The following is a 144,179-nucleotide window of genomic DNA, read 5'->3' on the forward strand; positions in this document are numbered from 1 at the left end:
AACTCCAGACTGTCCAGAACTCAGCTGCCAGGCTTTTAACCAGAACAAAGAAATATGGCCACATTACTCCTATTTTAGCTTCATTACACTGGCTCCCAGTATGTTTTAGAATTGACTTTAAAATTCTATTGATCACTTTTTAAGCTCTTCATGGCCTCTCGCCTTGTTATATTTCTGACCTTTTAGTCCCATATACACCAGCACGTACCTTGAGATCCTCGGGCAGAGGTCTGTTGTCTGTTCCAGTCTCGACTAAAAACTAAAGGGGACAGAGCGTTTGCTGTCAGGGCCCCGAGGCTCTGGAACAACCTGCCCGAGGAAATCAGGTCGGCTGAGTCAGTGAACTCTTTTAAGTCCCTTCTTAAAACATACTTTTATTAGAGAGCCTTTCCCAATCTTATTTGACTTTATTTTATCCCTTTTATTTTATTGTATTTTACTAATTTTATATTTATCTGTATTTTAGTCTTTTCAATGTTTTCATGCTTTTATCTTGTATTGGTTTTTTTGTTTTTTGTTTTTTTTGTATTATTGTCTCTTGGGTATTATTGTCTTTACACTTGTTAAAGCACTTAAGGATTATTATTATTATTATTATTTCCCCGCCAGTCAGGGAGTCCGGGTTCTACAGCCGGTACTTCATAGTTCCCAAGAAGGATGGAGGACTGCGTCTGGTTTTTAGATCTGCGGTCCCTGAACCAATCTCTGAGGAGATTCAGGTTCAGGATGCTCACCATCCCCGCCATCACGATAGATCTAGGAGACGCATATTTCCACATCTCCATCCGTCCCTCTCACAGGAAGTTCCTGAGGTTCGCCTTCGGGGGCGTGGCGTACCAGTATCGGGTTCTTCCATTCGGCCTAGCACTCTCTCCTCGCACGTTCACCAAATGCATGGATGCAGCTCTGGCCCCGCTGAGGCTCCAGGGCATCCGCATATTAAACTACATTGACGACTGGCTCATCTTGGCTCAGTCTCGGGAGTTAGCGGTTCGGCATCGAGATGTAGTCCTCCACCTTCAGCGTTTGGGGCTGCGGCTCAACGCGAAGAAGACGGACGGTGGACGGACGGTGGTCCCACACCACCCAACGGACTACGTTCCTAGGGGTGGTGTGGGACTCGACGACGATGTGGGCCTACCTGTCGCCTGCACGCGTCGGTTCCATTTTGTCCTCGGTGACCAGAGTGAAGCTAGGCCGCACCATCACTGTGAAACACTTTCAGAGGGTGTTGGGTCTCATGGCGGCAGCGTCCAGCGTAATCCTGTCTGGCCTGCTGTACATGAGAGCCCTGCAGTGGTGGCAAAAATCCAAGGGATTCTCCACGAGGGGAAATTCGTTCCGTCTGATACGGGTTACGAGCAGGTGCCTTCATTCCCTGTCAGTATGGAGGAAGCCTTGGTTCTTGTCCCAGGGTCCCGTGTTGGGAGCGTCATGTCACCGGACAATTATTTCGACAGACGCCTCACTCGCGGGGTGGGGCGCAGTCATGGACGGCCGCTTTGCGAGAGGCTCCTGGCAGGAGCATCATTTCTCTTGGCACATAAATTGCCTGGAAATGTTGGCGGTTTTCAGAGCTCTGAGGAGTTTTCTGCTCGCTCTCCGCGGTCGCCACGTCCTTATCAGGACCGACAACACGGCGGTCCCTCAGAGCGACATACGTCCCTGGGACCCAGAATCAGGGAGCAGACCTGTGGTCGAGACAGGGGCTGAGGCCCGGGGCATGGAGACTCCACCCCCAGGTGGTGGAGTAATTATGCGAAAGGTTCGGCCCCATAGGCGTGGACTTGTTTGCGTCTCGAGAGACTACACACTGTCCCCTGTGGTTCTCCCTCTCGCCCCCAGCCCCGCTAGGGCTGGTTGCCATGGTGCAGACGTGGCCGAGGCTGCGCCTGTATGCTTTTCCCCCTGTCGCTCTGCTCCCAGGGGTTCTGGAGCGGGTCCTGTTCGGATGGTGTCAGTCTACTGCTGGTAGCCCCGTTTTGGCTGGCCCGAGTGTGGTTCTCAGACATAATATCGCTCCTCGAGGGCCCGTGGCGGCATTCCACACCCCTCTGAGGGATGGGCCTCTGGGGAGGCTTCCACTGGTCGTGCGCTTCCTCTGTGGAGCCCGGAGGATGAGACCCGTGACTCGTTCCAGGGTTCCCACTTGGAACCTGGCGGTGGTTCTCGAAGCGCTGACTGAGGTCCCCTTCGAACCCCTGGAGTCGGCTGAGGCCCTGAGCACCTGACCCTTAAGATGGCCTTTTTCCTCGCTATCACCTCTCTGAGGAGGGTGGGGGATCTCCAGGCAGTTTCGGTTTCTCCTCAATGCCTGGAGTTCGGCGTGGAATAGTGGGTATTCTCGTTCCCATAGTGTCGTCACTGACGCAGTTCGAGTTCCCTCGAAGGGGAACGTCTCGGGTACGAGATACTGCGTCGGTCGGCCACACCTCGCCCCGCCTAGAGTGCCTTGCTTCATAGCAAAGAGCTAATATGTCCGGTGTGCCGGCGTGCTTATATATGCCTCCAGTTACGCCGTCACACGATACCGTTCTAGCAACGCCAATAGGATTGCATCACAGAGTACGGTCTAGACCTGCTCTTTTATGAAAAGCGCTGTGAGATAACTGTTGTTGTGATTTGGCGCTATATAAATAAAATTGAATTGAATTGAATTGAATTGCAGTAGTTTCATTCATGATTTAAGCCCTGCCACGCCCAGAGGCGTTCCCATAGTGTCCTCACCGACGCAGTGTCTCGTTCCCCTTCTCGGGGAACAAGGGTTACATACGTAACCCGAGACGTTAGCTCCAGTTAGCTTACTACCGATTTTCACTGTCCTCTCACGGGTCACATTTCTCCCAAATTAGTGAAAAAGTGTTCACAACTTTCTGTTCTTCTCATTATGGTTTCTCGCGCTGTACAAAGTAACTGCCCCACAACTCATTACGTTACACTCCCTCTCTCTCTTTCTTGCTGTACTGTGTCCGCTCGGACAAATAGCATGCACATAACGTCTCAGGTTACGTATGTAACCCTTGTTCCCCGAGAAGGGGAAAGAGACACTGCGTTGGTGAAGACACTATGGGAACGCCCCTGGGTGTGGCAGGGCTGAACTATGAATGAAACTACTCCAATCCTATTGGTGTTACTAGAACGGTAGTGTGTGACGGCGTAACCAGAGGGGGTATATAAGCACGCCGGCACATAGGACACATTAGCCCTTTCTATGAAGCAAGGCAATCCAGGCAGGGTGAGGTGTGGTGGACCGACGCAGTGTCTCGTTCCCCTTCTCAGGGAACAAGAGTTACATACGTAACCCGAGACGTTCCCCTTCGAGGGAACTCGAACTGCGTCGGTGACGACACTATGGGAACGAGATACCCACTTAGGCCGCACCGAAACCCCACCTGTCCCCAGCGTGCAGAACCTGACGGCACGACTAGGAGGAGAGCGCACGGGTGCTGGGTGCAGAAGGCAGGTCCAGACTGTAAAACTGGATAAAAGTGTGAGGGGTGGCCCAGCCAGCTGCATCACACAAATCCTGGAGTGACACCCCTGCGAGGTGGGCCCTAGAAGCCGCCATGCCTCGAGTAGAGTGCGCCCTTACGGCCATAGGTGAAGGCAAACTGCGCACCTGATAGGCCAGGGAAATAGTCTGAACGACCCAGTTGCTGATGGTGTGTTTAGAAGCGGGGAGCCCAGCCTTGGGGGACCACAGGAGGATCCGATGTGCCAGTTTGCATAATGGGCGCGAGTGCAGACCCCCCTGGTGATTCAAATAGGCCACCACCGCCGTATTGTCGGTCCTGACAAGGACGTGGCGACCGCGGAGAGCGGGCAGAAAACTCCTCAGAGCCCTGAAAACCGCCAACATTTCCAGGTAATTTATGTGCCAAGAGAAATGATGCTCCTCCCAGGAGCCTCTCGCGAAGCAGTCGTCCATGACCGCGCCCCATCCCATGAGTGAGGCATCTGTTGAAATAATTGTTCGGCGACAGATTGCTTCCAACACAGGACCTTGGGACAGAAAACAAGGCTTCCTCCATACAGACAGGGAACGAAGGCATCCGCTCGTAACCCGTATCAGACGGAGCGGATTTCCCCTCAGGGAGAATCCCTTGGATTTTAGCCACCACTGCAGGGCTCTCATGTGCAGTAGTCTGGAAGGTATTATACTGATGGCGCTCCGTAAATGTAAATGTAAATGCTCTGTACTTGTATAGCGCCTTTCTAGTCTTTTCGACCACTCAAAGTGCTTTTACACTACATCTGCATTCACCAGTCACACACATTCATACACTGAGCCTAAGTGCTCAAACGGAAACTAACATTCACACTCATTCATACACTGGCGGAACAGCCGCCAGGGGCAATTCGGGGTTCAGTATCTTGCCCAAGGACACTTCGACACGCAACCAGGGGGAGCCAGGGATTGAACCGCCGACCTTCCGATTAACAGCCAACCCGCTCTACCACCTGAGCCACAGCCGCCCCCCCGTAGCCACCAAAGCTGCCATGGATAGGCCGATGGAACAGGCCGTTTCCTTGGTTACACGGAGAGCCAAGTCCGTCGCTCTACGGAGCTCCGTCAGGTTCTCCTCAGAAGGACCTCCTCCTACGTCACAGTCCCGAAGGAGATCGGCCTGGTATGCCTGCAAGACAGCCATCGTATGTAGGCTGGCACCAGCTCGACCCGCTGCCATGTAGGCCTTGCCCACCAAATCGGACGTCATCCGACACGGCTTGATGGGGAGTGCTGGCGTCCGGAGGGATGAGGCGAGGTTGGGAGAGAGGTAGCTAGCCAGTGCCTCCTCCACTCGTGGCATCGCTCCGTAGCCGTTCTGTCTGATTCCCGTCACGTTGCCGTAGTCCAGCCGGGGGGACGTAGACAGCCGCGCAGAGAAGGGTTTATTCCATGATCTACACAACTCGTTGTGCAGATCTGGAAAAAACCGCGGGGCCAGTGCCACGAGGGGAGCGCATCCGACCATCCTGTAGGAAGAGAGCCGCTCGAGACCTCAGCACCCTCAGGGGCAGGGCCTCGCAATGGTCGCAGGCAGCCCCCTCGAGAGCCGCCTGAGCATGCGACATCCCCAGGCATGAGATGCACATCCCATGGGTATCACCTTCTGTGATGAAACGCTCACAAGGGAAGACACTCTGTCGGAATCGCTTTGACATGATCTGCTGCTGTGTCTCGATGTCAGGTAGGAAAATGGAGCTTCCAAACATAGCCAGAGTGCCTGCTGAATAGAAAGAAGCTAATGTGTCCTATGTGCCGGCGTGCTTATATACCCCCTCCGGTTACGCCGTCACACACTACCATTCTAGTAACACCAATAGGATTGGAGTAGTTTCATTCATAGTTCAGCCCTGCCACGCCCAGGGGCGTTCCCATAGTGTCGTCCCTCGAAGGGGAACTCAGAACAGAGCTCGCGGTCCAGTGGACTTCAGGTGTAAGAAAGGGAATTTGAGAGCAGATGATAACAAGGTAACGTTAGAGGAGGAAGAGAGCCACATGTTTAAAAATGGCTTTTGTAAAGCTTTTTTTGTAAAGTGACCTCAAAGTCCGACCTGAGTCTGGACACTTAGGTCGGAATTGACTTTGAGGCATTTAAAAGGATCCGATCTGTATCGGATTTGGACCAAGTAGTGTAACTAATTACTTTTCTAAAACGGTAATATTATTACTAGTTACTAAGGCAAGTAACGCTGCGTCACTCGTTACTGAACGCACCATGCTTGACGTGAATCCACGACTGTGCGACAGCTCAGCGGCACCAGACTTTGTTGTTGATGTCCGCTGATAGCCAAACACTAAAGGAAGAATGGAGAATGAGGGAGAGAGAGGCGTTCTTTCCACAGCTGAAAGTAGTTACTGCCATCATTGTTTACGCACAGAAAGAAACTCCAGCAGCTACGGTCACTGATGCTTGGACTTGTCGGGAGAGAGTGGCGTTAACGTTACGTTTTGTACCTATTGAATACTGCTCTCATGCTACATGTGCAGTAAAACCGCTGTTTAAAAGTAAGGATTTACTTGCTTTATTTTTTTATTTCAGCCGGTGGTGTTAGGAAACGTTAGGCCTAGGCTATATGCTTTGTAAAAACCATACTCCTTGCTGCTGTTATGGATATGATGTTAGTTAAATAGTCAAAGAGACTGCTTTGTTTGGGGGTGAAGGGGGGTGGTAGTGAAAGCAGTGTTTCCCATAATCAGCCTGTAATTTGGATAATTATCAACACGGACCGCCATATTGATTTTCCACATTTTCACTAGGCCTATTTAAAATCATTTTTGATTGAGGAGCTGTACTGAGGAGCATATTCGTGCACCTCCTGGCTCGATCTCTTTCTCACTCTCTCTCTCAAGGCACAAACCTGTCCGACGTTAGAATCCCCCGTCATACACACTCCGTACTTTAACAAACTCCTCCTAGAGAATTAGTCCGACTGACTTCAGACTTTCGTTGTCTGGTCCAAATCTGATTATTAAAAGTTGTACAAACAGTGCGTTTTCGTGGAACAGCGTGCCTTTGGCGTGGCATCCAAAATCGATGATTCGCCATGAAAGTGGAAGTTGTTGTAACTTCTGTCTGCACGCTCACATCTGTACCAAACTTTACATGCTTGATAACAGTCACGCACTGAACACATCTACTATATTCAGTTATATTCATAGCACCAAATGCTGTCTAGCACCACAAAGGGGACACAGGAAGTAGTGATTAATACCTTTGTGCAGCGTCCGAAGCTCGTGCCAAATTCACGCCCGCACCGGCAGAGCTCCAGAATCTGCGACGCGGCCGCCTCACACCTCGACGCACTACACGTGCGAGGGCTCGCTCAGTATTTCTTGTCTGCTTGCTGGAATTCAGAAGAGGAGGTTTTAGTTGAGAAATGGACTTTTGTGGAGATTTGAGATAATGACTTATTTATTGGTGGTTGAACTGTGGGTTTTGTACTGAGCCCTGACTGTGCAATACACTGTGATGATTTATTACTTGACTCTTAAATTAACTTTCACAGAAATTATGTGATACTTTTCCACTACTCACCCTTTCTAATCAGCGTCCTTCATGGCTGACAAATACAGTAATACTAATATATTTATCGTGCCTCTTTAATTGAAATACATGGTTGTTAAGTAAGGTGGCGTGACTGTCATGTACTGAAAGATATTTTTACATGCAAACACGCATGTACTTAATCATTGAATAACTATTATTTACATTAAATGATGCCTAAATGATCTTAATGTTATTCCTGCATTTAAGGCATACACAAGTGGCTGATAAAAAGTAAATTTTTAAACCCTGGTAGTGACTGTCATTAATTGTCTTTCTATGAGGATCAGTTCCTTATGGACTGACAAAAGTGTGGTGACATTTGGAAAGATTGTTCAGTTTAGTATATATTGTAATTCTAGTAGGCATGACCTATTTTTATGTGAATTATTTTGGGCACTGAAAAAAAAAATTATTGTCAGATTTTGTGTTTCTTTAACTGTTCTCAGTAACTACCCTAGCATTACATGGTGGTAGGCCTCAGATGGCTCAGCTCCCCTACATCACTGAAGTCTTTTATAGATACAAGTTCTTTTGTTTAAAAAAGGGAGTTTTAAAACTGAAACGATCTCCGTCCATACCAGTGTCAAAATTAATTTCTCTCTATATTAAAACGGCTGAAAACGCACTTAAAGTGACCTTTGACGTAAACAGGTGCAAACTGGACAGGTTTTCTGAATGGGTCTTACATATTATTCTACTGACTGTGTATTTGTGTATTTGCAACGCCTCTTGGTCTGTCGCCAAGGTCTGTTGTCACAGTCTCTTTGTACTCCCGTGTTACTTTCAGTAAAAGTTCCACCTCGTTGTCTGTCCGTGCAAAAACAATCTCTGGTGTGGTTCTTCGTCTGTAGTAGTACTTTCTTCTATCGCCAAATCTTACGCCGAAGGAGACAATAGTCTTCCTGTTTACACCGGCACGTGCATGCCGAGTGTATGTGAATGGCCAACACGTGTGCATTTTCAGAGATCAATTCTCATAAGCAGCTAAAATGCTGGTGTGGATGGTGATCATTTTAAAACTCCCTTATTAAAGGAAAACGTAGTAGTGTAGATGTAGCCTCATAAAAGATTCACACGCAGAATTAGACTGTGTTCGTTTCCGCAAATAAATTGGCAACTAATACACACACAGAGGGATAACTGTGAGTAACTCACAACATGTTGCTCGACTTTCTCAAAGCTGTGACCACATCTGCAGGGTCATATGTAGCATCCAGCTTTCCCCCTCCTCCACTTCCAGGTCCAGACAAGGTCTCTTTATTGGTGTGGATGTTAGGAAGGCCTGAGGTGCTACAAAAGGAACAGTGGATGTGCCAACACAAAAGTCTTTTCAGGACAGCAATTTTACATAAGCATGAGACAGTGTATTGTTGGACATCTGAATACAGTTTAGTGTGGCTTTGAAAATCTTCACTGTGGGATGCAACCTACACAAGCAGATTGGTACATTATTGTCAGCACAAGGTTTGTTCAGACTCATGTTACAGCAATGCACTGTTGTGACTCCTAACAGTACTCACTAAACAGTTTATTAATAAGGAAATACATGTGACAATCTGCAGATTGGTATTGTGGCTCCTACAGCTGCTTGTACATTGCAGACACCATTTCTTACATGTATCTCTACCATAGACCTTTTCCAGCTGATAAATAGTAATTGTGAGCAGGATATTGTCCTTTCGCAGACCCAAAATAGATGCTGCAAAGTAATATCGCGTCACCCCATTGATTCCATACCTGCTATTAGCTCTTACTAGTACTTATTGCTGCCCTTACTAGGTATTGTCAGTTGTAGATGTCTTGCTGTATTTGATGCTCTGTTGATGCTTGTATGTTGTTCCTCAAATGTAAGTCGCTTTGGATAAAAGCATCTGCCAAATGTAAATGTAACTATTGTTTGGTTTTCCCTAGATGGAACTACCGAAGATGAGGATGCACTTTTTGTCCCAGAAGTGATGCAATGGTTGACTGGACAGTCACACAGGCACATACTTCTTTCAGAGAGAGAAACTTTTGAGATCACTGTCCGCTTTGACCACACGTGTTTGGAACGGATGCCAAACCACACCATTTGTTCTCCACACACACCATCACATTTCCCACTGCACATGTTGTCAATAACTGTGAATTCAAGGAAAGTTTGGCAACAGTCAAATTGCAGGCTTGGTTAAATGGCAGCTAGCAGTGAAATACACAATAAATAGAAAGGTACTTTGTAACCCTTACTCAAGTGCATTTTAAATGAACTGCTGAATATTTTACTTTTAGCTTTGTAGACTGTACTTTTTTCCACCACAGCATTTTATGACAATTGGCATCATAAGCCCTGGATATACTTGCTTTTAATTACGCATTCACGTGCGCAAGATGGCTGCCACACCTATCCTGCGTTCCTTTGGAGCGTAGGTTGTGCACGGCTCCAGAAATTAACTCCATGAGATGCAATTCAGCAGATGAACGTGGGGGCAGTATGTCGATCTGGTGGCGGTATGCAGTTGGTTTGCCAACCGCCATTAAACGCAAAAGAAGAAGGTCAGCAGCAGACTTTAAAAAAGGAGATTTATGGCGGGATGTTTACAGTAAAACTCCTAGAGCTAGTCCTCAATTATAGAGATCGTTATGATGTCTCATTAACCCTTAAGCAGCCAACGTGCACCAGGAGATACACACTGTTTAACACACATAACACACACACATACATTACATACATATTTATTTTCAATATTGTATCGTGACAAAAGTATTGTGATAATATCGTATAGTGGTGCCTCTGGTGATTCCCACCCCTATTAAACAGATATTATCATGCGCAGGTATGAAGATTATGACAGTATGACTATATTTTTTTCTGCAGGGCATCCCAGTTAGCTCATTTTATGGCAGCAGAAAGGTGATTACCTTTAGAGAGAGAGAGAGGATGACACTGATAGAGCAGTGGTTCTACTTTTTCACATAAGGGACCCCTAAACTAACACAAATTAGACCACGGACCCCCATTTGATAAGATTTAGTCCCAGGGTCCCCCATCTGATAGGATTTTTGCTTTTAGATGTTTTATTACAGAAAGTGTATGAAACGCATAACCAAAACAGTCAGACATTCTGTCACTGTGTTACTTATGGATAGAATTATAACGAAAATAAAGGGTTCCCCTTTTTGCTGGGGACCCCCTGGAATCCCCTCAAGGACCCCTGGGGGTCCCCAGACCTCACTTTGAGAACCACTGTGATAGAGGACATCCCATCAAGCTCCGTAGACTCAGACTCCAGTGATGAAGATGAGGAAATCATGGAGATAGAGTCAGCTAGTGATGGTAGCTCTTCTGAGAAGGAGGAAGAGGATGACATGGATCAAAAGTTCAAAAAAGCCAAGGGATTTAGGTGACAGTGCCTTTATTGAGGGCCATTGATATGTGCGATCTTGAAGAAAGTGCAATCCATAATAATTATAGGGATATTTACTAAAGGTTGCACACTAAACAGCTAACTTTAGTCTGGACCTTCCTGCAATGCCACTTTGTACCTCAAGAGTCACTACGGTGTTCTGTAACTGTATGAGCAATCCACAGTACCTAAAACTGTCGATTTTTCATTTTAAGATCTATATACACACAGGATAGCATAGTTATGGTACAGGTGTTTTGCAAGGTCTATTCTTTGATTGAAATAATGAAATCATTTTAAAAACTAGTTTGTGTGATGTAAGTGGTTCTGACAAACAAGAATGTATCACTTCTTTTCATGAAACGAAACATTAAAATGTCCTGGGAGATACAACTCATAAATTCTGAAATAAATAAAACATTAAAAATACTTGGTTGCAAATAACATAAGTTATAACATTATATTTTTTACAACTCATTTTTCACTTCTGCCTGCTTAAGGGTTAAAATCACAACCTGCTCAAGGAAGATAATCCAGTGTTGGCGAGGGACGATGCATTCCTGGTCTGACCCCTATTCAGGTTTAATCCTCCAGGTTGCAGGCAACAATGCCATTTGTGTTGCCGATACCTGTCTACGCCTACACATTGTTAAAAAGCAAGTATATCCAGGGCTATACTCACAATATAGACAAATATATACAATGAATGTGGCCTGTACAAATTTAACTGTGGAACAGGGTTTCTGCAGGTTTCTACTGAGATTTAAGACTTTATAAGACCATTATGAGTGAAACTTAAGACCTGTATCACGACAAAAAAAAGAAACATACAAAGGAAATGCAGTCACAAAATTACTTGCAGAGTAAATAAATGTATTCAAATTAGGGCTGGGTGATGTCTACAAAATTGGCATCGGACTATGTCTACAATGAAACACCGGGATAGATGACATTACAGTTTTTCTCGATTGTTTACACACATTTTCTGAAAGAATGCCTCATATTCTCAGAACTCTACACAAAAATCAAAAAACACACAATGGGCAAAACCCATCATATGAATAGACATTCATAGAACCAGTTGAACACTGATGTGCTCAATGTAAAACACTATGATGAATGGAAAACACTTCTTCTCCATTCATCATGACGACTTAGGCCTTTTTTTTTGTTCAGTGTTACACTTACTACAGACAGTACATACATAAGTGTGTTGTAAAATATTTGAGAATATTGTTTTTATACTCAGAACACACAAATACACGGTAACAAATATATTTTATTTGTCCCACAAAAACAATGTACACAGTGTACATCCCATTCCCAACCAACACAAAGTTGCACATACACTACATACAAAACAGAAGAATTTACTGTACACAGTTACAGTAAAAAAAAAAAACAACCTAAAAACAAACTATGCTGCATCCTCTCTTCTGTTGCGGTCTGGCCACAGCACCTCATCCACATCACAAGCAATGTTTTCCCTGGCCAAGCAGCGGGGGAAATATCGTCTAGCATGGCGATTCCAGCCATGAAAAACATCAGCTGCTCTATCTCCGCATGCATCCTCCATAGCTTGGAGAAGAGGTATACGCGTTTGTGGATTTCGGTCATACACTTTCCATCTCCAGGCAGAAAAAAATTCCTCAGTAGGATTGAGGAATGGAGAATATGGAGGGAGATAAACAACTAAAAAGCGTGGGTGGGCAGTGAACCAGTTACGAACCAGAGCAGCCCTGTGGAAACTTACGTTGTCCCAAATGACAAAGTACCTGAGCTGCTCTGGGCCATCTACCTGATCTGGTGGAATGAGTGTGTTGTGTAGGGTGTCCAGGAATGTGATCAGATGGGCGGTGTTGTAGGGGCCAAGGGCAGCATGGTGATGGATGACGTCATGGTGGGTAATCGCTGCACACATTGTGATGTTCCCTCCGCGCTGGCCAGGGACTTCAACAATGGCACGCTGGCCAATGACATTCCTTCCCCTCTTTCGTCTTTTTGTGAGGTTGAACCCAACGTCATCAATGAAGATGAACTGGTGCTCCACTGCAGCCACCTCTAGCTCAAGGACTCTCTGAAACACACATAACAATATCAGAAATAGACATGGAGTGGTCACTATTGTGAAGCACAATCATTATGATTACAATATTGAAATATGTATGATTTACTGTATACAGTGTTGAGTGTATGCATCAATTGTGGGACTCACTTGCACATAGTTATATCTCAATTCTTTGACTCTTTCTGAATTGCATTCAAATGGCACCCTGTAGACCTGCTTCATCCTGAGATGATTTCTGCACAAGACACGGTCCAGTGTTGATAAGCTTACCCTATCAATATTTTGAAATATGTCATTGTTTTCTATTATTTTTCTTTGTATTTGCTGTAATGTTATGGCGTTGTTTTCTAGGACCATGTTTATGATTTCAGTTTCCTGTTCAGGAGACAGACGACGTTCCCGACCACCTTGTGTTGGTAATCTTTCAGTTCTGCCAAACAAATAGTAAAATACTGTAAATACAAAGTAGGTATACATTTCCTAAATACTTGAAACATACTTTACAGTATTTTTACAGTCCTACAGAATAGTCCACAGGCAATACTGTACTACTGTACTCATTGAGTACTGTATTGATATGCAGTACTGCAATTTGCTAGTGAGAGTAGATTTCTTACCTATTCTCATTTCAGAAAGTCCGGATGATGGATGCTACACTGCTCAGATTTGGTTGTACTATTTGCCCAGCCTCCCTCATTGTTAGACCATGGTTGACCACATGATCAACCAAAGTGGCTTGGATCTCATCAGAGATTACGGTCCTTGGCCTTCCTCGTCCTCTCCCTCTCACTCTGTTTCCAATGTTGGCATCCATTGCTCCATTGAAGAGCTCACCTGTTGCCCTTTTATGCTTTTTGAAAAATGGAGTTATGGTTTTGAAATTTTTGTTCAAAAGCCTGCTAATAGTGTTTAACCAATGGAGAAAAATTGTAACATGATTCATGGCTGGTTAAGGCTATAAATAAAATAAAGGAAGTGTCTCTCTTAAGATCCTAGAACACAGCCACAGTTACTCACACAATCACTTCCTCTTAAGTGATTGTCCCTCCAAAATGAGTGTGAGAAAATCTTTTGCAGCAATGCTTTATGTCAAGTTTATTGAGAGCTTTTACTTTGAAGAATTCTGAAGGACATTCAAAAGAGACTCTGGTGTGCTTGACACACCTCTGAAAAAGCTGTCAGTAAACATGCGATTGGATTCCCCTGAATTTCCTCAGGGAAATGAAAATGAGCATCCGTAGTTTTATGAATGCAGATCAAACGCTAGAACGCACACACACACTGCAGCACATGCTTTATTGTGAGCATGTGCAAAAGTGTCCTTATAATCAATCTGTTTAACAAGGGAGAAATAAAATATCCACAGTTAGTTGGAATCAATTGAACAACCTTCAGAACAGGAGTCCTGCACAGTATTGACTGAGCTAAACATGCACAAGTGTACAAGGATTTTAAATAATTTGACTTTGTTCTGGCCCGCTATGTAACAGCTTGAAAAAAATTTTTGGCCCAATCCCAGACTTATTTGCCGACCCCTGGCTTACAGTACATGCCTTATATGTGGCCAGAGACAAAAATAGTATATTTCTTGCCACCAAAGGAGGCAACACAATTGACTGCTGTGGATTCCAGCTTCAAGACGAAAGACTTCGCACAAGTGTCTGGATATGGAGCTCCCGGTCACACAAGGTCAATGTAATGGGATTTATTAATCGCCGAAGAACTGCAAGATTTTGGCCTGACAGGGGGCAAGGGATCATGGGACACCACCACTCCATCTTCTGGGTTAGGATCAGTGCAGTGTTCCTGGAAAAGATGATCCATTGGTTGAAAGATATTAAGGTTAAGTTTGACCAGAGGTATTTTACCAATACCAGCAGGCCAGGACCAGCCCTCAGCATGTTTTCTGATACCTTTTTTCCACTAGTATTCCCTGTTAGCCTTAACGTTGGGTTATCACAAGTTGATAATGAGCAGACCTAAATTGGAGCCTGTTTGCTTTGTGGACAGCAGAGAACCCATTAATGAAATAATGTAAATTTAAATATTGAGCTCTATTAGCTATTCCACATAATGTCTGGATGACGGTTAGCTCCATGGTATAATACTGAAACTCGCAAATTAAAGCAAATATCACGGAAACTTGAGAGGAATTGGCGTTCCACCAAAGTGGAAAATTCTCGTTTAATTTGGCAAGATAGTCTTAAAACTTATAGGAAGGCCCTCCGTAATGCCAGAGCAGCGTACTACTCATCATTAATAGAGGAAAATAGGAACAACCCCAGGTTTCTTTTCAGCACTGTAGCCAGGCTGACAGAGAGTCACAGCTCTATTGAGCCAAGCATTCCCATAGCTCTCAGTAGTTACGATTTCATGAGCTTCTTTAATGATAAAATTCTAGCTATTAGAGACAAAATTCACCAAGACCTGCCCTCAACTGGCACCGACTTATCTCTTAACTCAGGAACGTTAGAAACAGCTGTAGAACCAGATACATGTTTAGACTGTTTTGCTTCCCTCAATCTTTACCAACTAACTTCAATAATTTCTTCATCTAAACCATCAACCTGCCTCTTAGACCCCATCCCGACTAGGCTGCTTAAAGATGTTTTACCCTTAGTCAGCACCTCTATACTAGATATGATCAATCTATCTTTATCAACAGGCTATGTACCACAGTACTTTAAAGTAGCTGTAATTAAACCTCTTCTGAAAAAGCCCAAACTTGATCCGGATGTTTTAGCCAATTATAGACCTATATCTAACCTTCCATTTCTCTCTAAGGTTCTGGAGAAAGCAGTTGCTAAACAGCTGTGTGACGTTCTACAGAGCAATAGTTTATTTGAGGATTTTCAGTCAGGATTTAGAGCTCATCATAGCACAGAGACAGCACTGGTGAAAATTACTAATGACCTCCTTATTGCATCAGACAAAGGACTTGTCTCTGTACTGGTTTTATTAGATCTTAGTGCTGCATTTGATACCATTGACCATCAGATCCAGATTGCAGAGACTGGAATATTTCATTGGCATTAAAGGAACCGCTCTAAGCTGGTTTAAGTCCTATTTATCAGATCGATTTCAGTTTGTACATGTTAACGATGAGTCCTCCATGCACGCCAAAGTTACTCATGGAGTTCCTCAAGGATCTGTCCTTGGACCAATCCTCTTCACTTTATATATGCTTCCTTTAGGCAATATTATCAGGAAACATTCCATAAGCTTTCATTGTTATGCAGATGATACTCAGTTATATCTATCGATCAAGCCAGATGAAACTCATCAGTTAGCTAAACTTCAAATGTGCCTTCAGGATGTTAAAACCTGTATGACCTGTAATTTTCTCATGTTAAACTCAGATAAAACTGAAGTTATTGCTCTGGGGCCTAAGCACCTCCGTGACGCATTATCTAAAGATATAGTTTCCCTGGATGGCATCGCCTTGGCCTCCAGCACCACTGTGAGGAATCTTGGAGTTATCTTTGATCAGGACATGTCGTTTAAGTCTCACATTAAGCAAATTTCAAGGACCGCCTTTTTTCACTTACGTAATATTGCGAAAATAAGGAACATCCTGTCTAAAAATGATGCAGAAAAACTAGTCCATGCATTTGTTACTTCTAGGCTGGATTACTGCAATTCCTTATTATCAGGCTGCTCGAAAAAGTCCATTAAGACTCTTCAGCTGATCCAGAATGCTGCAGCACGTGTTCTGACAGGAACCAGGAAAAGAGATCACATTTCTCCTGTCTTAGCTTCTTTGCATTGGCTTCCAGTAAAATCCAGAATAGAATTTAAAATCATTCTTCTTACCTACAAAGCTCTTAATGGTCAGGCACCATCTTATCTTAAAGAGCTCATAGTACCTTACTACCCCACCAGAGCACTGCGCTCCCAGAATGCAGGGTTACTTGTGGTTCCTAGAGTCTCCAAAAGTAGACTAGGAGCCAGAGCGTTCAGCTATCAAGCTCCTCTCCTGTGGAACCAGGTTCCAGTTTGGGTTCAGGAGGCAGACACCATCTCCACATTTAAGAGTAGGCTTAAGACTTTTTACTCTTTGATAAAGCTTATAGTTAGTGCTTGCTCAGGTAGTCCTGAACCATCCCTTAGTTATGCTGCTATAGGCCTAGACTGCCGGGGGATTTCCCATGATGCACTGAGCTCCTCTCTCCCTCTGTATACAACCTTATCCCATTATTGCATGTTACTAACACAACTTCTCCCCTTTCTGGTAGTCTTGTGCTTTCTCGTCCCTCTCCTCTCTCCTCCTATCACTTCCTGCAGGTTTTCTGGCTCTGGATCTGTGGAGTCTGGATCTGTGGCTGCGGGTCACCTTATTATAATCATTAACATTACGATGGTTACTATAAATAAATAAATAAATATCTCTCTCTCTCTCTCTCTCTCTCTCTCTCTCTCTCTCTCTCTCTCTCTCTCTCTCTCTCTCTCTCTCTCTCTCTCTCTCCTCTCTCTCTCTCTCTCTCTCTCTCTCTCTCTCCTCTCTCTCTCTCTCTCTCTCTCTCTCTCTCCTCTCTCTCTCTCTCTCTCTCTCTCCTCTCTCTCTCTCTCTCTCTCTCTCTCTCTCTCTCTCTCTCTCTCTCTCTCTCTCTCTCTCTCTCTCTCTCTCTCTCTCTCTCTCTCTCTCTCTCTCTCTCTCTCTCTCTCTCTCTCTCTCTCTCTCTCTCTCTCTCTCTCGTAGGGCTTCTGTAAATATCATCACAGAGTACGGTCTAGACCTGCTCTTTTATGAAAAGCACTGTGAGATAACTGTTGTTGGGATTTGGCGCTATATAAATAAAATTGAATTGAATGACCTTAGACAATCATCATTTTTAGATGACTTTCACAACTGATGTTGACAACATTTTATAGCTTTAAAAGGGATACTGGAGAAAACTTTTAGTCAAAATTTTCATTTTCATAAGACAGAACTACATACAGTGTTTTATAAATGTATTCAAGTGTACCTCTACATCTGGCTCAGCCACAGGTGTACCACAGCTGATCTGGAGAGAGGTTTTCTTCAGTCCTGATAGGATGCCTATTCCAGCTACCCAGGTCAGACTTCAGCCGTGGAAGAAACACATAATGCACACAAATGTCTGAGAGGTCAATAAGTCGCTCTTTTTCCATTGTATGTACATCATAGTAGTGACAGCTGAGCACACATCACGCCACAGTTTCTCTATCCTAAGAATATATTGAAAAAAATACACCAAAATGAACACACACTGCACAAGCATATGTACAAAGGTTCGAGTTCTCATGTGAGGTTCTGCTCCAACTGATAGTGGTGGCATTTTATTGTGGACACTTTTGTCAGTCAATGAATGTCAATGAAGCTACCACTTCCTGTTCCTCGTACAGAGAACATGCAACGGGCAATGTCCACATTTTCCACCCCCTGGTCATTAAGAATTTAAGCAGTCATCATGCATTGTAAATGTAAATGTTCCGTACTTGTATAGCGCCTTTCTAGTCTTTTCGACCACTCAAAGCGCTTTTACACTACATCTGCATTCACCAGTCACACACATTCATACACTGAGCCTAAGTGCTCAAACGGAAACTAACATTCACACTCATTCGTACACTGGCAGAATAGCCGCCAGGGGCAATTCGGGGTTCAGTATCTTGCCCAAGGACACTTCGACACGCAACCAGGGGGAGCCAGGCATTGAACCGCCGACCTTCCGATTAACGGCCAACCCGCTCTACCTCCTGAGCCACAGCCGCCCCATTGTGCTAAGTTGTGGCCCAGGGGATTAGCCAATTGTAAAACCCACCAGAGGGGGTAGCCCATACCACATAGAACAAAGACTAATGGCCTGTTAGCAGAACTTTCTTGTACTTCCTACCTTGAGGGCCATCCATGTTTGCGGACACCATTCAAGAAGGAGGAGAATTCCAGTGAGGCTTTGTTGTTGGCAGTAGCATCAAGATATAGGATCTATGTAAAAAATAATTGGGAAAACAGAATTCTATATCATTAGGTCGCATCACTGTGACACATTTATTTTTAGTACATACCCTTCTTGAGAAACCATCAATCCCTCCAAATATCACAATATTAAGTCTGAGGCATGGTCTGAGGAGAAGAAAGTACATATAATTTTTTTTTCAGACATACGATTGGGGATTAGAACTAAATTACAAGAAAATGATAATTGTTGTGGTGGCAGCCCGGCTGACGGTGAGTGTCCTTGTTTTTTCTCCATTTTATCAGTTTTCTGTTCTCTGCCTGCCTCCTTGTGTTTTCTCCCCTGTGTGCTCTCTCTCTCCCTCTGCTCCTGAGCCCAGCCAACTACCTGCACCTGCATCCCATCAGCCACCTCGTCAGCCTGCCACACCTGCCAATAATCACCTCATGACTGCCTGTATTTCAACCCCGGTTCTCCATACCATCCTCGCTTGATCGTCGTTGCTCCATACCCGGTGCCACCCCCACGTTCAGGCTTTCATGTTTCTTGTTTTTTTTCACTTACCCTGTGCCTTGTCGCTGTCTTCCCTAACCTTGTCTCTCTGTCTGTTTCCCTCCCAGGTACACTCACCCCCGTCCTCCGTTCGGCTGGGCTCATCCACTGGCCCACTCCTCCTCAGACTTCCCTCACGGCGTCCTCCCGGTTCCCCTGCCTCTCCTCACTTCCTCGGCCCCTGTGTTCCCCAGCTCCCTGGCCCCCTGTCTCCTTGGTTCCCCGTGCCTGTGCTTCCCCGACCGTCCTCCTCTCCCTCCCCTCCAGTCCCTCTCCCTTTTTCCCTGAATAAACCTCCTTCCCTCAGAGTGCTGCATTTGGGTCCTCTCTGTCCACACACCACGCAATCCCATAACAGATAATCATATCCCATTGTCTTGAGGCATCGGATCTCAACCAAGCTGAATACCAATGGGAGATCTTGGACCTCCAGTATCTCACAAGTGAGTACACCCCTCACATCTGTGTAAATATTTGATTGTATCATTTCATGTTTCAACACTGAAGAAATGACTAGTGTTGTAGTCAAGACCACCCAATCCAAGACCGAGACAAGACCAAGACTTTTAGGGGCTGAGACAAAGTCGAGACAGAGTCAAGACCAAGACCAGTTCTGGACCAAGACCAGTTCCCCACATTACATGACACACAATAAAATGTGGAACGAGATCATAGGTGCTTCTCAAACTGATCTGAAAGATCCACATTCCCATTAAAACACCAAGAGCTGAAATCAATGTAAGCACCTTCGTTCAACACTCCTTTTCCATGTTTACCATCGCAATTAGGAGCAACAGTCGTTAACGGTAACACATTTTTAATTAGGGTAACTTGTTGCATTTGAAGCAGTAAGTTTTACATCCAATCATAGTTAGGATGTTAACAAATATACTATCCTTGATATTCCCAAAGTTATGGTCTTGACTGGTCTTGAAATAAAATCCCTCAATGTCCAAGACCGAGTACAAATGTGGTCAAGTCAGACAATCAAAAAGTGGTCTTGATACTGGTCTTAAGACCAAGACTGATCTTGAGGACTACAACACTATAAATGACACTTTGCTACAATGTAAAGTAGTGAGTGTAGAGCTTGTATAACACTGTACATTTGCTGTCCCCTCTGCTTGGGCCCTGATGCGTGGGCCCAATTTGGACATTTTCAGTTAGGGGTGTACTAATTTTGTGTGCCAGCGGTTTAGACATTAATGGCTGTGTGATGTGTTATTTTAAGGGGACAGCAAATTTACACTGTTATACAACACTTATACACTTTTGTGAAAACCTTTTGTAAGACTGGTGTTCATCACTGTAGTAGAGTTCAGACTTGTACAATTTTTGCTAAGGAACATTGAACCTGTTTAACATCTTATTGGTTTATTCTTTACCCCTCTGTATCCATCTTATTTTTTACTTATTTGTTATTCTTCAGGATAAACGGTATTTGTTGCGTGGATATTGTTGTTTGACTTAAATTATTTAGGGAAATAGAACCATTACAATGCTCAAATGCAAATTCTTGATTTAAGCTTCCTATACTTCCACTGAACAAATTAATTCCAGTGAACAAAAAAGTCCACCTTCATGACCACTAGATGGACACTGGCTGCATCAACAACTTCTCTTTAGCAAAAAAACCTTTAGAGTATTTCATGTCAGTGGCATCAATTGGCCATTAAGACAGTGGCTACAGAAACCAGCAAGTACTCACACACCTAATGGTTTCCACCATTCCATTAAAATATCAAGAATGTTATAGGAGCAGACTAATGTTTTACATAACAATGAATTGAGAAGCAGTTCTTCATACAGCAGTTGTATATAGCCTAAGTTAGTTGCCTGGTGCTGCCTAGCTTGTTAAAGGTTAAGTGTGTAAGTTTCAGTGACATCTAGTGGTGAGGGTTGCAAATGAATTGCAAAAAAACTCCTCACTCAATGCTCCCCCCTCCCCTATCCAAGAGTGTAAGATAGCTACAGTAGCCGACACAGGACAAAAGAGAGTAGCCAGTCAAGAAATTAGGTTTCTTGGATAGATATATTAAGAAATTATATTTTACTTAATAATTCAGTAAAACCATACGGTATTGCGAATATTATTGTTAATAATATTATCAATTGGGGCGGCTGTGGTTCAGGAGATAGTGGGTTTGCTGTTAATCGGAAGGTTAGCGGTTCAATCCCCAGCTCCATCAGACTGCATGTCAAAGTGTCCTTGGGCAAAATACTGAACCCCGAATTGCCCCTGGTGGCTGTTCCGCCAGTGTATGAATGTGTGTGACTGGTGAATGCAGATGTAGAGTAAAAGCGCTTTGAGTGGCCGAAAGGACTAGAAAGGCACTATACAAATACGGAGCATTTACATTCAACAATAATTGTTCATCAAACAACAGCAACATCAATAAACGAAGTGCTACATGATGTTGCATACTCCTGTAATACATTATTTTACTGTACAGTAATCATGCATTTTGTTACATCTTGGGAAGGTTTGCTCATCTGGACAAACATACCAAAGCAAAGACCATCTCAAAAACTATTACAAGTATGACCACTGACAGAGAACATGTAAGCGCACTGCTTCTGCACCACAGTACATTAAAAACCACATAATACATGTACATACATACACAAACATACAAGTTTACAAAGGACTTGTCAGATGAGAATCAAGGCTCCTCTCCACATGGTCGTATAATAACGCTGTTAGCAGTAAAGTGTTTTCCACCAGGGCAGTAAAATGTTTAGCTTAGTTGGCTGATCTAAACTTTTATGCTGTACAGTTTTTTTTTTCCAATAATAATCAGATTATCTCACGAACGTAACCCACACATTTCTATCCAGGTAGCAAAACAAAGATACAATCTGTCACTGTGCTGTCACTCAAAAACTCACCAGCCAATGGCAACCCCTAAAAAAGCCTGCCCACACGAGACTTTTGTGTCAAAAATGTCAGGCTAAGGAGGGAGCTGACAGTATGAGTGCAAAACTGACAGGGAGAGCAAAAGTCTGATCAGTGACAAAGCAGCAGAGGGAGATGTATTATCAAAAAAATAAAAGACCACTTGTTTGTTTGCAAGATATGAGTTTTACTTTCTGACTCTTTTTTTTTGCTTGAGTTAGTTTTATTTTTTTGTATTATAAATTACACTGGAAGGCCCAGCGTGGAAAACGGGGATACCTAAAACAAATGTTTAACTTTGACAACAGTTAGGCCATAGTAATACAATAGGCAACACATGATTACTACTGATAGGTCTATATATAGGATCAAATACAATAAGAAAAAAAATCTATCAATGCTGAAATACATAAATATCCCATTAATAAATAAACACAAAAATAAAGAAATTGTAAATAATTGACTGAATGAAGAAGAACTTAAAGTACTGTCTAATGTCAGGTAATGTAATACTATTTTTATGTTTAAAAATGTATAATTAAGTGAATATGCATATTGGTAATTAATAGATAAATGTCAATTTATCTACATGGAGCTCTTTGCAAAGGATCCTCTGGCTAATTTACAGGTTTTAAAAGATAAAGATGAATGTAAATGTTTTTAAATGAGCAGGCATTTCATTAGTGTATTTTATCTGCATGAAGATGTTTTAATGTACTGGTTTTGATAGTGGGCAGTTACTGTTGCATATGTAGAGGTAAAAGGGTAGATGTTTTGATTGTATTGTGTCGTTTTATGTTTGTACTGTCAGACTTGCTGTCCTGCTGCCTTTCTTGGCCAGGGCGCCCTTGACAAAGAGATTTTATCTCAATGGGTCTTTCCCCCTGGTTAAATAAAACCTCTGCAAATGCATATCTATTGATTTCTGTATTTCTACATTTCCTCATCTATTTGGTTCTATATGTTAATAAGGCTGCTACTAACTTTATAGCAGGATTGGATAGCTGGGGAAATCAGTCAGAAGCTCTAGATCTTGCAGCTAGCTGTAGCAGTATTGAGCATTGGTAAGTAGCTTCTAGTCTTTTCCACATTAACCCAAACTTTCAGATCTTTAAAATGGCTCATTACAATTAGGGTGAATTATTATGTTAACTTAGTTTTCTGAAAATGAAGATTTTGTTTACTACACTGAAACAGTTATAATTTCAATGTTAATGTGATATTTCATGTTCCTGTGTTAACCTGACTGAGCTGTTGAGACTGGTGGAAATGACCAAACATCATACTCTTAATAAATAAAACGGATAGTCTTTTACACTGTCACTGATTCTTTCACCCATCCAAGGTACAAACACACACGTACACATTTTTTATTTAATTTATTAAGGTGACAATTTCTATATTACACATGTTTCATGTACACCCAAAATTAAACAGGGAAAAGAAAATATAGTGTTACCATAAACCTCTTATTATTAAAACCTTTCTTTTAAAAAAGAAAATTTGTTATTGACACCATTTACAACTTGTTTTCATATACAGAGTGACAGTGGTTTAGTTGTACATGGAAAAGTCTGGAGAACAAAAAACGCAGTGAATTATATTTACATATTTGCTTAACGATGTCCCTCTGGATTTTAATATATGACCGACCCAGAACAAGATTAAAACAGCACTTTGTATCAGGGATAACAATCAGAGGCAAAAATGTAAATAGGCAACTTTACCAATCAACTTTTCATCATGATACATTCGTTATAATACACTGACTTTGTCTCAGTAGTATTCCAGCTGAAGTCACACTTAGCCACTGAAACAGGCCACGTGTCATCAGCTCATGTTTAGCTTTTCCACACTGGTGCAGGTTATTTAAAATAAATTTATGAAACTCCTGTTGGTCTGGTTATTGTCAAGGAGGACCGACCAAAGCCAGAGTCCAAAGTATTCATTTCACCATTAACAAGGTCGATCATCTCTGCTGGCCTCAAGTTGCTAAAAGGATACCCGATGCCTGAGGGTGGAAATAAGGCTACTTGAAGGCTAGTGACAAACAACCACCTCACCGTGTATGTGGAAACAAAGAGCCTAGAGCAACATCCAAATGTTTAAAAGTGCTGTGCTTTGTCAGACTAACACCTGAATCCTGTGTTCCTCAGTAACCACAAGTATCTTTTCAGTGTGTAACTAACATATTAAGGAATACACTGCAAATACTGAGCAACCACACTACCTGGTGTTTGTATTTCATTTAGGTTAATCATCTTCTTAAACTCTGTTACTGTTGATCAGATGTTGTGTAATGTCAAACCAAACCAAACAAGTGTTTGCAGTTACACTATAAAGTCTGTTTCTTTACACACTCAACGTTGGACTCCACATTGGTAAAGCATTTGGAAGTTTCTTTGTGCACGATCTGTAATTAACTAACAAAATCCAAAATCTGCTGTTCTTCTTCTTTGCATAAAATGGATTATGTGTGTCAGAAATGTATTTGTAATACAGTAATATCAATAGAATGTTTGTCTCTAAATCAACAAATGACATCAGAGGAATTGTAAGTGATTTTTAACTGAATTGTTATTTATTTTTCACATTCATTTTGTGGTTTTGCTGTGGGGCAAGAAAAGACTTAAAGTAAGGTAGTAGCTACAGCACTCATCTTCAAATGCTACATATGTATGAGGAGCAACATGCAGTTTCTTTTGAGTGTTGCAAAGAACGCATTTAAAATGTCATTGCAGATTTTACCTAAACACGGATTTCGTTTGACTTGCATATGGTGTTTTTCCACTTTGAGTCTTTTTACTGAAAGTACTGAATACACAGGTCATCATCTTAAAATACTTACTTCTTCCCCAATGGATTTCTACATTATCTTGTTTTTAAAAATAGTTTTTGGAGCTGATATTAAGATGAATAACTTAAAAGATTCTCTCAGAATACTCTAATAACCCATGACGCCCCATTCTGCATCACAGCATATAAACTCCAGCCCTATAAAACTAGGGTCAGTTTAAGTTCTATTGAAGTCTTCCACATGTCCCACCACTATGAACAATGAAGGTTACAACACTTTCCACAATGATTAAGTGATTCACAGATCAAATATTATAGAAGCAGGAACACTCTTTTGTTACTTATATTAGGCATATTTCACAAATCTCTTTGAAGCACCATTAACTTTGAGCACTCCTTTTTTGATTATATCAAAGCTATCATCTTATATTGGCATGTGTTACTATTCACTTAAAGATGGGGTAAGTGATTATAATCCAAAACATGTTCTTTTGTCAAATTCAGCTAAAATCTTCTCATTATCCACTAGCTGTCCCTAATCAGGTGTTTGTACACAGCTCTGTAAATGGCGAACAAACAAAGTGACCTGGACCAAACACTATTCCAGCCGTTCACGCCATGATTTGTGTGCGACTTGCCTGCGGACTTACTTTCCAGTTTGCCAAGACATGCTGTTGTTGTGATGTTGGCTATAGTAGCAGTAGAGTTTTGAATATCTGGTGTGCTGGCTCTGGGACTGTCTCGTCCTCTCTGCATGTTAGCGTCATAGCAGCAACTGTAACAACAGTATGCTAACCCACAACTTAGCTAACGTTAACTGCATTACTTGCTGTGTTGTTGTTCATTCTATAGCATAGTTTTTGTCATGGTGTTGGATTTCTACAGAATCACTTACTCCTTCTTTAAAAAAAGATCCACTATAGCCAAGAGTAGAGATGCAGGTGAAAGATTTGTGAGAGATCTGAGGATGTGATGAGGAATACCACTATAGGGATGATGCTAAAAGTGGAGGCAACTCATTCTAATGCAACACACAATCTTAGAGCAACAAAGTTTGCTTTTTGGTGAAACTTAACCCTGTTTCAAAAAAAGCACATCCACTCAATCTTGCTCTCAGTCTGATTTTAACAGTAAATCAAAGTTGTCTGCTGCTCACCATTACAATATCCCGTGTGAGGAGGAAAAACTACTGCAGTCCCATTAAAGAAATGGCATAGAGGGTGAGTTTTCAGGATCCCATGCATAATTTGCTGCACATTCTCAGAGACAGGAGCAGCTTCTGTCTTTTGGTTTAAAAGAATAAAACATTTTCACATACCATTCAAGCATTGAGAGGCCTGCTGCGAGCATGGTGTACACAGTAGACACAAATCCCAGCTCCTTTGCAACAACATGCAGGCAACAGTCTCACACATGCACCTTTAGAAGTACCACACAGGTGTGTGTATACATGAGCACAAACATACGAAACACCTGTCTTTTTAAGAGAGGCTCCCTGATTTGAACACTGGTGGTCTTTATTTCTTCAGACTCCTGCGCCAACGGTTTAAACTTCTCCTGGTTTCGTCTCACTCCTGTCCAAAGCCTTCTGTCTCCTCAATGGCAAACATCAGCTTCTCCTTCAGTTGCTCATAGCTCTTGTAGGGTGGCAAGTCCAGTCTGTTGAAACTGGTGAAGATAAAAAAGATACTGTATTTCAGCTTGACATTGGATGTATTCTCCTCTGCTGTTTATTCAAGTTACAACCTCTTTTTGAAACAGCTGAATGAAAGTATTTTTTTAAGCTGGTTGTGATTATGTTCTCACTTATAACAACAAACCAAGCAAACTAAAGCAGAAACCTTACAGCTTCTTGCAACAAACTGCTACAAACAGGGTGTGCATGAACTTACCACGTGTGACTTCTGGGAAGCCAGTTTTCTTTTCCCACCTTCTCAATACAGAACTTCTGGGGACCATTGCTTCCTGTAAAGTAAAGCACAGGTCAGAAGGAGCTAGAATGACCAGGGTTAATTTAACACGCCATCATCAGTATGACAGTTACAAGATACTGGGACAAACATAATCAGACCGCACTGATACCTAGCTAAGAAAGTGCTTTATAAACAATGACAATAGTAAAACAAAGCTTCAAGCTCACCATCTACTACTACTAACCAACATTACTTTTAAAACAAATTAATCATAAGTCATAATTTCCAAGCCAACATGCTTAGGACTTGAAATAGTTAAATCTCAGACATATCTTGTACCTAGGAAGAAATGTGCTACTATAAGTACAAAATAAACAGAAGACATGAATAAAGAGAACATGCAATAAATCAACACAGGACAAAACTCTGTCTACGTTTCAATGGGGCTTTACCCAGACACTGATCTAGATGCATATGCCAGCTGATTTTAAAATGCAATGCCAACTTAAATAAGTTATAATGCTGCAATTATTACCCATAAGGTCGGCAAAGCCTCCTACAGGCAGGCGACAGGTACCGGTGACAAACTGCAGCAACCTCATCCTCTTCTCATTGTCCATCTCCTTTATAAACTGCAGGACAAAGTGACACGCAGTTTAAAAACACTTAATTATCACAAGAAAGTATACATTAAAAAAAACTATGAGCAAGATAAACGGCATCATAAATAATGCACTTCTAGTGGGGAAAGATGTGTTAAGGGTTTTTGTATGTTTGTCTTTTTATATACACCAATAGTGAACAGACATATTTAACTTACCCACAAAAACTGGCAGTTGCTTAAGGAATTTGATACAAAAAGCAAGTAATGTGTGCCCACAAATGCACCAAAATCTACTTTTAGCATGGTGCACAAAATGTTGCAGCGTTTTCTTTCTGACGGTGCTGCATAACACAATTCACACATTTAAACTGACTTGGGCTTGTTAGGTACAGTTCACACATAAATACCTCCACCTACCCATCCACTACATTTTAATTGCAATGATTTCAAAACGTAATACCACTCATACACTAGAATGAAAATGTCAACATATAAAAAGAGAAACCGATAACAATGATAATAAAATGCGATTAACATAAAATATGAAGGCTCATGACACAGTATATTTATTTGGACTTGTTGTTAAGTCATTAAACGTATATTTCTCATGTCCTTAATGTCTCTGTGCATTACAGTGAAAAACTTGAACAGGTAACTCCTACTGGTGCACAGACCTGCCAGAACCAGAGGATCTGTTTGCTGCTTCGTGCATAGTGTCTGTAGATGGTGTTTTTTTGCCAGTCGCCAAGGTCAATCTCCTGCATACCACACAGCATCACCTGTAAGACACAAGTTATTCACTTTAAAATAGTCATTGTATTAATCTTAGCAACAGCGGCTGCCATCGGTGTGTCAGTGTATAAATACAGCCTTTTACCATTTGCAATCCAGATTTAAGCATGTATCATGTTAATCATAGAGTTTCCAGTTTATTTATACCTCAAGCTCTTTAGCATCAAAGTATTGTAGGTACTGCTGAGGGAGGACCTCATTGAAGCCTTCAAAGAAAGCCTGTGTCTGCTCTTCCACTCCTCTGGACAGCCTCCACTCTGCTACCAGCCTGCCGGGGGAGACGGGCAAACGCACACACAGACATTACACTCTACCTCATCAAACTCAAACACACTCAAAATAGAAAAACTGAGGTTCACGATGTGCTTCATTTTCAGAAAAACTACATTCTAGTCTAAGGAATGTGTGGAACCAAGTAAAACCAACCTGACATATAAACTACGGTGTGAATTACGTACTGAATAAAAAAAAAAAATAACAGAAATGACTGAATCATATCTAAACAAACCTACCTGATGTACTCCTCCTTGTTCTCCTCAGTGACTTGGATGTCTCCTCCTCCTGGTTTCAGTTCATGGGTAGAGATTTCCCCCAGAATCTCTTTGTCAACAGAGAAGAACATCTCCAGCCCACACTCCTCGATGTTGTTATCCCTAAAGAGTAGCACGGGCAAATGTTACAACGCTGTACGTCACACATCATCCTTTGTTAAAAAGAAGGGAGTTTTAACAGACATGGCAGACTTACAGACGGTCAATCAAAATTAAACAAGTTGCAAATATTTGCAGCATTGTAACAGAGGGGCAACCAAAAAGGATCTGCTATAGCAGAAATCGGAACTCAGTGCACAAATAGTCTAATAGCATCAACCAGGGGAGGGGGACTTGAGTCACATGACTTGACTAGAGTCAGACTCAAGTCGCAAATTTGAAGACTTGAGACTTGCTTGACTAAAAGACAAAAGACTCAACTTGACTTAGACTTGAGACAGGTGACTTGATTTTTTTGCATTCAGTTCGGTTCCAGTAAAAATATTTCATCAATAAATCCCCAGGGACTGCTGCTGCATCGTTTCATATTTGCTGTTAGACATGGCTAGTTTGTCATTGTAATCGTAATAACTCCGATTTGGATGTAAACAAATGCGATATCTTGTATTCAAATTAGCCGCTGAACTCTGACCTTTCGACCCAATAGGAGCTCACTTTCAGCTAACGAGAGCCCACGCTGTAAGCCCCTATTATTTTGTGGGTAGGCTGAGCCAACAGCAACCAATTGTGCCGATGACATGATCGTGTAGCCAATAAAATTCTGAAAATAACGTCCAGCTTTAAGTAGGAAGCTGATGATCTACCAGCAAAGAAACACATCTGCGTCAAGCTACGGCATGATGCAGCAGCAGCTGCTTGCCACCAAGGGGCAGTTCTGTTTTTGAAAAAAATGCGCTAAAATGTACCCTTAGAAACACCTGTGTATAATGTTCATTTTTCATGGTATTGGTATAAAATTTAAAACTGGACAGTGGGAGGCTTTATGCTGTTGCCCCACAGTGTTTTCTAGCTATAGTTGTCTGCAGGCATTTGTAAGCAAATCTTCAAGGTGAAACGACAAATACTACTTTAAGTGTTCTTGTATTAATAAATTCCAGTAGCACTTACAGTGATTCTGACTTTTGGGTTAGACAGTTCAGAGTGTTATCTTTCAGAGAAGCCCCAAAACCATGCATTTATTCCAAACGGTTCAAGAACTGCATTTAATTAACTTTGGATCTGCCTTGAATAAGCGTTTAAAATGAATTTTACAGGAAAGGGAAGAGCTTACCGTTACTGACACATATTTCTATTACTCTATAATTCTTCAATAATCAGTGAAGGACCGCCTTTTTTCACCTACGTAATATTGCGAAAATCAGGAACATCCTGTCTAAAAATGATGCAGAAAAACTAGTCCATGCATTTGTTACTTCTAGGCTGGATTACTGCAATTCCTTGTTATCAGGCTGCTCGAAAAAGTCAATTAAGACTCTTCAGCTGATCCAGAATGCTGCAGCACGTGTTCTGACAGGAACCAGGAAAAGAGATCACATTTCTCCTGTTTTAGCTTCTTTGCATTGGCTTCCAGTAAAATCCAGAATAGAATTTAAAATCATTCTTCTTACCTACAAAGCTCTTAATGGTCAGGCACCATCTTATCTTAAAGAGCTCATAGTACCTTACTACCCCACCAGAGCACTGCGCTCACAGAATGCAGGGTTACTTGTGGTTCCTAGAGTCTCCAAAAGTAGACTAGGAGCCAGAGCGTTCAGCTATCAAGCTCCTCTCCTGTGGAACCAGGTTCCAGTTTGGGTTCAGGAGGCAGACACCATCTCCACATTTAAGAGTAGGCTTAAGACTTTCCTCTTTGATAAAGCTTATAGTTAGGGCTGGCTCAGGTAGTCCTGAACCATCCCTTAGTTATGCTGCTATAGGCCTAGACTGCCGGGGGATTTCCCATGATGCACTGAGCTCCTCTCTCCTCTACTTTCTCTCCCTCTGTATGCAACCTTATCCCATTATTGCATGTTACTAACACAACTTCTCCCCTTTCTGGTAGTCTTGTGCTTTCTCGTCTCTCTCCTCTCTCCTATCACTTCCTGCAGGTTTTCTGGCTCTGGAGCTGTGGAGTCTGGATCTGTGGTTGCAAGTCACCTGCTGCCCCCGTGTTCCTGCTCGACACCCTCTGCTGCAACGACTATTGTTGCTAGTCTTATTGTTATTATTGTTATTATAATCATTAACATTACGACGGTTACCATTAACACTATTATAAATATCTGTACCATTTTTCATTTAGTCTATAGCAACATTACCTTCACTGTGTGTACCTCTGTGTGTATATTGTGTAGGCTGCCTCCCTCCCCTCTCTCTCTCCTTACATCTCTCTCTCTCTCCTTACATCTCTCTCTCTCTCTCTCTCTCTCTCACCCCAACCGGTCGAGGCAGATGGCCGCCCACCCTGAGCCATGGTTCTGCTCGAGGTTTCTGCCTCTTAAAAGGAAGTTTTTCCTTGCCTCTGTCGCCTAGTGCTGCTCTTGGTGGGAACTGTTGGGCTTCTGTAAATAACATCACAGAGTACGGTCTAGACCTGCTCTTTTATGAAAAGCGCTGTGAGATAACTGTTGTTGTGATTTGGCGCTATATAAATAAAATTGAATTGAATTGAATTGAAGCCAATAGTAGACTAAATAATAGGGACACCTTGGTGTATAGTTCAATATAATTAGAACAGAAACACTCTTTACATCTTCCAAAATGATCATACAGCTGAATTGCAACCTCTCTTAAACTGTTTAAATAAACTGAATTCCAAAGAATTTCATATGACTTGACTTGCTTGACTTTCATCACAGTAACTTGGGACTTGCTTGAGACTTGGACATGAGTGGCATACTCCCACCTCTGGCACCAACTAACATGATGATATCAGATGGGAAGCAAACTGACAGTTGACAGAACTGCAATATAATAGGATCAATACAAAATTTTTTATCTATTTTTCCACCCAGTCCCTGTAATTCTGGACGGGGGATACATAGTGCTTTGGAGGAGCAGAGAGAGGCGGAGCTGTGACACAGTGCTACTCATTACAACAATTGTAAGGTTTTTTTTGTTTGACTTACATCCAGTCCAGCTGATCAATTTTGAATGCATTCAAAAACGACTAAGCATGGCAATGAAGCAGCCTATCAACATGAAATACTTGAGGGGCTCAGGGTTGCGCTGATATGGAGACAGTTATCTTCACCGGTATATAGCGACTTAATGTTAGTAAGTCGTTATAGCGATAGCGACTTACTAACATTAAAATCCAGTACAGCTGATCACTATTTAACTTTAAAATGAGTTCAACTGAACGCTGCCTGTACGCAAACAATTGCTTAATATGTTTGTGTATACTTTCTCTGAGATTTTCCTGAGACTGAGACTCACTCAATGTATGGCCTTTGCTGTTAGGGGTGTGCATCTTCACTGGTCTCACGATTCGATTATCAGGTCAACGATTCGATTCGATTCCTCGATGCATCACCTCAAGGGTGGGAATTTCTAAGCACCTCATTAGGATTAACAAGGCTACGATGTGATTGTAAAAGGATACAGATGTATTTTTATCGCTGTTTGACTATTTGGTACTTTTAAAACAAAGTATTTGTAACACATTGTTAGCTAAATGTGGTCTTCATTTCATGAGCTGAGCTGACCCACGGCTGAAATTCCTTCCTCTTCATCTGCAATTCATAAGCAGTGAAGTTTCTACAAATAGACCTATTGTTTTGAAGTCTGAAACGTTTTGCAGACTTGACTTAACCTGTATTTGCATTTTGTGACTCGCAAACATCTCTGTGCTATAGTGATATCTCAGGAAATTAAGTCATCCGCTAACACTAGTAATACGTTTAAGCAAGATGTTAAAAAATAGTTAGGGGTGTCTAACATGGCATGAGATACACTATATTGCCAAAGGTTTTGGGACGCCTGCCGTTACATGCACATGAAGGTTAATGACATTCCAAGCTTAATCCGTAGGGTTTAATATGGAGTTGGCCCACCCTTTGCAGCTATAACAGCTTCAACTCTTCTGAGAAGGCTGTCCACAAGGTTTAGGAGTGTGTTCATGGGATTTTGACCATTCTTCTTGAAGCGCATTTGTGAGGTCAAGCACAGATGTTGGACGAGAAGGCCTGGCTCGCAGTCTCTGCTCTAATTCATCCCAAAGGTGTTCTATCGGGTTGGGGTCAGGACAGTCAAGTTCTCCACAAAAAACTTGTCTCATCCGTGCACTAGGGGTGGGAATCACCAGAGGCCCCACGATACGATATTATCCCGATATTTATGTTGCGATTCGATTTTATTGCGATTTTAAATATATTGAGATATATTGCAATATATTACCTTTTTCCAACTTCCAATTAGGTCCCTAAAGTCTTTATCTAAAAAGATACATTTCTCTGTTTGGTCCTGTTTTCTAGTTGACTAAAAAAGCAATAGATTTTATTATTCTATCACCAAAAAGTTAAAACTCCCATCTGCAATTTATATAATAAAATATTGATACTTGGCGTTCATGTATCGAAACAGTATTGCCATGGCAAATATCACGATACTATGCTGTATCGATTTTTCCCCCACCCCTATTGTGCACTGGTGCGCATCATGTGGGAACAGGAAGGGGAAATCCCCAAACTGTTTCCACAAAGTTGGAAGAATGAAATTGTCCAAAACGTCTTTGTATGATGAAGCATCAACAGTTCCTTTCACTGAAACTGAGGGGACAAACCCAACCCCTGAAAAACAACCCCACACCATAATCCCCCTACCACCAAACTTTACACTTGCACAATGTACCGTTCTCCTGGCAACCGCCAAACCCAGACTCGTCCATCGGATAGCCAGCCAGAGCGTGATTAGTCACTCCAGAGAACACGTCTCCACTGCTGTAGTGTCCAGTTGTGGCGTACTTTACACCGCTGCGTCCTACACTTTGCATTGCATTTGGTGATGTAAGGCTTGGATGCAGCTGCTTGGCCATGGAAACCCATTCCATAAAGCTCTCTACGCACTGTTCTTGAACTAATCCAAAGGCCACATGATGTTTGGAGGTCTGTAGCTATTGACTCTGCAGAAAATTGGCGACCCGGCTGTGATTTTATATGTACTACCACTTCATGGCTGAGTTTCTGTTGTTGTAAAGTCAAAGATTTGGAGGGGTGTCCTAAAACTTTTGGCAATAGTATATAGAGGAGGTACACAGTACACATAAACAATCTAATTCCATCAATCCCGTTTTAATTATTTCATGATTAACTTAAATAAGAAAGAGATAGTTTGACTTGCTGTAAAAGTAGACTAACACTTCTCTCAAACTGTCATCCACATGGCTCTGTGTACTCACTTGATCCACATGAGGGAGTTGTAGAACTCTGGGTCTATGGACTCCAGATCTTTGAGGGCCAACGGCTTGTTCAGGATGCGCTTGTAAAATGGCAGTGAGAAACCAGTGTCGATGAACTTGCTATGGAAAAGAGCCTGAGGGATAGAAACACACAATGTTTAATTATTGGTTGAATAAATCTTTTCACAATTTGCTGTGTAGGAAATTATTTTCTGTACAGTAAAAAATCCTAAAAATACTCTTACAATGATCTTTCTTGCTGTACTAATTATTATAAACCAATGCATTCGCAAATAACTAACCATGGCAATGAAGCGTCCTATGAACTTGAAATACTTGAGGTGGTCAGGGTTGATATAGGAGGCAGGGTTGATCTGGAGGCAGTAGTTATCTTTACCGGCATATTCAAACAGGCAGTACATGGGGTTTAAAACCTCATGGGACAACAGGAAGAACCACTCCCTGCAAGAGAGGAGAGCACAGAAATGAGAAAAGGACAGTACAATATTGCTAACATCCAACCTGTTGGCTAACATATTAAAAGTAGGGAGCATTCATTTAGTGTAGATTTACACGTTTACATACCCCTCTAGGTCAGCCTCTTGTGAGCCAAGCATAGGAGCAAACTTCAGACTCAAATTACAAAATTTAAAGGGGACCAATTATGCTTTCTCTTATTTTTTATCTATAAAATAATGTTACAATGTCGAATGTTTATATTAAACATGGCCAAAGTTTCAAATAATGTGAGAAAAAAGCTTAGGTTTCAGACTGCTCTAGGTTTAGAATGTTTGTTCCCGAAAGTGCAGATCTGACAGGCTTTTTTGGATGTGAAGGAACGTTAGTTTCTTAATGGAAACATGGCTTCACTTATTGCTAAAGTAACTGCTAACCGTAGCTGCCGTCAGCAGTTAGCTTCCATCTACAAACTCTGCAACAGAGGAACAACCCTCACGGGGACGGGGCTTATAACGGAGTTGTAATGTAGTTTTATGTTGTTCTAAGGAAGCACTGAATATCTAGCAGTATCTCTGCCATTGTTATGTTGTTTCAGTTTTATTAATGATGTAGGTCAGGGGTTTTCATAGTCTGAGTCTAAGGGCCTCCCCTCAGACAAAGATGGGAAATTGACTGATCCACATCCATCAACCTATGGACGCTTATTATCATTTTCCCAGCCTCTCGAGGCAGAGGATATTCTTGCGCTTTTTCTAAAAGGTGTGTTAAGCTAGCCACAGAGTCTATTCAATGTCTTTCAGAAGTAAAAGATCTCAATTCAACTCAGAAGAGAAAATTTAAAGAAGACTTCAGCTATCGAAAGTTAATTCTTTAAGAATTACTGCCAACGAATGTAAAACTCAAAATCACAAGACAGACAGGTTACAAAATCAGTTTCAAAATATCCAATTAATTATTCAGAGTGACTGATGGACCAAAGCAGCTACAAAAAAATTTAAATGAAACACCGTAACACTTTTTATTCACTACGTGTGAGCACACATTTCCAACTGTTTATGTTCAGCCACTTTTTAACTTACCTGGCGACACCTCCATAGTCAAGGCCTTCTTCTCCAGGGAAGATGATCCATAATCTCCTGCGCAGATCTTGAGCGTTGAAGCTCATAATCTAAAATAGAGACAATGTATTGATAGATTGGAGGTGTAATCACTGCACACAATAATAACCCAGTGCACCGGAGATATTACAGTTTTTCTTAATTGATTAAGCACTTTTCCTTTCATGTTGTGGCCATTCTCAAAACATTGACAGTGAGTGATTACACCACAGCATTTTATACTGAGCAGTACAACACTTTAATTGTACTGCAGTCACTCACTCAAAACATTTAACTGAAAGGTAAAAAGCTTCATCAGCAAGTTTATCACGGCCACCAAAATAACATTTTCCTTTATCATTGCTTTAATGGTCATATCTCCCTCTATGATGTATGTCTTTTCCATATCCAGTGACTGTGGTACCTACATCTCAGTTTCAACCCGGTGTGCAAGTCAGTTTGATAAATGAGAATTCTCACATCTATAGTTTACAGGTGCAACAGTGTTTGGAGAATGATGGTGCCAAAGCAACTGAGAAAAGTTGTAAAGTGGTGCATGCAACACGCTTGGTCAATTAAATACTGTCAAATAATTTAATCTTAACACAGACAGTGCAGGAAGTAAAATTAAGAAATGAAGTCCTACTTTTAGTTACTGTCTATAAATAAGAGAAGGACCAGGTCATAGGAGATAACAGATACAGGTTATGTTGGACACCCAACCCTGTGGTAATAAGAATTTACCATTCTAAAGTCTTTATTAACTCTTTAATTACTTTAAGTTGTTTGTTTTCTTTGTTGTTGTTTTTTGCAATGTTAAAGACCAGCAGAGACACCATTATTGATTATATTTAGGAGATACACTGATAAAATTTTATTCTACTAAAAGGTGCAACAACCAAGGCAATATCCTTTTAGCTAGGAGGTAGAGTAGGTGAGGCTACATAAATAGCAGAACAAGGCAATGGTGTGTGTAAAAGCACACCTTCCCAGAGTTCAGTGAGCTTGGTGTGACTGCATAGCTGCGGTAGGTTACTTTACCTGCTGGAAAGAGTCCTCAAACAGGGTTTTTCTGGATACTGTGATCTTGATGTGTTGAGGCATTGACAGTTGCTGAAGAAAAGGGCAAATGTCAGAAACATTTAGCAGTCAAATGTGCTTTCAACTGTCAGATCATGAGTCATTCAAAATTCACTTCAAGGTCACAGTTGATATGCATGTGGAATGCACTCAATCGCACACACACACGCGCACACACACAGTGTGCCTTTTTGTTGTCATTCAATATGTAATACTGTATTTCATACTGGATGGGTATGAAAACAAAAATGTATAATAGTATAACTGTTAACACATGTTGTTTTACAGTACATCTGGTGATAACATATAGTTGTACTTTATAATTATAATACTTTATTTGTTTTATTATTTATTTGTTTTATTGACTTTGTGATATAATGGCCAGTCCCTCAATCATGAAAGAAATATGGAGAATCTTTGGTTGTCAAATGATAACAGCGGTCCTAGATCGTACTCAGAGGTATGTCCACCGACAACCTGCTTTACAGTTACTGCGACCAAAGACGCCATAATTCACTAATCATCAATCACACAACTCACTGACATACTACAAAGTTTATATGTTCAGCCTGACACAGATGGTGATTTTATTTTATTAGACTCATCTACAACAGTACGATTTCAAATTAACTTGCAAATTATCGGAGTGTTTAGTAATACATTAATCCATTTGTATTATGTATACAGTAGGGCCGGGCATGTTAACGTGTTATTAACGCATTAATTAACACCAACAATTATTTTATCGCACATTAACGCAGTTTTTATTTTATTATTAGTTTGAAAGTCTGTTGCTCACTGGCTCTGAATACACATACAGTCAAACCATGGGTCACAGGAGGGGCGGGAAGTTGATCAGCCTGCAAATCACCCACCCAAACAAGCAGTGGAGGGAGGCTTCGGCTGACTACGCTGTCATCTTTTTTCCATATTATTCCACCCGGGATCCGTTATCACGGCAGCAGGGGAGCCGCTTGCTTGTTAATGACGCAGCTTGTCAAACAACTCAAACAGCCAAAACAAACATCTGCACCCTGTGTTCAATGCTGCTTTAACGTTACCTGGTCTGTGCTTGTAAAATATCCACCGTGACTTGTAACGTCATTTCAAGTTTTTAACCGAGTGAAGTCTGTGTGAGTGAACACACGGTCCGCCCCCCTCCCATCATTATTCAATTTTACGCGTAACAATGCGACTAATCGCGATTAAAAATTTTAATCACTGCCCAGCACTAGTATACAGTAATACATAATGCAACTGGATTGGGAAATTGTGTGCCACAATAGCACCAAGACAGATTTTCAGTTCTTGCTTTGTGGTTGAAGGGGTGCTAATCAGTGAAATTACCAGTGGTACATGATAGCTGATTTCTTCCATATAATATCCCAAATCTCAAAATAGTTCCCTTTAAATAAGGTATAAATTGAAGTGGTCCGCTGATGGTTATGGTACTTTTCCTGATTAATTATAGTTGGGAAAGAATCTTGCACTCAAGGAGAATGTTACTTAAGAATAACTAACCAGTAGTCCTGTTGAACTGTATGCTGTTATGACTCTTACCTGGCACCAGAATCTGAAGTACTGTACTTTGGCTTTGAAATCTCGAACGTAGGTGATCTGTGGTCCATTTTCACTGTGAGCAAAAAGAAGCAGATACATACTCTAAATATGTTTTAATATCATAAAGAATATTAAAAAGGTATTATAGTCTATAGACAAGTCTTGCTGGCGTGTAAATATGTTAACGTTATTTGGCCAGTATGTTACTGCTTCTGTCAGTTCAGGCAGTCACATCCTTACCCCGATTCAGTTTTTTTTTCACTCCTGGAACCTCTCAAGACATGTTATGCTTACAAGTTTTTATCATGAATCAACTGAGTTCATTTTAACTCACACTTTAACAATGATTCTATTTCATAAGAGTATAGCAGAAGAACTCTGGAAACACATCCTTTGTTCATTTCTAGGATGCAGAAGAGCTGGAAAGACTAAAGTCAGATTGTTGACAGTGACTCAGGTGACCCACATATCTAAGTTACAATAGTTACAAAGGAGCTATTAGTGTACATGTTTTACAATTTGTTTCTATCAAGCAGCTCACCTAAAGATTAATTCAATCCATGTTCATTTAGTCATCCCAGTTTTTTAGCAATATACTGTTATTTACTTTTTATGTATCGTTTTCCTCTAAACCCACTTCACCTGCATATCCTTTTAATGATTTCAGAATTTCTTCTTAAAATAGGAAACGCTTGCTTATGTCATGATCCAAGCATGGCGTGGTGGTGCAGTGGTTAGCACTGTCGCCTCACAGCAAGAAGGTTGTGGGTTCAAACCCCGGTTTCTAAAATTGTCCGTGAGTGTGAGTGGTTGTTTATATATGTGTGGCCCTGCGATGGACTGGTGACCTGTCCAGGGTGTACCCCGCCTTTCGCACAATGTCAGCTAGGATTGGCTCCAGCCCCCCACGACCCTGTACGGTTGACGATGGATGGATGTTCCAAGCAGGCCTTGTGTTTTTTCTTCCTTTCTGTCTCTCCCCCTCTCCTGTGCTTTGTTCTGAGTTCTCTACAGGTGCTACAAGATGATTGGCTTCCACCTGTGCAGTCTGGCCTTGCAGTTCACAAGTCTGGTGGTGGCCAATCATCGTGCCAAGCACTCAATAATAGCCTACCTGAAGAGTCCACTCTCTTGGACTTTGTTGCTGGAAACGCAATACATACATGCGTCTGTTTAAGCACAAGTTAAAATTTTATAAAGAAAGGACTATGGTATGAGGTTTAGGCCATAAAGCAAGTTTGGCTATTTTCTTCACTCACATAGTTCACTTTGTCTAGAAACACTATGTTTTGGTAGATAATGTAGTGAACAACGGTGTGGATTTGTGCATTTTACATTGAATAAATTTGGAGCTACCCTAAATTCCTTTCTCCTCCCCAGAGAAGATGGGGAGGGGTCAAAGTTGCTTTCTCTAAGTGCTATCCCGACCATAAAACTGGCACCTTTTTGATTCCGAAGCTGATAACGCGGGGCCTGACTGTTAAACTGACAAAGGGACACGAGCCAGCCATTGGCATCTCCCTGAACAGCCTATCAAAACTGGCCCCCCACACACGTTTCCGTGGCAACTGACCTTATTCTTTGTTTTATTACCACATCAAAGGGATACTCCTTGTCTCACCTAAGTGTGACATTGTCCAGGACACTGAACTAACAATGTAAAACGGACTGCAGTCTCCAAAAGACTCAAAGCATTTAATTAAGTTAATTAAATCTTTAGTTGCCTGAATACGTTTGCCTCTATTTGAGTAGTTATGTTAACTGTTGTTGCTATCTGTTGTTGATAAGAAAGAAGTTACTTGTGCAATGTTTTTATTTTCAGCAAGACACTCCTTCATCTAATGTAATCAATGCTTGTTCATAATACTTTCTTACAAAATCCCTTTAGAAATGATGACAAAGAAATGTTTTACTATACTCTTAATCGCCAGCTTGAATTTAAGGATGAATCAACAATATTCCCCGGTTCCTAAGGAGAGACGATCTTTGATTTAATCCAAGCTTTCCTCATGTAACCTGAGCTCCCCCAAGTGGGCGAAATAAGTATTACATGCCCTCGTCGGAAATGCCGTTAAATGTATAAATATCCTGACCAATAATGTGACAATTGTTTCCTGTTACCAAATGCCTAGAACAGTACAACCGTTCAACCATTGAGGTTCGATTGTGGAAAATATTTGATTATAATACGTGCAAATAGATTTCTTTTCTTTAGACATTAAGTTTAGAAAGGCAGTCCCTGGGGAAACCTGAGACGCCTCCTGGGGAACCACGCCCCAGGCAACAAAAGAGCGACACGCGACCTGCTCGCGCTCTCTCTTCTCTTCTCTTCGCTTCGCTGTTGGCTCTGCCACTCTGCTCTGCCCTCTGGATGCTTCGGCAAGCGCAGCGTGCCTCGCCAAGCAACGCCCAGACTCGGCCAGCGAAACAAACAGGCCTTTGTTCGCCTGAAGCTACACACCTGAAGTGCCGCGACATCGATCTGCCTTCAGTTTGTTTTATTTTCTTTATTTCTTTTGTTTGTTAAATTTATGAGTCCGTTAAGTTACACTGGACTAATTCAGGAATGACCAAGTTCCATTTTAAGCCTTTTTCGTCGAAGCCAACTTCACCGAGGTCAGACCAAGCCACGTGGTCTCGCCAGCTACAACGAAGGAAACCTGAAAACAGCCGAATTGCCAGACGGAGGAGGCGTTTTCAATCAGACACGGAGAACCCTGGAGAATCCCTAGCAAAAAGCCAGGATCGGCAGCTAGAGTGGGACCCGTGCAACAGGCCAAAAGCAGGCTGTCGACAAGCAGTAAGACTTAACACACGTCCTGTGATCAGATGTCCATCTTAACTCCTAAATTACAGCATTAATTTACTCTCATTAGTTCTTCTATGCCGTATGAGTCAAATGCTTCCCACAATCGAACCTCCAGGCTCATTGTTCCGCAAATGTTTGTTCCCTGTATCCAACCATCTTTTTATCACCTTAGTTAGAGAATAAATTCACTGTAATATAATCAAGAGCTGTGTGTGTTGCCTATTTATAGTTCCTGCCAAGAGAATTGACCCTTTAGATATGAGACTGACTGACTGATTTAAGATAATTGAGCGATTATTAACTAACTGATCACTAGTAATAATTGTATAATTATTCAAAACTACCTAGAGGTCCGGAGACTCTAGGATTATAACAACTCCGGTGGTGCCCTTAACGAGGAAATTATGAATTTTAATTCATAATTGGGTATCAATTCTCATAAATTTATTAAAATGCATAACTAATAAATTTAGGTCCACTACAATAAGAAGCTTTTTGTTTAGCTTAGTTAGGCCTTGTTTTGTTATTATTTTATTTTATTCATTTTATTTAGCATTACCGTGTCCATTCCTCACACATTTTGAAAACCTTTGTATGTTCAATTGTCACTAAAACATTGACTCGATTTCAATTGACAGTATTACAATTCCAGTATTTGATATGGTAATACACTGCCTCTTCATTAGAAGTTGAGTATCTGTTCTAGTAAGCTAGCTTGCTTGCGTCTGATAATTCCAAGAGCAGTAGTTTGAAGCTGGGCTAGAAAGTTGTTGATTTTCTATCTGCCCTTTATGGACCACAAATTAATTGATACTTATATAAGTCACAAAGTGATACTGTTATGTGAGTCTAAAGATTTTGAGGAAGTAAAAAAAAAAACACAATGGTGGAGGACATACAGTGAAGATTTTCCAGTGCGAGGGTCAATGTAGGTGGTCGTTCTCCTGTTGTGGTCTACAAAGTAGGGAATACCATCTACAGTGAACCTCATCTCCCAACCCTCTGGAAGTGGCTTATCATTCATCAACCTAAAAAGAGACAAGATCAAAATTTAATCATAGATTCTTTCATGAGAACCGAAAGACACAGCATTTACATTTTCATCTGGCATGCAGTTTATGTGATGACGGCAGTGGCTATTTGGGATGCACACACACAAACTAACCCCTGTGTTCGTGGGTCTTCCCACTGTGTTGCCCGCGTTGGGTGATGTACAAAATAAACTCTCCCATTCGTGTCTGTTCTCTTCTCTGAAAAGAAACAATAACAGTTGATTATTCAACTTGCAGAAGTGGCAATTAAGGGATCCCACATCAAATTTAAAAGTCCTTTTAACCTGATTAGAAGTCTTGTACATGACATGACACCTTCATTTAAATGTGTGGGGATGGGTGGAATCCCTGTAGAGAAATGGCTAAGTGTCTAAAAGGAATTCAGTTGTGTAACTCTTGAGTTGAGGTGTTGAAAGTTACTTATCCTAAACAACAAATTTCTTGATTAAGTTCTTAAGGAAGTTATGTAAAGTACGTTTAACACACACTAGTACACTGAAAATAAAATTCTCATCTATAAATGAATAATTACTGTCACAGGTTGACACAGGCGTCTCAAAAGACTGTATTTAAATTGAAAAGCCTTAAAGATCTTACCCCATCCATGTGGCAGAGGCCCAAGAGGATCAAATTCCTTATTCTGAGTGGCTGAAACCTGATCTTGTAGCTACACAACAGACAATCAGAATAATTTATATGATTCAAAAAGCACCTAAAGGACAATGTACGTCAGTGTCTGCATTTGTGCTTTGAAGCACCAACAAATGGAGTCAGATAAAGACAAATATCAGCTTCAACCGAAGTTATATATTTTAGCCAGCTGGTTTTATGAAAAGCAATGTCACAAACATGAACATGTTATTGCATACTATGTAATTATTTTAACTGAACTATAACTTTCCCATCAACATCGCTTTTACAGTGTGTATTGATACCTGTAATGTATGAAAGTATCAGCATTAGGCAAAGATTTCTAGCTTGCATAACTTACTTTTCACAACAATTGTTTTCAAATACTCAATCTCTTAAAGTCATGGAGGTGACACATTTCTCTTTCATCAAACACAGGACAACCAGAAGGCAGGTACATGAAATAAGAGTGACCCTACAGTATTCCAGTTTATTAACGCCCAAATCACCACACAGTATCACATTATAAATAGGAAGTCTCACCCCGAAAATAAACCTCTGATTGAACTGCTGCATGGCGCCCTGTAGCTGGCTGCGTTGGTGCTGCCACTGCTCATAGTTACGCACTGTCTCCACTGTGGGGCGCTGCCATGTGGTGGTTCGAGTGATGTGATCAACAAAGTAGACCCGCCCCATCTGGTCGACACGACGCTCCCAGCTACAGACAAATGAGATGTGGGAAGACAATGGGAGGAAGAAATTGAGGGATTACAGGTAGAGTGTCAAAAAATGTATCAAGCATCACAAAGTTATTATTAGGCAATACTTAATACAATCCATCCATCACAATGATTTTAACTACAGATTGTTACTGCATTTAGTATACAAGTTGGTAAAACTATGTTTGAAAACCAGCCATGTCAATAACTACTTAGAAAGTGGAAGGAAAAAGAGCAAGCATGTTAGAGAAGCGTGGGTAAATAAATGCATCACAGCTCAAGAATAGAGTTAATTATCAATGTGGTAGGTGAACAGGGCACAGTGTCTAGCTGCATGCTGCGCTTAACAAATTACATATGAGATAGTCCAAAGTTCAGAAAGAAAAATACAGAGGCCTTGGTGATGTGACTATTAATGTTAACAAAGTCTGTAGGGTTTACACCGCACTACTACGTAGACTTTGAAGACTCTGCCTTACAGGATAAACAGCACTAAGGAACACTGACGAACTGCCTGTGAAAATAGTTAAGGTCCATCTTCATATTGAAGCACAATCTACACTAAGGCCACGGTTACACCAAGATTTTTCACATTGGGAAAACGATAATGTTGTAATGTTGGCAATACAGAAGCCTGCCATCAAAGACAAACTAAATCCACCAATCATGTTAAGGTATTTAAAGGTTCTGTGTAGTTTTCTAGTATATAAACCATTACATTCGCATTCAACGTTATTCACCAAAAGCTTTGTGGGTATCCTTGAGGCTTGACAAAAGTGTAAAACGCTTGAATATTTTTTTTACATTGTTCACCACCATGTTTACTAGCTAGCAGTCTTCTTCCCAGCCTTACACTGGCACATTGCCAGATTTCTTAGCATGTTACTGACACCAAATGTAGCATGAAACAATCACCCTCATACACATGCATTCTTATACTCATGCATAGAGCACTAAATACAAACGGGAACCTACTTATGGTCAAAGCTGCATAGTTAGTTACTAGCAGAGCCCTTTAGAGAGAGAGTCACATCATCTCTGTTCACGCCAATGGACCATTTTTTCACAGCAATGGCGGATCAAGGAGCGTCTCAATAGTTACCGGAAGTTAGCAGCAAATGCTATTTGGGATGCACATTTAAAAATGTAAGACGTGTAACGAATGAGATTATATATTACTGGCACAACTGATTCAAACATGTGCATTAAAGCATATTAGTGGATTCCCCCACTAAATTAGAAGATTTAATGACATTAACGGTTAACAAATTAACGTACAAATTATGATAATTATGATTTTAGTTAATTGTATTAGTGGAGCTTGTATGAATATCCATTTTGGAATACAAGGGACAGAAGAGAGATTGAAACCGGCAAGGTTAAAAGGAAAGGTTAAACAGGTTTCAATTTTGAGAAATAAATAGAAATTTACCCCTAACACTAAAAGGAGTACACTAACATATTATAAAAGCAATCTTCATACTAAACATGTATTGTATCAGAGCAGTTTGTGGTGAAGGTCAGGAGTGCTGAGTGGATGATGGCAAGATAGAAAACAACACATGACTGTAAATGCTATGTAAATATTATAATATGCCATTTATAAAAGGAATCATACTTAAAGGTCCAGTGTGTAATATTTCTGAGGATCTATTGACAGAAATGCAATACAAGATCCATAACTATGTTTTCAGTGGTGTATAAAGACCACTTGAGCCATTTATATCAACATAACTGCAGGTCCCCCCCTTACATGACGTCGCCATGTTGCTCCGTCATGTTTCTACAGTAGCTGAAAACAGACAAAAAGCAATACAGAGCGCATTTCGTCACTACGTTCTTCTTGTCCTACTTCTGGTAGAATTCAGGCAATGCAGACAATAATTACTGTGTTGAATACGTACGTTTGAAGAAGTAATAATATACAGCAGGAGTCTGCAAATACGTTTTGCAACCATTAGATTGTGAGTGAGAAAATAAGACGTAATATTAGATCTAATTCCCATGTTGTTGGGTTAGCTCCGTCGGTAAAGCGCAGGAATCTGAAGGTTGCATGTTCGATCCCACCTAGGGACATTTTTTCTCTCTCTTCAACAAATTAATTATGCTGCATTTCTCATGTTCACATTACGGGATGTGCTGCAGTGTGTGTGTTTCGCTGTTTAAGCATCAACCTACTTCCACTTTTTCATTTCCCCAGTATCTCCAGGCAGAGGACATTTAGGGGAATCACGTTTTCTGATGGCTCTCCCAGAGGTGTGTCAAGCAGGCAACAGACTCTTTTAATGTCGTTCAGAACTTTTTAAAGTAAAAGCTCACTTCAACTCCAACTACTGCATTACAGTACACAAGCTTCTTGCGCTTTTATTTTGTAGGCAAAACTACTTATCTGTCAGTGGCCAAGTCACAATAACATATGATTTTACAATATAATTAAGTAAATATTATTGCTTAAAATATCTACCTAAAGAAACCTCATTTCATGACTGGCTACTCTCTGATGTTTGAGAAGATGATACCTTTTGTGCTGTGTCAGCCACCATAGCTGTACTACGCTCTTTGAAAGGGTAACACTAGATGCCACTAAATCTTACACACTTAACCTTTAAAATGTTATATTATTTTCTCTCTCTTCTCTCAGTGTCTGCATCCCTTCTTTCTTTACTCTCACTTCTCTTAGTCTCTACATCCCTTCTTTCTTTACTCTCACTTTCACTTCTTAGTCTCTACATCCCTTCTTTCTTTACTCTCACTTTCACTTCTTAGTCTCTACATCCCTTCTTTCTTTACTCTCACTTCTCTTAGTCTCTACATCCCTTCCTTCTTTACTCTCACTTCTCTTAGTCTCTACATCCCTTCTTTCTTTACTCTCACTTCTTAGTCTCTACATCCCTTCTTTCTTTACTCTCACTTTTGTTAAGAATATTTCTTAGGTGTCTTAATTGATGTAACGGGGAAATGACGTTATAGTTTTAGGTATTTCTCACATGTACTTGTCCTTGTCAGGGAGACAACAATAGACTGATTAGTTAGAGACAGCAGCTCAGGCGTCAGGCTAGCAGATATCAGTGTTCTCTGTGAATCTTACAAGGTTAAGTCCTACAAGAATGTTTACAAGAACTCACTGGCTCCACAGATTAGAGTACAACTCATGGATAGTGAGAGATTCCAATATGACGAAGCATTGGAGTCTAAACATCAGATAGATTAGTTGTTCTAGGAGAAAGGTGACCTAATGCTGAAACCTACAGGCACAAGGGGGAAGACAGAAACATAAAAGGGACCAAATGATGTTCTCCTTCAGATTTGGTGTTGGCATTTGACGTGTTCACATGTTGTATGCTGGCACTGTATCTCCTCGGCCGGGCACAATAAACCATGCTATGTTAAGTCTTCATCTGTCTCTGAAACTTCTTCATACCTGAACCTGGCTCACAATATTTCTCAACAACTTTCACTTCTCTTAATATCTACATTCCTTCTTTCTTCAATCTTTGAAACTGATGTAAGAAGAAGACATGGCACTGGCAATGTTATATCTATTCAAAATAATACTGTTTAAGAGTTAATACAGTATTTCACAATTGCTAAAACACTAAAACCCATTCTCTGAACCCAATGCTCAGTGGCCTAAACCCATTTGTTGAATCAACAACAAAGATTTGGTAATAATCACTTAGTTAGCCTAGCTGTGAGAATAAATAAACTGAGCTACAACACAGTTGTCGTCGTTTACACACAACAACTCAAAATTGTTCATACTTGTTTCTAATGATGTGATCAAATCAGTTGTCTAGAATATAAGCCAGTTCAGAGTACACAGGGTGGCCCAGTTACATTGAATGTTGATACCAACAATAGATGGAAACAATGTGAGAGGCAGAGGAGGAAGAGATCGTGTAAGAGGTGGTGGACGAGGAGGAAGAGTACGATTTTTTTATTTATGTAATGGGAACTTTAAATTATATTAAAACCTTGAGCATTAAAAACTTTATTTCCTGCATTCTGAGGAATTTTTCTGCACAAGTTTATGGTGATATATATAACACAAAATTCAGGTGGCAGGTGACAATTCTTTAAATATTATATTGTATAAAAATATACATTAAAGATTTCCCAAAAATTGTGTTAAAATCTCATCTTATCTCGATCTCGTAAACCCAATATCGAATCTTGTCTCGTGGGTTAAGTGTCTCACCCCTAGTAGTTACGGATGAAATGCAATGCTGTCGCTCTGCCAGCATCTTGACTAATTAATTCTGAATTCTGATGACAATTCTGTACATGTGTGACTAACAAAACTGCTAGTTAGATGATTTGTATGAGAAGGTTTAAGTTGGTGGACATAGCATAGGACACTGAGCCAGTATCTGGCAACCATATTGTTTAAGAGACTTATTTGATCTAAAAATAGATTAGAATACTATAACCTATCAAGGAAAACACAATCTGTATCCAAGAAGAAAATATATAAAAAGTAAAGGACTTTTTACCCAGGGGGCAGGGGTTCAGGGCGTTCCCACGTTGTTCTCTTTTCCACGTGATCGACAAAATACAACCTGCCATTCTGATCCACTCTCTGCTCCCACCTAGATAAAATAACAAATACATTTGAGGACATTAGGTATGGATGCACAGCTCAAGCAATTTAGATTATGTATGGTTTTTAAACTGCTATAGCTACAAAATCAACAATTAACCCGTGACAGTCACAATGTTATCAATCACAATGATAACATTAAAAACAGCTCAAAAGGGGTATTTAAGATATTAAAGTCTAAATTAAATCAAAGAGACAGACAACAAGAAATAGACTGCAATGATAACGTAGTGTTAGTCATGACCACGGTTAAAATGTAAAATGCCGTAGGGACAAACACAGATGTAATCAATGTTCAGACCTGTGTTGTTTTCTAAATACAAAATGGTAACATCGCATCCTTCTCTATTAATAATGATATGCTATAATTCTGAAACCATTTCTCTATCTCACATTTGTAACTTGTGCCTGTACACAAGCTTTCATTTCAGTGAAGGTTTGATGCAAAATCTAAACCAGACTAACCAGTAATCCCACTTCCACCTTTTGTCCTCAGACTCGCATCCTTGTGCAAACACTTCCATTTATCCATATGTGGCTTCAGAAATGAATAAATGCTCACTAAACTTTGCTGTATTTCTTTTGGGCAAAAGTATATGTTATCACGGAACTTTTTGCTCAAAGGTGACCCAATATCTAATCGTCATCTGAGTGATAAATCAATTTTCTTCTTGAATTTTCTGTTGCTGACATTTGTGGTTTTGTAGCTTGTATCCTGTATGATGACTTGAGACAAAGAAACAGAACAAAGACAAATCAGTAAACATAAATTCATGTTTGGCTTGGGCATAATACTATAACTGCTCAGCATGACTTTGAGGGATCAAATAGTACTTGTCACACTTTAAACTTGCAAAAATACTGTTTTGATTATTCTATAACCAAAACCTCGCTCAGCGCTTCTGCAACGATTACAAAATGAGAGCTAACCCTGGGGGCAACGGTCCAGCGTTGACAGTGGGGACCCTGGGAGGGAGAGATGGGGTGATGCTGCTGGTTGGCTGTCTGGTTGCTGCAGCACCAGAGCTGGAGGCCGATGCGGAGTTCCTGTCTGAGCCTGTCGAAGGACTTGAGTCTGGGGCTGATGAAGGCCCTGAGGCCGGTGTTCGCACTGGTGTATCAGAACCTGACTGACTGTTACTGCCATCAGCTGGTGCAGAGCTGTTGCTGGAAGATGCTGAGGAAACAACCAGACATGAGTTAAATCATAGATCCTCAGACCAGGACAGCAATCCTGGAGTTTATCAATGCGGGCTGGCTTTGCAGCTTGAGTTGGAAAAACCAATTCTTCTCTTCACAGATGTAACTCTGACACATTTCTATTATCTGTGTGTTGCCTTGTATAAATACGGCTCATTTTAAAGTAAACTGGTAGTACAAAAATGTGTGTATGAGTCAAGTGTTGGCCCAACACCTAATTTAGCCTTAGGGTAAATGTTTTACATTGCTTGGATTGTGACAGAGTACACATTCAGTGTAGGAAGAAAAGCCCCTCCTGTTCTTGGGAGTTGAAAAGTGTCTAGAGCAGATTAGAAGAGGACCATCCTTCAGTCTGACCTGGTGAAGAGGTGGGTCTGCGGGGGGTTGGAGGAGGAGGTCTTGAGGGCCTGGGTGGTCGGACAGGCCTTGAACCCCCTGACACTGAGGGAGACCCTGTGCTGTTCGCTGACCTCTGAACACTGGGAGAAGACCTGTGCTCTACACCGTCCACCGCTGGAGAGCTGTCTCGACTCCGGCTGTGAGGAGGGAGGTTCAACGGAGATAAATAGAGCAGAAACTAGAACTGTGACAGGAGTTAAACTTAACTGAGAATGGGAATAGATATTGTACCTTATGGCATGATCCCCATTTGGTTGTGAATCCCCATTTGATGTAACTGAGGAAAAAACACAACATAAACTAAGCATATAACCTGTTCACACAACAAAACCAGTCAACCAAACAAAAAGTCTATCTAATGTTACTATACTTAACCCTTTTGATGTAAATACAAAGGTTTTTCTTTACTGTCCCACATCCTTCAACTACAAGCAACTAAGACATGATACTGACAGGATGAACTAACTAACTACATAAGTGCAGTCAAATAACTGTATCCAGTGTATTTTTTACAGTTGAAATGAAAAACTCACTGTGATGGTCAGCCTCGGCTGCGGCAAACATTTCGGGCTCGACAGTCATGCCGTCTAGGCAGACCGACAGGTCTCCCACCACATCTGACTGGTCTCTGTCTGTACACAGCTGTAGGGTCTGCACCACCTCAGAGACTACAATGAGACAACAAAAACACAAGATGGTAACAGTCAGAGTAATTCAATGACAACTGAAATATTTAGTCTGCTATTATTGATGCAGGCATACCTTGAACCTATCAGTGACAAGGAACACTGTCCCTTTAAATGTCAAACCAGCAATTTACAGTAGCAGTTCAAAATACAGCCCGACCGATTTATTGTTCTGCAGATGTCGGCTGATATGAGCTAATTGCAGAATAATCGTATCTGTGTTTATAACAGGTGATTTATGGCTATTAAAAAAAAAATGGAGAGTTTAATCCTTCACTCATGTCATGAGTGTTGCACAGTTTGCCTCCAGTGGGCGCTCTGTAACTGCTGTGTTGATAACATTGGGCACCACAAAACAAAATGATCAGCTGACCGGAGCCTACCGGAGCATGCAGAAACAGGAACGGAGAGTGGCTGTGTTACCGATGAGTTGGTCATTCTTCACTTGAAGTACATGCCTTAAAGTGGCAATATGTAGTTATCAGCGACAAATGTGATTTTAAGACTGCAACCAGGTGTGTGCTCGTACGTGTGCTTGAACCATAGGCTTTAACTCATCACCGAGCATAATCCAAAACACAAACGATTTCAAACGAAGATCCCGCAATAAACATGTAAACACCATCATGCTCGCTGTGGCCTTTCTCCAGACATGTTCAGGCTCCGTTACTTCAAAGGTCAAAGTTCAGTCAAAATTTTAACTGTTAATTAATTTTCACTGTTGAAGGAATTGTAAGAGTGTGATTTCTTCAAGTATAGTAAAATGTTTTGATATTTGTGCCAATAATAGTAGATGACTTTGGAAGGAGAGGAGATGACAATGGTGATGTCACCTATCAAGGAATCGTTTTAGTCAAACATTATAGAGAAATGTTACATGTCTATAATGTTTGATGTTGGAGGCATTTTTGAGTGTGACTTCTCAGTTGGTACACTAAAATGTGTGTGTGTGTAGTTATATATATCTATATAGTGGTTTGTATGATGCTTTGGCAATATTGTTGTTACACATTCATGCCAATAAAGCTAATTTGAATTTATATATGTAATATATGTCTGCAATAATAATGTTTTTATTATTATTTTTATCATTCTTATTATTATCATATTACCGTGACATACACTATATTTAAGTATATAAGTTTTAGGACACCCCTTTGAATCATTGCATTCAGGTGTTCCAATCACTTCCATGGCAACAGGTGTATAAAATCAAACACCCAGGTGTGCAGACTGCTTCTACAAACATTTCTGAAAGAATGGATCGCTCTTAGGAGCTCAGTGAATTCAAGCGTGGTACCGTGATAGGTTGCCACCTGTGCATTCGTGAAATTTCCTCTCTACTAAATATTCAGCCATGAAGTGGTAGGCCATATAAAATCAAAGAGTGGGGTCAGCTCATGCTGAGGCGCACCGTGTGCAGAAGTCGCCAACTTTCTGCAGTCAATATATCTAACCTTCCATTTCTCTCTAAGGTTCTGGAGAAAGCAGTTGCTAAACAGCTGTGTGACTTTCTACAGAGCAATAGTTTATTTGAGGATTTTCAGTCAGGATTTAGAGCTCATCATAGCACAGAGACAGCACTGGTGAAAATTACTAATGACCTCCTTATTGCATCAGACAAAGGACTTGTCTCTGTACTGGTTTTATTAGATCTTAGTGCTGCATTTGATACCATTGACCATCAAATCCTATTGCAGAGACTGGAACATTTCATTAGCATTAAGGGAACCGCTCTAAGCTGGTTTAAGTCCTATTTATCAGATCGACTTCAGTTTGTACATGTTAACGACGAGTCCTCCATGCATGCCAAAGTTAGTCATGGAGTTCCACAAGGATCTGTCCTCAGACCAATCCACTTCACTTTATATATGCTTACTTTAGGCAATATTATCAGGAAATATTCCATAAACTTTCATTGTTATGCAGATGATACTCAGATAAAACTGGGGCCTAAGCACCTCCGTGACGTATTATCTAAAGATATAGTTTCCCTTGATGGCATCGCCCTGGCCTCCAGCACCACTGTGAGGAATCGTCGTTTAAGTCTCACATTAAGCAAATTTCAAGGACCGCCTTTTTTCACCTATGTAATATTGCGAAAATCAGGAACATCCTGTCTAAAAATGATGCAGAAAAACTAGTCCATGCATTTGTTACTTCTAGGCTGGATTACTGCAATTCCTTATTATCAGGCTGCTCGAAAACGTCCATTAAGACTCTTCAGCTGATCCAGAATGCTGCAGCACGTGTTCTGACAGGAACCAGGAAAAGAGACCATATTTCTCCTGTCTTAGCTTCTCTGCATTGGCTTCCAGTAAAATCCAGAATAGAATTTAAAATCATTCTTCTTACCTACAAAGCTCTTAATGATCAGGCACCATCTTATCTTAAAGAGCTCATAGTACCTTACTACCCCACCAGAGCACTGCGCTCACAGAATGCAGGGTTACTTGTGGTTCCTAGAGAATGGGAGCCAGAGTGTTCAGCTATCAAGCTCCTCTCCTGTGGAACCAGGTTCCAGTTTGGGTTCAGGAGGCAGACACCATCTCCACATTTAAGACTAGGCTTAAGACTTTCCTCTTTGATAAAGCTTATAGTTAGGGCTGGCTCAGGTAGTCCTGAACCATCCCTTAGTTATGCTGCTATAGGCCTAGACTGCCCGGGGGATTTCCCATGATGCACTGAGCTCCTCTCTCCTCTATTTTCTCTCCCTCTGTATGCAACCTCATCCTATTATTGCATGTTACCAACACAACTTCTCCCCTTTCCGGTAGTCTTGTGCTTTCTCGTCCCTCTCCTCTCTCCTCCTATCACTTCCTGCAGGTTTTCTGGCTCTGGAGCTGTGGAGTCTGGATCTGTGGCTGCGGGTCACCTGTTGCCCCCGTGTTCCTGCTCGACACCCTCTGCTACAACAACTATTGTTACTAGTCCTATTGTTATTATAATCATTAACATTACGATTGTTATCATTATCAGTACTATAAATATCTGTACCATTTTTCATTTAGTCTATAGCAACATCACCTTTACTGTCTGTACCTCTGTGTGTTTATTGTGTAGGCTGCCTCCCTCCCCTCTCTGTCCTTCCATCCCTCTCCTTTTCTCTCTGTTCCTCTCTTGCCCTCTCCCTCTCTCTCTCTCTCTCTCTCTCCTTCACCCCCAACCGGTCGAGGCAGATGGCCGCCCACCCTGAGCCATGGTTCTGCTTGAGGTTTCTGCCTCTTAAAAGGAAGTTTTTCCTTGCCTCTGTCGCCTAGTGCTGCTCTTGGTGGGAACTGTTGGCGCTATATAAATAAAATTTAATTTAATTTAATAGCTATAGACCTAGTACTCGATTAATATAACAATTAATTTATCTAAAATTAATATTAAAAACATGTCTCATTAATATTTCTATATTTATTATATAGAATTATTCAATCATCCTGAAAAAGTAACACCTGAATCACATCAGAATAATGATCATAGTAGCATATCTCAAAATTATTCTAATTTCCACATCACTGCTGTGTTATAATATTAATGATAATTACAGACCCCATTTGTCAGATGCTGGATCAAAAAATACTGGACCTCAAATTCAAAAGGATTGCTGTGACACAGATTGATTTAAACACTGTATGTCAACCCTTTCCCTGAACTGGAGAATCAGTGTGGGGCAAAAACAAAAAAAAACAAAAAAACACACAATTTAGAGACTGTAACAACAGACTGTTAACTTAGTTTAAGCCATCTTCTCTCTCATATGTGGCCGTTACAGTAAAGAGAAAATATAAAACGACTATTAGATGGACGCATGGTGTAACGCCATGTTATCTTGACAGCAGCAGTACAGAAATTACTTTTAACATGGAGGCGATGAAGAAACATTAAGAAATTAGATTTTTTTTAAGTGACTACTAGTGTTGTCACGATACCAAAATTATGACTTCAATACCATACCTGCCTAAATATCTCGATACCGATACTAAAATGACACTGTGGCAAAAATCTGAATCATCAGGAAAAGTAATGGAATAATGAATGATCGATGAATGGCCCCAACACAGATGCACACACGCGATATCCTGAGGGAGTTTGCTCATATTGTTGTGAAAGAAGCATTAAAATCAATAATACGAAGTGGGCTAGAGAGGAAAAAACTATACGTAGAAGAGCTGAGTGTGGGTGCGTGTCATTCACTCACTTTTCATGTCATTAGACTTGAGAGTATCACTGACATCCAGTGTGGCCATGCCTAGCAACACGTCTGACTTGAGGGTCTGGTGGCTCCACACACGAAACACCAATTTGCTGAATGGAGTCACAATCCTGTTGAAACAAACCATTCAGTTAATATGTGCAATCCACTGATACTTTTGGATGACAAAAAGAGCGGTGCCTTGATCTGACTTGGGAAAGCCCTCCAAGATCTTACTATAAGGATTTCACCCGCATTTCATCAAGCAAAGTTTCAAACTCAGTAACCTTTTTTGTGCAAGCAGCAAAACCTTTGTCTTGTTTCGAAAGCAACCCCCAGACAATAAAGTTCAGAAGCTATTCAGGGACAATGAGTGTCTATAACCATCACTATGACAGTTGTTTAGCTAGCAACCTCAGCGCCCCCAGGAAAAAAACATTTGTGGGCACATGGGCTCGGGTCTGATTACATCTAATAGTAAACACTTGTTGCATTTAATGACTCTACTTGGATGTGACCAAAAGAAACTTTAGGAGAACTCTATATTAAGAAAGTTCCTGTGCACAGCAGAAGATCCTGGAGAGGCTAAAATTAAGAGGACATCTGAAGTGTGAATATGTTGGACTGCAGGAAGTGGGGTGCAATAAATGTACAATATGCGTTTAAAAACCAGGATTCCTGTAAATGAATAGGACCTACTCTCACCTCTGTGTGGACTTATTCTTTCAAGTACAAACCACTTGGAGATAGCATATCTTTTCTATAAAATGTACAAATACCATTCTCCTGAAGTCAAGAGTTACATGACAGACAAAATCCTTCCCGAAAAACAAGACCTGGTGACTCATTCAGAAAGAAAGTTGCAGGCAAGACATTGTGATAAAGAGTGGACAGTGTTTCCCATAGAATGTGGCATTGGGGGGAGGGGGGCAGTCGATATTGGCTACTAGCTAAGTACAGCGTGCTCACCTCCACAACCCAGCTGTATTATAATGTTAACATAGCTATCCTTATAAGCTAGGCTCCGTGCTTGCTATGAACTTATTTGAAGGTGGGTCTCGGATGAAAGAATATAGAGAGGCTAACATATCAGAGTTAACTTATTTTAACCTGTCCTATTATTCTTGTATAAATGTGTGCATTTGTGTTCATGATACTAACTATTCAACTCTTGATTCAGTGCATGATCATGTTTTCATTGAGATCGTGAACGAAGAGGAGGGGGCCAATATGCCGCTGCGCTGTATAAAAAAGTTACAGAGCTCAAAGGGGGGTCCGATTTCATCCGTCTCTGAGCCGGTACCACAGCCAGCATGGTGGTGTTGTATTACAGGTACGGGTCTTTTTCTACGCTGCTGGTTCCAGAAAGCCGGATCGCTATGCGAAAGCACACATAGTTGTGGAATTATACCGCACACCTGAATGAATGCCGCATTATGGCGGACACTTCTGCATTTATTGAGGGATCGAGTTTACCCATTTTAAATAGTTAAAAAAACAACTGAAAATCAATATGTGGCAGTCAGCGGTGATACTGTGGCAGGTGCCACCAATAAATCAATTTTACATGATTATAAGGAGGTCTATTTTAGTATGCTTTGGAGAAACCCCTCAAGGTCTGGACAGTTTTGTGGGGAAATTATGATTACTACAGTCAGCATTGATTTTTCAAGATATGCTTCTTCCTCACAGCCAAACTGCAAAAAACTAAACTTGTTTCATTAATCCCATCATTCAAAATCAGGGGAATATTTGCAAGCTCAAGGTGGCCCATTACACCAATACGATCAACAACGCATTTGTACATTTCAGTAGAACTCGACGATGTAATTCAACATGAGCTACGCCAGGATTGTCACAGAACGTTCCAAGTGCTGAAGGGCCTTTCAAACACTTGGAGGTACTTAAACTTCATTATGTGCACACAGAAACTCTTGTAAATTACAGTTACAGTTTTTCTGAGCTGCCTGAAATACCAGGCTGGTAACATTTAACACATTAGGGTGCCTGCATGCAGGCAACACAACAGATCAAACATTTTAATTTTAAATACAATTTGACACAGATCTGACTGGAATATAATTTGTTTTTTATCAGTAGCAAAAGCTACATAGCAAATATAAACAAAGACATAAAATAGTTAAGTCCCAATTATCATAAATGTGATCAAATGTCATATGGGTCTGTTAATTCCAGCAAGACTGACTCACACAGTGAGTGGCTGCTTCCATTTGGGACTGTGGGTGTTGTTGCATTTCTCTGTTTTCTTGGACTGGCCGTCGACGGTCACTTCCACATAAGGACTGGGACCAAACCAGTTTTTCTTGTTCTCTTTTAGTTTTGCTGATAACACTGAAACAGGAAACATGCAGCAGACAGTCAGTCATGTTGGTGCAGAAAGAAAGAGGCAAGGGAAAAAAATCATTCAAGAACAGGGAAATACTGTAGATTGCACACATTTTTAAATGAAAGGCAAAGCAGAGGAACATGACATGCTATAAAATCTGGATCACCACAAAAACAGTGCAAAATGTATTTAGCTGGCGAGGCAGCAGCAGTGGAGTCCTCACAAGTGGTATTTATCAGAGCAGACATTGTGATGTGTCATGGCAGGAAAACGACAGGTGTAGTAACAATAATGACGGCTCAGTTCTATTTGTGTGTCCCAGTAAGCCATGACAGTGTGATACTGAGCCAGCATGCACAATATCAGGTCGCTGAAGCTGAAGCAGCTAAACAGAAATCAACAGAATTTCTTTCATTTTATTATTTGCACCTGTGCTTTTCCTTGTTTTGCTTAAAAATGGCCCATTATTATTACTTTTGAACAGAAGTAACCTAATGTTGAATGTAAAACAAGAAAATAATTACACCAAAAATATAAATGTATGACAGACAAAATAACCAACATTTATTTGACTTAACCTCTGTTAATTTTAATAAAGACTGATGACTTACCAATGATTTGTAGCTGTGCCTTCATAGGGTAACCGTTGGAGCTGCCCAACTTGGTGACTCCACTGGCCATGACATAGGGCTGGGCCTGCAGCACAGACAATCATTAGGGTTGTGATGGTGCCTAAGTGGTTTCACTTCTAACTATTAACAAGTACAACCCTACCTCAATAATTAAGGACCATATGTATTACCAACCACACAGTTTTAAGCACAATTAAGTTTCCACTTTATTTATTCTAATAACAATTTTCCATTAAGCATTAAAATCAAGTATGGTTCAACATTCAGACGCGATACTGAATTCATAATCAGTTAGTCACTAGAGGCTGACAATAAGAGGCATAAAACAAATCATTTGTAATACACTGCATTTGCAGATCTGCATTTCTGATGACATCTTGCCCTTGTAACTTTGAAGGTCAAATGCACTTAGTGTAAGTTGCTTTGGATATAAGCATATGAAAAATGAATGTTTTTTTATGTTATATGAATCATCTGAAGCATCAGTTTTAATAGAGAGTCTACATTTATAAATTTTCTCCCCTAGCTGGAATCTATTCTTAACACTAAAACATCATCAACTGTCGACATCTGAAGAGGACAGACTGACGAATAAAACAAGCTTGCCACTCTGTTAGAGCTACCTGTCCAATTGTCACGTGAAACACACAGAGGCTGCACCATCATGGAAAGTAAGGAAATCAAAAGACGCACTTGTGAAATGCTGCGACAAAAGTATCCTAACAACTAGGCTATACTAAAGATGAAACTTATATTGAAATTTGTATCTTAGCCTCTTCTGTGGTGGTGTGTCCTCGGAACAATTTTAGAAATATTTTTGTAAACTAACAATGCCAGAAAGAAGCCCTAAGGAACTGACACCAACGCCTGATTTATGCTTACAGTCAGAGATCACTTCACAAAATCTACTGTAGCTGTAATGGAAATATCATTACAAGAAACACTGAAAACATATTAATTGGTTTTGTGGATAATTTGCCCATTAAAAGAAGTAAAAAACAGTCATATAATGTTTGTGTGACAGTAAAATAGCATGTCAATAGATACGAGTCTAAAAATCCAGTGCCAATTAAGCTGCACCACTGACAAACGTGTCAATCAAAGACAAAAAAAGGTTAACACAGGTACAGGATTCAGGTCCTGTGATCTTTCCTTCATGCATTACTGAATAATGAATGTTCCTCAGTCTATCTCTTCCAGTAAGCACATGCCAGAGCAGAGGAAAGGAGGGGCTCCTGGGTAAAATTTCCTTTTGGCTACTGTTATTCTCTGTCAATAATTCAGTGCAACTGCTGACTTTGCAGCATTAAGAGCAGACCAACTGCATTTTGTTGATGAGGATAGTGTCTGAATTACAATGACATTACATTACATACATGTTAGCTGATTTTCTAAAGCTATATGTGTCAAAGGTCACACACCTCTGGACAACTAAGTGTCTTGCTCAGGGACACATGGGTGGGTGTGTCAAAGTGGGGAATTGAACTCGTGTCTCTCACACCAAAGGCATGCGTCTCATTCACTGCGCCATCACCACCCTTATTAAACTCTACAATGACCTGCTTGACTCTGATTTTTAACCAGCTGAATAAAATTGTCCACAGGCCAGTAAATTGTGTTACATGATTCTGTGAGGCATTTTAAATTCAAATTGTGCCATTTCCTTGGCAGCAGAGCTCTGAGTTTATGATCTTATAGGGCGTTGTGCACCTGAACAGCCCACTTCGAACAATATCACCTGAACCTGTCTAAAGACCAGCAGAGTCACTGCAACTTTTGGAAATCTCATCATCTATAAGCTAAACATATATTATCTAGACTGTTAGTGAACACCATGAATAAGCATACCAAACAATGGTGCATATTGCCGACATACCTTCATGATGACGAACTTAGTAGGATTATAACAGGTTCATCTTTTAAGACGCTTCAAGGAAACAACATGAGCTCTGTGTCCCTTTCATATCCATCACTGTCCAGAGTCTGCTACTTCTTAAATATCCAAAATGTAAAACCATTCAGGTAATTCATGAGTGTTTTTTTTGTTTTGAATACACCACAATGGCATACGTAATGAATTAATTAAAGTACAATGTAATCATAAACTAGATCATTAAAGTCAGGAGATCATGTAGATATTGTGATTGATGACTGATAGTCAAAATATTTCCCCTAACATGAGGGCAACCCAGGAAAACAGAGAGGAAAACCTCCCTGTTCAGTAAACAAACATTTGATACTGCCTGTAGAGGAAAATACTGGCAGGCCAGGACACAAACTAACACAACCAGTCTTGCCAAGTTACAGATGACTAACAACTGTAACAAAAAAAGCATTGTCTCTTTCCCTCTTTGCTGATCTACTTCTCCAACATCCCTAAAAGTATCCAAAGAAATAAAAGTATGCGGCCAGAACAGCTAGAACCAAAATATGGTTTCAGTTATTACTGTATTAGGTCGTATTGAGGAGTGGCTCCCTGTGTTTTCTACAAGTCTCGTAGTTTGTGTTCTACAAAGCACTTCATTTTAGCGAAAATCGCGGAAACATTACCAGATGTGTTCTGTCCCTACGAGAACACGTAACTAAGGAAAAACAACTATAATCTATTTATTACAACAGTGCTAGTCGGCGTGTGCATTAATCACTGACAATTATTAACAAATGTTGTCAAGATTACATATTTTAATCTAACTAGGAACTGATAACGTGCTAACGTTAACGCAAAAGCAGTTAGCCGTACAATGAGGAACAGTAACGTTATGTCCTGGTTAGCTAATAAACTCTAACTCACTGACGCTAAACACTATGTATGTTTACAGTGGCAGGGTGGTCACAGGAGTTGCTGAGTACGTGTTGAATGTCAGCTGGCCACCAGTTTTGACAGCCTCCTGCCATCCCCGCTGGCTAACTGCGAGCCGACTAGCTTGCTCGTGTCAACATCATGGCTGGCTGGAAATCCCAAAGTCCAACGGCTATTGAAAAAACACAAATGCCACCGGTGAGAGATGTAGGAATTGGCTTCTATCACTTACACAAATCCGAATAAATGCTGTAAAACCAAACTAGTGACGCTGCGGTGAATTCCTAGCCTTCTGTCTGGAAGATGTTTAGGTTTCAGTCCGGGCTTCACTTCAAGGAAGAAGAAACTTCCACCATCTTCGTAAGCTCACGTCACGTGACCGAAACAAGGTGGGGCGCACGCTTCTCCCCCCTTTGTGATGTGATTGGACCAGAGTTGGAGCAGGGTGGACCAATGGACGCGTAGTAAACATGCTGAAGCATTTAAAGTCCTTGCAACCATGACATAAGGCCGGGTGTAAAGCGTACTCTTGCATCAACGGACTCTTTTTACGGGCCTGTCGCATAGAAAGGGTATTCATTGAGGTGCAATGCAATGTATTGAATTCACACATCCTGTCTAGAATACCACTTTAAAAATGTGGTTTTGTCGTGGGTGGTTGAGCTCTCGTGCAATACCAACGACTGCAGTCAGACGCGTTATTTGCTACAGTAGCCTACATTTCTTAGCTATGATGTTTTCGTACCGTCATATTGCTTCTCAACTGGCATGAAAGAATAGTTTCTTTTTTGCGCTAGTGGGAATGCTTATTGTATAGGCCCTAAGGCACAATAAAACATAGATTAAAGCACACTAATCAGTGAAACTCAAAAAGATTTGTTGATTTATGGAAGAATCAAAAGTTACATGGCATGTTTTGCATCAGACCATCACATGACTTCACTCCAAGTAGTATATAAAAAGTTACAAAAATGTACTGAAGGTCACTAAAGCAACATCTTTGTATGTGTACTGCCTTGGTGCACATTGTTTATGTATTGTGTGTGTGTAGGCCTATAAGTGTACAACACAATAAATTACTGTCGACTTAAAAAGTAACAGAAGTTACAACTATAGGCTAATCTACTTCTGTTGGATTAGGTTACCTGATACATTTCAGCTGCCCTTAACAGAAAACATTGCCTGGCAGCATTACAAGATAAAGCCATGTGTCATTTATGGTCCAACTGCCACCAAAACAGCAGATGGCATTGTTGTACTTTCCAGCTAAATTACTAAAGTGCTGCTGCTTAAATGATTTGTACTGTTCTCTTCAATCAGGACATTGACAGCTTACTAAATAATCTAATAATAATACATTTTCCATGGGTGTTTTATAGTATAACATTACACTTTACAGAAAACAGCGGTGTTCCGCTGAAATGAAACTCAGAGAGGGATGTAATTTGTTGTGTTTATGTTGTAAAATAGCCTACATTGTGGCTACTTTTTTATATAATTTTAATGGTCTTGCGTCCTAAGTTTCAGGATATTGTGTGAATCAGGATCTTTCAAAAAATGCCAATTAGTTTCTGTTTTGGAGTTGAATAAAACAAATTCAGCACACATCTGTCCAATCATTTAAGCATCTTCTTGATATGTTGTCTGTGCCAGCTGTTTTTTGGAGCCCTGCTGTCAATGACTGAGCTCAACTGAGCTTTTTAATTATTTTTACTTTACTTATTATTTTAATAATAATAATAATACATTTTATTTATAGTTGCCTTTCTGAACACTCAAGGTCACCTCACAAAACATTATAAAACAGTACAGCAATAATCGATAAAATTAACAACTATAATTACAGTGCATAAAATCAGGGTACAAAACAACTGGAAACAAAGATTGAGAAAGAGTGATCACGTGGGATTTGCCAGTTTAAAAAGATGTGTTTTCAGGTGGGATTTAAAAATGGAAAGTGAGTCAATGTTGCGGATGTCTGGTGGAAGGGAGTTCCAGAGACGAGGGGAAGAGCAGCTGAAGGCTCTGAACCCCATGGTCGTAAAACGAGTACTTCGAATTGTTTCAAGTCACAATATTATATTTTCATTACATTTAATCATGTTCTCCTTGCTACCAACAAATTATCTTTAATCCAATCCATGTCAGTTACTGGAATTACTGTACATCAGAATGGTGTGAAAAAATATAGGTATCAATTTAAAATCTGTGTTTTCTTAGATTCTTCTGGCTTATTGTATAGAAATTTGACAATGAGCAAGGATACATTTTTGAAAAATGCATCTGCAGTGTGATAAGTACTATGTGACTAAAGTAGAAAACTTTTTTTTTTGATGATACATTACCAAAAACTCATATGAAGTAAAAAATTTTTTAAAGCATATGATTAGTTAAGGAATATAACAGTGAATTAAAGCTGCAAGCAGTGTTGGGCGGGCCCTCGCACATATAAAGCATCGAGGTGTGAGGCTTTGTAGATTCTGGAGCTCTGCCGGAGGCGGGTCTGTGAATTTGCCACACGCTTCAGACAAAGCACGAAGGTGTTAAATGTCCATTTGTAGTGCTACATATCACTTGTCGCTATCAATATTACTGAATATTGGCATATAGATGTGTTCGGGGCGAGACAGTTATCGTCCATGTAAATTTTGGTACAGATTTAAGCATGTACATTGACGTTAGAACAACTTCCTCTTTCATGGCGAAGCATCGATACTGGACGCCATGGGCACGCCCTTACACGAAAACTCACCGTTTGTACAACTTTTAATCATCAGTGGGATTACACTGCACAGAAAAATCTGAAGTTGGTCTGGCTAAATCCCTAGCAGGAGTTTATTAAAGTATGGAATATGTAAATCGTCCAAAAATTACCATAAAATTCAAAATGGCTTTTTAATACATCTAGACATGATACATGTCACAGAAATTTCATACATCTGGTGAAACGTGTTGCGGGGGCTGCTTCATTGAATGTCACTTCCTGCCAGTAGGTGGCGCTATGACTATGGGTGAATGCTGGCATGTACATGTGTTCAGGGTGCGACTCTTGTCAAAGTGTAAAATTTGGTACAGATCTGAGCATGCACAATCAAGTTACAAGAACTTCCTGTGTAATGGATTGCGAAGCGTTTAACTTCACCGCCACACCACCGTCACGTCGTTAACTGAAAACTCACAAATTTTACAACATGGATTAATAATGATTAATGATGATTAATGATTAATTGATACAACTTCCTGTTTTGTTGGTTTTCAATGCCATGCCACGGTCAAAACCAGCTTACTTTGCAGAAAAAAAGAAAAAAATCCCTTCAGTTCCAGTAGGGACTTCACACGTTTCGTGCTCGGACCCTAAATAGTGTCTAAACGTCACTTTGGTCTTTTATTATTCCAAACTAAAACGTCAGTGTGGTGTTTGCCAGTAAGTGTTTTATTTTGAAAGTGATAACAGGAAAATATGTATTTGCTACTATGCCTAGCTTGACAGCTGTTGGTGAGTGGTCGGGGTTGGTCAGATTTGCCTGAAGGGCAGCATGAAACTAGTCTCTGCTCGGATCATGCAAGCATTGGGATTTTTGGAGGAAAATACAGTTTGACAGCTCATTTAAAGAAAAGGTATGTGACATCTCTCTGCTTTCTTTCAAAAGCCAGGCTGCCAGATACTTGGAACAGTCAAGCTGTCACTTACTGCAGTAGTTTTTAGAAGGCTTCACTTGAATGTGGTCTTGTGGAATGTCTCCATACAACTCAGGATGTATTGCAGTTTTACCCTTGTGAAAATATCTATGTCAATATAATAAGGATACATAAATTAATACCAACACAAACATAAAACATCTTAACTTTTATGTCACAAGAAAAGTGAAGTTACCTTACATTATGGGGGTTTTAAAGTGTATAGTTCAAAGTGCAAAACAACATATAGTACTTTAGGATGTCTATAAATTCACAATTGAGCACCCATAGTTCCAAGTACCATAAGAAGGTTACAGGAATGTAACAGGACTGTGTTTATTATCACAAATCCTCTTAATGTCACTTTAAAGTAAGCAGTGACTGCCACAGACACACTAAAAGTTGTTAAAGCAGTATTAAGGGAATATAACTGGGTTTTTTGTGTACGGGGTTGTAAAGTATATCATTGAGGATGTATGCAGGTTGAGCGAAGGTCACACCCTAAGCTGGCTTGTTGCCTGGCTCTACAGTTGCAATTCTAAGTACCATATGAATAGAAATAAAAATAGAATAGAGTGTTGCTGAGAGTTATCTCATCTAATGTGAAACACAACAGAGGGCCAATGAGTCCTTGGTCAACATAAGGGAGCCCACAGTAAGTCAACACAGAGTAAAAGTGAATTACATGACAGTGAAGATAGGCAGTATTGCAGTGATGTGGTCATTAACTGGAAGCTGATAATGTTTCCTGTCATTAGCAGAGCTCTGAGACTCTAACAAGCTATAATCAGATTCTAATACAGCAGCGTCTTAAAGCAGATGTTGTGATTATTAGTAGTACTTGAGCTTTTGTGTAAACTGAGGTGCAGTAGTTCTGTCCATTCTAATAAATCAAACCTACATATTATTCTACAAACAAAAAACAACATAGAGTGTACACTGTAGGGCACATGGAGGTAGAGAAACACAAGGCTACCTTGAACCTGCTCCCAGCAGTATCGATGCACTGACATGTGCTTTGTTATTTCCTTTAAGAATTTGCATTTCTCCTGGGTGACTTTCATTCACTTTTACATGCACATTAGCAATCACCAGTAAACCCTACAGACTTGCAGGAGTTGTTCTCTTTGTAAAAGCAATTTCATGTCACTTACTGTACCCGATCCTATATTATGTTTATGTATACTTACTTCTTACTCCTTAGTTGTCACTCTCCGTAATATAGTGACATTCACAAATATTCTAATACCATCTCAAGCCTTTCCTCTGCAAAATTTGCAAGGCAGTTTTTATTCTATCAGCAGAGGCTATTTCCATGTGCGCTTTGTGTGTTTCTATCTATAATTAGCTACATTTCAGTTGAGTGTCTTCAGGAAGACCCTTTACCCCCTCCGTCTAATGTTGCCAAGTTGTAATCCTGACACCCAAGACATCGATCTCAGATCAGCTCCTTACTTGACTTTTGAATACTTCAGAATGATTCCAGTGTGACTGTGCATCTTCCCGTGGGAAACTTTCACCCCCAAACGCACCAGTGTTCCAGCGGGTCTTTTACTGGAACAGCCTGCTCTTGCCAGGCTGCTACTTTGGTCCCAACCCCCACCTTGTTCTTCAGTGCCCCCCCCCCCTTTCATAACACAACAAACATGTGCTTATTTTAGGCTCAGTGGGAGATAACTGACACATCAGGGTTGCATACTAATAGGTGCAGAGGTGCAGGGGTGCAGTGGTTAGAGTACCAAAGTCTTCCTATCATTTTGCACGATTGGAAATAATAGGATTCTCATTGAAATTCCAATTGTTGAAATTGAGGATTTAAAGCCAGAATTCTCATCACATGCTTGAGTCCTTAGTATTAATGAACAAAACCAAATCCCTTTAGTAAGTTTATCTTAAGATATAAAGCTATAGAAAATCTTATCTGTTGCTCCTTTGAAAGACTGAATTAACAATGGGCATCATCATGTTCATGAAAATATTTAATTGCATCCCATTTTTTACAGTAAGGAGGAGTGATCTTTTTTGTAACAAAATGAGATCAAGATGGAGCAAGACATAGTTTGTTTAATCTCAGGGGGAAACTAAGAAAATACCTCAGCGAGATGAAATGATAAATTGGATTTTTTTTTAAAGAATCAGAATAGATGCTTTGGTGGAGAATGTGTCAGGCTGACCATTTGTGGTCATGTGTCAGGGTGTGCTGGCTCCCACACTGACTGATAGGTGAGGGGAGCCTGCTAAGGCTGGCATACTTACTGTTGTACTGGTGCTCATCTTCTTCTCTCTCACCATAACCTACGCACATCAGAAGTCAGCTGTCTGCAGGGAGAGCTTCAATTTATTTGGATAGGGGAGTTAAGCAGATGTGGGGGTGATTTTGTCATGGTTTGACCATCATGTCTAGAGAGCACAGCCTCTATTCTTTGCACTGCCTGTGATGCTTTTATAGCCCCAGGGACAAAAAATACAAAAAGACAACACATGGCATAGCTCCAAGCTGAAGGAGCTATTTTTGGGTCCAGCTATGGGAAAATGATCAAGTCTGTAATCACTCATACATAGACTGCTTGGTTGCTGTTAATACTGGTGCTGCTGGTGTGCTGGCTCGTAAGTAATTTGCAGGATCAGACAGTTTTAACTTTGAGTTAAATTTAGTTGTGTCCATCCCCTATCAAGGAGTACGGTTCCAGAACCGAGACTGTGCGTGGAGGTCAGCCCCACCAGATCTAACTGGTAGCGCTCCATCTCCTGCACAAGTTCCGACTCCTTCCCCCACAGAGAGGTGACGTTCCACGTCCCCAGAGCCAGCCTCTTCCGCCCGGGTCTGGTCCGTCGAGGTCCCTGACCTTCACTGACACCCATGTGGCAGCGCACCTGACCCCTGCGGATCTTCCGATGGATGGTGGGTCCAAAGGATGGAGAGGGAGGTGCCACTTTGGTTCTTCGGGTTTTGGCATCAGGGGTCTTTGTGAACCATTCTCAGTCTGTCCCCTCACCTGGAACCACTTTGCCTTGGGAGACCCTACCAGGAGCACTAGGCTCCAGATAACACAGCCTCCAGGTTCACCGGGGCACGCAAACCTCTCCACCACGATAAGGTGATGGTTCCCGGAGAGGGAGGCAGAGCTGGAGGCTGATGGGGGTTTCTCGTCAATTTCCCTGGAGGAAGTCACTGAGGTAGTCAAACAACTCCACAGTGGCAAAGCCCCAGGGATTGATGAGATCCACCCAGAAATGCTAAAAGCTTTGGGTGTGGAGGGGCTGTCTTGGATGACACGTCTCTTTAACATTGCGTGGAAGTCGGGTACAGTGCCCAAGGAGTGGCAGACTGGGGTGGTGGTTCCCCTGTTCAAAAAGGGGGACCAGAGAGTGTGTGCCAATTACAGGGGTATCACACTTCTCAGCCTTTCCGGTAAAGTCTACTCCAAGGTGCTGGAAAGGAGGGTACGGCCGATAGTCGAACCTAAGATCGAAGAGGAACAATGCGGTTTTCGTCCCCCTCGTGGAACAACTGACCAGCTCTTTACTCTCAAAAGGATCCTGGAGTGGGCTTGGGAGTATGCCCATCCAGTCTACATGTGCTTTGTAGTTCTGGAGAAGGCGTATGACCGGGTATTTCCCATCTCTGATGGTGTAAGGTACTTTTTAACCTCTTTTAGCTAATTGTTTTGGTTTTTCAGCACATGTATGTGTGAGTCTCATGGCTCTCACCAGTCTCATTTCCAGCAGCAGCGGACAGCTGATTTTAGAGGCAGACATCTAGCTAAGCAAGCTAAAGATCCAATATTTTTGTTAGGAGTTGTTGAAGACCAAACCAGACATAAAAGGAGACTAATTATTGAACTTATGTACATCAAGTGGCCAGAAACACGACTCCAAATTAATGCTAAATTTGTGTCTGTTGGATGTGCAAATAAGTAAATAAATTGTTTGCTAAAAGCCTCCATATTGGTAAAACAAGTGCTTGTCAGCATCGCATACTATGTTTCTGACATTGGAATTGGGGGTGCTGCATCCAACCGTTTTTGTAATTTTCCAACACAGACAATCCCACAATCATGTCATCTTTACATATTGATTGGCGATTTTATTTTTATTTTATTTTTGCTTTTTTGGTATAATGCTGACATATTTTCAGTCTGCAGCGCAAATAAAGCAAAACATTAACTGGCTCCAGCTCAAATGTAAAAATATGCTTCTTTGATTACTCATCGATGATAGTACACTGAATATCCTTGGGTTTTGGTCTGTTCAAAATAAGATATTTGAAGACTCTGAGTCTGAGACCCCTTGGGAATTTCTCAGTTTGTTGAGATTTTATAAACTAAACACTATATTGATTAATTGATAATAAAAAGTCATTTGTTGCAGCCCTACAACTTAATTCTGTTATAATGAACTTCCTCTTTCAATGTCTGTGTTTTAGTATTAAAAAGCTATAACCATGTTAGCTGTGTACCCTCAATATAAAAGTCCCTTTCTTACCCTTTGTGTGTGTTTAACAATGGCTTATTTTTAACCTGTTGGGCTTTTAGAAGTGGACAGGAGAGAGAAGGGAGGAAGTGGTTGCAGGATGACAAAAGAAGATAATGGAATCCCTTCTCAGCCTTCATCCTTCCTCCGCCTTCCCTCAGATATACAGATATACAGTACATACACATACACTCTTGGGTTTTGTGTTACAAATAAGCAGGAACAATGTACAAGCAGATGCACACAGATACACACTTTCCACACAGTGAACAAGAGCAGCTTATTGGAGGAGTAGTTACTATTTCATCGTCAGTGCTGAATCTTAAAGTAACTCTGACAGAGCTAAATAGGTATTTAATTATTGCATTTCTTAAGGCAAATTTAGTGCTAGCCATTCTCTAAAGTAACTGAGATCAAGAAGATCAGGATTTAAAGTTAGCAAAATATACTTTTTGGATTTTGGTGGACACTGACCAAACAGTTGACATGAGATATTTTTAGCAGCTACTGTGGAATTTGATAGAAGACAGGTGTTTGTGTTGGTACCTCAGAATTTAAGAGCAGTTATGTACTGTATTTGGTGCAGAAATTTGACATCATACTGGAAGAAATCCACTGCAGAATAACATACCAGTAACCTCAAAAGACCAGAATGCAATGAGGCAGTGAGACATTCTGTGTTGTATTTCCCCCATCTGGAAAGTCTTGTTCTGTTGTTAAAATCACTGCTTTTCCCACCTACATATACACATGCGACTCCTAAATGGAAAATTACCATTCCTTGGATGGTGTCCAAAGGGAATCTGGGAAATGTAGGTCATCACTAATTGATTTAGAGTGAGAGGCTGGTTGAGAGAAAGTGGGCATACAAAATATTAGAGCACTTTATGAGTAAATAACTAAGAATAGATAAAATATTACAGTGGTGATAGTTAAACAGTGGAAGGAGAGGAAATGGTGGGACACTGGCCAAAGTACCTCATAGCCAGCGAAGCCTTTTCAAAATTATTCATAATTATTCATTGTTTTCCCATATTGTTGTCTATTGCCGGGTGCACCTAGTCTTTGTCAGACTATCCTAGAGAGCTCAGGACGAGTCATTGAGGAGTGCAGTTTGTATGTTATCATATAGAATAAATGTTAACAGTAATATGTTATGCCCACAAATATGCATACTGTATGTTTAAGTCATACCTCCTAGCAAGAGGATATTGTACTAAGAAATGAGGAAATTACTCGAGCCACTCTTTATTTATTTTAAACCTCTGGATTATTAACACATCCTAAGAAACACATTTGTTTAAGCAGGAAAAAAGTTTAGTGACTAAACCCTGCCATAATACAGCTGTCATTGATTATTGTCCTATGATCGTGAGGCATCATATGAACTTTTGGCTCAGGAGATGAGTGTTTAATTTCCTTAAGTTTGTCTCCTTTGGAATTCACCTAAATATAAACTAAAATTCCCCGAGGCTCAAACACAAGCCTGTTTTTGGTGTTTGTGTCCCTCCTTGATTCAACCAAACAGACGAGCCTTGTTAATTTTGTAGGTATTTGTTTATGCTTCCAAAACTTAGTTGGATTGTCTCATCATTGTGAGTATTGATTATAGTTGCTAGGTGTTTTACTTTTGCAAACAAAAGACATTAATTAGAAACATCCCTTACCTTGAGCGCTTTGGTTTCCAAGAGGCAATTTTTAAGCTCTTTTAGCCGTCCTAATTCCTCAGCAGTTGATTTCAGCACCTGACAGTAGCTTTGACAGCACATTGAAATACATAAATGACTGGAATTACAGGGTCTAATGTGGGTTTTTGAAGGCTGATACTATAATATTTTTTTATATTTAAAGCTACAGGAAGCTTATGACTTTCCTCTGCATTCTGGTGTGTTATTATGACTTTAAGTCTCCAACACATGGTGTACTCACAGCTCAGTGTTGTTTCCTAAAACAGTGGGCCATTGTAGTATTTAGCATATGTTACTCAGTAAGCAGTAAATTGTTCGGGACTATTTTCAGTGACAAATTAAATGCAATTCTGTATTTACATCAGCAGTGGTGGGATTGATTCAAAATCAGCTTACTGATGTGTTTCTAATATTTTTTGGAAACAAAAGAAGCTCTATGGCACAGAGGAATACACTATATAATGCTTTGCACACACTGGCTATTCTTGTTAGTAGGATCAATTAACAATTTTTTGTCTTTTCATAGGATTTGCTGATAGTGAGAAAATTTGAATTTCCTTAGACCTGTACTTGTACTTGTACAAACCTAGTAACATCAGCTAATATTTTACCTTCTATTATTTTAAATTTAGTGTTCTGTAGGCCACACGAGAAAGACAGAAACAACATTTGTAAAAGCGTGCTCCACTAATTTAGCATAACATTGTCGGACTAATGATGGCCAGTTTCTCTAAATCGACGCCGCAGAACCAGAGCCAGACCTTATGCAGCTCTTTCTGGAGGCACAAAGGGCTTTATACAATTTTTTCACATATGGAAGAGTACTCCCCAAGACCTGTAAACAGACTTTGATGTGTAAAATCATCAAGGGCGTTCCCCTTTTAAAGGCTATTGACATGCGGGTAATTTTTTGTGTCTATGTCATAATCACTGCTGACCAACAGGACATGAAATGACATGAAAGCCAGTGGGGCTGCATAGTTAGGATGACTAAATGAGATGACTAAGTGACTGGCTGAGATAAATGTTGTCAGACAACAGTGTAGGAGAGAATAAACAGAGGAGACCGAGGCGGGTTGGGAGGTAAAGGCAGTCAAAAAACAGCAATGAGAGACATCATCAGAGAGAAAGAAAGAAAGAGTAGATGTGTGTGTGTGTGTGTGTGTGTGTTTGTTTGTTTGACCGAAGTTTAAACTCCTTTTTGCTCAGTTCCCCTTACAGGAAAGAATGTCTGAACACAGAAGAGCAGTATTTCCAGGGAAGGATAAAAATACAGAAACACATCTGGAACATGGAAAGAAAAGGGAGTTTAGACACACATTTTGTTATATACACACACCACTACAAATCAACATGAATGAAAATGTGAATTTAGTTTGTATAAAGTGAGTTTTATTTTATTGACATTTAAAGATCAATTATTACACAGGTTAGAACAGTTTTCAAAACAGAAGTTTTCATTTTGAGTGTCTCTGCACCTTCTTTGCTATTGTCAGTGTGCTGTTTCACAACATAGTATTCACTTTATGTTTGATGATCTCGATGCCTTCGCTTAATAATTAGCGGTGATGAACCTTGACCAAATCCATCCATCCATTTCCTTCTTCTTATCTGGGGTCGTGTTGGGTTGGCAGCAGGCTAGGCAGGGTATTCCAGAGGTGCCTCTCCCTGGGAATGCTTCCCAGCTCCTCCTGGGGGAACCCGAGGCATTCCCAGGCCAGATGAGATATACCCTGGGGTAAAACCAGCGAGTTCTGGTTCTCCTCCAAGTTGGACGTGTTCAGAAAGCCTCCAAAAGAAGGTGCTCAGGAGGCATCCTAATCCTAAGCCTTCTCCACAAAATACATGTAGACTGGGGTGGTCAAAGTCCCATGACCCCAGCCTGAGCCAAGCCCAGATTTCCCTTCTTGACTCATCAAACGGTTTGCCAGAACTTCCTTGAGGTGAACCAAAAGTCCTTCTCCATAGCCTCTCCCAACTCCTCCCACAACCAGGTTTTTGCTTCAGCGACCGCAGAGGTTGCAGCCCTACTTGCCTCCCAGTACCTGTCTACTGCTTCAAGAGACCCCTGGGCCAACCATGCCTGAAATGTCTCTATCGTCAGCTTAACAGCTTCCTTCACTGCTGGTGTCCCCCAGCAGGTTCTTAAGTTGCCGCCACAACAGGCATGATTACCTTCTGCCCACAGCTACTGGCTGCCGCCTCTACAGAGGAGGCTTTGAACATGACTTACTCAGATTCTATGTCCCAAAACTCCCCCAGGATGCACGGGAAATTCTTCAGTAGGTGGGAGTTGAAGACCCCATGAACCTTTAGGGATTTTCTTTGCAGTATGCACCCTTTACTGCCCTTAAATAATTCTAAATATTATTGTCTACAATATAAATTTGAAATTATGGGAAATAATCCATGGGGATGAAAGGGGTTCAAATAACTATTGCTGTGGAGCTTTTCAGAGTAGTGCTCATCATTTGGAACCGGGTTTCAAACAAACTAAATGACAATAGCACATATTTCATTTCATTAAAACCTGAAATGAGCATCTGACGTTGAGAATGACAACAAAACAAAACTCAAGAAGACAGCTGAATATATCATGTTCTTTGGTGCTTGCCATGAGGTCCAAACTTTGAAAGACATTAAAGTCAGCTCCCTCCCTCATGGCTAAATAAAGTCCATCATGTGTTCCCATCAAAGAGACACTTTTTATAGCATGTATTGATTTTTAGAGAATCTGCCCTTGTCACCTTGATCTCTTATGCCTCGTTAAGCTGAGTATTTTTTTCACTCTTGTTTGGCTCATTAAATAGGAAACACTGACTAAAGGGAACTTGCTGCCCTTTCACCCCAAAATAATAATAAACTCAAATCTGTTTCTTTGACCCTGAGTGGACAGCAGAGAGGAATGATTGGTGGGGCATGAACTTCCTGTCCTGATAGATGAGAAAATATATGCTGTACATAAACATACATAAGCACCCTTGCAAGACCATGCACTCACACAAACTATTTAAATTTAAATTACATTAGGTCATGGGCTTCCATTTTGAATATTTTACTTTTTTTGTGTGTGGTTCTCGCTATATTGGAATTATAATACTGTGTGTGATGATCCCCTGACTTTTCATCTAGTGTCTTCATCAGCTCAGACTTTCAATTTGTCCATTTTTATTATTTTTATTTGCTTTATGAACAAATACCTGCAAAATTATGATATTGCCATCAACTTCTGCTGTACTTAGTTTAGTTTAGTGCTACAGTAATTAGATAACATGCTAAACTAAGATGGTGAACATAGTAAACATTATAGCATATAAGCATTGTCTTACAGAGCTAGCATGGCTGTAGATTCTTAGTCTTGTTTGTGCAATACTGTATATAGAATACTTTTGTTTATTGTAAGAACAGCAAAATATTATTACTTGACAATCAGGCAGAAAAATGTTTAATAATTGCATTGTCTTTGTGTCACGATTTGGTTAGTGAACAGCAGGATTGAGCCCAAATGCAAGACACTCGTGAGCAGACATTTGCAGGTTTTTAATACAAAAACTCAAGGCATAAAATAAGACTTACATGCAGACCAAAGACCAAACGACAGATCTGGCAGCACAGCAACAGGCAGAACACTCATCACACAACAATGACCAGACAGAGTCTGAACAGAACAAGCAAACATTTAAACACCAGGTAATGTGCAAGGCGGGACCAAGACCATGTGGCGGACATGAGGAGATAGACAGAACTCACACATTGGCAAGATGACATGAACCAGAGAATTAAACCAATGCAAACAGGCAGACAAAAACCTGAATACAACACCTAACACAGACCATATCAAAATAAGACGTAACATCAGAATTATGAATATAGCAAACTAATCAAGAACACAAGCAGACAGATCATAACCTGATATACAACAAAACAGGCAGAGGCAAAACTGTCCGTCAAAACACAGAATGGATAAAGCAGACTAGATAACACAACAACACAGGCAACCTCTACAAGACAGAACCAGACCAAAATGCAGAAACACAACTGAGTGACATACCAGGGTTCATAACCAGCACAGACAGACAAAGACAAGCAGCCAGCTACAGAACCCACAGACAGAGCAGACTAGGGTAACTAAAAAAGAACAGACTAAAGGAGAACAATACTAATCAAATAAACCACAAACTACACTAGAAGACAAAATAAACCAAGAACAAAGACAGGCACAGATCAGGATTGTGACACTTTGTTCTTGTTTCCTTTTTAGAAACATGTGGAGTACCATAATACTCTCACTTATAGTTGCAGCGGCATTGGGCACAGAGGTGAGTGCGACCATGTGTGCATGTCTGTGTGTGTGATGCATAGCCCTCTTCCGTTCAATCTTTGTAAATATTAGCTAATTACTGAACACACACATAACACCCTGGATGTGTACACTAAGCAGGTTTTCACATACATTATCACCTCTTTCCATACTCCAGGATCTTAACATTATATTTAAGCCATGCATTTTTATCTGTGTTACAGCTCTCCAAGTTTATCAGAACCCGTGTTCATAAAATCCCATTTGATCTGTTCTTGGTTATACTTTTTTTTGTTTTTGTTTGTTTGTTTGTTTTCATTTTCCCATTGCAGCTTGGATTGCTAATTGTACATTTTTCCTTTGGAACTGTTTGGTAATAGTTTCTAATGTAATGTAAAGTGATATTTGAGTATAACAAGAAAGATGTCAAGAGCAGACATTCATCTTTCTAACATCTCTAATATACAGTATGTGAATTTTTATACAGGTGTCCCAGTCTGAAGATGTAGAGTCTATGGTGGCCGTTGAGAAGGTGGTGGAGAGGCAGCAGGAGAATTTCAGCGACATATCCACCGTACTAGGAAAGTCCCGACACCAGATCCTGGCTGCTCAGTTTGAGTGCTACCTGAAAATAATCCATGATCCATCACCTACAGAAGAAGGTGATACGACTGTATCTACTATTCTGTTTATTCACAGTTTGCTGTCTACCACTGTCATGCTGGGATCCACAACGAAGATGTGAAAAGAAGAAAAAGGATGAGTCAATTATGCTCATGAGACGAACAAAGAAAATCCCTAACTTTTTGTCTAGCGCTATCATCAAGTGAAAAATGTACACACATTCTGAAATCCTATGGGGGCTTTAAAGAAGTTAATTCCTCAGCTAATCAACTACTCTGAAAAATATAAAGTAGCTCATGTGGATTACAGTAGTTAAGCTTCCCATATATGACTGACGTGTTTTACATGGTGATTAAAACTAGTAAAGCAGACAAAACCTGTCCCTTCAGCTCACTCTCATGTCTCACTGTTAGGTTCATACTGCTTTGCAGATGTATAAGCAGCTGAATTAGCTAATTTTAGTTTACTGACTAATAATTTCAAACATCTATTTAAAATTGATTCTTTGAGACCTTTCTGAAGTGCTCAGCATGACATTATGTGAATTAAATGTCTTACAAACAAATTAACGGGTCAGTACATGAATATCTACATTATTTTTATGAAAAAGAGAAAGAGAGAGAGAGGAAGTGAGTCTGAAAGAAAGGAAACTTGCTCTTTGTCTCTTTTCCAGTGCCTGTTAACCCCCCCCCCCCCCCCCCCCCCCCCCGGTATTTTGCTGCCTTTGAAATGTTATTTTGTGCTGTTTCCCAACACGCCACAGTTCAACCTGGTACCGTCAGGTTTCCGTCTATTGTTGACAAGCTTTGTGTGGGCCAGCTGCAGTTAGAGACTATATGTGTCACACCATTTATTTGAGTAGATCATTTATACGATTCATCCTGCAGTTTATTAAAAATTTTTAAGATTCCCCTCCATTATGATTCTCTGTTGATATGTGAGCCACTGACAACACAGACCCAGTACACGGCTGTTGTAGTTTATGTTTTGAGTGATAATACATTACTGTAGAGTTTCAGCTCAATTGTTTCTCAAATGTTTGTTGAAAATGTAATATAAAACCTATTATTTCTTTGTCTGGTTAATGTACAATATTTTATTGAAATACTATGGTATAATCTTGTACTTTAGTGGTCTTAAATGTTTACTAAGACAAGTTGCTCAAAATAACTTGCTCCATAATATCTCATCTTGGAGAGCACACAAAGAGAAGAAGTGAATATGATGAATATGAATCTGTGATTTCTGACTATTTCTCACTGCAGACAACATTATATCCCTCAAATGTCCTCAATAAATGTTAAGTACTGCCCCTAATCATTACAATGTAATAATAGTATAGGTGAAAGGGATATAGTCTTGTAGTCTATGTGTAAGGTATATTATTGAAAAATATTTCATATTTGATATTATATAAGAACCATCTAAACTTGCAGTGGTTAAAACATAAGTGATGCCTTTTATGCTTTATTTGATTTCAATTAAAAAAGAACTGGGTCACCACCTATAGAAACTCAAACTTCAACAGAAAATGCAAGACTGTACAGAACATACATTACTATTTATGGAATTAGCACTTAGCTTCAGGGGTGGAGACATGTACAATAAACAAGCAATTTACTGCGAAGAAGGTCTTTTGAAGCATGACAGGATTATGCGCCTCACTTGTGCATACATCACTTTGAAACTATAGGTGGAAGAAGGTTACACAGTGCTCTTTCTCTGCAAGTTCAATGTCATGTCTGTGCTGCCCTCTGTAGGCACTTATTGTAACCGTACATGGGATGGCTGGCTGTGCTGGGGGGATTCAGCTCCAGGAACTGTCATGCAGATGTGTCCAGAATACTTCCTCGACTTTGACCCTGCCGGTGAGGCTTTAACACACCCACACTCTTGCATGCGCGAACACACACACACACACACACATACACATTTGTTCCTCTAAATCCATGGAGATATCTCATTGACATAATGCATTCCCTAGCCTAACCCTAACCTTAACGATCAAACTAAATGCCTAACGCATAACCCTGACCTAATTGTAACCTGAACCCCAAAACCAAGTCTTAACCTTCAAAAAGCAGTCTCTACCTGTGGGGACCTCAATTTTTGTTTCTGTGACACAAACCCCATTGGTTAATGTACATTCAGGTTTAAGTCCAGGTTTAAGATATAAAAACATGAAACACAGACATGTGAAATCACTACTTTTTGTGTGTCTTTTCCTTTTGTATGTATTGATATGTACCTTTTCTTTAACAAGTCATTTATTTTTCTTATCCTAAATTTGGGGGGTACGGTAGGTAGGGGGACAAAGGCTAGGGATGGACTGCCCTACCCGCGAAAACACCTACAGTGTCTTTTTTTTTCACTTTAGTTATCTGTTTGTTTTTTGCTGTTTGTATTTGCAAAAAAGAAAAACTAATGGGTTTCTCTCATAGATACACCAATGCAAAAATATATGCACATTATAGTTTGAGTTTACAGTGAGCTTTTCATTGGCCATTTGGCACCTGATGTCACCTAAATCAAACCATAAATTATAATGTTGTCTTCAACAGAGAAGGTTACTAAAGTGTGTAATCCTGATGGCCAGTGGTTCCATCACCCAGAGAGCAACAGAGTATGGACTAACTACACCCAGTGTCAGGCCTACACCAAAGATAAACTCAAGGTAAAACACAATGCAGTGAAACTACAGTGAATGAGATGACCATAAAGGTTTAACCATGTTTGCAACAGTGAAAAACATAATTAGTTTGGCTTTCGTTTGACAGCATTGGTTGATTTACACTTAACTCTATAGTATCAAATGTGAAAGTAGGAAATACAACAATGCAAAAGTGAACCTTGTTTTGGCATGATGTGGAAATGTAATCTGAACAAGCAATAGGAAACAACACCAAAAGAGTTTATGACAGATGTTACTATCTGATTGTCAGACATGTAAAGTGCTTGGACAATCAAAATTCACATGACCTGATAGGTAGAGCTAGGTAGTGTCAATGTATCTTTATCAAACATGGTGTAATAAATACCATCTTCACTCTGTTGGGGTAATCAAAGTCTCTTTGACTTTGAAGCCAACATTGAGATTATTGCACATTTTAACTTCTTCCCCCCACTTTACATCTTTGGAATTCAAGCACTTCTGAATTTTCCCAAAAGGCTCATATTTTCTACAGATGTTTCCTTTGTTTTCTTCTGTGCTGCAAAGAGGCAGCTGTGCTTTTGATAATATACTGTATCAATGCAAAGACTGTAAGTGCTTTACTGTGCTGGTTTACCTCTTGAACTTAATATAACCATCCTTATTTGATAATTAATTCATTTACTGTATATCTATCATGAATAATCCTTTTTTTGTCCCTGCAGTTTGCCATCAGTCTCTACTACCTGGCCATGGTGGGTCATGGCCTGTCTATTGTCTCCCTGATCATCTGTCTGATCATCTTCTCCTACTTCAAGTGAGTCATGTGTTTTCTAATGCTCTCACTAAACCAGATCACACCCACAGGATTTACCCACACAGATGAACCACACACCGAGGGACGAGGAGCGGCGTGGCCACTGTCTACAGAAAGGACATCAAAATAACCACAATCCCCACCCCAGCTACCCTGTCATTTGAACATCTCACCTTCAAACTATCTGGTCCCACTCCCCTTGTCACAGCCATTATCTACGGACCCCCAAACCGAACCCCACCTTTCTCTCCGACTTCTCTCATTTTCTGACCCAGATCTCATATATCATATCACCCGCTGTCCTCCTCCTTGGAGAATTTAATTTCCTAGCCCTAAAAAAAGCCCTAAATAAACTTCATTACATCCAAAACTCTGCTGCCTGCCTCCTCACCCACACCTGCACCCATGACCACATCACCCCTGTCCTCCAGAATCTTCACTGACTCACTGTTCCCCAACGCATTCACCACTAGATCCTCTTCCTCACCCACAGAGCCCACCTTACCCAGGCCCCTCCCTACCTCACAGACCTGCTCCACCAGCACAATCACGCCCCCGTAACCTCCTCTCCCCACCACTCAGGACCAAGCACTGTACCTGGGGCGACAGAGCTTTCACCATTGCAGCCCCGTCACTCTGGAATTCCTTACCAAAAAATATCTGAGAATGTAGTGACCCGGACTCTTTCAAATCACTCATCAAAACCCACCTCTTTAGACTAGCTTTAACCTCATGTTACACTGCACCTGCTGCTAATTGTTATTGTTATATGGTCTCCCCTAGGCTTTTATGCATTCTGTATTTCATGTTTTTCATGTATTTTCTATTTACGTATTTTCTATATTTTTAAATGTACATAACTGCTGGTTTTATTGTAAAGTGTCTTTAGCGCTATAGATCTGACTAAACACTTCTACATCTTCATATACTTCTCATACTTGTCAGTGCGTGTGTGACTGGTATAAGCTGCTTCTATGTTGATCAATATATGGAGACAATATTGATGTTTACAACATAATTACAATTGGTATGGTCAGTGTAATTCCGATTATATAGTGAATAACACGTTGATGCAATATGTACTGGGCTCTACAACTGTTTAAAATTTGAAGATTTTTAGCAAGAAAATCATTTGGTCAGATTTGAATTGAAATTAAATTCTAGCACAGATTCTCAGCTATGTCAATTTCAGTCCAAACATATTTGTACAAAACTAAAATACATTTCCTTCACTCTATGTTTGTTTCTCTCTTTCAGGAGTCTTAGCTGCCAGAGAATCTCCCTCCACAAGAACATGTTTCTTTCCTTCATCTTGAACTCCATTGTTACTATAATGTGGCTCTCGCTCAATGTGGCCAATAACCAAGCCATAAATTCCAGCAACCCTGTGAGCAACTGAATTTATTTTTCATCTATGTTTCACCTCATGACAATACTGAAATTCAGTTCATTTAACTAATTCAACTAATTCTTTATGATGTCAGGATTGGTGGCAGAACCCAAAAGCAGACAGAACACAATGCAACAGTTTAGAACAGTCTTTTTTGTAGGGAAAAATGGCTCAGGCCGAGGGGAAGCAGGTCTCTGAGAGGGCAGGCAGTTGTCGCAGGTTGACTGGCTTGTTGGAGTAGCTGGCATGGCTACGTGGCTGGCACAGAGTAGCTGGTTCTCAGCATAGCTTTGAAGCGTAGCAGGTCTTGCGACAGAACAGGTGAGCAGGGCTCCAAACCTGAGGTGGACAGAGGACAGTTTCTCGAGAAACAAACACAGAATGACTAGTATCACAGATGGCCTTGGTGTCTATACTCACTGACGTGACTTAAGGTGCGCCTATTAGCCGATTATCGGGTAGGTGAGGAAGAAGCCAGCCACAGTGAGCCTAGTCACAAAACCTCACCCTAGGAAAGAGAGGGAGAGCAGACTGAAACCAAAAACAACCCAAGCCTAACACACGCAGACATCCCTCACTCGCTCAAATGGTCAAAAGAAAAAAAAATAATACACAGACTGTGACTCACGGGACTGGGGAGTCGTGACATATGACACATTTAGAGTGAAGTCTTACCATTCCTATCTGTCAGGTGAGCTGTAAGGTTCTGGCTGTGCTGACTCAGTATACATCTACTTCCAACTACTTCTGGATGCTGTGTGAAGGCATATACCTCCACACACTCATCATAGTGGCCGTCTTTGTCGGGGAACAGCAACTCTTCTGGTACTACGTTGTGGGATGGGGTGAGTCAGGAGGATCTGATATTTTACTGCCATTTACAAACTATTTCCTTTTGTGTTTTAGTGCAAGCTTCCATTTTGTGATTGTGTCCATGTCAAACAACATAGAATAACACTGGGCAGATGGCCCAGAAGATTCAAACAATGTCTAAAGAGACAACATTTAAGTATCATAGTACATGAGGATATGCGAACAGTAGATTATACATGATTATACTGTAACTTTTCTTGCAATATAATTGAAGAAATTATGCTGTGATTATAAGTGCCATTCACTTACAAGATGCTAATAATACAATGCAATACCTCACAACCACTCCAAGTGAAGACTTCCTACATTATCCCCAACAGACACTGTTTTCAAGGTAAATGGTAATGTTCTCTCTTCCAAATGTAAGTGCCAAAATATTTTACTGTATTTTAGTCTTTAAAACGTTTGTTGAACATACATTTTTTACTATAATTCAGTACAAAAATTTAAACTTGAAGCCTGGATGTACCTGTGCTTAGATAAGTGGGCTTTTCATTTTAACTCCCATCCAGGCATTCAGGTCTCATGTATTAGTAAAGGATTTTTTTATGTCTCATGATGTCACATCTCCTACGTGTCATCTTTACTTTTAAATCACCACTGTTACTGCCGATACAGCAGCGGAAAACTTTCTCACTTCAGCTTTTTGAATTTTGAATTAAAATTGAAACTGTATATAGGCACTTGAGTCGAGTAAGTTACTTAAAGTTAAATACTTAAACGAACAGTGCAACATTTTGGGAAATATGCTTATTTGCTTTCTCGCCGAGAATTAGATGAGAAGATTGATACCCCTCCTATGTCTTTGTGAGCAATATGAAGCAGTACAGTACAGCCAGCAGCCAGTTAGCTTAACGTAGCACTGAAAAGTTATATCACATAACTTTGTCAATTCAATATACGTCAATCTATTTATATAGCTCAATATAACAAATTAAAATTTGTTAGCTTTACAATCTGTACAACATTCGGTACTTTAAAAAAAAAATGGAAGAAACCTCAGGAAGAGCAATACAGGAGGCATCCCTCTCCCAGGACTGACAGACATGCAATAGATGTATACAAAACAAAATGAATCAATACGATGAAATTACATGGAATTTAAGTGTAAAATCAACTATACATAACCACTGTAAGACTGCAAATTATTATTTTATTTACTTATTAACATTAAAATTTTTATATGGATTAAACACAGGATGGATTAACATATAATGTGTTAATTTGTGAGGTTTAGATTCACTGGTAGTTGGATTTTGTTACCCAACTGCACAAGCCTCTGTAGAGACTCAGGATGTCTGATATGTTTGTGTTTCTCTCTTTGACAAAGGTTTTCCCATCATTCCTGCCATCACATATGCTGTGGCTCGTGGCCTTTTCTTTAATGACAAGTAAGACGCTGTATGTTTACTGTTCTTTTATTGTCAGTAAAGCTCAAGTCCTGATCAAGACCTGGAATGTTTTTATGAAAGATATTGATTTGTCTCTTCAAGTAGTATTTGTGTGAGCCCGTTGTTTTCTGAATCTAGTACTAACAATGAATTAGTCAGCATTTCATTAAGCACACATGCTTTTTATGTCACTGTGCAAGGAGCTCACCTCTTTGCTCTCTTTGTTTCAGGTGTTGGATCAGCTCAAACACACAACTGCTCTATATCATTCATGGGCCCATTCAAGCTGCACTGCTTGTGAGTATTTAATAAAAGTAAATTTTATAAGCTATTATCTTATATCCCTTAAAATGACTTACTAAATTACTAAATTATGAGCTACATATTTTATCTTGTTCTTTCAAAAGTAAAGTGAAAAAAGTGAAAGCACTTGTGGTGCTTTGACTTGATTTAATAACTTTGGAATAGTAAAACACTTTGGCAACATACATCATTGTTAAATATAGTACTCTGTCCTCATATAGACTGAGAAATTTAATACACTATGTTTGTACCCTTAAGTGGTTTAACTTCTGGCAGGAAATGACAGTTAACAGTTTATTTACAGTTTTAAAGGGTGTATGTAGTTCTGCAGACAGAGAAGACACGGGCAGGCAGGCAGACAAAAACAGAGCAACTAGTTTTACTGTGTGACTCACTGATCCAGCAAGCAGTGGATATAAGGCTTTGGTATTTACGGAGCAGATTAGTGATCATTAGGAATCAGGTGCAGGAAAACACCAAACCACAAGCCCAGGTTCACACCCACTTTCATGAAGAGAGAGAAAGAGAGAGAGACAGAAAGAGAGACAGAGAGAGAGAGAATTTTTCAGAATTTAACACAAACCTTTATTTCCAGTTAGTTCCGTTTACAAAACCGTTGCTGGTATCAGGAAGAAAAAGATAAACTCGTGCAAAATACAACGAAAACAAAAACAAAACATAAATGTCTTATTTGTCAGTCTGTAAAACTCAAACTCTACCCTGAGCCGAGCCGCCAGCAGCCCAGTAAACATCAGAACCCGAATCCGTGTGTGTACAGCTTTTTTCTGTCCATAGTAAGATGGACCATAGATAGAAAGACTAAAAGAGAAATGCGTCCCTAAGCCATGAATCCACTCTTGTAGTAGGCTGAAAAGTCTGACTCGTCTGGAACACGGAATACAAGGTGTTGTATGGTTTTTGTCTGTGAGCAGAAAGGACAGTACCAGATACCTGTTAGTAGCTATGGCCCCATGTACAATCCTCCACTGGAGGTCACCTGTTCGTTTTTCAACGGGAGGTTTGTACAGGGAACACCAACAGCCCCTCGGGGACGATACCCCTGTCAGGGAGAGTAAGTTCAAAACTTTGATTCTGATATGATGGGCTGCTTTCCTTCCCAGAACCTCAAAGTCTCCCAGCTCTGGGGTCTTTAGAGACAGCAGGACGTCCTCCTCATCCTGCCACTATCCCACCACAGTTGAGACAGCCAGAGAAGAAAGACATACTCACATTCGTCATCCCATTCTTTAGAGAGAATACGGTCTCCAGCAAACGCTCTGAGGACTTCCAACAGGGAAGCACAGACCTCCTCCACCAGCCTGAGCAGCAGTCTGCTGGATCTGATGCTGGCCTGTTCAGCTAGATGAGGAATGGAGGTTTTCATGAGATGGCCCATTTTGACACACCACACCTCTCTCAGTTTGGATCTCAGGCTGACCAATGAAAGAACTTGAGAGGTGATGAAGCTGTTCCCAAATAGTGGCTCCTCAAACCGCCACATCCCTGGTTTCATCACTGCTTTCTGCTGGAAGGTCAACACCTGCCACGCCTGAAGGACAGACTGGTAGAAAGTGTCAAACCGTTTTAAATCCATGGACTGCAGCTGAAGCAGGAACAAGTGTTTATTATATACTAAGCGCCCAGCCCACCTCAGCAGCAAACAGGCAGTGTTAGTCCACGGTAGGCCAAAGCTGTAGAGCAGACTCTGATCCGTCTGCAGTCTGAAGGCTGTGATGCCTGATGTGATGTCCACCAGGCCCTGTCCTCCCTTCTGTACTGGCAGGTACAGTATTGCTGTTCTCAGCCAGCGATGGCCCAACCAGAAGAAGTCCACGACAGCTCTCTGAATCCTTTCAATCAGATCCCTTGGTGGAGGTAGGACTATTAGCCTGTGCCAAAGAGTTGAAGGCAAACAAGTTATTGATAATCAAGAACCTCCCCATGTAGGAAAGCTGAGGTAGCAGCCATTCTATTTCAATAGTCTGACACACAAACTTTCCATAGCAACCTCCCAGTTCTTCCTCTGAAACGTCTGTTCCCAGAAAAGCACCCAAAACCTTCATGTCCTGCTGTCCCCAGCTGAGGTTTCCTGGGGTGCTTCTCAATCTCTTAATTGCATCCACGTTTCCCTCACTTGCATCTTTTCCTTGCGTCTTAGTCCCCCCCACTGGGGATTCATGGAGAGAAGCAAGGAAACCAAGCCAGGAGAGAAGGGACGAGGAAATTTGTTTTTAGAGACATGAGACGTTCTTTCCTCCGAAGCGTCACATGAAGCACTCCATCATATATATAATCCGACGCTTTTTTTGTTGCGCATCGGCTTTAATTCAGACTTTCATCAGCTGATTTTACTCGATACTCGATACTTTCATCAGATGCAGTAGGTGAGTTTGGCTGGATGCCAGCTTTATTTTCCTTTGCTTGCTTCATTAGAGTCTTAAGTGGAGTTTAGTGACTTTCCCGAATCCTAACTTGTTTACTATGTTTTATAGTCGTCTATCTGGACTAAACGACCAGCCTCACACCTACTTGGATAAAGACCAGCGAGTCTACCTGTGCGAGTCCACTGACAAGAATAGCTTTTTCTAAGCACACCTACTCACGTAAAGCTGCCGGCTACAACTACACTCAGACCATGTGCTATCATACTATTCCTGGCGTCTCCGGTGCACGCAAGAGGTATCATGGCATTAGGCACAGAAATAAGGCACTCCTCAAGCCTTTAAAACAGACACCACCCACATCTGTTTACTTCTGTTGGGTCATGGAACTGCCAGTCTGCAGTCAACAAAGCTGGTCTTTATCACTGCTTATGCTAACACATTATCTCTTGGGCTACTGGCGCTCACTGAGACCTGGATCAGACCAGAAAACTCTGCTACCCCCGCTGCGCTGTCAACCAATTACTCTTTCACCCACACCCCACCAACGTCTGGGAGGGGAGTGGGACTGGGCTCTTAATTTCCAACAAATGGAAATTCACAAAGCTGCTAACCCTATGCCTCCTTCATATCATGCTGACTTGGTGTCTGTGATTGTCACATATGACTGATGACTGAGAACGTTCACAGACGTTCTACAGCTGCTTTTCCACCAAACTTTTTCCACAGACTTTTAAGTCCCCAGATCTCTTTTCAAGTCACTAAAAGGTTCCTTCAGCCCATGGTTGTGTGCGTTTTCACCGTGGTCTAAAGACTTGCAAAGATTAGGCAATTTAACCAGCTGACGTAAGCTATACGCCGTACAAAGTGATGCATAGGCATCATTATTTAGTACCACTATCCATGAGTAAAATTTATAAATGAATATCAGATTTGACTATTATTTAGTAACCACTACCCATGCTGCTGTAATAACCATGGTCAAGAGCCATAGTCGTCAGTTTGTGACGCACTGGGGATCCCTTTACCGTCATAGTTCAACGTAGTAGTTCTTCCACTTCTTCTCCATTACTATCAGTATGCTTCCATTGCAGCTTCTACCACAAAGCTCTTTTCAATGTGTTCTCCTCAACTATACACTTATGACTACATGGTTGCTGTGGGGTTACTGGTCTTCCTGGCTTAGATCTCCTTATGCCTAACCTCTGGGGTAGGCCTGTTCCATGCCTTGCACTATCACTCAGGTTGTCCTGATACTCTAGTGGTCTAATTTGCTTGGTTTCATAAGTGCCCATGCTTTTTAAAGCCTCTGCATATGTCACCTTATTCACAACCTTGCACCTCTGTCCTTTAGCTTGTTTCTGGACTACACAAGTCCCACAGCTTTTGACGTAGAAACTCCGGTCAAACTCCAAGTTGTCTGTCTCAATGAGGAATGGGTTGCTATTACTTTTGTTATTGATACCTTGAATACTTTCCAAAATATTCATTTCCCATTGTAAGTGAATGGAGAGACTGTCGAAATCCTCCTCATACCTACTCCACTTTGAAAGCTCACCAGTTCAGCATACTTTCAGCTACAGACTTGATTTAACTGTAAATTGGTCACAAGAAGTTAATCTATTAATGATGTATTCAGCTTTTTGATATGTTTTATGGTTTGTTCACGGTCGCTGTCAAAGTTTTATGCTTTTTTGAGCTCTTTTCTGAGTTTATAATGGGTGTGTATTGCATGGGTTATAGTGGGTGACATCATCACTACAGTTTAGCAGGCTTGTAAAATTATCTTAACCTTTTCTCTTTAACTCGCTGGCTTGACCACAATTTTAACTTTTCATGCATAATTTTACACCAGAAACGTAGTAAATTTTTTTAAAATCCCTCGGACAGCGGCTCATTGCCCTTCCAAAGGACAAGAGTGACAGTCCTCCATTGAAAGCCATTATAAATTTGTGTCAAATTTTCTGGAGCAGAGCACAACGTACCAGTTTTTTAACTTGCAGAAGAGCTCACTTGTTTTTTACTTTATCCACACAAAAAACATATCACAGTTCTGCTGCTGCTCATTTTGCCAATACAACCTATAGTTTTGTCTCAATGGAGATTTGTTTGACAGAAAGTCTCTTGGAGAAAGATTTTCCTATCTATCTAGAGCTGGTTACCTTGGTGACACAAGTTAGCTGATTAAAGATCAAAGGACTGGGTCCTCTGTTCTGATTGGTGGACTGAAGTTAAGCTATTTTCTGAACACCTGATTGTGTCGTCTCCACTGAACACATACACACACACATTAATACACTGACAGACACAATACACACACACAGAGCCCTCAAAGCATGGAGCTTTAAACTTTACTGAATGGGAGAACACATGCATAACTGTGTGTCCCAGCACACACACACACACACACACACACACACACACACACATTAAAGGAGACTTATTAGGCTTCTTATATTTTCTGTCTTATCTGTAATGTTACAATGTCAGATGTTAAATGTGGCCAAAGCTCTACTCTTGGCTTTAATGATGTCATACAGAGCTAGTTTTCCATATATTGTAATTTGCCTGTAGCCTCAATAACAACTGGCAACTCCTATGCTTAGTTTGTCTCTACCGCTGAGCAGCATAATCATCTTGCTTGCTTGCTTGAGGATCTTGGCCAATCAGAACACAGTGGGCTTTTGGAGGGGGGAGGGGGGGAGCTTAAAGACAAGACAGGAGCATCTACTGCTTGTTTAAGGCCCCATCCACACTACTCCGTTGTAGTTTACAAACAGAGAATTAAAACGAATACTATCTCTGTCCACACCAGCGTTTCCGCTGCATTTTGGAGTTGATCTCATCTATCTCGTCTACATTAAAATGACTGACAACGCACAGCTAGGAAACGTTCAGGTGCAGAGGGTATGCACGTGCCAGTGTAAACATGAAGCAGATGGTCTATTCTGTAGTTACAGAAGATTTGGCGAAAGAACAAATAAATACAGATTAAGCATCAGACCAGTTTTTTTGTTGTTGGATGGATCAATAACAAGCTGGGACTGTTTCTGAATGTAACATGGAAGTGTGGCGTCTGAAAACAGACTGGGAGTTGTTGCAAAGTAAACGGCGACATGCACAGTACAAGTGTAGGCAGATGAGTGTTATTTGCACTGTACAGAATATTTTAATAAAAATATGATGTCAAAAACCCGGTCAACAGCATCGTGTTTCTGCTTTTCAAGACCCAATCAGAGAGCCGAGCGTAAGCTGCTGCATCATCGTTTCTAAAGTCCTTTTGGCCCGTTTTGGCCCGTCTTCACTAAAACGCCCTCCGGAGTTTTGAAACACAAAAAGGGGTCGGCAGCGTTTCCAAACTTCTCCGTTTTAGGTCTTTGTTTTCATCGTTGTAGTCTGGATGGGAGGTGCAAACATAGCAAAAGGTCTCTTGCATGAAGTTTAGCAATCCAGTTTAGCATCAGCCCTCAACAGCCAGCATTCACACTGCAATTTCTCCAGAAATTGCACTGTCTAGTTACATTTGCCATAGTCATGTTTTCCTCCACATTTCACACATCTTTGTCTCCATAACATCATCATCATCATCGTCATCCATTACATTGTTGTGCTGTATGTCCCATTCTCTGGCACTTAAAGCACATTAACTCCAGGAATCCACTGACTCCGGCTACGGGACGTTACGGCTGTGCCACGGTTATGATGCATCCATAGCCCGGTGTCAAAGTCCACTGGAAGCGTGCAGCCTGCCCTACATTATTGACTTCTCATTAATTTGTCATTTTCGTGCTTCTACTGCCTTCTGCACAGCTCTATGTGACCTAGTGTTGTGTCGTTCAAAGAACGTTTCGTTCATTTGACCTAATCTTGTATGTGACTCAGGAGGAATGGGTTGTCTCAGTGAGTAATTAGTTCATTTTCACGCATGCGTGAATAGTCTCACTCGTTACACAGCAGCTGCAAGGTCTCCGTCAGCACAGGGAACAGATTAGTTCAGGACTCATAACTGTGGGTCTCTAGGTTTGAGTCGTTCATTTTTCACGTGACATCTCGGCTACTGTGGAGCAGGAATGAACTAATCGTTCACCACTCACATGGGTCCTCGGAGTCTGTCTTCACTCGGCAGGCTGACTTAATGCCAGAACCGGGGAATGAGAAGCAAGTCTGTTGTCAGGTAACAGTAACTGGACTGACATATATCTAATATCTATTTTGATAATTTTGTGACATTTAATAAAGCATAACGTTATTACAGCGCAGTTATGTTGTGCTAAATTATAGTTTTAACACAGCCGTACCGTAACTTTAGTCCTGCTAGTGTTTACAACCAACAGCTGATGAGAGTTGTTCTGGGTCCACTCCACTTCAGAGCCCTGAAAGAGTTATACCGGGAGCTGAATTACCACAGAGGTCGTCTCCTCTCCAAAACATTAAACCATTAAAACACAGCCACACGTAACGTTAGCGTTAGCCCTATGGTTTGATTACAGCTACAAGCTGATCCGGTCCGCCAGGTGAACAAAAACTGCAGTGTTTGAGATTATTATTAAATTAGTTAAATTTCAATAATAATAATAATAATAATAATTACTTCAATATATTCCCTGTAAATCTGATGTTAGTATATAGATTTTACTCATGGATAGGCGTTAGGCTACTGTATGAATGAGCACTAGAGATATAGTGATAGTAATTAGAATTATATATATGGCTGGTCTGGTAGTATACTCAGGAAAGATTGTGAAAATGGAAGGATTTAGCCGGAGTATTGGCTTAATCAAATATTGACAACATATTTCTGTGTTTTTTTACATGGTTTGAATTTGGTTGTGGTTCCATGAGACTTTATAGAACCATGATAGAGAAAGATCAAGAGATGAATTTGTGCGTTATACTTTGTCAATTAGAGGAAGCCAGGCAGCCTTCTGTGTTTGAGAACTGCGCTGTTTTTTTTTAAATCGCCCACTAGAGGGCTGCAGCGCCGCAATAACCAGCCTAGTTAAAATGAACCAAATGACTCAAAAAAAGATTAGTTCATTTTAATGAACGAGATTTTGTGACTCGAGTCTTTCAAAAGAGTGACTTTTCCGGCTAGCGGCAAAAATAGACCTGCTACCTATTCTCAGCCGAGCCGCTTCTGGGACGCTTCAGGGACGCACAAACCAACCACAAAGTACTCACTCAACCAAAAGCAATAAATAAAACAAAATCACACTTGTACAAATACCAGTTGTCCCAGGGAAGGGATTCACGGCAGAGGGGTTTTTACAAAAAACACATCAAAATGATATTGTGAGTTCTCCATTTAAATACCATGCAGAGTATCAGGAAAAGAGGTTATGGTAGATAACTTCAATGAGCTCTTTATTAGTTTTGTGTTATTATGGTGCCAGGCCAGTCATAGTAGCTCATTAGGTAATATGCAGAGATATGCCTTACCTTCAGTTATGTTATATATAGTGGTAAACATCAACAGATTTCCATCTCTGTCCCTCCCTACTCCTCCACTTTGATTTCATCCATCCATTAATTTGTCCCTCCACTCACCATCAATCTATCTAGGTGAACCTTTTCTTTCTCCTGAACATCGTCCGAGTCCTGATCACCAAGCTGAAAGAGACCCACTGTGCTGAGTCCACAGCCTACATGAAGGCAGTGAGAGCCACCCTCATCCTCATCCCTCTGTTGGGAGTCCAGTACATCCTTTTCCCATGGAGGCCAGAGGGACGCATTAGCCGGGCAATCTATGATTTCTTTGTAAATATCTTCAGCCACTTCCAGGTACAGTCAACAATAAACTGCACATTAGAGTATGAACAAAATGCTGATGCAGCTACACACAACAGAGAGATTTTTTTTAATCAGTTGAACTCTAATAATTGTTTTCTACTAATCTGCAAATTTTTCCTTATGAATACATGTCAATTTATGAAATTTATACCATTTTCAGGTTTTTTTTCTACAGTTGGTGTTTGGCATGAAGGCTTATTATGGTATTAAATACCAATAAACACCTTTTATTTTCATTAAGCTATCATCAAACTAAAGGGATAGAGCCACTCTCCGCTCTTGAATTTGGATTAACAAGTGCTTTTAGGCCATACCTCACTGGTTCATGTTTTTCAAAGAAGGTGATTTTGCTGATAAATTTATATATACTATTTACAGGATAATCTCACTGACATATTTTTCTATTAATATCTAATCTGTGTCCTATTACCTTGCAGGGCCTCCTGGTGGCAATTATATTCTGTTTCTGCAATGCTGAGGTATCATATTTAATGTTTCAAAGATACACTAAATTGCTAATAAAAACAACAACAGGGAATTAAGGTGGCAGTTATTATGATTATTTTAACTCTTAAAGTAGAGCTAAATATATTGACATTTATTTAGAAAATAAACCCTTGCTTTACTATCACTGTTGACGTACAGGCTCAGACAGCGCTGCAGAGGAAGTGGGCTCAGTGGAAGTATGCCTGGGGTAAAACTGGCTGGGGAACACCCATCACCAAGAACCACTTCAACAACTCCTCCATTACCGAAACCAGCCGTGCCACCATCAACTTGGAGCAGCCTTCTGCGTCTTCTGAACAAAACGAAAATAGGCCCTTCATGTCCAACATGCAGCAGAAAGCCAACGGGCAGCAGAAGAACAGCAAGACATGCAGCAATGGGGAGATGGACAGGCTTAACAAGTTGGAGACCACTGACATCTGACTAAAGAAAGCACAGAGGTGATGGTTGTGCCGAACAAAACACACACACACACTTATATGACACATAAAGACTAAATAGAGGGTGGGTAGGTAGGTTTATTTGGTCACAGGTTATAGATTGAACTTGAGTTTGTAACTCCCTTCTGCTACATAGCAGGGAATATACATTAGTATAGAAGCAATTATAAAAATGGTAAACAGAAATAAACTATATTCAATGGAGCTATGTTTGGATGAATTGGAGTTAAAAAATCTGATATCTTGGGGGGGGGGGGGGGTGCAGAAGCAGAAACTTCTATATCTCTTCCCAGAAGGCAGCAGGGTCAACAGGCTGTGGCTGGGTGGGTGCTGTCCTTTAGTATCCTTTGGGCTCTGCGTAGCCACCTCACTTCACCAATATCACTGATGCTCAGGAGATGGGTGGATGATCTTCTGAACAGTTTTAATTACCCGCTGCAGAGCCCTCGGGCACATACAATGCCAGTTAGTGATGTTTCAGGTCCGTCAGGATGCTTTCTATTGCTCATCTGTAAAAGCTGACATGAACTTGGCGTGGGAATTTGGCCTGCTTAAGCTTCCTCAAGAAATACATTTTCTGAGCGTTCTTCACCAGCGCGGAGGAGTGAGATAACCATGTCAGGTCCTCTGTGATGCTGATTCCCAGGAACCTGAAACTGTTCACCTGCACCACCTCAGCTCCACTGATGTAGACAGGAGTGTGTGTGTTTTTATCGCCTTTTTCCTGAAATCAGGATCTGCTCCTTAGTTTTGCTGACGTTGAGCAGTAGGTTGTTCTCTGTGCACCACTCTGCAAGATTATGAATTTCCTCCCAAGATGAAGTCTCATCGTTGTTTGAAATCCGTCTGATGATGCTGGTGTCGTCCGCAAACTTCACAACAGAGTTTTCTCCATGTCGGGGGTGCAGCCGTGGGTGTACAGCGTGAACAGGAGGGGGCTGAGCACACAGCCCTGGGGGGCTCCAGTTGCAGATGAATGTACAAAATTTCTTAGAAATACTTGTGATGTGAAAACGTGTTCTTCATACATACTACAGCTCCAGTTTTTTTAGTCATGATCTGATAAGAAAACATTTATTAATATTATGGTGTCATCCTGTAATCCTAGTATAGTAATGTTTTTTGTGTACATGTGTTCTGTTGATGTTATGTTCACTCATGTATTTCGGTTAATTTTTTCCTAGTTTTTATGTATGTATATGTATATATTGTTAAAATGGGTAGAAAGGTGTAAATCCCAAACCTGCTAGTTTGGAAGTGTTTGTGTAATCTGTTGCCTTATGAAGCCTCTGAATGCTTTACCCGTGCACCACTGTCACTGCATGAAAAGTGGGATTTTCGTCCTTGTGAACCTCCTTGAATCCCACCAATCCTCGGCAGGCTTAGAAGGTAGGTTTTTCATTGACATTCAAGTTTGTAATTCACTTCTGCTGCAAAGCATACAATATACAGTAAACAAAAATAATCACAGAATGAAACAGAAATAAACTATAAACTATGTTCATGGAGCAGTGTTGAGGATGAATCCAAGTCAGTTCAAAAGTCTCATAAATGTCATCATGTCATCATGAGACCACCTTGGTATAAGAGCACAGTCTGTGAAAACAAAAGTCAAACAACAGTCAAAATAACTTTTTACTTTCATACAGTACAATGCATTCCTATTCTGTAAATCTTACCCTTGTTAGCATCATGGCGCTTGCAGTTTCACTCAAGAGTTGTGCAGCAGACGGGCCACTTGAAAAAAGGCAAGACAAAAAGTCACTTTTGTGAAAAAACTTACACTGATTTTAACTGGTTTAGCTTATTAGTGAGAAATTACCACAATTTTTGGATTGGTTGCCCGACGTCCCCGTATTTTCTTCTTTTGTTCTCCCACACTTGAGCCATCCTCTCCTCCATGGCAACATTCTGGTGTTCAGTGCAGAGAACTGCTGACTCATCGGCTTCTGCAAACAATTTTACAGGAGCTCAAATCCAGTGTTATGTAAAACAAGAGTTATCAATTCACTCTTCTTTCAGTGTGCAGCCTGCGTTCCAACACACACACACTTTCTAACACTGTTTTCCAGTGGACGTAGCATGCTAGCGTTAGCCTTCTATCTTCTATCTGAAGGTAACACTGATTAAAAACTTCAGTTAGCGAACTCAAATTACAGCAGGACTCACACAGGACAAGTCAGATATTAGATACAACAGAAAACAGCAGTTTGGTCACATTCAAGTTACAAGTAATAACTTTTATAAACTAAATCGAGGGAGCGTGGCTCAACAGCATCTTACATCTGTTCATTGTAAAGGCCCGGAAATTATAAAGGACCTACGTCATCACACTGACCACGTCCACCCACCCTCACACAACTTAATTCGCCTTCAAACTTTTTTTTAGTCTGGAAGCTTCTTTTTCTGAAGGAAATATTATTAGCAATTAGCAAACAACAAATTGGGTGCCACCAACTGGTTAGGAGTTTGGATCAAAGTATTAGTTCTTATTTTATTTATTCATAAAATAAACTCATACCCTTTCAACCATACTGTTTAGTCTAAGATACTGAAACAATTCAAGTTATTAATTAATTAATTAATTCTTAAACAAAAGTGTATTTTTATCACTGCACCATTGCCTTCTTTCTTCCTCATGCTTCTTACAACAAGCTCTACTGTTTCTTTGTGGCCACAGTTGTCACAACAGCATGAGTTATGTTTGCCTATTTCAAATTATGTGCTGTTTAGTCCAGTGTGTCCAAATCTAAGGGTGCTATCACACCTGGATCGATTGGAGACGTTGTTCCAAAACAAGGGGGCGTTTCCCTTCTGGCCCAGTTCGTTTGGTAATATGTGAACACAACAATCGCACTCTGAACCTGAACAAAACAACCGAGCCGAGATCGCCTAGAAGAGGTGGTCTCGGCTCGATTCCATACGAACCCTGGAGCGGTTCGTTTGCAGTGAGAACACAGCCGGCCCATGAACCGGAACAAATTATGTGTTGCCTATGGCAACCAACGCCAAAAGATCACTTTTCAACAGCTTCGGCAGTGTATTTTGCTAATTTGTTGCGATATGTTGTTGTGGTTGTATTATGTAGGCCTAGGCTTACTGCTGTCAGAGTTTTTTTAACTTCGTGCGGCACTGCTCGATGGAGGATTCACAACCTTTCTCTTTCATTTTGTCACCGACCCTCTTGTTAGACTGCAGTGTTCTTGTGTGTGGTGTGCAACATCCGGGAGATGTGTTCCGACCAAACATCTATTTCACCACTTTGCAGCGCCACCGATTCATTTTGTGTTATTGTTGTCATGGAGATGTCCCCCAATGGAATGCGCGATCTGCACACATGAGGTAGTGACGTAATGGCGTAAGGAAAGCCCTGGAAGGGTGTGCGATTTGGACCGCTTTACAACAGTGCAGTGTGAACACAAGTGACGTATTAAACTGAGGAACGAAGTATCTCTTCTGGAACAAAACAAATCGATCCAGGTGTGAAAGCACCCTATGTCTTGATATGATTGTTTGGTCTCTCCTGTTCCATCCTGCACATCACATTTTTCCAACTATCCTCTGCACTCTGTAAAACCACCTCTAATTACTTTGCCACCTTTCATTCTCTGTTTAGTAATGCTCTTGATTTGTGTTTTCCTGAAGCTAACACATTAAGAGATAGAAAAAGGTGTCACCTCTGACCAGGGGGGGCTTACCTGATTTGTATTTGTATAGCTCACAGCATTTTCATTTATATGTGAAAGCCTCCCCTAGATCTAGGGGAAGGGGGCTCATGGGGGCAATACTGACACACAAAATTTGCGTCGATTACTGGCAGCTCTTGACAGTTTTTGGTGCTGGCCAAAAATTCCTGTGAGCAACTGCTAACTTGAACTTCCACGGCAATTTAACATGCTATTAACACCGAAAATCCCACTTTTCATGCAGTGTGTGACCAATGAATGTCATAGGCCTCTGGATATGATCTATTCTTTTACATGCATTTAAGATAATAAAATTTTCACTGGCCTGCGGAAAGCCAGCATTTAAGCAGTTTTTCAATATATACAAACCACACCACACTAAGAGAATTATTGTGTTAATAGGTTGTAACAACAAAAGCAACACAATCATAATTCAGATTTTGGCTTCCTATATGACATGTAACAGAAGTGGACGGTGGCCAGAGGACTTAAAGATTTGAACATACACTTCTTCATTTTGTAGAGCATTTTGGACTAATATGCCCTATAAAGGCAAAACGCAATAACATATGTGGTCAAAAAGTAGCATCTGAATTTGACATCTGTTTTACCATATACACATGTACAATACCATACAGAAATGTGTAATTTCTGTTAAAACAGGTTGGAAAAGAGCTAAAACCCAAACTGTAGTAGCATTGCTCTGGTTCAGCATGTGCTCTTGTCTAAAAGAGCTGTTGCACTACAGTAAGCTATCTGTCACAAAAATACAGCCAACACATTAGCTGAAGCAAGAGAGCTATATCAAGTTAAAGCTATGAAATAATCACAGATAGACTTACCTAAAGCTAAACTCGATGAATTTACTGATTTTTACCAGCTAAATATCCATTTTGATTAATTGACTTCCATATTACTGAATGACACAGTAGTAAATTCCAATCACGATGGAGAAACAATGAAAAATAACATTAACCCAGCTAAAGTCATGCTAAAGGTACCCAGCTTAGCAGGGTAGTCATCTGAGCTTTTGACTAATGAAATTGATATGATGTAATGTGGTTCAGTTACCTTTTAATTACATGTTTAAATGTATTAAATTCTAATGAATTATATTGGTTTCAATGTAAAAAAGCTGCAAGCAGCCAGAACACCTCCCATATGTTGGGGTGTGCCCAACCGTGTAGCTGTTGCGTGGTGACTTCCCTCAAGTCCAGGTGTGCTGCATCCGTGTATCCGTTGTGTGAGTTATTTCATTTCAGCAAGGAAATTAAGCACAGCCGTTTAATAGCAGTTGTTGCTATCATTATGATTGAACATTGGCATGTAGATGTCTTCAGGGCAGGACTTTTATCAAACATGTGAAATTTGGGACAGATATGACCATGTCCAGCCCATTTACACAGTACTTCCTTTTTCATGGCGAATCATCAAAATTGAATTGAAGTTCCATATATCCTTAAAAGCTTTACAATTTAACATCGCAAGGGTCTTTGGATGGCACAGCCCACATTTGAAGTCGATCTGATCATATTCCCAGGAGGAGTTCGTGAAAGTACGGAACCTATAATTGGCATTCGATTCAAAATGGCTGATTTCCTGTTGTGTTTAATGTATGGCTCCAAAAGGATTTTTGGTATGACTGGACATGATACATGTGCCACAGAAATTTCGTAAATGTAGGTGAATCTGCTTCGTTAAAAGTCACTTCCTGTTGCCAGCAGATGACGCTATGACTATGGGTGAATGTTGACATGTACATGTGTTCAGGTGAGGACTCTTTTATCAAACATGTAAAATTTCGTACAGATCTGAGCATGTACACTCAAGTTACAACAACTTCCTGTGTCATGGCGAAGTGTGGAACTTCGCCGACACGCCACTGCCACACCATTAACTTTTAACTAAGTCTTACAACATGACTTCATCAATGTGTTAAGGGTTTTCTGGGACAGTTTTGAAGTTGATATGTCCAACCTGCTTGGAGTAGCCAATCATAGCGTAAAACATGTCATTTCCTTTTGTAATCAGGTGGCGCTATGGCTTTACATGAATGTTGGCATGTGGATGTGTTGGCAGGACTCTTATTATGCATATCAAATTTGGTGCAGATATGAGCATGGACACTGAAGTTATTACTGAAGTTATTACATCTACCTGATTTCATAGTGAATCATCAATTTGTGATGACACGCCACAGGATCGATGGATATTGGCATGTACATGTGTTCAGGGCAGGACTGTCAAACGTGTAAAATTTTATACAGATTTGATCATGTTCAGTCAAGTTACAACAACTTCCTGTGTCATGTCATGAAGAGGTTAACTTTGCCGCCACACCACCGCCACAACATTAACTGCAAACTAACAAGTTTTACAACATGGCTTCAACAATGTGTTATGGGTTTTCTGGGACAGTTTTGAAGTTGATATGTCCAACCTGCTAGGAGTAGTACATTACAACGTAAAATGTGTCATTTAATTTTGCCAGAAGGTGACGCTATGAGTGAATGTTGGCAAATGGATGTATTTAGGGCTGTTATCATACATGTCAAATTTGGTACACATGTGAGCATGTACACTGAAGTTATCAACTTCCTGTTCTGTTGTTTTTGGATGCCATGCCACGGTCACGCGCGTGGACAAAGACTCACAGTTTATATAACTTTTAATCATCAGTGGCACAGTGAAAATTTGAAGTTCATCGGACTAATTCCTTAGGGGGGGTTCGTTAAAGCACGAAGTGTGTAAATCTCCAAAAATCCAAATAAAATCCAAAATGGCCGACTTCCTATTGGGTGCTGGGCATCGCTCCAAGAGGCTTTTTTATACGTCTGGACATGATACATGTATCACAGAAATTTTGTACACGTATGTGAGACTTTGGCCGTCAGCTTCTTTACAGGGGGTGCTAGCGAGCAATTTTGCCACGCCCATGCACGAGACCCACAAAATAAAATTTTTTCACCCTGCCTGACGTGTGTGCAAAGTTTTCAAGCACGTGTAGGCCATCAAAATTGAGATTACTTTGCAAAAGAAAGAAAGAAAGAAAGAAAGAAAGAACGAATCCCTTCAGTTTCAATAGGGACCTCACACATTTCGTGCTCACCTGATGAAAATCTATATTTTAAAAGCAATAGAACCATTAAAACCATCATCCAACTGATTATAATGCAACTGAATATTTTCTAAGATACCTGGAATACAACTGTAACTGTAAATTTGATGAAAAGAAACTAATATACAACAGTTATTACACATTTTTTCAAATATATACCTGGTGAATGTCCATGTTTTGGCCATATCTACAGTTTATATGTTCACTTTTACTGGGAGTTTTCTTCAAAAACATTATTTCTGTCCATACGACCACGTTCCAAGTAACATAAAACCTTCAAAACATTGAAATATTGAAATTAGCAGTGAATACTGATCAACACGAAAAGCGAAAATGTTCCTGCTTGACACCCTCTGCTCCAATTTTTACTACTAGCCCTAGTGTTATTATTATTATTATCATAAACAGTACTATAAATATCAGTACCATAATTAATTCAGTCTGTACCAACATTACCTTTACTGTCTGTACCTCAGTATGGATATTGTGTAGGATGCAAAATGAAGCTCTCCATTCAAAATCATTCAATTTTGCTCAAAAACCAAACCTTGCCCTAAGACATTACACACAATCCCTCAAAAGCACACACACTACAACACAGTCTTACACTTTCCTTCTCCACCTCCTCCTCCTCACTACTCCTCCTTCCTCCTCCTCCGCCCTACTCCTCCTCATCTTCCTCCCATCCCTTCTCCTCTAACTACTGTTCCTCTTCCTTCAACTCTTACTCCTCTACATGCTGCTGTTCCTCATTCTCCTCTCCAGTGTCCTGGACCTCTTCCCTCCCATCTCTCTGGATCCATTGTTACAAAACTGAATGAACTGACTCTGGCCTTTTATCTATCTATTGAAGGTTTTGATTGGTGTGTTATCAATTTTGACTGTTTGCGTTTCCACCTGGGTAGCTGTGTGCTAATTGATTTCAAGCTGTGCTAACTTGAGTGAACAATATTGAACGTCACTGTTTTCTCAATGACCACATGGTGCAGGCAATGAGAAATGAAGGGATGTGTGTAGAGTTTAGGAAAATGGGTGTGCTTTTTGTAAAAGTTATGGTTTTGAAATTTTTGTCCAAAAGCCTGCTTATATTGTTTAAGTTAAAAACTGCAATTTGTTAAACTGTTGCTTTTGTATTATTATTATTATTATTTTGTATTAATTGTTGTTATATAAAATTGATCAGACTAAATTTACTTAGATAAAATCACATTCTTCATTCATCAGTTTCTTATGTTAATTAAATATAGTGTGTTTTAAACTTAAAATATGATAGTTAACAGCTGTAAATGAAAATGTTAAGACGGTATTATAGGTTAACATTTTGCATATGACAAAAAAAAATTAAAAGCTGATGTTCTATATTTGTTTTATTTGGACATTTCTTTAGGAGATTAAAATGACCTTCTGAGAAGTTACTCTATTGTGAAAACCAAAATTATCAGCACACTGAATAGTTTTGAAGCCCTGTAGGTGGTGTTGTGGGCACAGGTATTCAGAGGCTTACACTGTAGATATGCACCAATTTATCACAGGTGCATTTGAACAGCTCTGAGACCTCAGATTTTGCATCGTCACAATTAACAAAACCACATAGTCAAATTCATTGTGCAGGTCGTTCTTAGTTTTTTCATCACTTACCCACAGGTTGGTATAGATTAAAATGGACTTAAATCAGAGCAGCAAGCAAGGCACTCTTCAAAAACTATTCAGGCTCTGGTACTGAATGTAAGACTCCTTATTTGTATAAAGTAGAAAGTGTAAATACTCCTGCACACTCAGACATACACAGTATAATTACTTTTCACCATTTCATGTGAACCATGAAACATTTTTGGGAGCATTTTCATTTTTCAACTTATACTAGACTGATATCCCTTAGCAAGAGTTTTGCTTTAATGTTTGATATTTTAAGATTTGTTGCAAGTTTAACTTTGACTTTGAAGGACAATATTTAAAACTAAATAGAAAATTAAACAGAAGGGGAGAAGGCTTTTCCAAATCAGTCCACACGATCAGATACGGACGTCAGCACACAGAGGATATTTCACAGGTCTCTGCAGCTGTCTGGCACCAGGTGGGACATCTAATCCACACTGTGACTATGGAAGGAAAATAAATGAGTAATAAATGTTGCATGAAGTGAATGTTAAACTGTAAAAGAAGCCTCAGCTTGGTTGACAGTACTGTTGTGTGTGTGTGTGGGGGGGCCCTTTAGCAGTATCAGACAATGCAACACAACCATTCTGATGTGTGTGTGTTTTGTGGGATTTCAAGCATACTAAGCATCTCAAAAAACAGCTTCCTATTTCATGTCCAATAATGTCACATATTTGAGAAGTAATGGGACAAGGGAGCAACATCTCGATATATAGATGACAGTCAATAATAATATAATAATAATAGGTCATCAATATGTTTTTATGTTATCCTATGAAGACAGACAATGTAATATAGCCATAACAATAAATGCTGGTCCATGGTAATGTTAAGGTTAGTCTCCACATAATCTAGTGTGGCAAATTACTAATATATATAGTAACTTTAATATTATATATATTAAAGTGTTGTTGTATAGTTTCAGATTGACTTATCTCCAGTATTAAGCTGGTAACGATGCGGCCCCAGGCTACCAACCTCCAACCAGACAAGCCCTGGGTAAAAGCTACTTCTGCTAACATTGAGCTAGGTGGGCGTGGTTTTAGCAACCAGTCAGCTGAGCTCCACCCATGACCCACCTTTTTGCCCATTTTTGGTTATCCGGGACTGACGTACGGTGACACACTGCCAAGATGGCGACCGCGACCATCTCTGCCAAAAAAGAGCTTCAAAACAGCTATTCAGAAACCAACGGGTGACATCAAGGACACTATGTCCATTAATGTAGACTGTAAGTAGTGTTGGTTGGCTCTGGCCCTGTGACGTGCGTCGGCAGTGTGATGCAGCCACGGCTGGTGCAGAAACCAGAGGTGGGGTGATACGCCTCTGAATTATGGCGTGTTGTGGACCACTAATGAAGGAATTAATCATCACTTTGTGTGTCCCTTATGTGGGGCTAGAGAACACCTGCTAACTATATGTTGTGTACCATTATGTGAAATGTGGACTACAGTGTTAAAATGCCATGTAAATCAAATGATTTTTGTCACAAAAGGCTTACTTCCTGTTGTCGGTGGCGCTATGATATTGAGTGAATATTTGCATATAGATTCAGGGCAGGACTCTTATCAACCATGTAAGTTTGGGACAGATCTGAGCATGTACAGTGAAGTTATAACAACTTCCTGTTTCAGGATGAAGCATCGAACCGCTACGCCACCGACAAGCCATTACATGATTACTCACAAGCAACATAGCATCATCAACGTCTTAAGGCTCTTATGTGACTATTCCGAGGTGGGTGGAGCAAACTTGCTAGGAATAGTACATCACAGCGTTAAACGTGACACTTCATGTTGCCAGTAGGTGCCGCTATGACATTGAGTGAATTTTGGCTTGTGGATGGGTTCAGGGCGGGACTCTCATGAAAATGTTAAAGTACCGACCCAGTAAAAGGCCATAAACCGGCTGAAAATGCATATTCAAGTCAAATTGCAGACTTCCTGTTATGTTTAGGGCATGACTCCAAGAGGCTTTTTTGTGCGTCTTGGGATAATACGTGTGCCACAAAGGTTTGGTGTATCTAGGTGAAACAGGGCCTGGGGAGTGCATCTTCAAGGGTCACTTCCTGTTGCAAGCAGGTTGCGCTATAAGTATGAGTGAAATTTGGCCTGTAGATGTGTTCAGGGTGTGACCTTTATCAAACATGTGAAATGCTAACTGAGGATCCCAGTTCTTCAACTACAAGTTAACATTCTCATTGGTTCTTCATGCAGTTGTGGACGCCCGCTATTGTTTCCACGTGATTGACGTCAGTGGCTATGGAAGAACAAATGATGGTGGGATTCTGGCCAACTCAGCGTTTGGTAAAGTGCTTTGAGCACACCCTCCAAGTGCCTGCTGACCTGCCACTACCAGGAGCTGAACACAGAAGACCCCAGCCACACGTCTTTGTTGCTGACGAGGCCTTTCCTCTCTTGAAGAACCTCATGAGGCCATTTCCTGGGCACAAGCTTCCCAGAGAGTGTCGGGTTTTGAAAATTCCGTCTGTCCTGAGCCTTTGGGATTCTCTCTTCTCAGTGGAGGATGTACAGGCATGCTATTGAGGTCCAGCCAGAAGTTGCTGAGATGTGTGTAAAGGCCACCTGTGTTCTCCATAACTTCCTGCAGAGGACAACCCAGACCGCTGCAGTGAGGGCGAGCATCCCTGTGGTTGAGGTGGAGCTGCTACCAGGTCTTGGAAGACTTGCTGCCAACAACTCAGAAAGAGAGGCTATCAGGATAAGGGAGGGCTTCACATCATACTTCTCTGCAGAGGGAACTGTTGAATGGCAAAACAACGTGTAGTACAAGCAATCCCAAAACATTACTAATGAGCAAACTTCCTGCAATATCACTATGTTGGATATCTGTAAATGTAATAGAATAAGCCATGAATTTACATTCATGTCATGTACAATATTGTGTGCTTTTATTTCCACCTGATTTGTTACTGTTCACTAGTTACCAGCAAAATAAAAGGAACATTGTGCTGTCAGCTGCTATTGTGTTGTTCTTTAAATTTCTGCTTTTTAGAGATTTTGTGCTAATACACAAGACAATATATAGCACTTTCAATATTATTTATGCAGTCTATTCTATTTGAAGACCTGATTGTGTGGTATCAGTGCATCATGCGCATCATCTGTAGATACTGTTACTTGAACTAGACCACGTTATGCAGATAACCAAAAAGAAGTAAATGATATGCTAGCCGCTGTTTTTATTTTTATATACATTCAGAAATAAATTCACAGCAAATGACATGCACACAGTTTTTAAAACATATTTACAAAGTGTTTATATACAAATATTTATCTTCCTGACAGTCTAATGTGTTTGTTCCAGATCTGGCCTGGCCTCAAAAATAAGCTTATATATTGATAATTTTACAATTTCCTTCTGTCGGGGTGGCAATCGCTGCAGTGATGGAGCAAGGCTTAAAAGGAAAAGCTCCTCCTCAGAGAGGTGGGAAAGGTGCAGCAGGACTCTTCAGGGCTTGGAGAGGAAGGGTCTAGTCACCTGGTCTCCCTGGCTCTCTTTTGGGCTCTCCTTCTCTCTGTATGAAATAAAACCATAGTTAGTGGAAGTAAAACATTGCCTCAAGGCATCAGTTGAAATCAGTCAACAGACAGAAAGACATGACACAAACATGAAAAGGTAAGCACAGGTTATGGGGAAAAACATTAACTTAGTGAAGAAATTATGTAATACAAAACAAGTGATGTCATGTACATACCTATTGGTGTTGCAGTGTTGCATCAGCAGCGCTTAACACAGCCTTACTGAATGATAGATCTGGCAGATTTGGAGAGGTGAGAATGGTATTTAGTTCTAGTTAGGTATTTACACATTCAACATTAGAATATCCCTACTGTGACACAAAACAGTGGGTTACCTAAAACGCCATGTATTCAGTGTTCAATTGTGAACAAACCTATAACTGACAATGATTGTCCTGCTGTTGACCCTTCTTCTTCTCCTTCATGTACATATCTTTGAGGCCCTTCCCCTTCCTCCAGTCTTTGTAGCTGTCGTACAATTCCGGGTGCACACACACAGCAATAATCTTTTCCTCCATTTCTACTGGCTGTTCTGTTCTACTCTGTTCTTCTGCTATTTTTGAATGTTGTTTACATGTACTTGTTCAGAGCACATCATTTTTTAATATGTATTGGTATATACAGACAATTTCAACAAATATGACAAAAAGTGTTTTAGAAAGGCATTGCCTATCCTGCCTTGAAATACATTTTTTTTCAAGGATAATGAGAACTACAACACAACAAAATTAGAATTTGTTACACTGAAACAAGTTCATAATAAATATTCAGACATAATTAATAAGACTAAAGTCTTAATGTAATTTCTCTTTAGAGTGATTTTATACTTTCAGGTTCTGTGGTGTGATTCATATGAACACCTTTTTTCCCCACCGTCAAATCAATGTGTTATTACACTGAACAAAATTATAAAACCAACACTTTTGTTTTTGCCCCCATTCATCATGAGCTGAACTCAAAGACTTTCTCTACGTACACAAAAGGCCTATTTCTCTCAAATATTGTTCACAAATCTGTCAAAATCTGTTTTAGTCCCTTCTCCTTTGCCGAGATAATCCATCCACCTCACAGGTGTGGCATATCAAGATGCTGATCTGACAGCATGGGTATTGCACAGGTGTGCCTTAGGCTGGCCACAATAAAAGGCCACTCGAAAATGCACAAAGTGCAAAATAGTTGGCTTCCTGTTGCGTTAGGTAACGTAAAAGAAACTGAAATGTCTTCTTTATAGTGAGAGCATTAAGCCCATCAAATCTCATAAAGATCCAAGCAAATTTGTTCAAACCATTGCACATGTTTGGTGGCGCTACAGAGCACTAGAAATATGTGGTACTGAAAAAATAAGAATTTAGAAGAAAAACAATGTTGGCACAAGAGACAGCTAAATGCGCCTAATTAACCAACTTTTTCCTTGGTGGAAAGATGCTGTGGCAGCACAGATGAGGCAGGACCCAGCACAGGCACTGATAAGTAATGTATTTATCACAACCTGAGATTATTTATACACGCATTTGGCATAGGCATATAGGCTATATTATATAGATATTAAAAACAACAGTTGAAGTAGGAAGGAAGAGGATGAGGAATAGGAGGAGCTGTAGGAGAAGGACAAGAGAAGCAGCAGAAGGACAATGGAACCAGAAACAGTGACAAGTACAGGGGCAGTGTGCAGGGCTGGGTAGGCAGTCATCCATAGATAGAATTAGAGAATGGATTATTGTTAGTTATATTTATTACTGATGTTCTCATGCATATTTAGCGGTACAATCAATACAAGCAGAGTCAGGGTCTAGCACAGTGGAAGCTGAGCAAGAGACAGGGCTACTCAGAACTGAAGCTGAGGGATTTAAGATATTTTTTCTCCATTTTATGAGACTTCATTGTAGGTTTTGAGTATATTTCTCATTCTGACTGACTCAGGCTTGCCTGACCTGGTTTTGTTCAGTGCAGCGGTGCCTTGTTTATTCAAATTTAAGAGGCAGGTGTCATAAAAAGTTTCTTGAAGGTCTTCATCATAATGAAACTGACTGTATCCAAGTACAACACTAAACATTAAAATAACTGCCAAAAAACCTTATCCATACCCCCACACGGCGTTCGCATAAAAGGCCTCTCCATCTCAAAGTCCAGGCTGACTGTGGCTGACTGAATACAGTTCCAGTACATCCCTGGATGTCAGTTACTTATTCAATTCAAAATGGATGACTTGCAATGAAATTTGCTGTAGACTTTAGGGATGAGGACAAACACCAAGGCCCCCCCTTCATATCTCTGAGCGTCACATAACCCTGACAGACTCCTTCAAATTCCTCAACACCGTGATCAGTAACACTCTGGAATGGAATATCAACAACAATCACATCATCAAAGAGGTCCAGCAAAGACTGTACTTCCTCAGGCAATTTCACAAAGAACTGACTAGAGCAGATTGTCTCTAAAGCATCCAAAGTAATCGGTTTTGACCTCCCTCCAGTCAACTTACTGCACATAAGGTGCACCTTCAACTGGGCAGCTAAAATAACTAAGGACCTCTCCCACCCAGCCCCTCACCTCGTCAAGCTTCTCCCGACTGGAAGCAGGGCTCTACGCTAACCTTTTACCCTTTGAAAAAATTTAGGCACAGTGAAAAATCTTCAAGTAACACAAAGTTTATAACAATTTTTAAATACATTATACATATTTATACTAGGTGTGTGTGTGTGTGTGTCTCCTTCTTTTTGTATGTAACTATGATTTGAAACCAGTGGAGGACTATGGAATTTAAGACACTGGGCCATATTACAAAAACTTCCCAACTGGCAGATCCTATCCTAACTGCTTGGTAACCATGGTAATAAGGGTTAGGAACTGATTTAGGAAAAAGGCCATTACAGATTTATAGTTTCTAAGTCAATTTTCCTTTCCTAACTTAAATTAGGGAAAGTGTATTTCAGAAGCATCCTAACTTTGTAAAATCTTAAACCTTAGAATGACTGTTAAGCTGTCCTAACTTTACTTTTCCACCAGGTAGTGTTTGCTAACTCACACATGGCTGTTCTTTTATTGCTTTTACAAATTCAATAAAATGTCAACAGGCGGAACTTATTAATTGATTCTACCGATATGTTTGATGAAAAAACAACTCGTAAGTAGAATGGCTGTAGGTGATGTAACAATTGATAATGTCTCATTATATAATATATATATAATGTAAAGGCTTGATGTAACAAAAGTGTCCAAATGCAAGACTTTGATAGAAGGAGATCATTAAATTCAAGAAATACATGAAAAGCATGATGACATTAGCCCACAGCCTTTATTATTATTATTATTCTTACCTTCATTATTAACTTTCCCGAGAAGACGGGTTTCTGCCAGGGTCAGAGAGGGAGCACAGGAACCACTGGTTTTCCATTGCTCTTTGGACACAATTGCCTTTCTCTTCTTATCACTTCTAAATGGACTTATTTTCTTCTTGACAGCAATCAACGCTCCACTGGATGCCTTATATACGGCGGTGACTGTGTCCGCTATTTTAGCCCACTCTCTATATTTAATCTTCCACAATAAGTGTTATGTGAATTTGGATTTCTCGACGGAGGTTACAAACATCTCTAAGTCATCTGACTTGAAGTCCGATGATAATTGTTTCTGCTCCATTTTCAGTGTATGTTTCATTTAAAAAACTACCAAAAAACAGCAATTTAAAGCCATTTAGCTTGGAGAGATGAGAAAAGTGGCATCAGTTGCTAGGGAACAGACATTTAAGTTGATAACCAAGTTTGGATTGAGTATTTAGGATTTCCTAACCTGAGATAAGATAGGAGAAAGTAAGATAAAGTGGGATTCCTAAAGTTAGTTAGGATTTGCTTCTGTAACAAGAAATAGAGAAAAATACTATCTTAGACCCTTCCTATCTTAACTTAAGACAGGAACTTTCTGTAATATGGCCACTGGTATCTATACACTCAGCAGCTTTTAAAATTACTGATCACTCATCACAGTGATTTGTGCAAAAATTCATCACCGAACATTCTTCTGTGTTTGTTTTTAATCAGGCAGGGATACATGAAACACCAGCACCCCCCATACAACCCAACTCTCTTATGCAAACAGATGACTTTAGTAAAACAATATAAAACAGAACAAGGGGAGCGTGGTGCTTTCAGAAAGCGGCACCTTGGAGGAGCACATATTGATACATTTAGGATTTAGAATTGGGCATTTGGCCATTTAGGATTGGGCATTGGAGGCTAGGTTTGAAACGGCTGGTGCGCAGAGGAACCTAATGGTCAGCAGGGGGAGCTCTGAGTGTTAAAGAGCACACTGCAATGAAACCAAACAGAGCGAGTGAGCAGGGCTGAGGGAAGACAAATGCCCAAATGGCCAATCCTAAATACTTAATGCCCAACACTAAATACCAGATGCATTTTTGAAGTTTTTTATTTAGACTTTTAGTTTTTATTCTGACACAATAATCCCTCCATAGATTGCAGTTAGTCGCACACTGTGCGAGTTAATAATTTACCTCATTCGCATTTATCAACTTTTAGGGGCAAATGTGAGCAAAATGGTCGCACTGTAGAGCTCTGGGTAGGCGCTATAGTGCTATATCAACCAAACCCACTCACTTCAAACATCCTCTTTCTTACAGTCAGAACACTTATCAGTGCTGGACCCCCCAAAAAGATCCCATACTTGTCACAGTGTGGTGTATGGTTTTCGGACCAAATGCAAATCCAAGTATTTAATTAAACCAGAGCAAGCACACTCACAGACAGTGGCTGAGTCCAACAACAAATCCAAATGAAGGCATGGGGAAACACAGATCCAAAGTGCAGGCAGGCAAGGTTACAGGCAGATATCCAGGGCACAAACACAACAAGAGTCAGAGCATTACAAGCTACAATAATCGGACACAGACTGAGCAGAACACAGGCATTAAGTAAAAGGGCTAACGAGCAGGTAGGGAGTCAACAGGTGAAAGACTAATCATACTGGCTAGTTAGTTGGTGTAGAACGATGGACACTTCTCACCCTCAACAACCGCCATTTTGGCTACGTAGCGGAAGGAGCGGGACCAACAGCACGGGAGCAGTGGGAAGCAGCAGAGGGAGAGGCCAACAACAGAACAGCTTTTACAAGTTTCGTAGTTTTGAGGTGAGAAATCAAATGTGTAGATGTCGAATATTGACAGTCTTACGAAAAGTGATGGCGGATTAAAAATGCACTTGAGCGTTTTCGGAGGTCAGAAGCACTGCACCTCATTCACACATACCACTGCAGCAAACGCAGCAGAGACTCCAGCAACAATGGCAGAGGAAAACACAGCTGGAAGATAGTTTAAATGTTTGTACTGCTGTCTTTCTGTCATTTGAGTAGTTTAAATTAAATGAAGAAACATCTAGCTCGTGATGTACAGAAAATCATTGGTTTGTGAAACTTAAAAAATAAATAAATAAATAAACAACAGAAATAGTATGAAAAGGGGACTATCCTTACTTTTTAAAATTATTATTATTATGGCTGTTACTTTGGAACTCTGCAGGCAGCCTCTGTGCAATCTTGGTTATCTCGGTGAGTGCACAACAGCAGTATTTGATTTGACCACTACCCTGTCAAAATTAACGCACTAAGTACATAGTGTACGCAGTATACTGCATGTTAGTATACTCAAGGAAGTACCTGAATTGAGACACAACATGTGTCTGGTTCTTCAGTCTTTGTGCTGGGACTGAGCTACCATGCTGTACCAAAACAGTCACCCCCATAGGGCTGGGCACGTTAACGTGTTATCATCGCTTTAACGCATTAATTAATTGACGTAGACAATTATTTTATCTCATATTAACGCAGTTTTTATTATCATTATTATTATTTTGAAAGTCCGTTGCTCACTGGCTTTGAATGCACATTCAAACCATGGATCACTGGAGGGTTGGGATGTTAATCAGCCTGCAAATCACCCAACCAAACAAGCAGTGAGGGAGGCTTTGGCAGACTACGTTGGATGCAGCGTGGGGGGAGTCTCTACTGATACAAAAATCACCCATACAGGCGCTCTATGGAATATAACCATGGCATCATCTTCTGTGCGCTACACAACCGTAGCCTACTTAACTTAAGTTAAAATGATAGGCTACATAACTTTACCTGATAGCCTTACATCTGGTTTTGCAGGGATGCTCTGCCATGCGAATTACTATTTAGTAAACAGTAATAGATTCTGGAAACTCAAACAGCGAGGATCAGTCTCTATTCCAATGATTTGAGCTGCGCATCGCATAGAAAAAGTTCAAGACAATTCAACTTTGGCAGCGGGTGTGTGTGAGGCGAGCACAACTGTGACAGTTTCACAGGAACACAACACAATTTTTTAAATATACAGTATATAATTGCAAATATTTTCAGGCATCAAGGGAATATATATATATGTATATAAATAACTGAATTGTTTTGTTTTATTTTATTTTATATGTTGCCATATTTTAATGTAGGCCTTCGCTTAATTATATGTTGTGTGTGTAGCATGAAGGAACTACAAATTTAATTTTGTTATGTAGCCTTGCGCTGTGTAATGACTGATAAACAACCTTGTACCATGTAAATTCCAAAAAAAACAGAAATCCTTGTAATTGGACCCCAGTACATATTATGCCCTCTAGTGGTCACTTGTCTACACACATTACGCCTGTTGCCAGAAATCTTTGACAGCAATCTTTGCTTCAAACAACACACACTAAGCTTGGCCAGTCATGCTTCTGTCACCTTAGACATATTGCTAAGATAAGACCTATGCTAAATGCCAGAAATGCTTTATTGCTTAGTGCACTGTATGTTTTTCTCAACTCAAACGACGCTGCAACTGGGCTATTTATTTTCTCTTGCTCCAATCCCCGCAAACATTTTTTTCAACTGATAACTTACATAGGCAAGTTCAATCAACATGTCAAAAATCAAGTTTAACTTTCCAAAACTCATACAGTTTAATTCAAAATCCAAAACTTGTCAGAGCTCTTTGAGTTAAAAAGAAGTAGTAAGTTGACATAACTAATGTAAGGGTCTGTAATGTTTTACAGTGTAAGGGTGGGATGACAAAAAAAATCGGAGCTGTTCAGCCAAGTTCGGACCTCTGTACTTAGAAGCTTGGACTTGGCAAGTTTGGCACGGGATGCAGACTCCCAGGAACGGGAGCACGCAGTCTGTCATTCAGCAATTGGAACAGCAGAGGGCATGATGACGGCAGGACCGTTAGCGGGCGGGACCTAACATCTCCTAAACGTTGTAGCAAATTTTCTAATCAGGTCTATCTTGAGAAATCGACCACACATTTGGAGTTTAAATACATAAAAAAAACTCTTAAAACTGCATTCTGTGACACAATAATAGCAGTATTATAACTTACAGTTGTGTGTCTTCTCCTCCGCCATTCCTAAAATGTAAATGTAGTCCTAGCTGCTATGTGCCTTCTTTTTGCAAGATCCCTTTAGAACAATGTGACAAAACCTTGCTCTTGTCATTTAGTTTGGTTTATCCAATGGGAAAATCTTGTTGTCTTAATGTTTTCCCTTATGTCTCAGTTTTATTTGTCTGACAGTCTCGCTATTCCCTCTTCACACACACACACCACACCACACACACACACACACACACACACACACACACACACACACACACACACACACACACACACACACACACAGTCTTCCTTTACAGTATAAGGTTGTCTCTGGGAGTTCTCCTCAGTACAGTATGCAGTCTGTGGGTTTTATCAGAGGTGTCCCACCTGGAGGTAGTCTGGGAGCAAAAACACAGCTTCAGACAGAGTTTAGAGCTCTTTCTGCTCCACAGGAATGAATGAGCAGTGTTTGTTTTGTGTGCTGTTTAAATAGTGCTCTTTTTGGAGTAAGCCTCCCATTGGTAAGTGGCTCCTGGAGTGTGAGGATGCATAATGATGCTGTTGGATAAAAGTCTTGCATCTGTAAAATGTCAACCCACAGAAATGACAAAAAAAATTAGCAGGACAGACACTGAGTTGTGTGTATTCGTTTAATAATATTCAATCAAACGTCTGTGATAAATAGTTCTGTCCCATCAAAGAATGTACCAGAAGAATGTCAATTGTAAACCTTTCTTTGCAGAATACCAGCTTTTAATGAAGTGAAAAATTGACAAAAGCCCCACTGAAGCATATTTTTTGAAAAAACAGTTGGATTTGAGTATTTTCTTGGCCTGTTGGTCATCATTCTTCCCACATGAGCATTTTTTCATTACTTTTATTTCCTGGGTTTTTAGCTGCTAATTTAATGCTTTGAAAATGGGGCACTTAAGAAATGAGGGTCACAGAAGTGTGTCAGTTTAAGAATCAAAATGAAAACACTGTAAATTGGAGCTGGCATACAGTTACCTGTTTATATATTCTCTGGATGGATGAACCAGCCATGTGTTCAGCAGCTGTTTTGTGTTAAAGAACTGTGTGTCTTAAAATATGGTTGGGAACCCAGAATAAGTCACAGGCCTTTTTCTGGGCCTTGTACAGTATGTGACTTAGATTAAATGTAGGTGTTTGCTTGTCAGCCTGAAAAAACTACCAGCCCGATATTCATGGAATTTGGTGGAAGGATGTAGCATAAGCCAAGAAAGACACCATTTAATTTTGGACAGTATGCGAATCACCTTGTGGATACATGCATGATTTTTCACTTTTGGTAAAATTGCAAGATAGTATTTGAAATGGATAATTATCAAGATAAATGTCAAATCATTATTTCTTTCAAGTTTAATGGCTGATTTTTGCTTCTAAGTGAAAGTTGAAAAAACTAGACAGATAATGGTTGTTTTAAACCTTTCTTTATGGTCAGAACATGGCACTTGCATATCTGAGGTAGAACACTCAAAACAATTAGGATTTCAATAAATATGCATGAGTAAAATTTAATTAATTTAAAAAAAATTAATTTTCTCAACAAAATAAATATCTTAATAGAAAAATTAAGTGCTGATTTGTTTGTGATTCAAATTAATGAAATCAAACATTTTTGAACATTTATTGAACATTTGTTATATTGTTATTGAGGAAAAGTATTATCCAATAATTATCATTACTGTTTTATTGCCCAGTCCTATGGCTATGACAAAACTTCATGAATATCTTAATTATACACATACATTAAATGGCATCTTATAAAATGACTTGAGCTATGTTCAGACTTTCAAAGTTCAAAAAAAAAAAATTTCTATCATATACTGGCCCTTCATGTAGGCCTTCATTTCAGCCTCTGTCTGAAACAAGCTGTAGATGCTCCTGTCTCTTTAAGGCCCCACTTTCAAAGCCCACTGTCTTCTGATTGGCCAAGACTGAGCATAGCTGTGCAGAGCAAATGACAAGAATATACACTGAGCAAAATTATAAACGCAACACTTTTGCTTTTGCCCCCATTCATCATGAGCTGAACTCACAGATCTAAGAATTTCTCTATGCACAAAAGGCCTATTTCTCTCAAAAATTTTTCACAAATGTGTCAAAATCTGTGTTAGTGAGCACTTCTCCTTTGCCGAGATAATCCACACACACAAGTGTGGCATATCAAGCTTATCAGACAGCATGGATATTGCACAGGTGTGCCTTAGGCTGGCCACAATAAAAGGCCACTCGAAAATGTGCAGTTCCATCACAGAGCACAATGTCACTGATGTTGCAAGTTTTGAAGGAGCGTGCAATTGGCATGCTGACTGCAGGAATGTCCAACAGAGCTGTTGCTCGTGAATTGAATGTTCTTTTCTCTACCATAAGCCGTCTCCATAGACGTTTCAGAGAATTAGGCAGTACATCTAACCGGCCTCACAACTGCAGACCACGTGTAACCACACCAGCCCAGGACCTCCACATCCAGCATCTTCACCTACAAGATCTTCTGAGACCAGCCACCTGGACAGCTGCTGCAACAATCAGTTTGCATAACCAAAGAATTTTTGCACAGACTATCAGGAACCATCTCAGGGAAGTTCATCTGCATGCTCGTCGTCCTCATCGGGGTCTCGACCTGACTGCAGTTCGTTGTCGTAGCTGACTTCAGTGGGCAAATGCTTACATTCAATGGCATCTGTCATTTTGGAGATGTGCTCTCTACACGGATGAATCCCGGTTTTCACAGTACAATGAACAATGGTGCATGTTATTGATGGCATTTTGAATGCACAGAGATAGAGTGAATAGATCCTGAGGCCCATTGCTGTGCCATTCATCCACAACCATCCCCTCATGTTGCAGTATGATAATGCAATGCATGAAAGTAACTAGTTACGTTACTCGTTGCGTTACTAGTTACTTTCCGGGGGGGGGTATTCTAACTTTGGACATTTTTGTGCAGTGGTGTTCAGGAGAGAGAGAAAGAGGGAGCGAGCAAGCGAGGAGGTGCTGCACGAATATATGCTCCTCAATACAGCTCCTCAATCAAATATTATTATAAATACGCCTAGTAAAAAAAATGAGAAAATCAACGTGTGGCGGTCAGCATTGATAATTATCCAAATTATAGGCTAATTATGGGAAACACTACTTTCACTACCACCCCCCTTCACCCCCCAACAAAGCAGTCTCTCTGACTTTTTAACTAATATCATTTCAAAACAGCAGCAAGGAGTATGGTTTTTACAAAGCATATAGCCTAGGCCTAACGTTTCCAAGCACCCCTGGCTGAAATAAAAAAAATAAAGCAAGTAAATCCCGACTTTTACTTCACATGTAGCCTGTTTATAAGAGCAGTATTCAATATGTACAAAATGTTGCGTTAAAGCCACTCTCTCCCGACAAGTCCGAGCATCAGTGACAGTAACTGCCGGAGTTTCTTTCTGTAAGTTTCACGTTGCTGTGCTGCTTCAGTAGATGCTTCAATAAATCAGATGTAGAATTGATCGCGGTTCAAAGCTTTTTGCACTAGACGACAATGTTCTTTCCATCTTAGACTTTGACACAATATTGGCAGTAACTACTTTCAGCTGTGGAAAGAACGCCTCTCTCCCTCGTTCTCCATTCTTCCTTTAGTTTTGGCTAACAGCAGACATGAAAAACAGAAGGTCCGGTGCTGCTGACCTGCCTTACAGTCGTGGATTTACATCAAGGATGGTGCGTTCAGTAACGAGTAAGGTAGCGTTACTTGCCTTAGTAACTAGTAATAATATTACTGTTTTAGAAAAGTAATTAGTTACACTACTTAGTTACTGGGAAAAGTCATTTTATTACTTATTACTTAATATTATTACTACTACCTCCCAACACTGCTCACCGGACAGGTTACCTATTGAGCATGTTTGGTATGCTCTGGACTGGCATATACGACAGCGTGTACCGGGACCTGCCAATATCCAGCAACTTCATGCAGCCATTGAAGAGGAGTGGACCAACGTTCCACAGGCCACAATTAACAACCTGATGCGAAGGAGATGTGTTGCACTGTTTGAGGCAAATGGTTGTCACACCAGATACTGACAGATAGTGGTGTACTTGCTCATCCCTACTAATTATACAATGCAGAGAAGTCATATATTCATGTTCCAACCAAAATATAGACACTTTTGTGGTAAACAAGAAAGGACTAGTGCCACCGTTAGAAAGCTTTAAGGCCCTTTCAGACAGGAGACAATATGTGTTGCGCATGCTGCTGAGTTTAGTGCAAAAATTCAACTATTTTAAACTTTAATCACCATGTGTGCGTGCGTGCAAGAAGGCGGGCCTCACTGATTTTCACCTGCTGCTCCCTAGCTATGTAAGCTGTTGGATTCAGTCACTCTGGCCCAATCCCAATATCCCCCCTAACCTGAACCCTCACATACTTTACTGACGTCACTTGGAAAGTGATTGAGTGCAAGAGGCTGTAAAGGTTCAAAATGCTGTCAACAGGAACGGGACAGCACTTCACGTTCATATTACCTTGACGACGCTGAAACATGTTGCACACTTTTTATTTTATGTTTTTGCCTGATTTGTAAGTCTTGCAGGCTCTTGTCCGACAGAGTGTGATTATTATAAATTATTATCATCATTAAGAAAAAACTCAAATAAATCGTTGAATAAACTAAGCGTGTAATAAGGTGATTGCATTCCTCTGACTTCATGTGTTCTACTGTATTTACCTTCTTAAATCTATGTTAAGAAAAATTATAACAATTTTAACATCACCATTGGTTTCCATGCTTGTTTGTTTACCGTTCTTTCTCTTCTTCTCTTATAAGGCGTATTTGTCTTGATTTTTCTCTCGCTTCCGGGTGTCCCCTGGTAACCCTGGTGTTTCACGTCATACGAACTGTGGGCAATTCCCTCAGGCAAAGTCTGCAGAAATGCGGACTTACGGAAAGGGCTTAAAAAGGGCTCAAAATGTCCGCGAGAGAGCCCTCGGACACTTGATGATTTGACAGTGGGACAGCCACAACCTCTCACAGACTTCCCGGGAACGTGCCTCAAAGTCTGTGAGTCTGTGAGGGTGGACATTGGGATTGTTCTCTTTCTTCATGTAAAATGGTCACGGTGTCCTTAAAAGTTAACCTAGATTGAATTTTTGCTATATTTATAAGTTGATAAAAACATGATTGAACAAGCTTTGTGGTGTGCTGCTTGAAATTTAAATTACTATCAAACCAGACACCAAGGTTCTTTGCCACAGGCTTAATGTGATTTACTAGGGAACCAGCAGATGGCAGTATTTGTTTTGCCATCTGCTGGGACCCGATGACCAGGATTTCTGTTTTGTCTGAGTTCAGCTGGAGGATATTATTTGACATCCATTTTTTAACTTCACAAAGGCAGTCGGTAAGTGAACTCATTCCAGCATTCCAGGGTCTGTGGATCTGACGGGCAAGTACATTTGTGTGTCATCGGCATAAATATGAAAATAAATACCATGTTTATGGATAATATGTACAAGGGGAAGCAGATACAAGGGGAAAAAATGGGTCCTAAGACCGACCCCTGAAGAACACCATATTTAACTGGACAGAACGCAGAGACATAGGTGTTTGCAGATATGCAAAACTTCCTATTTGACAGGTAGGATGAAAACCATTCATGGGCAGTACCAGAGATCCCCACCCAGTGCCTCAGTCTGTCTAACATGATGTTGTGATCAATAGTGTCAAAAGCAGCACTAAGGTCCAGGAGTACCAGGACTGAGCACATACCTTCATCAGAGTCAACAAAAGGTCACTGGTGACATTAATAAGCAGGGCAGTCTCAGTGCTGTGGTACTTCCTGAAACCAGACTGAAACTTTTCAAATAATTTGTTATTTTCTAGTACAGTGAGCAATTGTTTGGACACAATTCTTTCTAGAATCTTTGTAATAAAAGGCAGTTTTGAAATTGGTCTAAAATTTTGTGGGAGGGAGGGATCTAAACCAGGTTTCTTTAAAAGTGGGTTCACTCAAGCCGTTTTAAAATAATCAGGGACACAACCAGTAGATAGGAAGCTGTTAAAAACAGAGATCAAATGGGGCCCAACAGAATCTATTACTTTCAGTAAAAACTTTGTAGGTATTACATCAAGTGGGCTGGAGGACACTCTCATTTGTGTTACTGTTTTTAAAAGCTCAGACAAGTCGATGGGATAAAACTGGTTAAAACTCTCTTGTTGCTGGTGAGGGAACTCTGAGTAAGAGGCCGCGGGGGTAATAGAGGCTCTGATTGACACCACCTTTTTGGTAAAATAAGATAATAACAATTCAGTCATCATTACTTCCAGCTGATCCACAGTCTTAAACAGGAACCTGGGATTGTGTTTATGTGTAGTAATGAGTTCAGAAAAATAGTGTGTTCTCGCATCCTTAACCATGTTATTGTAGTTAATTAATAAATCCTTCAGACTGAGGTAATGGACTTGGACTGGATTTTTTCCATCTGCACTCTGCTTTCCTGCATTCCCTTTTTAGGCTGCGAATGCTGTCATTTATCCAGGGTTGCTTACTAGCTTTAGACGTAGGCCTAACCTTTAGAGGAGCAGTAATATTTAGTGACAACAAGCAGATATGATTGAAGTGATCGACAGATTGTTGGTGTTTGAATCAGACAGGTGTTGGCTTTGGCTCTGAAAGAATGTGCAAAACTTTGAAACACTTTGTTCATTAAAGATGCGAGAATTCAATTCAATTCAATTTTATTTATATAGCGCCAAATCACAACAACAGTTATCTCACAGCACTTTTCATAAAAGAGCAGGTCTAGACCGTAATCTATGATGTTATTTACAGAAGCCCAACAACACACGGAGCTTGGTGAGGCGGCATGAGTAACAGGAGAATCACAGCTAAAAAACAATACATCTGTGGTCAGATATGGTCGTGTCCACTAATTCCACCGAGGAAAAGCTGACACCCAGGGTAAAAACCGAGTCCAGTGTATGACCACGGTTATGTGTTTGCCCTTTGACATGTTGTTTGAAGTTAAAAGAAGTGGCCATATTTAAAAATATGGTTTATTTTTTGGGTTAGGTTTTCTTTGTGTTTAGTTGCTTTGTTCATTACACTTCACTGTAAGCACATGCAGATACTCAACACGCCGATGTTACTGATTTACGTATTTTATATCTTTATCTTTTGTTTTCTATTTTGTTAAATAAATCTTTGGTTACAAGTTATGTGGTGTCCTCTCCTCTTTGTTCTCCCTTTGAGCTGTGCTGTGACAAAGTTGGGGCTCGTCCTAACAGTTGTGATTTGGTATTTTGGTAAGTTGCTAGATAGCAGGGTGTTTGCTGCTTAACTTACACAAAAGGAAAGGTTGTTGGAGAGTTAGTTTGGTAGAGAGTTTTGATCTAGCCTTTTTGTGGTTTTAGTACTTTGTTTGGTAGGTGCTTACCCAACTGTTTTGTGGCGTGTTTCAACTGGAGTTTCTCCTGGTAGGTGTAGCAATAAGTTCTACCAGAGAGCTTGTTGCAGGTTGTTGGTTTAGTGTGGTGCTGGTTTACAATGAATAAATATCCCTCAGCAGTATCCACACGAAGACAGGGTTGAGGGTACTTAGTCAATTAGATAGGTACATTAGTAAGTTTAGGGGAGAGAGATTCCAGGGTGTTATGGGCACATGTCATTTGTTTGGCTGGGTTAAAAGCCCTTTGGTAGGCTCAAATATACGTATTAAGTTTACAGTTTAATAGGGTAGAATAGCTTCTGTGGTGGGTTGTTTCATTCAGGCTCCCTCTGAAACATTGTTGGAACAGTTTACTAAAGAATAGCTGTTAAAAATAATTAGATGGAAGAGGGAATTTTGCTAACTGAAACACACAAATATCTGATGGGTTTGTGTCTTCAATGATAAATCTAACGTTTGAGGAGCAAAAACAATGTGATGATGCGAATCCAGCAGAGAAGATTAGAAGTTGAAGTGATGAAACAAAAAACGGAACATGAAATATGAAAGACAAGCAAATTAACTTGACCTTGTCATGGAAGGTAAAATATTAGTTAGTGAATTGGCAGTCCCATCTTCAGCTTGTGGTATACCTTCTGCTATTCAAATTGACATTGCTAATAATTTGAAGTTGCTGCCAAATTTTAGTTTTTGTGTTAGTTTTAGTCTTTGTCGCTGCACGATACCAAGTTCAGGTTAGTTCAGTCCAGTTTAGTTTTTTCACAAAACATTAAAATGCAAGTACAATCATTATAAATAATGTAGATTTGTGAAAAGGGACACCATTTTTAAGCTATCTGAAGCTTGTACATAGGGACCCAAACACTAAGCAAATATATTTGAAGTACTAACACATTGTCTAAATAAATGCTACAAATAAATGAAGCACATGCAATCTACAGTATAATTTCTAACCTACACGCAGAAAACCCTAATCCTACTACACAGTGGTCCCAAGAAATCAGACTCTGTCGCTATCATTCATGATTAAACAGGTGAAATACAATAAACTGAGGTGAAATTCAATTTATGGACAGCTAAGAAATTGGTGCTGTTGCATATGTGAAAGGTGTGGTTAGAACCGTTATTGCTTTTTGTTTCTAAAAAGTTTAAGTCTTATCAACTACACTATTCTGTGATAGAAAAAGAAGCTCTCTCACTTGTTTGGGCCCTTCAACATTTTGACATCTAAGTTGGTTCAGGTGGGCCCCATTTCTGCAATCACTGCAAATTCCAAATCAAAGGCTGATGAGGTGGGCTCTATTTTTGCAGCCTTATCATTTGGATATACGTCATGTTAAAGGCCCTGCTAACCTGTTGCTGATGCTTTATCTTGTGCCCTTTGTCTTAAGATCTCCTGTCCTGACAGTAACTGATGTTACTGATTTACATGCTTTATATTAGGGTTGGGCGATGTGAACAAAATTTCCATCGGACAATGTCTACAATGAAGCATGTGTTCTTGCACAGACTTCACTCTGTAAAAAAAATTGGTAGACTATTATCTTACGTTACGTACGTTGTGGTGGATATTTTATGCACGGACCAGGTAAAGCAACAGTGAACACAGCAATTTTTTTTGCTGGGTGTGCGGGGGATTTACAACGATGCCGGCTCAACGTTGAGATGTCTGTCAGCCATTGCCAAAGGACAATGGCATCGTCTATTGGTCCAACTCTACTTCCTATCTTTATCTGTTGTTTTATATTTTCTTAAATAAGTCTTTAGTTACAAGTTACAAGTTAAAATCATGCAGAAATGTATGTCGATTAGACTAGTTAAGAGAAGTTTTCTTGCATTGAAAAAGTAAATGAAATTATTTGTTTTAACTCAAAGTACAAAGTTGGAACACGTTATAAAATCAATCAATCAACTAAAAAAACAAAGTTGAGACAACTATAATACTGTAGTTATATCAACTTCAATTTGTGAGTTGAAACAAAGGCAATCTTCAGCAGAGTTAACCTGCACTTTCAAGGAAGCAGGTGAACTTTGCATTTCCAAGTTAAACTAACTTGAAATGTATTACAGTGTATCTACAACCATTTCATAAGTGCATTGACGACGCATGGTGTGAAGTGATCACAGATAATGTCACATCCAGACTTGATTGGGCAGAAAACTATCACTTTTTAAACCTACAAAGTTGTTTAGTATAGCCAGATATCCAATGTCAATTTTGAAAAAGCACAATTGAACCAAATTTTGTCAACGATGGCTCAGTTAAATTAATTGTTTCAATAAGCCATGCCATTGAACCAGCATGCACAATACCAAGAGCCTGGAACTGGCTCATCTAAATAGAATGCAGCTGTCTTTAATGTTGTCAATTGACCCTTCACTAGCTTCTTTTTTTTTTGCTGTATTTTTCCAAGATATGTTCAAACCCTGTTCCTGGGGCACTTGTAATAATTACAGAGAGGTTGAAAGGAGAAGTACGATTTATTCACTTTCCAAAACACAAATCCAGAAAAATGTAGGCTGTGGATTGTTCCTAATGTAATGTTAGTTAGGTAATCCTACCTAACTTAACTTACTACTCAATGTAACTTTATATAATCCTACTGTTGGTGCTTTTTAATGATAGTAATAAAGAATAGAGACCTACCCAACTTTACGGGATCAGTGTTAATCCTTAATATCTTTGTCCTTTGTCTCAATAGTCAGGTGATGCGGTGGTTCATTTCTACTCTTTGATCGGTAGGATTTAGCTTCTGTCTTTGTTTTTTCACATCAGTTTGACAGCATGAATACAACCTTCAAACATATAATACAAACCTTTCTGTCTCCTTTCTGAGATTGCTTTTTTCCAAATATTAGACAATATTTCTCTGGGGAGTGCAGTAATAGACAGCGGCAGCACCGTGATAAAAGTCTAACAGCTCCGACAGTTTGTCGGACTTACAAAGGGGGCGTGGCTTTGCGAAGGGTCAATTGTTGTTTATTTGTCATTCTGTGTGCTTCTACAACCGATCACAGTGCTCTGTGAACCATTTTTCCCCATTCCCTGCAGGGCTGAATTTCCCACATGGAGTATTTCAGAATAAGAGCGTTTTGCCTGCCTGATTTTGCTGAATTGTTTAGATTTAGTTGATTTGGTAAGTTGTCACACAGGACTATATCAACATCACACCATAATGGGCAAAATATATTCAAATTATAACAGTTTATATTAGCCTCAGTTCATGGAAAGTATCATAGCTCTTACCTTTTCTTTCTTGTCTTGTTGCAAATCAAGTCCTCAAAGTCCAGCTCCCTCACAAGCTTGGACTCGATGGCCATCAAGGACAGTGCAGAACTTGGAACGTTTTACCAGTGAGAAGGACTTCATTACCCACTGTCTCAACATCAAACATTCTTCTTTTATTCACGCGGTGGGTCTCATACTGGTAGGTCTGTGTCACACCTGTGACAGCCCGGGCAGATGTCTCAAAGTTAGCAAATTGCTCTTCCTCATCCTCTTAGTGATGCAACGTAAGTGTGCAGTGACTCCAAAAGGCGCACAGAAGTCCATATCTCTCTTTTGAAAACTGTCGCTCATAAGCTTGAATTGGTGCAGCACAGTGTCCCAAAATATGATCATGAGTGCGGCCTCCAGCTTCCCAAGCTTGTTACACAGCACGGCAGCCTCGCGCCTTGTGTCCTGTCAAACTTCGTTGTCAGAAGCTAACAACTGTAAGGCTCCTATAATTTTACATAATTTTCACATAGGGCTTTTGTGGAGTCATGTAGTATCATCCTTGCTGAGGCAACACATATGTATGTAGGCAGAGAATGGAAAACTTAGCCAAAACACTGTGTCAAGAAGTTGTTAAAGTTAGTGATAGGTGCATGCATGTCTTTGGGTCATTTTATGATCAGTAGCTTGTTTTCTTAGCTTAACTTACTTTTTTTGGACAATGCACATTTGTTTCTATATTTTATATATTTTAATTGCATTGCATGTTTTCTTAGTGTGCAAATAAACCTTTCAAAAGGCATTTTCATTTGTTATTTAAAGCCCCCTCCAGTGTATTTTGACATTTCTATGATATTTCATAATTTTCTGAGTAATTTCCTTACAATTTTGTTTACCCACATACGTAGTTAGCCTAATATTTTTTGACAAATAGCTTAATTTGTGCTCAAAGTTGCAAAAATTGCTTAGTTGTTAAAATGGGGTGGTGACGTATGACTATAGAAATTCCATAAGTCATACGTCATTCTCCAAGCTTGCGCAGGTGCACTGTCATGCCTAGTTAAAAAACTGTCACGCCTCCTTACGTCAGAGCATCAAACCGCTAAACATTGTTGTGAGCTAGTTAACCAATTTATCATGTAATTTACTTAGAACTTACTGTAGGTATGTCTCTGTGTCTGATGGTCGGTTTGTCTTTCTAGTTTAGTTAGCTAAATTAACTAAGTTGTATTTAGCCAGGTGTAGTTAGCTAGCATAAGTGCAGAAAGTTGGCTAATAGAGGGTCTTCATTTTATTTTTTAGTTTCTTCCTCTTGGTTTAGTGTGCTGTTCATTTTCATTATGGCATTTGTGTGTGTGGTGTTGGAGGACAGATGACAGAAAACGCGTCGCACTTTCACCTGCCACCGTCTTATACACAGTCTGCGGTAAAGTAAGTGCACCATAAAACATAGCGGGAGTTATTGTGTGCAGTGCGTGACAGGACCATCGACTGTATGATTGATAACAGCTGACACGCGCACAGTAGTTTCTATCATGGGTAAGTAATAGTTACTCCTGCCAGACAGTAAAGTGTACTAAACTTTACAGTGTAGTGATGTTAACACAGCATATCGTTAGCGAACACTCCAGCCGGTCAGTTTTTGGTTGTCATGGTAATGTATTACGTCCGACTATTAACCACACCCCCATTCTTTGTTTGAGAAAGAACATTCACCAAAATAAGGCAGTTAAAACTGGCTGGAGGGGGGCTTTAACTGCAAGCAATATTTCAGATTTATTTTTAACAAATCATGCTTTAAAAAAGTGGTGGGGACATGTCCCCAGCGTCCCCAGTGTTAATGACACCTGTGGTGTTAGTCAACTCCATTTCATTGGCTGCAGTGTTGTTGCTGTGTGTAGAGTTCAGAAGAAGATGCTTGTGTCTGACTCGATTTCTTGACATAAGACGCAGAGTAGTGACTGTTCCAAAGCAACCGAGAAGGCCGGCATGTGGTTAATTTTTTGTGAGGTTACTATCTGTTCACAAATAGGAAATAAAAAAGTGATTAATTGATAAGTGATTTAATAAAAAATCTACGTATAGCCTCTTAAACCTTAGAGTGAGAACATTGGGTTAAAATGTAATCCATGTAGTATGTCCATGGTAATGTAATAGGAGTTATTTTGAATATTGTCATTAAAAATTATTGCATTTATTGTTCAGCTTACTATTACAAAGCCTAGAATATCTTTTAATGTCTTGTTTGCCATGCTATGGTTCAAGCGAGAGCAGACATCTCACCAACTTCTCGTTCATGATGAACAGCTGTGGTTGTGTTTGTGTCCCATTGTTCTCCAGGGAAGTGTTTGGGGATAGCAGACCGAACAAGATAGGGTTACACATAAGGTCACACATAGACTTCTACTTTTTGGGGTTGTGTACTTATGTAGTTTCTGATTTACTTAAACACTCCTATGTAATTTCCCTCTACCTTGCTACACACTTACTCTTTTATGTATTTATTTACTTAAATTTGCACTTAATGTATTGCTCACTTACTTTATGCACTTTACCACCTGACTGTGCACTTACATTTGTATTCACTAACTTTTATATTTAGGGATCTAAGCCGCAAAGCAGCTGGAGCTCTATTGTTTTTGTTTTCATTCTTCTCCTTCTTCTTTTTCTTTCTTTCTTCTTTCTTCTCCGCTAAATGTGTTTGGGCAGCAAAAACTGCAGCACAAAAACTCACCAAAACTGGCACGTAGGTTGCAAATTCCATCTCGAAAACGGTTTTGTTTAATGTGAAACTTCTTTCATTACTTTAATCTCTGGATTCATCTGCATCTTTGTTCCAGTGATCTTCTGAATTATGCAACTTTTTATCACTTTTCTCTAAATCCTATTTACTCGTCCCAGACGGTTTCGCCAATCGACCTGAAACTGTGGCAGGATCATATACGGACATCGCTGATCAAAACATACCAAAATTCTTTTGATACGTCAATCTGTTTTTTTAGGGCTCAAGCATGAACCGTGCGAGGTCCCTATTGAAACTTAGGGGATTTTTTCTTTTCTTTCTTTAGGGCCCAACGGACTAAGTTTCACCTACGTGTACGAAATTTCTGTTGTACGTGTATCATGTCCAGACGCACAAAAAGGCCTCTTAGAGCCATTGCTTAAACCCAACAGAAAGTTGGCAATTTTGGGTTTAATGGCCATTTTCGGCGATTTACACACACTGTACTTTAACAAACTCCTCCTAGGGAATTAGTCCAATTGACTTCAAATTTTCGCTGTGCAGTCTAAACCCATTGACGATTAAAAGTTGTACAAATGGTTATTATCAGTCGACCGGTTTGCTGAAACAGGAAGTTGTTATAACTTCAGTATACATGCTCACATCCACACCAAATTGTAAATGTATAATAAGAGTCGCGCCCTGAACACATCTATATGCCAATATTCACTCAAAGTCATAGCGCCACCTGCTGGCAACAGGAAATTACATGTTTTATGCTGTAATGTACTACTCCTAGCAGGTTGGACATATCAACTTCAGAACTGTCCCAGAAAGCCCTTAACACATTGATGAAGCCATGTTGTAAAACTTGTGAGTTTGCAGTGAATAGTGTGAGGGTGGCATGGCGGCAAAGTTTCACGCTTCGCCACGACATAGAAAGTTGTTTTAACTCGACTGTACATGCTCAGATCTCTACCAAATTTTACACGTTTATTAAGAATCCCACCCTGAACACATGTACATGCCAACATTCACCTACAGTCATAGCGCCACCTGCTGGAAACAGGAAGTGACCTTTAACGAAGCAGCTCCCACTGCACATTTCACCTAAATGTATGAAATTTCTGTGGCACATGTATAATGTCCAGACGTACCAAAAAGCCTCTTGGAGCAATGCTCTAAACCCTACAGTAAGTCAGCCATTTTGAATTTTATGGTAATATTTGGATGATTTACACACTCCGTACTTTAACAAACTCCTCCTAGGGATTTCGTCCGATCGACTTCAGATTTGTGCTGTGCGGTCTAAAGCCATTCATGATTAAAAGTTGTACAAACGGTGAGTTTTCGTGGAACGGCGTGGCCATGGCGTGGGGTCCAAAATTGATGATTCGTCAGAAAACAGGAAGTTGTTATAACTTCAGTGTACATGCTCAGATCTGCACCAAACTTTAAGTGCCTAACAACAGTCCCGCCCTGAACACATCTACATGTTCATTTATAGTCGTAGTGCGAAGTGCTATGTAGTGCCGTAAAGGGGACACAGGAAGCGATGATTAACACGTTTGTTCAGCGTCCGAAGCACGTTGGAAATTCAAAGCCACACTGGCAGAACTCCAGAATCTGTAATGCGGCGGCCTTACACCTCGACGCGTTACACGTGTGAGGGCCCGCCCAACACTGCTTGCAGCTTTAATTTACCTTTGTGTCTTTATGTAAAATTTTACATAAATGCCCGTAAATCAAAATTGAGCTAACCAAACTTGATGAATTACTGTATGTACTTGTCTAACTGTATGTGTATGTGTTTTATGTCTGCAGTTTCTTTTGTTGAGTGATATTTTTCTCATTTTCTTCTTTTGCTATTGTTGCATTGTCTTGTACATTATTATATTCTTTGATACTGTTACATTTCACTTTATGCATTGCTATATAAAGAATATTGAGTTTACATATAATGACATTACATTGCCTTGCATTGCCTCGGAGTCCAGGGAACCACTGCATGTAAACTGGTTATTATGTCATAAAGAGGACTTACTATTGCTGTTAAAACATACTATTAATAGGTAAAACGTGCATTAAGTAGGCAAATACCTAAATGACAAACTAAGAAAGCATAAAATTGATTAAGTGGTAACTAGAGTATGTAGTTGAGTAAGTACAAGTATAAAAATTAGTGAATACAAACATAAGTACACTGTCAATGTGGTTAAGTTCATGAAGTAAATCAGCAATACATTAAGTGCAAATTTAAGTAAATAAATACATAGATGAGTAAGTGTATGTATGTGTAGCGAGGTAGAGGGAAAATACATAGAGGAGTGAATAAGTAAATACGAAACCCCATAAGTACATACAACCCCAGAAAGTAGGAGTGTATGCACACTGTGAAATAATTACATGAAAAGTTCAGTTTAGGTTAATTCTGTGCGTGCTTATCCCAGTGTCTGATTTCCTGGTGACATCACTGTCTCCTCATCCTCTTAGGCCTTCTCTGCACACGCATGCATGAAATACAGCAAGCAGGGACCCTGTTAGTTAAAAGTAGTCTACATTAAACATTTACACACAAGAGTTTATAGTTTTATTTCTTGTCAGCTCGACATTCCTTACCTAAACTTGATTATTTAAACACTGTCATAAACATTTATTCACAGATTGACCATGCTTCATCTGCCCTCCCTATCACTCATGCGCGCGCACACACACAGACACATACACGCACAAAAACAAACAACTCCCTTTTCCCCTCTCGCATGAAAGATTTAACGTGGGCATGTCAGTGAGCTTATTGCTTTGCATGGAGAGCTCCAACAATACTACTTTTCCTCTTTTACCTCATAGCTTTTTAAAACTCAATGTTTAAAAATTAAAAACAAGTCGGCTTGCGTTGCATAACAGTTGAGTGATTATGTAGCAGCAGCAGAACTTAATCTGTGGTGTAAATATATAGCCAGGATGTAAAGTGCTGCTCATGCTCATTGTTTTTTGAAAAGAAAGTCAAGGAAATTGCATCACTGAGCATCATGTTTTTGTGTGTGTTTGTGTGTGCTTGTGTACCGTATTTTTGTGCCATTTTATGTACTTGATTTAATATAATGTGTAATGAGTATTTCTGTTTGTGTGTTTCTCTTTGTATCCTGGTTTTGCAGGCTTGAGTCAGGAGGGGTTGGCACACCAGTGTGTAATTTGCTATGTATAACTCTGGCTCCAGGGCATTATGGTCAGAGTTGCCAGTTCTTTCTTTTTTTTTCTTTGAACATAAAACAAAAATTTTTTAGATCTAAACACACACCACACACAAAGCAGGAAAATGCACAGATTCCTGCAAACTGTAAACTTATGGAAACAAACATAAATTCACATGACCTCAGGGAACACATACATATTTTCCATTTGGCTATGCAGCTGGAGAAAAACAACACTTTGAGTCTCCCTTACCTCTTTTAATCCTCCATCTTTCTCTTTTTCCCTCTGGGGAAATTATGCAGGATAATGTAGAAAGCCGTTGAGCTTCGACAGATTTGCACCTGTTGTTTTGGAAGGAGAACAAAACATCGAAGAAGTTTGTAGTTTACTATTTGTGCTTAGGGTATGAGCAAAAGGAGCAATGCCAAGGTCAAAGACAAGAGAGGACAGTGTTTTGGAAGTCCAAAACAAGTCATGAGGTACAATGAGTATCATCTAGTGATTATTTATTTATAGTTATTTATAGTGTATATTATTGATTAATCCATGGATTTTTAATTATTTGATTAATTGTGTAGATACACAGTGTGTAGGGGAAAAAATCAGAAAATAGTCAAAAATACTAATTACCTAATGACCAAGGTGACTTCTAGAAATTGTTGATTTTTGTCCAAAAAACCTGCAGTCCAAAATCCAAAACAGATAACCATACATTTTATTTGTTAATATTAGAGTGAAATCTCAGTTCAATGCAGTTCAACTCAATTAATTTGAGAGATAAGTTCAGATCAGTTCAATTCAATTGAACCTTAATAGCATAGAACAAAAAGCTGTTTCTTATATGCAAGACAGATGCATATTAATCTTAATATTAAAAGATGCTAGTAAGCAATAGATATCAACATCAATATATCATAAATACACATTCAATAATAATCCATCTCATCACCCTCACCTTTTCATTCTTATGTATGATCCTGCTGTCACATGCTCTGTGCTCTCTTTAACCCCTAGAGCTTAGCATGTGCTTCAGGATGTTGTGAGGTGTGTCACATGTGTCTGCTCATGAATAGACTAATGTTCATGTTAGAAAACAGAGAGGAGCACTGAGACATCCATATGGTTGCACTGAAACTGTCCCTTGTTGACAGCATGAAGAACTTGTTTGTGCTTGTCTGAAAAGTGGGCTGTTCACAGTAAAATGGGGAATAATTGCTGGCAAGAAAAATGATGAGAAAACAAGAACTACACAGAATTAATACTATGAAAATGATGCCACAGTGCCTGCAGTGCAAGGAAATGTCAACCAACTAACCCACAATGTCAACAAAAAATTAAATAACCAACAATGGTAGGCTGAAGATGGAATAGTTGAAAGGAGAATGGCACCGTCCTTTTCTTTGAAACCTGCTGCCAGTTTCCAGCCATGGGGAACAAGTGCGGGATGTGTGGCATACTTCATGAAAACAGAAATCTTAGTGGTAGGAAATTGCCAGTATGGACTCAAAGTGTATGATTTCATAGTCCACTGAAATTGAATCTAAAAGGGATAGAAATGCCACGAAAAACTAAAATAGGGGGCAAGAAATGCACTCAGAAAGAAAGTCTTACCCTGCTGGCCAGCTCTGCTTGCTCTGTGTTATAAAAGGCAAATCTAATCTTTTATACATGAAGTTTATATTATAGCAGCAGTTGTTGAGTTTGTTCTTGCTGGGATCCTCATGAGAAAGTGTGGGCTTCTAACTAACACTAGCACTCCTGTCATGAGCATGCAATGCTGGAGGATCATTACATTACACTGTTATACGACGCATAGAATTAACCCAGTGATTAGGGACTTGTCAGAGGACTGAGGGGAAAAGTGAAACATTTTAGTGCAGAAGATGGAATTTCATCTGCATTTTCAGAAGTCACATAACTCTTAAATGATTGTTGTGGGAGGGGATCCTCAGTGTTTCCAAAAAAGCTTTGATTTTAGTTTCCTCGTCGCCACTCATGTTGAAGGGAAGAGGGAACGCTGGCCGGAATTTAAAAAACAGCAAGCAGAGAAAAGAGAGGGACCCTGCATTGTCATTTTTCTTTAAATCTTACCCAAATGAGAATGCTGTGTGGATTGAGCAGAACAAGAAAGAGAGACAGCATGATAGGGAGCTAGAAATGAAGCAAGAAAGGAGGACAAATGGTTTGGTGTTGTGCAACAGCTCGACATTGATCAGGTCTGTCGACTGGTGACTCGGCAGCCTATTGTCTCATCTGTCTGCAGTGTGCAGCCTCTCCCTCTCTTTTCTCCCCTCCTGAATGTCAACTCTCCCCCAACCAGAATTTTTTCTTTCCATTAGTCTAAATATTTTAGATACAAAATCAATACAAATTATGGTAGCAATTCAAGAAAAATATGTCAGTAGGGTGATATTGTTGGTGTTATTGTTTCATTAAGACAGCTCTCAACTTAGATGAATTACATAACCTTCCCTTCCTTCCTTTCTTTACCTTTTCTTTAAAAATATGCTCCTAGAGCAGTGCCACTGGGATGAATTTGGAAGACTGACACAGATAATTTTTGGATTAAAGCAACTAAAATTGAATATTTGGATATCTGACTTGTTGATATACATAAACGAGTTAAAAAAATATGTACAAACACATATTCATGCATACTCAAATTGATGTAAATCTGATTAAAGCATTGGTGGAATATAACCAGGTACATTTCCGTAAGTATTGTCCCTAAGTACAACTTTAAGGTACTTGTACTTCTTCCATTACTAGATTAAAGTGGTATATTAAATAAGTCAGAAGAACTGAACAAGCACAATGAACAGCAGCACTGTGTACAAGGAATTTGGGAAGGTGTTATGTAGACATGAGCAGTATGTTCTACTAATTTTTATTACAGAGCCATGCAAATCTTATGCTGAATGTATTAAATAAAATAGATTAAAAAAAGAGAAAGTGTACCATTTTATCCATAGTTTTTGCTTTGTATATTCTGCTAATTTTGTGAGGTCACATCCATATTGTTTTAGTTATAAACTAGCATTTCTGGAATGGATAAAGTTAATGTACAATTTATTTCATTCACTTTCCTATAATTCTAATAAAAAATGTACATGTAATCTATACTGGGGCAATAATAATATCACAATGTCAAAACATGATTTTAATCAAAGGAGACTATATATATATATATATGAAAACAGAGCTTACTTTAGATACAGCATACGGTATTTGCTGACTTATTGACCCCACGTTTCAATTTTGCTCAGCTATCAAATTCTCTAATGTCTAATCGGACAGAATGCAGCAAATTTGTTGTGGATATGGGTCGAGTGTATTGATGTTGGAAGCTGATGATGACTGAGAGTTGGAGGACGAGGCAGAACTCAAGAGCATAACATTTTAAATGGGGACAGAGGATAGGTATGGTTATTACTGAGACAACTCCATCCCTGGACTGTGTGATCCTGTGTGTGGCCATGGCTGCCAAAATATCCCTGAGAAACTTGTGGCTCACAAGGGTGACGCTGCTACAAATCTCCTCGCCGCACACTGCGAAGTTGATCAAAGAGTGTGTTTGCCAACTGCTGCAGCATTCCTTTAGGTTTGTGCAATGGCACTGCTCCTTGTGCTTTTTTGACTGCAGTGAAAAATCAGTGTGAGGACTGCATTCATCCAAGTAAAGGTCCAGTCATGTGTAAGAGCCAGTGGGCCAGGGCTAGGCCTGCCTGCGACTATTTGCTTTTCCAGCTGTTTCCTAGACTCACCCTGTGAGTGGGAGAGAAAGTGGAGTTGGTTTGGAGGTGGAGAGTGGGGGCATTGAAGTGAGATGGAGAGATTCCCAATTGTAGGAAGGAAGATAGTGAGGCAGAGAGCAACAGAGGGTGTGTGTGTCTGTGTGTGTACAATTTAAGTGAGAGTGTCTCCTGTTCTTACGACACTGTAGTGTGTTTGCACAGTGGAAACACCCCTCGACAACCCAGGCACCAGTATGTGCTCTTTTTCTCACTCTTATACACAAACACAGAGGAAGATGAAGTCCTGTGTGCGCATGTCCCCGTACAAACACACCCATATGCCTGGCTGCCCCTCATATAGACTGATCCGCCTCTCAGACACAAAACCACAAGGGATGGCCTAGATTCCAGCACATGCACACAGGCAGGCTGCATGGAAAAATATCACGCACACATTCACATGTAACAGTCAAGTATACAAACTGTATACATACACACACAGTTTATTTTGGTAAAAATGTGTGTGTTTGATGTTCATTAACATTACAGGCTTTGAATTTAGAGGATTCTTTACAGGGTTTTGAGGGGACAGGCAGGTGTGAGCTGTATAAAACCATACTGTTTTAAATGGATTTATGCACTTATTGGAGTTATAAAGGTTTCTTGAAGCTATAAAGGCTATTATTCTAACCACATATTGGTTAACACAGCATTGTATGACTGTAAAATAATAGCCCATAACCATTTAGGTTTGACATTTATATTTAGGCACTTAGCCGGAGAGTCTTAAAATATTAACTTAATATACAAACATAATGATTTCAGTAGTTGAATTAGCCTTAAAGGCAGGGTAGGCAATGTCTTTCCTAAACACTTTTTTGTCATATTTTGTTTGTTGTTATCTGGACAACTTGTTTACACCTATCTTTACTTTGTATCTAATATGTGTGTTTAATATTATTTTGTGTCTGCAATGTAGTTGTCAGCAAGAGTTGTTTGACTCTATGTTACTCGGTTATATCTTTGAACAAGACATTTTATAAATGTGTTGTTGTAGCTTATATGAGAAAGACACATCATTCTTAGTGTACATAAATAATGCTGGCTAAAGGTCTGCTGTTGGTGGATTGGTGCAGATCTGATGAGAAAAGATTTACTGGGGGGGGTTCATGGTCGGTCTTTTCAACTTTACAACTGGCTCTAACTAACCAATCGTCATGAGGCCTAAATTAATAAATAACTTATTATGCACTTCTTAACCATTAGCAATGCACCTTTGCAGCTACCTGAACTAAAGTGGGAACAGTGTCTTATTAAGATGAGTAAATGTTAAAAAACAACCAATACAAGAAGGATGTGTAAAAATATATAAAACGTTAGTGTTATAGTTGTGAAGCACACCGCCAGTAAGCTGACCTTGAGATTGTGGACTTTGGGGAACATTTTTCGTTCCCATCCTCCAGCTCCAGGAAGATCTTCTGAAAAACCTTAAAAGGTGTATTTCAGTTTCTTTTGATAGTTTAGTACCAAACCATAAATAAGGCCCATTAGTTAGGTGCAAGCCTGTGCTATAATGGGAATTACCAAAAAGTTAAAATTACCACTGCTCCCACGAAGGCTATTCCAGCATGCTTCTTAGGCCTGATGGTAGAAGACTTTAGTAGCTGTGCAGTGTTGTGAGTGTGTCTGAGGCTATTTGTGTTCCTTTTATTTTAGTCTGTTGTAAATACTGATAAGTGGTTCCTGCAGCTGTCTGATTATTTTACTGCCCAAACCAGGCTGATATACAGTATAGTAGGTTATTACAGATTCAATGAAGCACTTGTAAAAAAGCTATCAGGATTGACTGGTGAACCTGAAATCTGTGGAGCTTCCTCAAGAAAAAGTGGCGCTGCTGACACTTGGAGACATTTTTTCACTGTTTATTTGAAAAGTAAGTTTGTGATCCATTATTGTCCCAAGGTATCTAATTGACCAAATTAACTTCAATTAGCTTAAACAGTAATTATTTGGTGCTGTTTAAAAACCCTCGAGTTTTGAAGATGCTACCAAAGATCCTGACAGATATTTAATCATCAACCTCACGTCTACACCGCATTCCAAATCAACAAATTGGAATTAAGTGTCATAAACATTAAATATTTAGTTTTTCAATCAAACTCACGGATGGTATTGTGTCTCCGGGCTCTTTGGATCATTGAAACCAATCTCAGACCCCTGTGATAATTAGCTTGCCAGGTGAGCCCAATTGAGGAAAACTACTTAAGAAGGATGTTGAACATTATTAAGCAGGCCACAGTTTTCAAGCAATATGGGAATGAAAAAGCATCTCTCTGCTGACTGCATGACTCATTTTCAGTCTTGTTTACTGATGAGTGTCGTGCAACCCTGGATGGTCCAGATGGATGGATGGGTGGTGGATGGCCACCATGTCTATGAGATCTATGAGGGTGGGATGGAGTTCACATCAGATTCTCTGGGCTCATCCTCAGCTCTGGAAGGCTATTCTTACATCCTGCAAAGAAATTCAAACAGAAACTCTCCATAAACTCACAAGTGCAATGGATGCAAGAATTGTGAAAGTGATATCAAAGAAGGGGTCCTATGTTAACATGTAACTTGCCCTGTTAAGATGTGTTTGATTGAAACAGCTTTTGATTTCAGTAAATATGGCCTCCTAATGCTGCAAGTTCAACAAATGACCATTTTCAGTTCTTTACAACCTATAAAATGTTTTGCAACTCTGTTGTGCTTAATTATTTGGAACAGTGCATTTTGAGTTTTTTATTTTTGAAAAAATAAAACAAACTATTGGATGGTTTGCTCAATGAAATTCGAGTGATGCCCTAACGGTTGATGACTTCAAAATTATACTGGCTGTCATTTGCATTGACTATTTAGGAAAATCAGTGTAAAATATCATTGGCATAATAATTTGGAACTCGGTGTAGCTTCCCAGAACCTTACAGACTAAGATCAGGAGTACTGCCCCATCAGTGTCCCATCGTATATCTTCCCAATCGACCTGATCCAGCATGTCAGCACATTTAACAAGGCTTAAAGTGCTTCATGTCACGCCACGCCTCAAAGGCGTAAAGATGTTCTCAAGAATTGTTCACTGGACTTTCTTCAGCCTCTGTGGAAGCTCTCTATGAATCTTTTAAAAGGAAACATTCCTATGACCTCAGCTCAATATGAAAAAAACTCAAAAAACAAAAGAAACTTATAAGGCTACTGGCTAATAAAAAACAGCCCTAAAACCAAACATTGGGCTGTGAGAAAATAGTCTGGAGGGTTTCGTTACCTTTTCTTGTCGTTCCCATCTTTGGGCAGCTTCTGGGAGGGCTTATTAAAAGATAAATCATGAGCCAAAAAATGGGTTTGATGACGCCTCATTAGCTAGACCCTCTGAATCAGTTGGTAGCTTCTTCACCCAATGCAGGGGAAACAATGAGATGGTACGGTAGAAAATAATTTGGATGTAAAAAGCGGCTATATTAAATGAACAGGGGATGAACGCCTATGAAAAAATAAAGAACTACAACGCACTGCTGCAAAGATGCTTAGTTCTGGTCAAACAAGGAGAGAAGGAAAAATGCCATATTACTCTGACAGTAGCTAAAGACAGGTACAAGAGGCACAAGAACAGTGAGTAGAAGACGAAAAAGACAAGAAACTGGATGCGATGGCCAAGGAGGTGCTACAAAACCCGCTATCGTAACAATGCAAAGTACATCATGAAGAAATTAACCGAAAGCCAGGGCGGGTGGACTCCCAGGGGAGAGTTTGTGGATAAGACATTGTAAAAGGTTCACACATCCCTTTATCCCTGATGAGTAACCGCCAAGCTTGAGAACAATATCGTCACCTTCAAACGGTAGGACCCCGTGAAGATGAGGAGGAGATGTCACCCCTACCATTAAAGAAGGGAAGAAGGAAAAAACAGATGTCCCTAACCCCTCACTGGGATGTGGCATGTGGAGGATGATGAGATGTCCCACCTACCATTAAAGAAGGGAAGAAGACACAGATGAACGTCGCTAACCCGTCACTGGAATGAGGTGGAAGCCTTACCCGCCTTAACAACAGAAAAAAGAAAGAAACTCATCCCCTCGCTCCACGTTGGCTTAATTTTATCCCTTAATAAAAAATTAACTAATTTATTCATCTCAAGATCCATCTTTATTTATAAGTTGTAACAGTCTTTGAAAACTTGCATAGAATAAATGGTGTGGTGAAAAGGTCTGGCTGTTTGTTGCCTCATACAATGTAAATATTTTTTCACATATTTTGATACCATATTATTATTTTATAAAACATTATCAAATATCCTCCCCCAAACCTCTGACGGTGGACTTCACTCTCTGATTCTTTTCTGTGGATTTCTTCCTCTATTCAAAGTAAGCATCTTCATTAGATATGTTAAACCAGATATGCGGGTATGAAATCTCTGTCAAGGCTACCTGCCACCAACCCTCTAAACCCTCTGTGCCAAATCTACATGGCAGCTGGAGCGCAAATTATTTTTAAATACGTTGAGACTGGCGTTGGAGGGTAAGGTGATGTAAAACCACTCGTAAAACAAAATGTAATGACTACAAATCTAATGTATCTTTTGTTTTTATACATTTTTTAGGTCACTTACATTGACCCAGCTGTTAAACGTCTTGGGCAAGTTTTTCCAACACACCAACATTTCTTTATTACCCCTGACAACACGTTTCTCCAGGATTTCTTCCACTTGAAATGCTTTGTCTTTAGCAACGTTTACTTTTTGCAACTCTGCCTCATAAAAGTACCTTGGATAGGTTCTCCGTCATAATCATTCCGTTTGTAAACCGGTGGTTGACGAGGTATGCTTTCCGTCACTGTAAACAGCTCGTCTGTATAACTCTGTAACACTCCTCTCAGTTCTGATATTCTCACCAAATCTCCCTCATTGAATTTCATCTGTAACTTGTTTTGCTGCTAATGGGAAATGTGTCGTACAGGTTTTCAAACACTTGAGAGGTATTTTCTGACATCACCTGCATAGGTGTAATTCCAGTAAGACGTCCAAGTACTTATGGCTCTTTGTAGCTGTAAAAACCTCCACATATTTTTTAATGTACGGTTAAATCTTTCAATTCACAGACGCTTTTAGGTCACTGACCGTTCCAAAATTATTAAAACCTTGGTTTGCTATCAACACCTCAAGGAAAAGAATTCTTTGCCCACATCTGTTTGTAACATTTCAGGGATGCAGCTGTCTTTTAAAAAAAGACTCAAAGGCCTTAGAGACTTCTACCCCTGCCCCTGTTTTTTTCTTTAAGGGCCTAGCATATGCACGTTTGGAAAAAACATTGATATAAATAATAAATAATTAAAGCCATCATTGTGTTCCACCAAGGCCTGCATATTGCAAAGATCCACCTGAAATGGATTTGGGTGTCATGGTACAAAAACTCTATTTCTTACTAAATGTATCCTGGCAAGTTTATGCAGTGTATACGAGTCCTGCTCAGATAAAAAATCTTTGACACATACTGCGTTTACTTTTTCCCCATTTCATCCTGTAACGCTCTATGGAGTCTGTTTACTCCGCCGGATGTGATGGCTTATATTACTCTTTTTTTCATTAAACGTTTTTCATACGTTTCCTGTTGACCTCTCTGGGGGGGTTTTTAAAAACGAGACACAAGGTTCTGTATGACTTTTTTATTATTAGTTTTCACAAACATCATCTTCTCAACACACTCAATGTTAACTTCATTACACTGCCTCCTACAATATGGTAAATGTTATTATGCAATTCACTTTGACATTGTAAATAATTTGTCATGAGCAAAGTGTCGTTACAGTCTTATCCCAATTTCCAGAATCTCGAATAATATTCAAAATCTTTTCAAGTCTAGTGACTTTACATCTCTGATAGAAGTGGTAGTTGAAACATCGGTGACTCTGTTTTTAATTAACTGATCCAAACCAAGATCTTTAAGCTTTTCTGTTTTTTCAGCCATCATTTCCATCCAAGCAGAGTGAGCAGTGAGGATGACAAAGAGGTCGACGGGGTTGATGGCAATTTCACATAGACCGGATCAGCAGCAGCCCCCGGAGGATTTTACCATCTTTTAGATCTCAACAGACCCTGAACTATGGGGGACCATCACGGAGCATGTCAGGGAAGTGGCTATTTCTCACGGTCCTGCAGCCTTCCAGAATAGGGCACCAAAATACCTAGCATCTGTGCGGGACATTGGTATTGGAGGTAAAACGCGCGCACTTACCAATGATTTATTGCATTGTCGCCTCCCAAACAATGAGGTACCTAGAGAGTGGTTAATTAATCACCATCTGCAAGTATGGTTTACTGCTTTGCCTGTAAACTGCTGTACTCACAACAAAATGTTTTTACGTCCGGGTTCTCTGACTGGAAACATCCTGAGTGGATTACGGACCACGAGAAGAGTGCAAACCATAGTCACAGTATGCTGGCTTTATTGCACAGATCAAGAACAGTGGATGCTTCAGTCAGGCAGCAGATAGGATGCTGAGGGGAAATACTGCAAGGAGGTCTTAAGGCGTACTGTGGCTGTAATCAAATTTTTGAGTGAGAGAGGCCTAGCAATCAGCGATGATTTATTTTTATTTTATCTTTATTTTACCAGGAAGTCTCATTGAGATCAAAAATCTCTTTTACAAAAACTTTTAGACTCACCAAGTAATGCCAATTACCTCAGACTGCTGGAACTTATTGCACAGTTTGATCCATTTTTGAGAGAACACAGTATGGTCAAAAGGGACGAGGGACAACTTCCAACCTGTCATCTACTGTGTGCGAGGAGTTAATTTGCTTAATGGGTGAGAAAGTTTAAGAAAACTAGCTGAAATACAGCATTCCAAGTACTTCTCAGTCATTGTAGATTCAACCCCCCATTTGTCACACATTGACCAGTAGACATTGATTTTTAGATTTGTCAGCAAGGAAGGAAAAGTGGTGGAGAGATTCATTAGTTTTGAGTTTATTCACAGCCACACTGGAGCAAGTCTTGCTGAATGTGTAATAAAAATGGTTCAGGATCTGGGGTACAGTTCCGGGGACAAAGTTATGACAACGCCAGCAACGTGGCTGGTAAATACACTCACCTAAAGGATTATTAGGAACACCATACTAATACTGCGTTTGACCCCGTTTCGCCTTCAGAACTGCCTTAATTCTACGTGGCATTGATTCAACAAGGTGCTGAAAGCATTCTTTAGAAATGTTGGCCCATATTGATAGGATAGCATCTAGCAGTTGATGGAGATTTGTGGGATGCACATCCAGGGCATGAAGCTCCCGTTCCAGCACATCCCAAAGATGCTCTATTGGGTTGAGATCTGGTGACTGTGGGGGCCATTTTAGTACAGTGAACTCATTGTCATGTTCAAGAAACCAGTCTGAAATGATTCGAGCTTTGTGACTTGGTGCATTATCCTGCTGGAAGTAGCCATCAGAGGATGGGTACATGGTGGCCATAAAGGGATGGACATGGTCAGAAACAATGCTCAGGTAGGCCGTGGCATTTAAACGATGCCCAACTGGCACTAAGGGGCCTAAAGTGTGCCAAGAAAACATCCCCCACACCATTACACCACCACCACCAGCCTGCACAGTAGTAACAAGGCATGATGGATCCATGTTCTCATTCTGTTTACGCCAAATTCTGACTCTACCATCTGAATGTCTCAACAGAAATCGAGACTCATCAGACCAGGCAACATTTTTCCAGTCTTCAACTGTCCAATTTTGGTGAGCTCTTGCAAATTGTAGCCTCTTTTTCCTATTTGTAGTGGAGATGAGTGGTACCCGGTGGGGTCTTCTGCTGTTGTAGCCCATCCGCCTCAAGGTTGTGCGTGTTGTGGCTTCACAAATGCTTTGCTGCATACCTCGGTTGTAACGAGAGGTTATTTCAGTCAAAGTTGCTCTTCTATCAGCTTGAATCAGTCGGCCCATTCTCCTCTGACCTCTAGCACCAACAAGGCATTTTTGCCCACAGGACTGCCGCATACTGGATGTTTTTCCCTTTTCACACCATTCTTTGTCAACCCTAGAAATGGTTGTGCGTGAAAATCCCAGTAACTGAGCAGATTGTGAAATACTCAGACCGGCCCATCTGGCACCAACAACCATGCCACGCTCAAAATTGCTTAAATCACCTTTCTTTCCCATTCTGACGTTCAGTTTGGAGTTCAGGAGACCACACCCCTAAATGCATTGAAGCAACTGCCATGTGATTGGTTGATTAGATAATTGCATTAATGAGAAATTGAACAGGTGTTCCTAATAATCCTTTAGGTGAGTGTATAATGGCCTTCTGAAAAAAGCCCCCTGATTCATTACATGCCTTGTGCTGAACATTGACTTCACCTCGTCGGTGTAAACAGCATTGACAATAGCTATAATGTCACGATTACGCTTTTCCATTCTCCCCCCTCCTTATGTTTTCTCAGTTTTCCCTTCCCTGCTGTCTCTGTCAGTTTTAGCTGTCATGTCCTGTCTGTGTGTGGATGTGTTTGTGGGTGTGTCTGGCTCTGGCGTCTGGCTCGTCACCACATGCAGCGTCTCGCAACTGTGGCTCATCAAGCAATCAACCCATGCAGTGAAATACTCTGTTTCATCTTCCACTCTTCACCAGTTAGTCAGTTTACCTCCTGTGTTACCTCCCGTGTGTTGAGACTAGGGGTATGGAAAATAATTGATTTTTAGATGCATCACGATGCGGACTTGGACGATTATGAATCGATTCACAAATGTCAATCGATTATCTAGAGGTTAATTGTTAATCGTAATGTTGACGAAACGAAAAAGGCGGAACTTGTAAATGTAGCTCCGGACCGTCTCTACGGTGCAAACACTGCAGACGTGGAGTTCTCCCTGTTTAGCACAGACAGCTGTTGAATGAGTGACTGCCGCAGGAATCGTATTGTTTACATTTATTCATTTAGCTGATGCTTTTATCCAAAGCGACCTACAATTGCTATACACGTCAGAGGTCGCACGCCTCTCGAGCAACTAGGGGTTAAGTGTCTTGCTCAGAGACACATGGTGGATGTCTCACAGTGGGAATCAAACACAGGTCTCCCACACCAAAGGCAAGCATCTTATCTATGCGCCATCACCACGCCATCACAATCGTTGCCCTGATAATCGAATTGTGAGGCCAGTGAAGATGCACAACCCTAGTTGAGACGCTGCCTGCCTGCCTGCCTGCCTATCGGTTTGCCCTGAACCGCGTTCATGCTACACACACAACATATAATTAAGGTTAGGCCTATTTATGGGTACAGATGACATCACTTCTGAGATGCCCGCTACCATTTTTGTGTCTAAGACTTTTCTTTATGTCTATGGCCGAGATGGCAACAAACAGAGCACCTAAATGAGACTGAAAACAAACGATATTTGGAAATAACATTGATTATTGGTTGTGATCCATATATATTACTTCCAACAGTATTTTGTCCCATAAAATCTGCGACGCGTCTGCCCCAACTTACTTTTATATTTATCTTATACACAATCCATCCCCATACACCGGAGATAGCCCAAAGGCTTTCAAGAGTACAGATGCCTATCAATACACCATGGCAGGATGGGTGAACAATGCTAGGATATGGCATCTGGAGACAAAAAATATGTTTGTGATCACAGGAAATGTAAGTGAATCAATTATCAACCGTATTATTTTGGTATTTGTCAAGTCTAGAGTAGTCATGCTAGCTAGTGAGTTATTAGCTAAGTGGCTAACAGCTGCTTGGCTAACGTTAGCACTCTAGCTTGCAGCTAACTAATGTTAGAGGCCATTTTGTTGTTGTTTTAGAACTAGATGCTACTTTTCATGTAGACTGGGTTTTCATCCAAGTCCTTTGCATATTTTATGCACTTTAATGAAATATCAGCTATTACAAAAATGCGAATTACTGCATTTCAATCAGCTGTAGTATGTAAATAATAAACATTCTCCTAATCAAAGAAGGAGTAGTGCACAATGGTTAGTTAAATTTTGAATGGAATCCCAGCTGGTGATGGCCACATGCCTTTTCTAATCTTTAAAGAAACAGACTACCACACAAGTTCAATTATTCAATTAAACAACAGTTATTCCGGATGCTGCATTTTTCACTTAAATCGTAAATCGTTCCCAGGTTCCGAACACAAAAAAAACAAGTCCATGGATAGTGGTGCAGGAGACAGTGGTGATGGCACATTGTACATGCATGGCCAGGTTGGGACATGTGTGTTTCCACGCTGTGGTACTGATTTACACAGTTTTGGCTGCTGTTGACAAGAGAGAAGGACAGACATGCACTGAGAAGCCATGCTCATCGACAAAGCCAAGCACAAAAAAAGTTAAGTATGATTAGTTGTCTAACATTTTTGCTAACCAAGAGCAAGTTGCAACTCAAGACCATTTGCAGCACATGAGACCATCCACCGATGAGTTCAAGCTCTTCTGTGCACAACTCCACCAAAGTGAAGACCAAGAGGTAAAGCCCAAGAAAAGTGCAATCCTGTCAGGCATCGAAGGCCATTCCTTCAGATACATGCCCAAGACTGTACACTCGGATCTGCCAACACTGCTGACCACTCTCTAACATCATCTAATTCACTAAGAGTAGCTGCATAGTATAGTAGATAGTTCAATAATTTTTTGATTGTTTGTTAGTTGAAGAAAAGACCAGGGAACAGAGAAAGTCAAGAGTGGGGTTTGATCAGAGAGCAGGAAAAGTTACTGCATTGTCATTCTATGAGGCAGCCAGGATAGAAAAATCTTCTTCTTTGATTGAAGAGAGAGAGAGAGAGAGAGAGAGAGAGAGAGAGAGAGAGAGAGAATATATATTTACTTTTGTGTTGTTTTCATCAGATGAGGTCTTGAAAATGAGGACACTGCCAGAGAGTTGTACCTGATGGCGATGCAGGATCTCCATCCAGACCTCAACTTTGCTGCATCAGAGCTTATCATCAACCCAGAGCTGCCATGGATTGGAGCATCACCAGATGGTGTGGTGACCTGTATTTGCCATGAGCCAGGCATGTTAGAGATTAAGTGTCCTTTCAGTGCAAAAGGTCGCACTCAAGTGAATGTGTCAAAGACTCATGGTTCTGCCTGTCACTGGGGAAGGTGTGATGAGCCTAAAGCTAGATCACACTTACATGTATCAAGTGCAGGCCCAAATGCGCGTAGCAGAGGTTACAGACTGTGATTTTGTTGTGTGGACACCTTAAGAGCTTTTTATTCAGCAGATCCTGTTTACCGGCACATTTTTTGATGAGGCATAGTTGAAGGTGGTTAACTTCGTTAAAACCAGGATACTACCAGAGTTGTTGGGTAAATGGTTTACTGTGCCACGCAGGAAGTAAGCAGCACATGTCAGACACTAGCTGTCAGGATCACTGGGTGCGCAAAGCAGGGGAGAGCCCAAACGCATGACACTGTGAGCTGAGATTGAGTTCCAGGATTTATTAATCCCAAGCATGACAAACAGAACTCCCAGGTACAGGAAACTGGTAACATCCAAGAGCAGCAACTTAATACAACAGGGTATACATGCGACATCCGACAGGACTGACATGAGACAATGACCGGACAGGGAATGAACAGAAACACCAGACATTTATACACAGTGATTAACGAGCAGGGCGGGAGCAACACAGGTGACTGGGATCAGGGTTAACGAGGCAGAGAGACAGAAGGGAAAACAGAGACTAGCAGGCAGGCCGATTACTGAGGGGGGAAAAGACAAAACACAAGTTACTCAACACTAAACATCAGAGTAATATAAACAAGCGGACAGATCACAACAACAAGGAACACAGACAGAAGCTAAGACTTGAACAGAACTCAGGACAGACATGGGCAAAACACAGAAGTACACAGACCAGGAGTAAACACTTAAGACATGAACTAAGGCACAGGATTAGGAACACAGACATGGAACAAAAACCCAAACTCCGCAACAAGACACACAGACTGAAACCCAGACACGCTCAGGACAGGATCGTGACACTAGCTATCTAAACTAATCTCTGTGGTCTCATATGCTAATATGTACCTTCCAGTAGATCAAAAGGGTGACATATTTAAAACCGTGTGTGTATAGTAGATGAACACAATCCCACTGGTAAAAAAAATATACTAATAAGATACATGAATCAAACAAAGTGGTTTTGTCAATCAAATCTCAGTGGCTACCTTGAATTTTTGTTGGCCTACTAAGTCATTTAAATGATATGTATATATGTTTCATAACTATATGTGGTTTGAATTGTTATAAAAATAAGACGTTTTTGCTAGAATAAAACTATGGCACAAGCACCGTCATACCACTTCCAAAATAAGGTGTAACTGGCATATCTTTGAGCAATTTGTCTTAGAGACACTCCTGGAATGTCACTGACTTAATGAAAACATATCTTATGTGGTTTTAAACTCCCCTGTGGTCCCCTATGTTGACAGCTCTTGTTTGCAAGATACTATGTGACCCATTTTACTGTGAGATTACACATCTGTCAAATGTCTTGTGTATATAAATGATGCTGTCCAAGTACAAATGAAGCTTGATCTTTGCTCAGTAGTACATTATAAATATTAGTAAAATTCTGAAAAAAAACCCCACTTTTTTCTTTTGTTTTCATAGTCACGTATTTGTGTACACATTCATCTGACAACACTGAATCATACATATTCAAATACCATAGATTGTGCAGAAAATAATAACATATAATACTTGGTTCTGCATTGTATTTCAGAGCTTACAGGAGTATTTCGACTGCAATAGACCCAAGTAACTAAAACTGGAGGGGTATTACTTTAATAAATGATTGCCTTGAGGTGGAATATTTCAATGTATCCACTTCACACAACTACTGCCTGTCTAATCTCTGGGGACCAAAGATGGGCAAATATTATATTAAATATTATTAAGGGCACAGCACACTGTCACCATCTTGTCAAGGGATGTCCTTGAATTTAACATTAATTTAGCTAAC

At 40.3% G+C, this 144,179-nt stretch overlaps 2 protein-coding genes across 2 annotated transcripts; one reads left to right on the plus strand and one right to left on the minus strand.

The window, feature by feature from the left end:
* Positions 1-23,237: 23,237 nt before the first annotated feature.
* On the minus strand, positions 23,238-60,550 carry itchb (itchy E3 ubiquitin protein ligase b). The gene is made up of 24 exons (XM_038723391.1): positions 60,394-60,550; positions 57,341-57,425; positions 56,593-56,734; positions 54,389-54,513; positions 50,047-50,181; positions 49,745-49,790; positions 49,472-49,650; positions 48,845-49,091; positions 47,808-47,903; positions 43,139-43,313; positions 42,563-42,632; positions 42,079-42,163; positions 41,813-41,941; positions 38,105-38,177; positions 36,506-36,577; positions 35,447-35,535; positions 34,211-34,370; positions 33,909-34,042; positions 28,493-28,633; positions 28,128-28,248; positions 27,863-27,967; positions 27,120-27,216; positions 26,564-26,636; positions 23,238-26,339 (listed from the first exon to the last, which is right to left on the minus strand). The coding sequence occupies exons 2-24, from the start codon at positions 57,408-57,410 to the stop codon at positions 26,240-26,242; spliced, it is 2,664 nt and encodes an 887-aa protein (XP_038579319.1). The 5' UTR covers positions 57,411-57,425; positions 60,394-60,550; the 3' UTR covers positions 23,238-26,239.
* A 3,077-nt stretch (positions 60,551-63,627) lies between these two features.
* Positions 63,628-91,670, plus strand: calcrl2 (calcitonin receptor-like 2). Its single transcript, XM_038723392.1, has 13 exons — positions 63,628-63,779; positions 74,262-74,319; positions 74,788-74,962; positions 76,685-76,792; positions 77,486-77,598; positions 78,300-78,391; positions 79,649-79,778; positions 80,473-80,626; positions 81,985-82,045; positions 82,276-82,342; positions 90,292-90,510; positions 90,957-90,998; positions 91,165-91,670. Exons 2-13 carry the CDS (start codon positions 74,266-74,268, stop codon positions 91,447-91,449), a joined length of 1,500 nt encoding a protein of 499 aa, XP_038579320.1. The 5' UTR covers positions 63,628-63,779; positions 74,262-74,265; the 3' UTR covers positions 91,450-91,670.
* Positions 91,671-144,179: the final 52,509 nt, after the last annotated feature.

Source organism: Micropterus salmoides, unplaced genomic scaffold (assembly GCF_014851395.1).
Source record: "Micropterus salmoides isolate LMB-PRFRI ecotype aquatic unplaced genomic scaffold, ASM1485139v1 Ms_hic_scaffold_16, whole genome shotgun sequence".
In the NCBI taxonomy this organism is placed as follows: domain Eukaryota; kingdom Metazoa; phylum Chordata; class Actinopteri; order Centrarchiformes; family Centrarchidae; genus Micropterus; species Micropterus salmoides.

What these genes read in the sequence shown, in the direction of transcription:
- itchb (XM_038723391.1), bottom strand. Translation starts at nt 57,410, where the DNA reads ATGGCCAGTGGAGTCACCAAGTTGGGCAGCTCCAACGGTTACCCTATG. An exon ending in ATCAGAGGTTTATTTTCGGG is followed by an intron (nt 42,633 to 43,138) that starts GTGAGACTTCCT and finishes TCTGTTGTGTAG; the next exon opens with CTACAAGATCAGGTTTCAGC. An exon ending in CTTCCCAGAAGTCACACGTG is followed by an intron (nt 26,340 to 26,563) that starts GTAAGTTCATGC and finishes TATCTTCACCAG; the next exon opens with TTTCAACAGACTGGACTTGC.
- calcrl2 (XM_038723392.1), top strand. Translation starts at nt 74,266, where the DNA reads ATGTGGAGTACCATAATACTCTCACTTATAGTTGCAGCGGCATTGGGC. An exon ending in CCATAAATTCCAGCAACCCT is followed by an intron (nt 79,779 to 80,472) that starts GTGAGCAACTGA and finishes CCTATCTGTCAG; the next exon opens with GTGAGCTGTAAGGTTCTGGC. An exon ending in CCATTCAAGCTGCACTGCTT is followed by an intron (nt 82,343 to 90,291) that starts GTGAGTATTTAA and finishes CAATCTATCTAG; the next exon opens with GTGAACCTTTTCTTTCTCCT.